At 43.7% G+C, this 119,678-nt stretch overlaps 3 protein-coding genes across 7 annotated transcripts; 1 reads left to right on the top strand and 2 right to left on the bottom strand.

Annotated features, from left to right (window-relative positions):
- Nucleotides 1-19,681: 19,681 nt before the first annotated feature.
- LOC111833418 (gamma-aminobutyric acid receptor subunit alpha-1) lies at nucleotides 19,682-41,106 on the bottom strand. 4 transcript variants are annotated; one of them, XM_023791651.2, is made up of 10 exons: nucleotides 40,836-41,106; nucleotides 39,411-39,510; nucleotides 38,324-38,436; nucleotides 36,146-36,213; nucleotides 34,695-34,915; nucleotides 33,398-33,480; nucleotides 32,892-33,035; nucleotides 28,103-28,255; nucleotides 22,298-22,500; nucleotides 19,682-21,800 (listed from the first exon to the last, which is right to left on the bottom strand). In XM_023791651.2, the coding sequence occupies exons 2-10, from the start codon at nucleotides 39,485-39,487 to the stop codon at nucleotides 21,486-21,488; spliced, it is 1,377 nt and encodes a 458-aa protein (XP_023647419.1). In that variant the 5' UTR covers nucleotides 39,488-39,510; nucleotides 40,836-41,106; the 3' UTR covers nucleotides 19,682-21,485. The 4 variants fall into 4 exon arrangements, with proteins under 4 accessions (XP_023647419.1, XP_023647420.1, XP_023647418.1 ...); XM_023791652.2 differs by having other exon boundaries at nucleotides 40,860-41,106; XM_023791650.2 differs by lacking the exon at nucleotides 40,836-41,106 and adding an exon at nucleotides 40,476-40,521.
- Nucleotides 41,107-50,728: 9,622 nt separating this feature from the next.
- On the bottom strand, nucleotides 50,729-70,297 carry gabra6a (gamma-aminobutyric acid type A receptor subunit alpha6a). Its single transcript, XM_072717051.1, has 12 exons — nucleotides 69,787-70,297; nucleotides 69,575-69,671; nucleotides 69,282-69,388; nucleotides 68,395-68,462; nucleotides 67,779-67,999; nucleotides 67,190-67,272; nucleotides 66,961-67,101; nucleotides 65,518-65,670; nucleotides 64,094-64,341; nucleotides 62,512-62,756; nucleotides 50,896-51,111; nucleotides 50,729-50,789 (listed from the first exon to the last, which is right to left on the bottom strand). Exons 2-12 carry the CDS (start codon nucleotides 69,625-69,627, stop codon nucleotides 50,729-50,731), a joined length of 1,596 nt encoding a protein of 531 aa, XP_072573152.1. The 5' UTR covers nucleotides 69,628-69,671; nucleotides 69,787-70,297.
- Nucleotides 70,298-71,515: 1,218 nt separating this feature from the next.
- On the top strand, nucleotides 71,516-111,784 carry gabrb2a (gamma-aminobutyric acid type A receptor subunit beta2a). Of its 2 annotated transcripts, XM_072717716.1 has the most exons (11): nucleotides 71,516-71,912; nucleotides 72,664-72,886; nucleotides 72,990-73,081; nucleotides 73,722-73,789; nucleotides 87,886-88,106; nucleotides 94,405-94,487; nucleotides 103,152-103,289; nucleotides 104,843-104,995; nucleotides 105,611-105,855; nucleotides 106,975-107,115; nucleotides 108,144-111,784. In XM_072717716.1, the coding sequence occupies exons 2-11, from the start codon at nucleotides 72,804-72,806 to the stop codon at nucleotides 108,492-108,494; spliced, it is 1,575 nt and encodes a 524-aa protein (XP_072573817.1). In that variant the 5' UTR covers nucleotides 71,516-71,912; nucleotides 72,664-72,803; the 3' UTR covers nucleotides 108,495-111,784. The 2 variants fall into 2 exon arrangements, with proteins under 2 accessions (XP_072573817.1, XP_072573818.1); XM_072717717.1 differs by lacking the exon at nucleotides 106,975-107,115 and having other exon boundaries at nucleotides 71,522-71,912.
- Nucleotides 111,785-119,678: the final 7,894 nt, after the last annotated feature.

Genomic DNA, 119,678 nt, shown 5'->3' with positions numbered 1-119,678 from the left:
AAAATCCTTCCATAGCAATTTAAACGATTGTTTTTTTTAGATGCAACAGTAAACTCTTAAAGTTCCCAAGGAGATCCACCGTCATCTTCATTATTTATGAAGTACATTTACCCCAAAAATATTAAATTCAATTTATTTTATATAGCGCTTTTCACAACAACAACAATTTATTATTATTATTATTATTATTATTATTAGTAGTAGTAGTAGTAGTAGTAGTAGTACCACTACGCTTTATTTAACGGCAGTACATTTCCGCCAATAGCCTACAGTACGAAATATTTCGGGTTGGGGATGGAGGGGGGGGGCGCTGCCAAGCATGATTGACGATAATAAATAACATGACGCCATGCTGGACCTCACTAAGACCAGCTGGATTTGATACACACGCTTCAGCTACTTGTCAGATTTATATGTCATTCGCTACACAAATGTCACATTTGAAGATTATCCAGCTTCTGCGCAATGTCGCTATCAACTGGCTTCAGCGTTACTCATGGACACTAATAATGCCACGTGCTTTGAAGAAGCAAACCTGTTACCACAGTAATACCCTTACCGTACCTCTCTCACCTTTACACGCCACTGAAGACTGCGTGGAGCCGGTCAGTAACTATTTCATTCTCTGAGATGGTTTAGGGAAGGTTTTAACAAGGGACGTTTTGCTGATATGGAAGTAGATCACGGGCGTTAAAATATTTTGGAATATATAAAATACTAATAAATAAACATAGTCATCAGCCTTTTTGAAAAAACAACCTGGTCGTAATATATATAACTCGTGAGTAATTTACATTGTAATGTAAATTAGACCAGCCTAAGGGACATTACAATGGCTTTATTAAGTATTTGAAATGAAATCTATACGGTGATTTTCTTTCTGCACTGAAATTGGGGGTTATGTGCTGCAGTTTGTGCGATGCGTGCATCTACCGTAAATGTAAAAAAGTAAAAAGGACAAAAAAGACTGTCCAATTAAAAACACGGTCACGTAGCTGAACATGCAGGCAGATCTCTTATCAGGCTTCTCTTACTTATTGCGCCATGAGAGCAGCAGATGCTGGGCCAGCCGTCCTTCACATTTTCAGTGCTTTGACCTTTCAGTTAAAGGGACTGTGGGAGCAAGGAATGCTGTAAGACTTCTGCTGAAAGAGAAACGCGTTTCATTTAAACGCAGGACCTACTCATCAAGAGTAACTAACCTTGTAAAATCAGTTCAAAGGAAAACGCATTTCACCACGGCTTCTTGCCAACACGCATCTGAACATTTAGTCCACTCACTCACCCACACAACTTGCTTGAGCACATTATGCAAGTTACTTAATAACAGGTATTAGCAAACTGTGTTGATATTTGTTCCATTGTTGTTGTTTGTTCCACCTAGAAACACACCAATGATGCATATGCTCATCTTTCATTTATGCTATGGGACCTCCGCTGATTCTGTAGGTTCTGTGCAATTCTTCCTTTATATTTATGTCAAATCTGCCATTAACCATCATTATTCTGAATGTATCTGGGTCTTTTCGCTTTATGCTGATATGTATTTTAATAAGTGTATTCCACCAAGGGTGTAGGTTTGGTTTCAACATTGGTTTTGGACCAATTCAGTCCCCAACCCACCCACATTCCCCTCTAAACACACACACACACGCACATGTAGGGTAAACATATCCTTATGGGGACCACTCATTCATTTCAATGGGAAAAATGCTAATGCTAACTATGACAACCTTAACCTCTACCCATCCCTAACCTTAACCATAAGTAACCAACCCAAATACAACACTTTTGGAATTTTTACTTTTTGATTGCATTGACAGATTTTTATAAAACTGAGGTTATCCAAATGGGGACCTCAAAAGATGTCCCCAAAAGTAGGGAAATTTCAGGTTTTACCACACTTTGGGGACAATTTGGTCCTCAAATGTGATCTATGCAAACACACACACAGACACACACACACTTCAAAATGGCTATTCATTGAATACCCAGAGATATTAATTGAACATTATACCAGAACTGGGACCCTATCAAAGTCCACAATATAGACAAAAGTATTGGGACACCAGACCACTACAAATACAGTAACTTTTAAGACAACTTATTCTAAATCCAGAGGCATTAATATGAAATTGCTCCCTCCTTTGCAGCTGTAATAGTTGCCACTCTTCTGGGAAGGCTGTCCACAAGATTTTGGAGTGTGTTTGTGGAAATTCTTGTCCATTCATCCAGAAGAGTTTTTGTGAGGTCAGGCACTGATGTTGGACATGAAGACCTGTGTGGGCCAGTCAAGTTCTTCCACACCAAACTCACCCAACCATGTCTCCATGAACCTTGCTGCACTGAGGCACAGTCATGCTGGAACAGAAAAGGGCCGCCTTCCCCAAACTGTTCCTACAAAGTTGAAAGCATACAATTGTCAAAAATGTCTTGGTATGCTGAAGCATTAAATGAAAGTGATTAGTTAGTTGTCATTGTTGACACACCACAGCACACAGTACACGACAAGGAAAGGTGTCCTCTGCATTTAACCCATATGTGACATCGTGACATCGCAGCGCGCAGCTAATTCAGCACCCGGGGAGCAGTGCTTGGGGCAGCAGCAGCTGGTAAGGGATTCAAACCAGCAACCTTCCAGTCACAAGTGCGCTTCCCTATTCATCAGGCCACCATGGATCTAAATTAAGAGTTCCCTTCACTGGAACTAAGGGCCCCAGCCCAACCCCTGAAAAACACCCCCATACCATTATCTCCCCTCCACCAAACTTTACAGTTGCACAATGCAGTCAGATAGGTAACGTTCTCCTGGCATCTGCCAAACCCAGACTCGTCCATCAGACTGCCAGACAGAGAAGCGTGATTCTTCACTCCTCAGAACATGTTTCCACCGCTCCAGAGTCCAGTGGCAGTCTGCTTCATACCACTGCATCCAGCACTGGGCACTGCGCTTGGTGATGTGAGGCTTGCATGCAGCTGCTCGGCCCTGGAAGCCTATTCCATGAAGCTCCTGGCACACGGGTTTCTTGCTGGGGTTAATGCCAGAGGAAGTCTGGAACTCTGCAGTTACTAAGTCAACAGAGCGCTGGCGGCTTTTACACACTGAGTGCCTCCGCACTCGGTGACCCGCTCTGTTACTTTACCTGATCTGCCACTTTGTGCCTGAGTTTCTGTTTCCTAAACGCTTCCACTTTGCAATAATACCACATACAGCTGACCGCGGATGAAATTTGCAAAGGTGGCCTCCTACAGTATGACAGCACCTTGCTTGATTTCACTGAGCTCTTCAGAATGACACATTCTTTCACAAATATTTGTAAACCTGATTGCATGGCGAGGTGCTTGATTTTATACACCTGTGGCAATGGGTCAAATTCAAAGTAGAAGAATTAAAGAAAACAGGCTAATGATGCAATAATAAATTATCTAGGAAAGGAAAATGATACACTTAGGGGCTTTTATGCATCAAAATCACCACACATTATAAGCTATATCCTCCTGAGACCCAAGGAAAAAAGAGTCCTTCAATTGTAGGTTATTTGTTTTTGGAGGAAATGAGACATCTTACAATGTAGATTTTTTGAAATTTATTTTTATTTTTAATTTCACAGCATGTCCTCTTTAGTGTACAACAAAGATGCAAAAACAACACGTCCACTACAATGGACATAAATGAATGGGTGGGGTCTCAGGTGGTTACAACCTGTTGCCAGTGACTGTTGAAAGTAAAAGTCAATTAAGCTTGCTTGTCACCATGTGATAGCACACTGCGCAGTCACAAAAAGATAACCAGTGAACGTGTGAAAGTGTGCCACGTGCAAAAATTGTTCCAAACATTTGAAGTTTCCACGGTATGTACTTATGATAAACAAGTTAAATGATATTTATGATCACTCACAACTCTCTTGTCTTCAGTGGCTGTCACAAAGCTCAGGTGAACCTGCACGTTCGAGAACAACAGTGACTTGGTGAGACAGGCGAGGAAGGAAAGACTTTTGGGAAACACCCCTGATTTCACACAACAAATGTCAGCAGAATGGAATGTTTTGACTTTAATCCTATGCTGTGGATCTTACTGGCAGGGACAGTTCTGAGGATCTTATTGGGTGACAGTTCTGTGGATCTTACTGGCAGGGACAGTTCTGAGGATCTTATTGGCAGGGACAATTCTGAGGATCTTATTGGCAGGGACAATTCTGTGGATCTTACTGGCAGGGACAATTCTGAGGATCTTATTGGCAGGGACAATTCTGTGGATCTTACTGGCAGAGACAATTCAGTACTCCCACAGTATTGATAGTGACAATTTGGTTCTTCCAAAAAGTTGGTGGGGACCTAACAGGTCCCTACTCTCCACATCCAAATCCACACCCTTGCATTTGACTAATTTATTTGGAGAGATAAATTGTTACTACATGTAATTGTGCTACTGTACCTGTAATTCTCAAGGTCTGCATAGACATTGCATAAGCATTCTGCATATGTCTGTCCAGGTCGTCCTTCTCCATTGCAGCTTATCCAGGGCAGGGGAACCAGAAGACTATCCAGGAAGCACAGGCCATGAAATCGCAGCACGCAGCCTGAAGCGCACACACTGCAAACGCCATTCTTTCTTCACTGCATATCTTAGGACTGTGGGAGGAAGCTGCTGGAAGCTCATGCAATACCATGAACTGGAGGGTGGGGATGGATCCCACAGAGATAGATGGTCTATCAGTGAGATAGATGGTGTATCAGTCTCCACCCTGCACACTGAACATGTTCTATGTCAAATTAAACTGATTTCTGACAGAATCCGACACAGCTGCCGTCTCCTTGCTCCTGAGGTCCCACTTTACTCCTTGTGAAGGTGTGGAAGTTTGGAAGCTCTAGTTGTATTTCAGCTCCAACTGCAATTATTCAAGAAAAACTGCAAAGTCCAGTTACAGTACAAAAAAAAATACGAGTTCACAAAATGGTAATGACAACCCGGAGTGACATACTTCGTGGTTTCTAAGAAGCTTAATTAGCTAGAAATGTTTTTGCCACATATTCAGACACAAACAACCTTTTCACAAATCATCCTTGACGTAAGGACACCGTAGCGTTCTATAGAAGCATTGCCAATGGCAGTGGCCTGTCACGATACTCGGCAATGAAGTACAGGCGATGCAGATTTATTCAAAATGCCACAAGCGTTAACTTTTCATTTACATGTTAAAGGTGTGCTGTCTCAAGGAGGCCATCCATCCCTTTGAGCTTTGGATATTATCTACCTCAGTTCTTTGCTACTTTATTTTACCACTGTGTGAAGATTTACGTGATTTTTGCCATATATTTTGATGGTGACTCATATAGTCTGTTGAGCCATGCAACAAAGTATGGCCCCAAATCGTCTCGTCTTCACTACAAATTGCATGTTGTTTGATGACTGTTTATTTCTACATCCATTTGTTTATCTGAAAATCACTCTTTCTTTTGAGGACATCATACAATAAATCTTTGAAGTGGAGCAATCCATTCTAAGAAGGCTGCATTATAAGACTTGGAAAGCATCACTTAGACAGTAGCCAGTGCCACACAACAGCATTATGCAATCATCAAATCGCAGCATTAGAAAGCCATTCAAAAACAAGCAATAACAGCATGTTTACAATGTGCAATTATCACTATCATTAGGCCTGTCACGATAACTACTGTACATGCAATTGCGATACATGATATTGCTGCCATTTTAAAATCATTATTACACTGATATAATGACAATATAATAGCATAATAATGCAAGTGCACTCTCACTAAGAGCAATGAACTTTTAACTCTTAAGATTATTCAGACACTGGAATTAGAATGTCAAAAAATTTAAATATAAATAAATAAAACATAAATAAAACCACACAAGGTAAAAATAGATAAAATGGACTCTCAGGCTCTGTTAATAAAAATTGCATTATATATTAAACATTTGCACAGGGGTATAGAGAGTCATTTGTTCCTTTACAGGCAATATACTGCCAACCCAGTTTTGCGGAGACTCCTCTCAGTGACGCAAGTGAACCTCGATCGTTCATTGGCCAGTGGAAAAGTAACAGGAAGTCAGATTTGACGAAAGGTTACCAGAGATACTGGCGTTTACACGATTCCTCACTACAGGATTATACAGACTCCCAGATGGCTACAAACTAAAACAAAATATGTTTGCACGGCAACGCCATATACCTGTGTATGTTTTTGCATCACTGTTATTATCGTTTTTATTTGTTAATTACATTTTTATATTACTTTTTATTTTCATTTGAAATCTAGCTTAGTTTTAGGTTTTTAGTTTTCATTTTAAAGATGTAAATCTATTATTTATATATATATACACTCACCTAAAGGATTATTAGGAACACCATACTAATATGGTGTTTGACCCCCTTTCGCCTTCAGAACTGCCTTAATTCTATGTGGCATTGATTCAACAAGGTGCTGAAAGCATTCTTTAGAAATATTGGCCCATATTGATAGGATAGCATCTTGCAGTTGATGGAGATTTGTGGGATGCACATCCAGGGCACGAAGCTCCCGTTCCACCACATCCCGAAGATGCTCTATTGGGTTGAGATCTGGTGACTGTTGGGGCCATTGTAGTACAGTGAACTCATTGTCATGTTCAAGAAACCAATTTGAAATGATTCGAGCTTTGTGACATGGTGCATTATCCTGCTGGAAGTAGCCATCAGAGGATGGGTACATGGTGGTCATAAAGGGATGGACATGGTCAGAAACAATGCTCAGGTAGGCCGTGGCATTTAAACGATGCCCAATTGGCACTAAGGGGCCTAAAGTGTGCCAAGAAAACATCCCCCACACCATTACACCACCAGCAGCAGCCTGCACAGTGGTAACAAGGCATGATGGATCCATGTTCTCATTCTGTTTACGCCAAATTCTGACATCCATTTGAATGTTTCAACAGAAATCGAGACTCATCAGACCAGGCAACATTTTTGCAGTCTTCAACTGTCCAATTTTGGTGAGCTCGTGCAAATTGTAGCCTCTTTTTCCTATTTGTAGTGGAGATGAGTGGTACCCAGTGGGGTCTTCTGCTGTTGTAGCCCATCCGCCTCAAGGTTGTGCGTGTTGTGGCTTCACAAATGCTTTGCTGCATACTTCGGTTGTAACGAGTGGTTATTTCAGCCAGAGTTGCTCTTCAATCAGCTTGAATCAGTCGGCCCATTCTCCTCTGACCTCTAGCATCAACAAGGCATTTTCGCCCACAGGACTGCCGCATACTGGATGTTTTTCCCTTTGTACACCATTCTTTGTAAACCCTAGAAATGGTTGTGCGTGAAAATCCCAGTAACTGAGCAGATTGTGAAATACTCAGACCGGCCCGTCTGGCACCAACAACCATGCCACGCTCAAAATTGCTTAAATCACCTTTCTTTCCCATTCTGACATTCAGTTTGGAGTTCAGGAGATTGTCTTGACCAGGACCACACCCCTAAATGCATTGAAGCAACTGCCATGTGATTGGTTGATTAGATAATTGCATTAACGAGAAATTGAACAGGTGTTCCTAATAATCCTTTAGGTGAGTGTGTATATATATATATATATATAATTTACTTAAGCTTTTAGTAATTTTATTTCTTGGGATAGATGCAAAGTTGTAGGTCTTTTCTGGCTACTACAAAATGTCACAATGTAGTGACGTATTTCTATGGTTCAAATGCACAAGAGGCCCAAAGACAAACAAATAACCAAGAGTGCTGCAGTCAGCATGAAAACACAAACCAGCACGTGAAACACAAACCAGCCCTGAGCCACGTTTACGTCAAAGGGAGCGGAGAAGAGGGCGGAACCAGCGTGACTGGCTGAAATGTTAAGGGCATTCTTTGTCATGCAAACACAATTTCCCAATATTGAGGTCAGAAAATTATGAAGGTTATGTCCATATATCGTGCGATAAGCTGATAGCGTAATTATGATGACAGGCCTAAATATCATGTGCTGACACTATCAGATTTGGAGCCAAAATACTTAGTAATAGTTATATTCTCTGGTCTCTGTTCCCCGCACTATATAAGTTTACTTTAAAGTGAATTTTAATTGAATGTAACACAGTTTATGCCATCAGAATAGGCCACACTGTTTCTTAAAGCTGATGGACTCTGAGCACCATTCACCTGGCCAACAAACACAATGGCCTGTGAATTAATACAGGCAAATAATACCGTGCAATGTCTTCCATCTCTTACATGATGTAAGCTAATGATGTAATGTAATGATGTAATGATGTAATGTAATGATGTAATGATGTAATGCTAATATATTAGCGTTTAAGGCACATGGCATAGGACACCCTGGACAAGACACTAACAAATGACCAATCACTAGCCAACCTAGATTTGTGAATGCAAAGGCACCCAAAATGGGAATTTTTGCATTCCACTCTCTAGATTTATCGCAGCCTGTAATGGCATTCTGGACTAGAGATTATGAATCATGAAAATGATACACATGGTTAAAATACTCTATGCCTAAAAAATCCTTTTATAAGATTATTATATGTATTTGGCATATAGTCCACCTATAGTTCACCTGAGCAATAGCTGATCGTACCCTGAGCCTTTGCGACAAGAAAGAGTAATTTAAGATTTCAGGGCAAAGAGAGCAGGCAATCACAGCGGCCGGCAGGTCGATGCGATAGCAGACAGAATGGCTCAGTGACTAAATAGCTGATTATCAACCACAATTTGAAATTTGAAGTGATGAGCTTTCACACGCTACTGAAATCCAAGGCACTGTTCAGCACGGACTTTCGCATAACTGAAGTGGACGTCCTTCATCGCTGCCGTCCGCTGCTTCCCAGTATTTCCTATTGGATGATGTTCCTCATGCCATTATTAGATGACACTGGTGCTATATTAGCAGTTGTTAGACTATATCTGCAACCCACACATTTTGAAGGATCCATGAGGTGTTCCGGCAACCCTTTCTCCTGCTGTTTGGAGAACTCCCTCACCTTCAGATTGGGCATTAACTCTCTTATTTCTCCAGATTTGTGACTCCTGATGTGAGATGACACTTACATTTCTGCTCCCAAGAAATTTCTCTTTCATGTTCAATAATGTCTCATCCCATTTCTTGCATTTTGCTGTCATCTGTCGTCTCTGTTTCCAGCAGCTTCTGGAGAGTGACCACATGGTCTTAGAAAGTCCTTTTTGAACTCTATCGAGTCTGACATATTCCTTGTATTATGCAAGCAAAAAGCAATATAAGAACAACAGTCACATGCAATGAAATCCGAAAATGTGTAATATACTGTACTCTGGTTAATCACATAATACCGAAAGTACAACATTTCTTCAATTACACATGAATCGTGCTTGTTTCTCAAAATATTTCAGAGAAAAAAACAATAGGTATACTACAAGAATAAACACATCTGACTACTAATAATTGGCTCGGTAGATAACTGTAAAGATAGTGAGTTGTTTTGAAAATAATGTGCTGCTTTAATTAAGCCTGTCACTTTGTTAATGTTGACATATTCAGCATTCCAGCGAAGGCTCCTGCATTAACTCCCATGAAGCTTTTTATGTGTGGTAATCCCTCTGTATTCCTTAATGGCAAACAAAATCAACAAGTGTCTCTGTTCCCTTCAAAGACACCAAAAGCAGCCGCCTCCATCGCTTTCAGATGTAAAGCCACAAAGCAGTTCTCTATATTTCTATCGCTGTCACATCTCTGAAGACTGTAACAAAGAGTTTGCTTTCATTTTATTTCAGTACAGAGTGGTTTATGTTTTTATAAACAAATGTATAAGTGCACGTACCAAAATCTTTCTTACAAGGTGAACCCAATAAGGCAGAAATCACTATGTTGATACAGAAAACATAAAATTAATGTTGGGAACAGACTGGAGCTGCAATGACACTTGGTCACTTTCCCAAAAGGCGTCCCCAGACTCGCTGAAGCATCTCCACTCTGTTATTCATCTGACACAAGCCATGACCCACTGGTTAGTAGATCACTTCTTTCAAAACACGGTAGATCAGGTATTTCTACACCAAACGTATTAACTTTGCAGGTTAGCTTTAGCTACCATTCAAAACAGCACGTGAAAACGGCAGTAAGACTGACACTAGGGTGACATTCCTGTCACGGTGGCTATGAAGTCAGGAAGATGCCAGGCTCTGACAGCAGTGCCATCGCTGGCGACTCCCACACACAATTTCCCGTTAAGGTTTCCTGAAATATACCCAGCTGAAACCCGGCACATTTCTGCTCCCCGTGTGTTTGTAGCCAGAGAGGCCTCCTCAATAAATCTTCATATATATTATCTTAAAGACATTTACTCACAAGAGCTGACAGTTCTCCCCTTTACTCAGACCTCTTACTCCCCTCTGAAGCCACCCCACGTTAGTCACCCCACGTTAGTCACCCCACGTTAGCCACCCCATGTTAGCCACCCCATGTTAGTCAGGCACTGAAATGTATTCAAATATCCCGAGGCAACAAGGGAAACTGAGCCCTCACCCCATTTTATTTTAGCTTTCAGATTCCCAATGAACAGGCACAGCAAGGCAGCCAAGGGAATTTTCACTTTGCATTACCTGCATTTACCTCAACAACTTGTAATGGCACTTTAAACCTAACAGTTAATTAAAAAAAGTAGTCCCATAGCTCTGTATGCAATAAACAAATAAATAAACAAACAAATAAAATAGGTCCCATTGTTTTTTTGAATTTTATGAATTCAGAGTGCTCTCTCTTTGGACCATCGAGCAAAGCCTTTAACCCCTTATTTGGCCTTTAAGCCCTTATTTGACCTTTAACCCCTTATTTGGCCTTTAAGCCCTTATTTGACCTTTAACCCCTTATTTGGCCTTTAAGCATTTATTTGCTCAGCAAAATCCCATACTTATGTTTTACCTTAGAGAGCGTTAGCAGAAGAGGAGAGGGAAGAAGGAAGGTCAATGTTTGGGAAGGATATTAAGTTAGTGGGACAGGAAGCCACAGAGTCTATGTTTAAACATAGGAGCCATAATCTCATTCAGCCATTGACTTACTGTAATGCATTTGAGAAAATGTGACCTTACTGGATAAACTAATAAATGATTTTTATGAACATCTATCTGGTGTAAATGTGAAGCCTTGTGCATCTTTGAGCTCTAAAGCAGGTTCCCGGATCTGCGTTTTGCGACTGAGTGCTATTAGTAGGAAGTGAACCAACTATGGTAAGTGCACTGGATAGAATGAAGTTTTAGTGGTTCAGTAAATGTGGGGAAGAAACTTCCGGAATACCATTACACTACGCCATGATTCCAGAGAAGCTGTAAAGGTGATCGATATTGGAATTAAATTGCATAACATTATGATTGCTTTGTGGAATTGCCTCTTTTTTAGTTATTTACATTAAATATCCAAGATAAAACCTGCATTCTTTTGAAACTGTACAAATATGCATTTTTCAGCTCATAGCCCAGCCCGGGATAAGCTGTTAGAAGACGGATACATTGGTGTCATTATTTAAGAAGCTGTAGGTGTTACTGCAGTAGGCTGGATGGTGCAGTACATAACACACCAGTTCACATGCAATCTTCTATTTTAAGCAATTCATTAAAATCATTTTACTGATTTTTATAGTACAAAGAAATGTGCTGTTCATCTATAATGCAGTTTGTAAAATATGAAAGTACTTCTCTTAGACCACAAGCATTTTATTGCATTTCAATTAGAATTTTTTTTTCCCCAGTAGTTTAATTTTTTCCCCTATAATTCTTGTCGCATAAACAAAAATAGATGAAAAACAAGATAAACAAATAAATGAACAGCTCTGCCTGTCGTTCTGCTCCTTTACGGCAGGTGCAGGCAAAATGAATGAAGAATATGCAAACTACAACTGCGGGCATGTTTAAAGATTTATGGCAGACCTTTTTAAACTGTTTTAACTGGCAGGCATAAACTGAAATGTATTTGTTAACACACACACACTTATGTGTTTGCATGAATTGTATACTGCATGTGTGTAAAACATAGCACATGGGAATCGTTTACATTCACATAAATGTGCTGGTGAATATTTACAGTATTATTAAAGATAAAATGGGACAATCGGCCCTTTATTGCTGCTAAACTTATGCATGTAGAATCCTTCTGTCATTGCAGCTCTAAATGGATTTGTTATTTACCGACTAAGGCTTCCAGGCAATTGAAAAGAGACATAACGGGCTTAAGGATTATCATCCATTATCATCATATAACCAGAAAATATTACTACCTCAACTGGCAGGTTGGGAAAAAAAGTGGAGAACATTGCAACAGCTCCCCCTACTGTAAATTAACTGCAGAAATAAGGAAGGAGATGGATGGCGTTTGTAAAGACGGCCATGCGTGCTTAGAGCCCCTGGTGGCTTCACGGCGTGTTTGGATGTGACTCGCACCAATCACTCTGGCACTGTGGCAGGCGCTTTCATATTCTGTGTTTATGTTTCCTTTTTGTCAGAAATAATGGTGATGTTTGATTGTACTTATTTTTCAGACCATCAGCAGCGCATAAGATGACATCTACATGCCTTTTGCTGCCCGTAATAATAGTTTATCTGACAGTAATGTATAAATCAATGTTGACATGACCTCTCTCAAAGTCGCCCATCTACATTCACATTGCATTCACAGCCCTAAGGTCAAAGGACAAATGGCGCAAATTCCATTTGTGTCTCATGATAGCAGCTTCCAAATGACTCCTATTTCATGTCTCCTTCAGCTGCCGCGTGCGAATGCTAGGCTGTATCCACGAGACACCGGAAAGAAATTGTATGACTCTACAAACCCATCAGAATTTTAAATGTATGGAATCTGAAATGAAAGTGACTCAATGGATGAAAGAAAGAAAAGGTGTACATTTGCTATCTAGGAATGACCGGTGCACTCTGTTTTTTTTTTTTCTTAAACAATACCTCATATAGAACCAACAAGGTCTTAAAGGGATCCTTTGTGTACATATTTGCTGTTTAATAATATACTGCTGCCCTGTTCCCAGCCGTATGCAGAGAGAATGAGGCTCCAACTCAGGGGACTTATTCTGCTCTGTCACATGAAGGGAGCTTTGAAGTTCTGCTTTTCTTGCCGACTTGTGAATAAGACTCAGATGATTCTCATCTGAATAAGAAGATGGATGTGGATCAGTGAGCCAGCTGTGTGCCTGCTGGGAAGGGGGCCAGGGAGGGGGGTGCCAGGATGGGGGTTGGGGCCTGGGATGGGGGCCTAAGAACCGGGCGCTTTTCCACTCAGTGGGGGTTTCAGAAATCTCTGACATATTGATGCCAACTTTGTAGTGCTGCATGTTTTCTCGCCCGCTTGTTAATTGGTGAAGGACCTGCGCCAAGAGCCCAGCCACACAGTATATGTATATAAGGTCTCGCTCTTCATTCTCTAAATGTAATCTGGCAGGATTCTGCGGCAGCCGCACTGGTTCGGCGTGTGGTGTGCGGCGTGCTTTGGAGATATAAGCCCTCCGTGGGATTCCTGCATGGGGTCCACGCCAAAGGCTGCTCCACTGTGACGGCGCTGCATGTCCGCCTGTGCACGTGGGTCCACAGACACGCGAGACTGCCGACCATCGTTTCCATTAGCTAGTGCTCTGATAGTGGTGAGGCCAGGAATTCATCCACGGGCACAGACATCCACATTTCCGGAGAGTTCTGAGAGATCTCATCCCAACACCACCATCTCATGGGCTTCAAACAAAGTGCACCCTTCAGCATTTGTTAGATTTGTTCAAATGATCTGTCACAACACCTTGATTAATCAGTAAGCATTTTCTGGTCTCTCTTTGTGCTTAAATAAGAAGAGAGTCTTTCCATTTTCCATGTGTTTTTTGCTAAAAATCTTTTCAAAACAATGAAGTGACTCAATGTTTTAATGTTCCTGATTGTTCTTCAGTGTATTATGTAAGACTATAACACATTTTGTTATATCACTTAAATTATTATGATTATTATGAATTGGGAGAGGCTTAAGACTTCTAAATTTAGATTTAGCATGTGAAAAAGAGACAAAACTCGAAGAACACCAAAAAATAAAATGGAAAACTATATTATGTAAGATCAATTACATAAATCTCGCCTGCTGAAAGTGTAGGTGTTGTTTATAAAAAAATAAAACACAACTTTCTGAGACAGAATAATGGTTAAAAATTAAGAGAAAGAGAAGAACAGGTGACAAGAAAGGATCCGGGGTTCGAAGGTGATCCGTGCTTTAAAACACACGGCATTTCTCATGCGTGACAGTAGGTAGGCTGACTATTTCACAAGCTGCACACTAGCTTAGATGATACATTATATGTTTGACAATCAACCTTCACACATCATTTAAACATTCAAAATAAAGGCTTCCACAGTCTTCCACAGCTCTTTTACTACAATAAATACCTTGCTTATGTTTATGCTATTATTTTGAAATGGTCATTTTCTCATATCGGAATCAGAATCAGATTTTTTGGCCGAGTTAACTCACAGAGTCTGGTTCCGGCCAATGGTGTCTCTCAAGTTAGAGAGACAATATATAGACAATGAACACATCATTAATATACAAGACAGGTAACACATGTACAGGTGCCAACAACAATAATGAGCATCATGCAATGACTGTTTCTCACTAGTTTTTTTTATTCTTGACTGTATCACTGCAGGATCAAAAATAATTTGCAAGGAGAACAACCCAGTTTATTTGGAAGTGAGAAAAGAGGTAAAGAAAAAGACACTTTGACCGATGCACAAGAGATGACTCTCACCATCAGCTCATTATGTTTCTTGTGTTGTGTCACATCTGTGAAAAAAACAACAGCTTGTCCTGCGTTTGGTCTCAAGTGGGAGGTATGTAACAACAGGAATGTTTATTTGCCTTTTCCCAATAACCAGCATTTACAGAGCACAGTGACACCTACATGTGAGAATTAAGCTACACGCTCACATGGTTAAACACAAAGATCACGTCCATTTAGTGCTTCACTAATGTCGGCCTGCCACGGGTCGTGAGTGTCTTGTGTTATTTTATTTTATTATATTTTATGACGTTATATCATTTTATCCCACCGTCACACATGAACAGTGCACATATGTGCATATTTGAATAAAGACTACATATTAACATTTTACTTCAAACTACGAAATCAGGAAAAATACTTCTCCATTGGCTACTCAAAGATGTCTTTTAAAGGGAGCTATGCTACACAATGTTGCAACATAAATTAAATGAAATGACAGGGAGTCCCAGCATATAATTTCAGAATTACCAGCTAATAGGCATTACAAATACTGTACATGCAGTATATTTATATAAAGATGGTTGGGATGCTGCAAGAGCTCTAATGAGAAGGAATGGGAGGTGAGGTGAGGGAGAATGGGGGAGCGGTCTGACTGGGGCATCTGCAGGCACCCCTGTTCCTGACTGGGGGAGGAACTGGATCCCAGGAAACCCCAGGCTTCTTGTTTTCCCCAGTTAATACACTAAAGCACCTGCTGAAAAACAACTGGCTAAACGTTAACTACCTGACGAAAGGGAGTTAGCCGCACATTAACCACCCAACAAAAGGTAGTTAGACAAATATTAACAGTCACAGCCGAACACAGTCCAGGCAGGAAAACAGTGACGATCCATTTATGGTTCCAAAGACAAACAAACAAGAGTTTATTGAATTAAACAGAACACACTAAGTAAAGGCACAAATTAAAAGGGACCACAAGGGGTCAAAGACTAACAGGAAAAAATGAGAACCAACTAAAGAAACCATAAATTAATAACACCAGGGAGCAGCAAAAAAAAAACAAACAGAACTCCTAACACACATGAAGGGTGAGAGACGAGAGAACAGAGTGGACATAGGAAGTAAAATACACACAGGCAAGCAGGGCAAACAAGGGACAACTCAGTCAATTAAGCAATCAGAGGTATGGCGGCAACAAACGAGCTACAGGTGAAACAAATTCACACTAACATGCACAGAAATGAAGGAATTAAACAGACACAAATGAGGCAATAAAACCATCAACTGGGATAATAAACATGGAACAGGAATACAACACTAAGATACTGTAATAAACATGGAACAGGAATACAACACTAAGATAAACATGGAACAGGAATACAACACTAAGATAATAAACATGGAACAGGAATACAACACTAAGATACTGTAATAAACATGGAACAGGAATACAACACTAAGATAATAAACATGGAACAAAGGAATACAACACTAAGATAATAAACATGGAACAGGAATACAACACTAAGATAATAAACATGGAACAGGAATACAACACTAAGATAATAAACATGGAACAGGAATACAACACTAAGATAATAAACATGGAACAGGAATACAACACTAAGATAATAAACATGGAACAGGAATACAACACTAAGATAATAAACATGGAACAGGAATACAACACTAAGATAATAAACATGAAACAAAGGAATACAACACTAAGATAATAAACAAGGAACAGGAATACAACACTAAGATAATAAACATGGAACAAAGGAATACAACACTAAGATAATAAACATGGAACAGGAATACAACACTAAGATAATAAACATGGAACAGGAATACAACACTAAGATAATAAACAAGGAACAGGAATACAACACTAAGATAATAAACATGGAACAGGAATACAACACTAAGATAATAAACATGGAACAGGAATACAAAACAAACCACCCAGTGATAGGTAGCTCTAGTTAAGCATATACTACCGAAAGATAAACAAACATACAAACTTAAACCATCCAAGAAAAGTAGTTAACCATGCATAAGCCACCTGATGAATCCAAAAATTAACAAACAAATCACCAAATTACCTGGCCAAGTTTCTGTAGGACTGGGTGTGATACCTCACTGCAGAGAGGAGGGTGATGATACTGTACCACTCCGTGCCTCTTTATTCCTCTTTTCATTTCCGGTAAGGGGAAAGGTCATTAATAAACTTGGGCCCTCCTTCCTAATTTCAGCATTTCACTTTGATCTGCCCTCGAGCCAAGGGTTCACTGTGGCTCTGTGTGTGTGAAGTTTGCATGCTCTCCCTGTGCTCTGTGTGGAGTTTGCATGCTCTCCCTGTGCTCTGTGTGTGAAGTTTGCATGCTCTCCCTGTGCTCTGTGTGGAGTTTGCATGCTCTCCCTGTGCTCTGTGTGGAGTTTGCATGCTCTCCCTGTGCTCTGTGTGGAGTTTGCATGCTCTCCCTGTGCTCTGTGTGGAGTTTGCATGCTCTCCCTGTGCTCTGTGTGAAGTTTGCATGCTGTCCCGGTGCTCTGTGTGGAGTTTGCATGCTCTCCCTGTGCTCTGTGTGGAGTTTGCATGCTCTCCCTGTGCTCTGTGTGGAGTTTGCATGCTCTCCCTGTGCTCTGTGTGGAGTTTGCATGCTGTCCCTGTGCTCTGTGTGTGAAGTTTGCATAGTCTCCCTGTGCTACAAACAGCTGCAAGCTTCTATTTGGGATCAGAGCTTCAGCAATTCAGTAACAACATAATGTTCCAGAAGGAAAGTGTGTGCGTTTGTTGATGTTTCACTCTCAGCCCCAGGAAGGGGTAAGGCGTCACTGCAGCTCCACTCACTGCCGGATATGCAGGCCCTCATGCGGGCCACATGTGCAGTCACTACGGGAAGAACCGTCATTTGCAGTCGTATTTGATATTCTTATGTTTAGGCAGAGCTCTGCCACAGAGCTGGATTCAGCTGACTTTTCTCATTGCCATGGTAACCGATAGTGAGCGCTATGCCTATGGATTTCTCACTTAATGAGTTGGATGATTACCTTCTAAGTATAAATAGGGCCAGCTGGGGAGATTGAGGATGGCTACGGAGTTGGGGCCATGGTCCCCTAACCTACTGTGTATCTTTCATTGAGAGCCATTTTTAGTGTTTTTACCTTTTTATATACCTTTTGGATTTTCTTGGTACAGTTCTTTCTTTGTTTAGGTGCCACTGTCCTTCTGCCCCGTCCACCTCAGAAGATGCCAGACCAACACTCATACATGCATATAGGTCTGGTGGCGAGTTGTATGTACTTCTGTCTTTACACCGATTTCTCACTCATGTCGCATTCGCATGCATTTACGTTACAGCTCAGGGCAGACAGTTCACTGTACCCATGGCCGGCGTCATTATCTCGGTGCACAATGGCTAACAAAAGGCTCACAATGTGATTTTGTAACTGGCACAGGTGATAAGCTCTCTGCTAATCGCTTCAAAGAGCTAATGAAGGGAATAAACAGTGACAAAGAAGCGCTGATATAAAAGTCTGGGAACAATGTCTAAAATGCTCCACTGCAAGGACACAAACGCTTATTCGTTTGCTTGGCAGATATTCATCGTCAGTGATTTCATCTACACTTAACAAATAGAAGCACATTGAATAGTTGCAGCGATTGTTAGAAAATGTGTGTTATTTAGCATAATGGGCCGAGAGAAATCTGAACGGCAATATCTGAGGTGTCTCAATGTCTGTCGTCTGAAGGCTGCATATTGTATGTATGATGCCTTTGTCACCCACAATTCCATGTCTCCTGTACCTATGGGCCACACTTCCGCTTCATCACTCCTTCTGCACTATCCCCTAAATTCCAGGCATTACGATCACCAACTCAGAAGTGACATTTCAGCTCTCGAGAGCAGTAAACGCTCCCATCTCCAGCCACCAGAGTCACACCTACAATCTGTTGAACTGTATATGAGCCAAAAATAATACTAAGCTAAGATTGTGTTGCTCTTTAAGGAGGACTTGTGGCAAAGACAAGTAGAACACAGTATATGGAGGAACTTGGAAACGTTTGATACAGCAGAAGGCTGCAAAAAAACAAAGTAAAATAGCATAAGCTGGTCCCCACCCTAGGAGCAGAAGCGCAAAGCCCCTCCCAGTCAGGCTGGTCATAACCTGTCAAGAGCCAGCAGGGCATCATTAGCAGCTGGAAAGGGCGGCAATTTAAAAAGTCGACTTTATGAACGTCCAGAAGTCTGGCTCTGTACCTTCCACTGCTCACTGGTCCTTAAGTCAGACTGGAAATGCCAAAACATGCCAAAAAATCTGTTTGTTTATTTGGATTGTGAACTGTTTTTTGTTTTTTTTTTAAACCACAGACAGCTTTGTGTATATAATGTTCTGTGTCCATGTTCCATTATAGATGTCTTTGCACTTTATTAATGGAAACTGTTTATGCATTTATAATTATGAAATCTTCAAATCTTAATTAAGATCGTCACTCATCTACTGCAGAAGAAATTGGCTATTGTTAATTACACAGGCTTCAGCCGTCCTAGAATAAAAACGAATGAATGGATTAAAAACATGTCATTACATGATTTTCACTCTAATAAATAATGTCATACTTACCTCAACTGGTGTACCTTTATAATCAAATATTTTACTCTAATTTGAACCAGTGTGCCATGCAACATATTTTTCTAGTTATATTTATTAGGCATGAGTAAAATGTTTTGAAGTTTTCTTTTATAACACTGATGGGAATTAAATAACGTAACAAAAACAAACGTAAAAAGATGTACTGTATCCAAGCTAAGCTCAGTACAGAATATTAGTCGTATGAAGTGTAATGGTGAGGAACAGAGGATGGTCACAGCTGTTTTTGCATAGCACAAAACAAGGTTTATACAAAAGTTAAACATCTACTGTCCAGAATGCATACATATTCATAAACAATCTTTATTATTTCATGTGAACATGTATCTTTAAAGCATGATAGTAATTGTCCATACAATAGAATCAAAACTATAGTTTTCTATACATTTCTATTGATACACCCTGTGTTTAATTGGAGCCCAGCTGCACCATAGGCAGAAGCAAACCTGTACCCTTCCAGGACCTTGGGCCAGACCACTAGCTCTAGCTGCGGGGGTGCACAGACTGAAGGCCAATGTTATGCTGCTGGATTTCAGCTAGAACTTATGTTGAACAATCATATCTCAGAACGTCATTAAAATTTAGATTATTAACATTTTGAGCATGGAGCCAAAGTGCCACAGATACTAGCACAAATAAGTGTGCATTTGTGTTCAAAAATCCACAAAAAACTCCAAGAGCTGATGACTATAAGTCAGTGTTTGGCATCATGTAACTACATGGTCTAATAACCTCATTTGGAAAGCAAATTCAGTAAAGTTTGAGTGCACTTAAAAAAAGGCGTTTTCGATGTGGAAAAGCACCCATACAATGTGTTCTCATCTGCAGTGTTGATTCAATTTGGGCTGAAGATGTTGTTGAAGATGGAGTTGTTGTGTGCAGAACATCGGTCTAACACATTAGGCCAGAATATCTTGTTTTCCATTAACATGCAGCAATGAGATTCTTAGTAGAATCTTAGTAGATTCTTTGAAGATCTTTGTTTGTCGAACGTTGTGTGCATCCTGAGGCAGTTTGGCAGCTATGTGTGGAGAGCTATCAGTGCAGATGAGCAGAGCTGGCAGACCTCCGTCAGGATAAAGTGGAAGTCTCGTTATTCAGGGGAAAGTCGTTCCAAAGGTAACGGGGTAGAAGGCACTGCTTCTCGGGGGTGGGACTCCGTATGCTCAGCCTACAGTACATCACAGCCAGGACTAGCAGCCTTCTGTCTCACCTGGACCCTGCTTCCCAAACTTCAGAACTGCATACAGGTTCCATACAGTACGAGCCAGTATGAAGCGTGTGTGTGTTATAATACTAGCTATGGATCGCATTCCGACATTTAAATATTACAGTTACATTCTTACTTGCCACAACTCTATTTTAAAACATTGCTAGTGTGTACAGAGTCTGTACTACAGACACACAAATATATTGTTTTTAATAGTCTAAATATAATCTTTTCAACCAGTAAAGCTAATAAACGTAAATACATATTTAAATCCCTTGTGCCCTGAAAACCTCTCTGTACAGCAGCTCGATAAAAACGCCACACGCTGACCTTAAGCAGAACCTGTTTCTTAGCTTCATAGTTTTGATGCTTTAAACACTGCACGATTTATTCTTAACATCTTTTTTTCACAGGAACATTTCTTAAATGCAACAAATAAAATCATTCGCTGTTGGAATTCCATTAAAATTTTAAATTCATTTGACAAGACCTTTTCATTGCGGTCACTAACCTACAATTGTAAAAAGTAAAATAAAATTTAAAAAACCTTATTTTCTGACTGAAAAATACTCAGATCAGCTGCTGTGACCCCAGACCCGGTGACTGGAAAGTGACATCTGCTAGCTATTTATTTATTTTTATTTATTCATTCATTATGAATAGATGCAGAAAATGGCCGTTAAGTTGTACTTTCGCTCCGATAACCCGGGGCAGCAGAGTGGGAGTGGGACTTTGCAGTAGGTGACACTCTGTGCCTTTGATACGCTTCCTTCATGGTTCCCTTCTCAGGCCTCACCCCACAGCTCACACCCTGGATTCAATGCCCCCACGGCCCCCGGTACCCCGTCCTCTGACTGGCATGGCAGAGGAAGGGTGACATTAGTGAGGCTGGAACAGTCCTTGTATGTTGGGCTCCCTGTTCAGGTAGGTGGCCCAGTAGACCAGGTTGAAGGTGCCGAAGAGGAGGGGGAAGGCGATCCGCGACATCCTGTCGATCTTGCTCACGCTGTTAAAGGTCTTCTTGGTTTCGGGGGGTTTGGACTTGGGCTCCTCCTTGGACTCGGTGGGGGGAGGGGGGGCGCTCTTGGCGATGGTGGCCAGCGCCGGATCCCTGGCGATGTTGGGGGCGTAGGCCGTGGCCGTTGCTGTGTACGTGTTGTTTTTCTTGATGAGCGATTCCCTCTTTTTCTTTTGCTGAAACGGGGAAGGTGGATACTTCAGAACACGCCATTGTTACACGAATATCAAGCACAGCCAACACTGAAAAAGTAGGAGTGACATACCTGTAGAGGAATTAGTTAAATACGCTTTATTGTAGACTGCTTAAACTCAGATCTCATTACCTATGGTTAGTTTCTGAATGCTGTAAAACAGGGGGGCCCAACTCCAGTCCTGGGGGGGCGGAGCCCTGTGTAGCTTAGTTCTTTCAATGTTCCACCATAAATGATTCAGCTCAAGAGCTGTGTGGTAATTAGCACAAGGAGTTGAATCAGGTGTGTTAAATGAGGGGAATGTGCAGGGCTCCGGCCCCCCAGGACTGGAGTTGGGCACCCCTGCTGTAAAATGTCCTCAGATTGGACTTGGGGTTGCATGCACCCATTTCTCTTGGTGAAGTGTAATGAATGGAGGTGCATGTTTTCCAGCATGTATGATTTTTTGCGTGCATTTTGTTCAGGGGGGTGGGGGGGAACCTTTTCAGGGACCACGCTTTTGCCGTCCCAGGCGTAGCTCCTCTTGGTGAAGTAGTTGACAGTGGCAAATTCGATGAGGGCGGAGAAGACGAAGGCGTAGCAGACGGCGATGAACCAGTCCATGGCTGTGGCGTAGGCCACCTTGGGGAGGGAATTCCGGGCGCTGATGCTGAGGGTCGTCATCGTCAGCACGGTGGTCACTCCTGTCGGGAGCATGAGAAGGTGAGCTGCCCAAATGGAACACATAGCTATCAGAAATCACCCCCCCCCCCCCCCCCCGATCAGGATGCCAGCCCATCATGGGGCAAAAGGCAGGGGCCACCCCCACCCACAGAATAATCCTAATAATGCAGTAGAAGTGCTCATATCCGGCATTACTTGAGTAACCGACACGATTCCAAAATATCAGTATAAAAATGGAAAATTCCTAAAAATAAGCAATAATACTATTCTATTAAAATGAACCAAAAATAACAAAGAAAATCATTGTGCAATACGACAGCATCACGTTAGCTATCTTTTTGCTTGATGCGCCGTTGTTAACTTCATGATTCCTGATGTTCTGTTCATGATAAATGTTTTAGCAAAACTAAACCCCTCCAAGTGCTCATTGAATTCACCAATTTCTAAATACCAGGATTGTATTGAAAAAGAACATTATGAATATTCCTTATCAATTATGAATACCTTATGAACATTATGAATACACCTTACACCACTGTATGATGCCTGTACACTGTGAAGGTATGTGTGAAGGTATGCAAAAGCCTGATCTCTGCCCAGCTTACTACTGCGGTACTTGTGATGTGAGAATTGCATGTACATAACTTGCGATGTCGATATTAATATCGCACATCGCCAGTGGTGGGCATGGCTCCGCTAACTGCTAAACAGCGAAGCTAACCTTTCCATTAGTGGATTAGCATTTCCGCAAACTTTGAAAACCGTTAGCAGACTAATTAGTTTCTGCTAATTGTTTAGTTTAGTTTAATTATTTAGTTCCACTAACTGTAAATTCGCAAAAAAAATTTGCAGGTAAAGTGAATAAAGATTAACAGTCAAAAATGTTTGTAACCCCTAAAATCATACACATTTGTTCCTGTCTATTGTGAGCGTGTCTGAAACAGTCTATCTGGCATGTTGTTGGCTGAGTATATGTAAACACACGATGTGATTGGCCGATAACTTGTTGGATTTAAGGTAGTCTGGGGTAATTGTTAGTGAATGAAGATAAAATCCATTTAAACTGGGGTACCCTGAACTAAGCAGGGAACTGGGGCCTGTATCATGAAGCTGGGTTTCTTGCTTAGCTGGATAACTTCTTGGATTTAAGGTACCCTAGTTTAAATGTAGGCCTACTTTACTGTGATGTACTTTTCGTTTAGCTGTGCCCACTACTGCACATTACCCAACCATCTGTCAGTGACATTGCAGTGTGTTAAAATAACTGCAATAATCACCAGTGTGTGTATAAAAGGATTAAAGTAAGTTTAAGAATTGTATTACAGTGTTTATGAAGAGTAACATTCATTTGGAATACTCCGATGTTGCAGCTAGAAGGGCATTTATTGTAAAAGTTAGCACCCATGTTTACAATTTTCCTCCATTACAAACGCTACAATCATTTATTTTTTTATATAACTAGTGATGGGGAAAAGCCACAGTAGGAGGAGCGGTGAAAGTCGACAGTTATGCCTGAGTTTAACCCACTTCCTCGTGCACACTGGCTCCATTAAACTCAGCACTGGCTGACAGCCCCCTGCAATCCCACACACTGCAGCTTTCTTACTTGTTAAGTCATACTTCTCCCATCGCTAGTTACATCCACTGCTCCTCTATAAATGAACTACACTAATCAGACCCAGAGAGAAGGACACAGTGCAAATATAAATGACGCCGCTTACTCTGCCGTGTGCAGCCTGACTTTAGCTCCAGTGACGCTCGCTGTATCTGCACGTCTCCGTCTGCGTGGTTTTGCACGCTGCCCTTGGCCACAGTTACCTCTGCCTCCTTGCTGTCACAGAGGAATTCCTAATGCCAGTAATAGTGGCGGCAGTGATTAGGGGGATATTGTGTGAGAGTCGAGCACTCGGCCGGCGAATGCCCACGCCCCTGAAATACCCTAATACGCTCTTAGCTGCCCCCACGCGTAATGAGACACTGCTGGCCGTCCTTTCGCTCGTGGTGACGTTCCTCCAGGGGCCTCTTGGGTGCCACGTCACCTGGATGTGTCCGCTGAACATCCTCATATCACAACCACATCGCTTCTCTGATCAGATGCAGTGGGGGGGGGGGGGGGGGGCAGGTGATGTATCACACAAACTCATCCATAATGTGGTTCTTCCTGACCATGGTATTTCCCCAGGTAAACAGCAAATACAGTTAATTATACTGTATACAAATAAAACTGGCTCCTTTCAATGAAAATTCACTGGATTAACAATGCAGTCCATGACCCATCCTGAGCCACCTCATCACATTTTACTTGTATGTGTTATATATATATATACAGTATATAATCATTTAGAAAAGAAAATTATGCAGTATTAATTCATGGTTTCATATTTTATTGGGATCTAAATGTAACAATATATGAAACCAAAAGTAGCTAATTGAGGTCAGAGATGTAATTAGCTTGGGCAGTTTCAGACCAGGGCCGTCTTTTAAAAACCATTAAGAAGCAGTAATTGGAATCCGCCGCCACCATCTAATTAAAACACCTGTGTCCCAGTTGCCGCCTCTGGATTCCGCGCCGCCTTCCGGCCAAAGACACGGCTGCGCATAGCTCTCCTCTTTTCACGGCCCCCGACACAGTATTGTCTGTTAATGCTGTCATGCCTTGATGTTTCATTCGTTTTTTTTGCACTCTTCAACACTCTGACACTTGCTTCATTTAGTAAAAATATTGCGAAGATATTGGTTTTATAACAAAAATCATTACTTAATTCCTTTGTTTACAAAAAATATCACATTAGAAACAACCGGAAGTTTTAAAGTGAAACATTAATTTGAAGTACTAATAAACTGAAACCCAAATTATATTTCTAAAACAGCTGTTCCGGGTTAAAAAGTTCATGGACGAGCATCACTGCTTTGTAATCTGTAACATCTTTGCAATAACATCAGTGTTTAGTATCCCTGTGGAAGCATAAGACTACGATTGCAATTAATAGTAAAATGCCAAGAACAGAACTGAAAAATGACAATAATAAAAAAAATGTTTGTGTGGAAGATACGTAAAGACACGTTACACACTCATGTCAGTGGACTTTTTTATGAAATCAATAAATCTGCAACATTATTACAGAATTAAGCAATTAAGACTTTCTGTTGGTACCATATGCAGCACCGCTGTGTGCCGAGTTACAGCAGATGTGAGACTAAAACCCCACTTGACAAAAGCTCATATGGATCCAACCGGCGCATTTTGCACAACGCGCGCGCATTACGATGGAGGACGTTGTGCAGTTGTCAGCGTGGTATGTTGTCCCTCATGAACGTCGTTCTGTGCAGACAGTGGTCCTACAGCACGGCACGCCAATCTCCTGCTGTACACACTGCATGAAGGATTTCGCACTGAGAACGCGAACTGGCAGCATCTTTTATCAAACTCTTAAATGAAATCCAATTTGCTTTAAGTTAATTAAATGTAATTTGTTTTATTGGCCAGCTTTGCCACTATCAGTAATGACCTGTCAGAAGTTCTGCAGTGTGTTTCATTAAGACACAGCAGAGACGCCGGTACATCCCAGTACCCACCATACCCCAGCTAGTCTCAGGCCGTCATCATCAGGGGATGAATTAGAGGAATGATGAATTAGTGCTGTACAAACAATGTAATTGGTCATATTTATAGAAGACTGCGTGAGGTTAAGTCTCATCTGATGACACTTTTTGAAAATTTTATTTGTTGTAAAGGAGGTTCACAAAGGCAATGTGTTTAAACTTCTACCTGATATGAACGCAATTTATATACATGGATATTGTATATTAAAGATCACACATAGGTCTCTCTCTCTCTCTCTCTCTCTCTCACACACACAGACACACACACACGCACACATACATTTACCTAGCTGCCTAAATACATATCTAAATGGGGACCTTCCATTAATTTCTATTTGAAAAGTCCTAATCCCAAGACACCTGAAACCCCCACCCAGCCAAAAACTTTTGTCATTTTTCCTTTTTTGATTACATTCACAGATCTTTATAAAATTGAGGTTACACACACACACGGACACACACACGGACATACACATTAAATTGATGTGCTGGATTCAATCTATAACACTTTGACAGTTTGATAGAGAACAAGGTTTGTTGCTCCCCCAGTGTACTGGATCAGTATCTCTCGATGTCCCGTAGGGATCTGTTAACCTAAACACCACACACATAAATCCTTCAGATCTGCCCTGAGACCAGGTGGTTTGTACAAAGTTTACCTCCGTAAACAATGTGAAGCACAGGAGAACAGATGAACACCATGCTGAGATAACTGTGCAGATTTAACTGCTGGGCTGAAAATCCTGAACAACGTTTACCGATCACCAACTCGGAAACCAACACTGGAATTAATCACTGGCACCTTCTTTCACCCCACAGTTTCCGAATTCAGGACTGGGCCTCGCTTTTCATGCTAGCTCCACACTACCCAAGTTTATCCCCGAAATTTATGGCCACAGAATATTCCCCCGACGTTCTGCCGGGCAAAGCCAGGAGTCTGTGCCAGGCGGCTGTGCACCTCAATGCCTGCTGATTCAATCAACAGATACATCAAAGAACAGCTACATAGACCTACAACCACACTGTGAACTGAATCAGAGGAGGAACAATGAGCAGCAGCAATGACCTGAGGCTGATATAGAGACTGAGTGATGCTGCACACAGAGCACAACGCAAAGCAGCACAATACGGAACACAATGCAGGTTAATACAGTATAACCTCCTCGTCTCATTTCACAATGACCAGTAAGCATCACTGTACAGTGGCGGAGACTTTTAAATCATGAAAACAACAAGCCCCACTAACACATGTCCATTGTGTAACACTGCTCTGATTTGTTTTCATTTGAAGATTAAATTTAAATTCCATGCGGAATCTGTAACTTCCTTTTTATACTCTACTTATTATGAATTTTTGTACTCTGAACAGTGCATGTTAGGTATCGACTTAATTAGGCAGTGAGGCAACTTCCAGTGAGCCCTGAAAAGCCACTCAGGGGCGAATCTGTCAAGTTTCATCCACATCCAGCTGAACAGCTAGAATCCTCTGCTACCCCCCACCTTTGAAATCTCTTACAGGAGACAAACTTCGTGTTTTTTTTTTTTTTTACTATTTCCATAAAACTGCATTACCAGCTATACAGTGCGATTTACTCCATGTCATTTTGCTTTGTGTTACCTCAGCGCATCCTGTTTCAACGTTTCGCTTAGATACTTATTGCCCAGCATATTTGCCGCCGTATTAAAATGTTTCATTCTGTCAGGTATATTGAGTCTTACTGAATTCTGGGCTGTTAAACATTATGATCAGTACTTGGGATTACAAAAATTGGATTGGAAGAATTGACAAAAAAATGGCAACGTCATGGATGGTAATTGTCTGTAAATTAGCATTCTACATTCTAGCTGTATTTGCTGAAGATCGGTTAGATAAATTACCTATGAGCAGCTCAATATGAGAAGATGAATGTTAAAGCCACTACAGGGATGAGTGTTATTGAGCCTCATTTTGGAAAAAAAAAGGTCTCTTTTTTCCTTAGGGAATTGATATTTAATTCATATACAAAGAGGTGCACTCACCGAACACAGTCCTGGCGGGGACAGATTCTCTGTTAAGCCAGAACGACACCTGGGACAGGATCACTGTCATTATGCAGGGCAGGTAGGTCTGGATGACAAAATAACCAATCTTCCTCTTCAAGTGAAAGTGTGTCGTCATGACAACGTATTCTCCTATGAGGGGCCAGGAGATGAGAAGGCGTTTTGGTGAACAAAACAGACAAGGCAACAGGAGATAACACATATGTATTTTATCCAACTTTAGATTAACGTGTACTCTATCCTGTGTGCGTATCACTGTTGTCATGACAACGATTGCCTTAGCTGCGCAGACCGATCTAATCCCAGAGGCACGCCCTTTCATAAGGGTTCATACATCTTTCACATGTTAAATCATTTTGAATATTACCGAACACAACAAAATTTTATACGGAGTATGGTTCCTATACTACTCTTTAGTAACGTATGTGCATTTTAACACTTAAACTTAAGTAACCTAAGCAAGTCACATAATTTAAATAGACAAGTAATCGTAATTGTGTTATCGGCAGTTAAAACAGCGTGACTCACATTTATGAGAATACAGAAACTGACCACCGCAAAGGTCAAATGCACACCAGTAAAGCAGAATTCTGACATATTTAGGAACAGACTGTAAAGTATCAGGTCAGAACTGCTAGGAGACATGCTGTTTGTGTTCTGGTGGAGCTCATAGGTTAGGTTCCATCCAGTCAGCCCTGCAGCCAGTCACCTACAGTATTTCCAAAATCCAGAGGGGGACTCACTCAGCGAGGGACACTCACCCGAGGGGGGACACTCACTCAGCGAGGGACACTCACACAGGGGGGACACTCACTCAGGGGGGACACTCACTCAGGGGCGACACTCACACAGGGGGGACACTCACTCAGGGGGGACACTCACACAGGGGGGACACTCACTCAGGGGGGACACTCACACAGGGGGGACACTCACTCAGGGGGGACACTCACTCAGGGGGGACACTCACACAGGGGGGACACTCACCCGAGGGGGGACACTCACTCAGGGGGGACACTCACTCAGGGGGGACACTCACACAGGGGGGACACTCACTCAGGGGGGACACTCACACAGGGGGGACACTCACTCAGGGGGGACACTCACTCAGGGGGGACACTCACACAGGGGGGACACTCACCCGAGGGGGGACACTCACTCAGGGGGGACACTCACACAGGGGGGACACTCACACAGGGGGGACACTCACTCAGGGGGGACACTCACACAGGGGGGACACTCACTCAGGGGGGACACTCACTCAGGGGGGACACTCACTCAGGGGGGACACTCACACAGGGGGGACACTCACACAGGGGGGACACTCACTCAGGGGGGACACTCACTCAGGGGGGACACTCACTCAGGGGGGACACTCACACAGGGGGGACACTCACTCAGGGGGGACACTCACTCAGGGGGGACACTCACTCAGGGGGGACACTCACTCAGGGGGGACACTCACACAGGGGGGACACTCACTCAGGGGGGACACTCACTCAGGGGGGACACTCACACAGGGGGGACACTCACACAGGGGGGACACTCACTCAGGGGGGACACTCACACAGGGGGGACACTCACACAGGGGGGACACTCACACAGGGGGGACACTCACTCAGGGGGGACACTCACTCAGGGGGGACACTCACACAGGGGGGACACTCACTCAGGGGGGACACTCACTCAGGGGGGACACTCACACAGGGGGGACACTCACTCAGGGGGGACACTCACACAGGGGGGACACTCACTCAGGGGGGACACTCACACAGGGGGGACACTCACTCAGGGGGGACACTCACACAGGGGGGACACTCACACAGGGGGGACACTCACTCAGGGGGGACACTCACACAGGGGGGACACTCACTCAGGGGGGACACTCACTCAGGGGGGACACTCACACAGGGGGGACACTCACACAGGGGGGACACTCACACAGGGGGGACACTCACTCAGGGGGGACACTCACACAGGGGGGACACTCACTCAGGGGGGACACTCACTCAGGGGGGACACTCACTCAGGGGGGACACTCACACAGGGGGGACACTCACACAGGGGGGACACTCACTCAGGGGGGACACTCACTCAGGGGGGACACTCACACAGGGGGGACACTCACACAGGGGGGACACTCACCCGAGGGGGGACACTCACTCAGGGGGGACACTCACTCAGGGGGGACACTCACTCAGGGGGGACACTCACACAGGGGGGACACTCACACAGGGGGGACACTCACCCGAGGGGGGACACTCACTCAGGGGGGACACTCACCCGAGGGGGGACACTCACTCAGGGGGGACACTCACACAGGGGGGACACTCACCCGAGGGGGGACACTCACTCAGGGGGGACACTCACCCGAGGGGGGACACTCACTCAGGGGGGACACTCACCCGAGGGGGGACACTCACTCAGGGGGGACACTCACTCAGGGGGGACACTCACTCAGGGGGGACACTCACACAGGGGGGACACTCACTCAGGGGGGACACTCACTCAGGGGGGACACTCACACAGGGGGGACACTCACTCAGGGGGGACACTCACACAGGGGGGACACTCACTCAGGGGGGACACTCACACAGGGGGGACACTCACTCAGGGGGGACACTCACACAGGGGGGACACTCACACAGGGGGGACACTCACTCAGGGGGGACACTCACACAGGGGGGACACTCACTCAGGGGGGACACTCACACAGGGGGGACACTCACACAGGGGGGACACTCACTCAGGGGGGACACTCACTCAGGGGGGACACTCACACAGGGGGGACACTCACTCAGGGGGGACACTCACTCAGGGGGGACACTCACACAGGGGGGACACTCACACAGGGGGGACACTCACTCAGGGGGGACACTCACTCAGGGGGGACACTCACTCAGGGGGGACACTCACACAGGGGGGACACTCACACAGGGGGGACACTCACTCAGGGGGGACACTCACTCAGGGGGGACACTCACACAGGAGGGACACTCACTCAGGGGGGACACTCACTCAGGAGGGACACTCACTCAGGGGGGACACTCACACAGGGGGGACACTCACACAGGGGGGACACTCACTCAGGGGGGACACTCACTCAGGGGGGACACTCACTCAGGGGGGACACTCACACAGGGGGGACACTCACTCAGGGGGGACACTCACTCAGGGGGGACACTCACACAGGAGGGACACTCACTCAGGGGGGACACTCACTCAGGAGGGACACTCACTCAGGGGGGACACTCACACAGGGGGGACACTCACACAGGGGGGACACTCACTCAGGGGGGACACTCACACAGGGGGGACACTCACACAGGGGGGACACTCACCCGAGGGGGGACACTCACTCAGGGGGGACACTCACACAGGGGGGACACTCACTCAGGGGGGACACTCACTCAGGGGGGACACTCACTCAGGGGGGACACTCACACAGGGGGGACACTCACACAGGGGGGACACTCACTCAGGGGGGACACTCACACAGGGGGGACACTCACTCAGGGGGGACACTCACTCAGGGGGGACACTCACTCAGGGGGGACACTCACTCAGGGGGGACACTCACTCAGGGGGGACACTCACACAGGGGGGACACTCACTCAGGGGGGACACTCACTCAGGGGGGACACTCACTCAGGGGGGACACTCACACAGGGGGGACACTCACTCAGGGGGGACACTCACTCAGGGGGGACACTCACACAGGGGGGACACTCACTCAGGGGGGACACTCACACAGGGGGGACACTCACCCGAGGGGGGACACTCACCCGAGGGGGGACACTCACTCAGGGGGGACACTCACTCAGGGGGGACACTCACACAGGGGGGACACTCACTCAGGGGGGACACTCACACAGGGGGGACACTCACCCGAGGGGGGACACTCACTCAGGGGGGACACTCACACAGGGGGGACACTCACCCGAGGGGGGACACTCACACAGGGGGGACACTCACTCAGGGGGGACACTCACACAGGGGGGACACTCACTCAGGGGGGACACTCACTCAGGGGGGACACTCACTCAGGGGGGACACTCACTCAGGGGGGACACTCACTCAGGGGGGACACTCACACAGGGGGGACACTCACTCAGGGGGGACACTCACTCAGGGGGGACACTCACACAGGGGGGACACTCACTCAGGGGGGACACTCACACAGGGGGGACACTCACACAGGGGGGACACTCACTCAGGGGGGACACTCACTCAGGGGGGACACTCACACAGGGGGGACACTCACCCGAGGGGGGACACTCACTCAGGGGGGACACTCACACAGGGGGGACACTCACCCGAGGGGGGACACTCACTCAGGGGGGACACTCACACAGGGGGGACACTCACACAGGGGGGACACTCACCCGAGGGGGGACACTCACTCAGGGGCGACACTCACACAGGGGGGACACTCACTCAGGGGGGACACTCACACAGGGGGGACACTCACTCAGGGGGGACACTCACTCAGGGGGGACACTCACTCAGGGGGGACACTCACACAGGGGGGACACTCACCCGAGGGGGGACACTCACTCAGGGGGGACACTCACTCAGGGGGGACACTCACACAGGGGGGACACTCACTCAGGGGGGACACTCACTCAGGGGGGACACTCACACAGGGGGGACACTCACTCAGGGGGGACACTCACACAGGGGGGACACTCACTCAGGGGGGACACTCACTCAGGGGGGACACTCACACAGGGGGGACACTCACACAAACACTCACCCAGAGAACACTCACCTGTGCTGGACTGCACTATTCCTGAGTCCACTGTCTGTCCAAGTAAGTCGTACTGGTTAAGGCGGGAACCATCTTCAGCAACTACCACAGACTGCTGTGCCCCCCTGGTCCACACATACACAACTTCTGCACGTGTGTAGGCATCTGACAGGGAAATGATTAGGGATCCAAGGTTTACATTTAGACAAACTCATTTCATTTACTGTCCTCATTTTCCATCCCTGGCTCCTTGTTTTTTTTTCCCACATCCCTTTTGGGGAAACACAGGCTGGAATCTTCCCCTTGTCGGGAGTAACCAGGGCTCAGAGATTCATCCACAGTCTGCTGCTCGCACCCTGCCACCAGCTTCAGGTTCCCCCCTGAGATGATGCATGAATGACTGATCAAAGTAGCTTTTACATGCAACCTGGAAAGTAGTATCTGAGCGCCAAAAGCTGATTCTTTCTTCAAACCTCATTCTCAGTGCGGTAGATGTGTGTGCAGTAGACGTAGGAAGGAGCACTCACAGCTGCCAAACTTTAGTGGACAGGCGTGGGCGTCCATGGGGAAGTCCTCCAAGTGCATTGGACATTCCGCCCGCACAGTCAGCCTGGAGGCAGGGAGAATGAAAGGTCACAAGGCCATGCTTTATGTACTGTTAAGTACAATTACATAAAGTTATGTACCATTATGTTCTTGTGTGTACCATTATATACCATTATATATACAATTATCTACCGTCACATACCGTTATGTACCATTACGTACCATTTTGTATTGTTGTGTACCATTGTATACCATCATGTACCGCTATGTACCATTATATACCATTATGTATGGATACCATTGTGTTATGTACCATGCACACAAGGTCTTCATGGGCACCTCAGGAGCTCACATGACCCTGACAAAAACAGGATGGCGCTGCACTCTAGACTTAATGCAACATCCTTTGTTTTTTCTAGACCAGTGTTTCCCAACCTGGTCTTTAGGGACCCCAAGACGGTCCACATTTTTACTCCATCCCAGCTGTCTGCCATACAGTCCACATTTTTGCCACCTGGAGCTGAAAGGGAGCAAAAACATGGACTGTTTGCAGGTGCCTGAGGACAGGGTTGGCAAACATTGCCCTGGACCCAAAACTCCTTTGGATCTTCCATCTATTTGTCATAACCGCTAATCCTAGGCATGGTCAGGCTATTCATCAAGACTGTTCATCTTGGTAGTAATTGCATATTTGCTCAGAAAAAAAAAACCACAATTTAACATTATACCATATGCAAATTAACAGTAACACAATGAAAATAAGAATTTCTTCATTTCTCCAAAAAGTTGCTGAAATCTTCTTGGACGGCTAGGTAAACTCCGCTTTGGTTCCCAAACCTCTCCTCAGGGCCACCTCAGCCACTCCATGTATTCACTAAATTTCTCCACCAGCTCAATTAATTAATCAACTTGATTTGCTAATTAACTCAATGAGGTACTAATTAGCCAGACAAGGTGCTAGTGGTCAGGTCAGGAAATACATGGGTGTGTTGGACTGATGCTGCAAATACGGTGGCTATCTTAGGAGATGTTTTCAAATGGCAAAGCTGACACATTTGACAGACACGATATGAACTGCGTATTGTTTTACACCAAAATGAGGATCATTTTTATAAATTTCCGTGATTGCCTAAGACTTTTTCACAGTATGTAAACTGAATGGTTCCCCTATACATGCTGACTGATATCCAGCCATGAACTCAAATCTATAACTGTCAGATATTCTATAATGAGCAGTTAGGGGGGAAATGGAGGGATTTCAAGCCCTGAACTTGGTACCTCATGGTGTAGAGCAGTGTCCCGTCCTCTGTGATACGCAGCAGCTTATTGGGCATGGTCATGTTGTGAGCCACGGACTTCTTTCCGTTGTGGAAAAAGGTGTCTGGGGTCCAGATCTTGCTGGCCATCAGATTGTTGAGACGCAGCACAGTCATCGGCCCCTTGAACTTCAGTCTCTCGTCTTTCCAGCTTTGCCGGAAAAAAACATCAATAGTATATTCCTGTGCGGGCAACAAAAGAGTCAGGTTCAGCCTTTTCGTTAGAACCTTGGGAGGGCTTTAATACATCGAGAAGAGCATATCAGCATGCCACTCTGACTCGCCGGGTAAGTGTGTACCACCTATTTATTCCCAGGGCAGGAACTCTGAGAAGAAGCTAAGAAGGCTTTCACCAAGATTACAGTGCTTAATTGGAGCATCCCTTTAATATTGCAGTGAAGGCCGTCATGTGATGGATTCGCCTGGAGCCCCACTAGTAATGACATGTCAGTGCTACGTTGCATAAAATAACACAGTATGTCAGAGTTAGCAGGAGAGACCAATCTTAGAGGAAAGGGAATTATTAGCTGGACTTCATTAGCTATTAATTTGTGACCCATGTGTAAATGTAGTACTAAATGTGTATGAAAAAATTAGGACTTGAACATATTATATTGTACTGTATGTACTGTACAGAACTGAATTCAATTTCCAGGCAGCTGCCGGCTGTTGTTTCCCTGAATTGAGTAATTAGAGTTCTGTAAAGGAAGCGATACTGTATACTGTACGAGGGGGTAAGGAAGAACAGTAGCCTATATGGTAAGGCTACAGCATGAACCAATTTACTTTAAAAACTTGCTCAAATTGCTAAAAGTGGAGAGCAAATTTCCAAAATATGTTTTAGAGAAAATTTCTGTAGACTTGATGAGTTTTGCAAATGTAACGATCTTCTTTGTTGGGTTATATGAAGACTACCAAAGATAACTTTGGTTCCCAGCACTGTAACATGTGACGAGGGAGCCTGACTTTAGGTCATCAGTGGTCTCATCTCAAAAACAACACAAATGGACTGAGGGAGTTTAGGAAATTTGCACTTCAACTCAGAAATGGCAACGAATGGCAAAATATGAAGGTCATGACTACGAAAAATACTACTATTATGCAGTACTGCCGCGCTCCAACATGTGTAGTCATGTGGCAAATAAACAACTGATTTCAGGTAACTCTTCAAGCAATGCTGAAACCATAACAGTCATTAACCAAGAATGGAGGAGTTGGATAAGTGCCCATATGTGTGGAGCTGTATGGTTATCAGGTCCAGAAAAAGCAACATGCAAGCAGGCCAGACAATTCAATCGCTTTCTTCCTAACAGTGAAACAAAACAGAAGGTTAACAATCTGCAGAACCCATGCAGAAGACAATGAACAGTGGCGTAAAAAGACATGAATGCGGAATAAAGGAGCAGGACGTACCATGTCATGGTCTGATACGGGTCCAAAGCTCGTCACAAAAATGTCAGTCTTGACTTCTGTTAAACGCTCTGTTGAAGCAGGAAATTAAAAGGTGAAGTAAATCCTTATTAAAACTCCTCATGATCCCAAACTCATTGATACCTAGAATGTTTTTATGCACCGATTCAGGTATCCCAATGTCCAAACATAATTAACCAAGTTCCATCGTGGCAAGAATGTGCATAAATCAGCTGTGATCCTCGGCACTTTGTTAAGAGAAAATCACAAATTACACAGACTGTTAGAAAGACAAAATATTTAATGTAACCATAGTGTATCAAGAAAGGGAGAAGCTCATTTCATTATTTCCCTCCCAAATGAAGCTGAAAATATCGTGATAAGATGATTAACTAAGTACTTCAAAAGATAATTACTAAGCTCTATTTATGGAAGTTCTCATATTAGGAGAACAAACAAACAACAAAACAAACTAGATATCTCCATCCAAATCTATCAAAAATGCCAGTCTGCAGTTATATGGCTGTTTTCCATATACAATGTAAAACTTTATCAACATGCAGATACAGTGGTACCTCGGTTCTCGAACTTAATCCGTTCCGGACTCCGGATCGAATCCTAAACAGTTCGAGTTCTGATCGAATTTTTCCCATAAGAAATAATGGAAAACCAATTAATTAGTTCTCCCGGCCCCCCAAAATTGCACCTAAATATGTTTTTTATTTTTTTATTTTTTTTAGCATTTAAACACAAAATGAACAGGATAAAACAAGAAGAGCATTTTTTTTTTAATGGCTTCCAAAACGATAAAGATCTTATCCCAACATTACCCCTGATCTGCCCCGATCGTCCGCTCCTTCCGTGTGCCACGCCCCCTCGTTAACCTCTTGCGGGATCCCCATGTAATCAGCTGTTTCTGGTTGTTGTCATTAGTCCTCTGTATTAAGTCCGCGTTTCAGTTTGTTTCCCCAGTCCGGTCATTGGGTGCGTTCGACTTGCTTACAGCGCGGGCTTAAAGCAACGCATTCTGATCCTGATGCAATGCATTACGGTTAGATGCATTGCGACCTTTCACCCAGCTGCACAAACTGGAACCGCCTCCGTGACCACACCTTTGCCCTTATTGGCTGAAGAGTTTATTACATGCATGACGTTTGTATCCCAGGCAGTTCCGATGCATAATCTGCTATTTCTCCCGAATATCACATAAAGCAGTGAGAACTGGTTTTCAGGTAATTTACCTGGTAAAATAAAGTTTAAATAAATTACATAAATGCTCTAATAGTACACGTAAGTTAGTGGTTTATTTATTGTTAGTTACTGTAATGTTGCGCTGCTTTATTTGGTTAATCGTCCAGTCTGTGAAGAAGGCATTCAAGTAAGAATTGCATTGTAGTAGGACTCATTTCCTGGCGCGTACAATTTATATTAGGTCAGCGTTCACGGTTCGACTTATGATATTCAGATCGAGTTGTAGGTCAAACTGGTTTGCTCGACTTTCAAGAAATTCGAGTTCTAGTGAGTTCGAGAACCGAGGTACCACTGTACTTTGAGTAATTTTTATTTTCTCTGTAAATATGAGTGAGTACTTGTATGAGTACTTGGTTAAGGTTTGTGTGAGCAGCAAATGAAATACGAACATACTTCATAAGCTAAGCAGAAACACATATCTTGTTAACATGCCTACTGGTGCCTACAGGCAAAAGGTTCCATTCCTGTCTAGAGATAATCATTTGCAAGTTGCCCTTATAGAAAAAGCATACACACCAGAGCTATCATGTAAGAAGGCTACAACGTGGGAGGCCACACCCACTTATTGTGCTCCTGAAGGAATACCGTGTAAGCCCCGCCCCTTGTGACATCATGAGTCGCTAAGCACCGCCTACGAACCTTTTGTGACCGGGCAAAAAGCATCCTTATAGTGCTGAAGACAGCTGTAGCGTGATGGTGATGCAGTTTCCTGCCAATCAGTTTTCATCTGTGTAGGTCGAAAAATTCTCATTCTTAAAGTTTGTATTTAACAATCATTTGACTGATAGATTCTTACTAACAAACGAAACAGTCCCTAACTATGAACCTGATAAGCATCAGCCAGTTTAAGGCAGCTGGACGATGAGATGAGAGACACGCAGCTGTGTCTCCTGCTGTTTGTGTCACGCGGAGACACGATGGGAAGATTACCTCCTAGGCCAGGCCTGAGTCGGTTGTCATAGCCGTCAAGCAGGCTGTCTAAGATCCTGGTGAACACGGTGGTGTTGTCCTTCTGCTCGTCGGAGATGCTGCTCTGCCCAGAGCTGAACAAGCCGTATCGGAGTAGTATTATTACCCTGGTAAGCCTAACATCATGTGCACATACACAAGCATATATACACACAAAAAGCAAGTATGTGTGTCTTTGGGGAGGCATGTTCTGCTGTCATCCTCATGAGACAAACACCATCTTCTCATAAATCGCAAACGCGGCATTTTTTTATTATTTGTGGTTAAGCTACATACATAAAAATGTATGTAGCTACATGATGTGTGTGTGTGTCTGTGTGTGTAACTGATTGATTAATATCTTATTAATAATTGCATTTACAATTCCAAGTTTCCAAAAATGTACAATAATAAATGAAACACTGGAGATGCTTCAGCAAAGAAGCTGTACACAGTCGCCACTCAGAAACATTTGTATTCTGCCAGTTTAGTCAACACGGTGTGCCTGTGATTTCCGATACATCAAACAATGTTGAACCCTGGAGATTTATCTCGAAAATGCACGTGTAAATAAAATTTTAAAATAAAATTTAACTGTAGAATAATTAATAAAACTTGTTCATGAAGCCTTTTTGTTGTTTTCTTTTTGGGAAAGGGAAAAGCGTTCGGTAAATGTGATTTGCATTCGGAGCAAGCCATGCGATGGGCTCTCAATGAAACGCTATCGCCATCTGCAGGTCATCTGAAGAGCAACAGGAACATCCAGTACACACACCGCAGACACAGGAAGGAAGCTGCCCTCGATAGTTTTCCAATTGCACCATCCTATCATCTGTGCTAATTAAGCCAAGCTTTTAATTAACATATGCAATTGAATCCTAGTGTAACGATATTAATCAAACCTTGCATTACGTACTTTGTAGGAAACCCTATAAATGGCCTCTTATCTTAGTGATGTAGTATGGACATTAACAGACAGTACATCACTACAGCTTAGGCTGAATCAAGCTATGCCTCTATACTAGATGGCAGCCGAAGGCGGACGGCGATTTCCCTTTAGAATCATTACCTTTTCCCGCAGAGCGCGCTCAGGAACTGAACACAGGCCCATACACACATCACGGTATTTCCAGTTTGTCCCCACATTGTTCTGATTGATGTCAAATGCACTGCAAGAAAAAAAAATCGCAGATCAGTTCAGGCTGAAAAATACAAAGTGGAAGTCATCACCTCCAGTTACAGTAATTACATTAAAACATGTCCCCACTTAAGTACGTCCAGTACGTCTCTAACTTTGCTTATGGAAACTGAAAGAAATCCATAGTTCTCTATGAAATTAGTCTTTAATCATCTAGCGGCAAGGTGTATAATCCGACTCTTCGGTTCACTTGTTCGGCATGCAGCACGACTTTGCCCTTTACTCACTGATTTTAGTCACATATGCTGCACGTAAAATAACTGGCTGAAATCACTTAGGACTTGTTCTATAGTAGCCGTCATGTTGGTTGTAAAACGTAAAACCTACGGAAAGGGCAGCCTTTTCACTGTCAATGACAGATGTGTAATACGCAGAGAATGCCGAATGAAAACATGCAAAGTGTCTATAGATCCGTCTGAACTTCAAAACAGACAACGCGCAGAAACCGAGACGCACCGGCTGCTTCCTCCATCCATTACAGCTTCCATAATTTCGCCGTCGGGGAGCTATAACGCCTTAATCACAGGGAGCGGACTGGATTTTCAAATATTAGTTTCTAATAATATTTAATAAACGTACATTCTGCCTCGCCGCTCAAGAGATTGATTTTTATTGAGGGTATCATATATGAAACAGAAGGGAAACGCAGGCGAAGGCGATTGCTGTTAAAATACATACAACTAACAGCCAGAAGACTTGGGACGTTGCGTATACTCATCTTAAATCCAACAAGAAAAGCACGGTAATGCTAATAAGCATGCAATTCATATAAAGCGCGTTAAAAGGTTTTACCAGGGAAGGCTGCGATAAATCGGAGAGCATATCGCTTAAGCACTGGAAGTCACCACACTAGAGTTGTAAACAATACGAATTAAGGTAAAATATATATATATACAGATAAAGTTATAGAAGAGATGTGATATGCCGTATCCGTACCGTAATTCAGCACATGCTGTATCATATTAATCCCTATATGCCGATCAATTGAGCAACAGTGTGTGCTGTCGTAGTATACAAGCAGCACAGTGCAAGTAATCCTTCAAAATACCCAGACAGTCACGGAACAAGGATTTTATGATTTAAAAAACTATTCTGTATACTAAACGATCAATTCACAACCAAATCCGACAAAACAATGTCGGATTAATTTGTATCAGTTATTTCTCTGGAAGAAATCGATTAAGTGACGTTCAAAAGACAAAATCGCTTACGGCTTTACGTTTGTGTCTTGTTAAGTCAAAGCAATTTAATACACATAAAATCACTTACAGTACAATGGTAAAATAAGTCGGTTACCTTGAAACTTTTTCTTAAATATACCTTTTCAGTGTTGCTTCTGTTCTGTGTCAGATCCTCAAGATCACAAATCTGTTGAATTTCTGCCCGGCTGACGCCGCTGAGTCCGCACGCCTCACACTGTGCCTCGGTGCGGGAATTAAATTCTACTCCGCTCCCGCAAATTGGTGCTCAGTGCAAAATCTGCCTGGACGGTGAGATTGTATGTAAGCAACGTTTCTCACCAAGACAATAGCAATGTGTCTCTGTGTAAAGCGGATGAGAAATGCACTGTGACTTCATGCCAGAGCGATTTTATTTTAGAATTGAAGGTGGTACCAATCTTTCATCCTAAAACCATTGCGCCAATTTTTTATATGTTGCACAATTAAACTTCCAGTGCTGTACACTTTTCTATGCATGGTTAAATGCATATATATATTTTTCTCTGGTGTTATTTAAGTTTAATTTTCCTTATGGACTGCACTTATATTTCATGTTCTTCAAGGCAAAAACATTTTGTACAGGGGATACACACAGTGGGCACATTAGTATTCAGTGCAACTACCATTGTTATTTGATCACAAAAATACAGTTATCTATGTGTAGAAACGAATTGGTATGTTTCCGATAGCTGTTCCATGGCTTTTATAGATCAGCAATATCCTGGATGAATCTTTATTTAATTGTACATATATCACAACACCAAAAGCACATTTACTGCATCTTAAATAGGCCTTCACATATGTGTGCACTCTACTCTGCAACTTAATGATGAGTCCATTTAATGTAACACACATTGTACATTTAGCAGCAATTCTGACCAAGAATGAAAAAAGCAAGGAAGTGAAGAGTCTTACAACTTTTTTTCCTTTATGCAAACACATCAATAACTGGCTTAAAAGTGTTGCCCTATTGCTCTCAGATTAAACTACACATTGTCTACGTATGTCCTATGTCTCAAGATGAGATTTGTTACTTATATCCGTCACAAGAGAAAAGTGAGGGGATTCAACTGACATACAATGCAAAAAGATCTTATATTCGGGGTGTAGTAAAGGTCACATATACGGGGTGTAGTAAAGGCAACGTATATGGGGTGTAAAGGTCACATATACGGGGTGTAGTAAAGGCAACGTATATGGGGTGTAAAGGTCACATATACGGGGTGTAGTAAAGGCAACGTATATGGGGTGTAAAGGTCACATATACGGGGTGTAGTAAAGTCAACGTATATGGGGTATCTTGAAGATCATGCATATGATGTGTATCATATATGGGGAGTAGTTAAGATCACATATGTGATGTGTAATAAAGATCACATACATACATCGGGTGAAGTGCAGATGACAAGATGACATGCGTAGCGTGTAATAATGATCTCATATTTGGAGTATAGCAATAATCCCATATATTTTGTGTAGTTAAGATTGTGTATACAGGGTGTAGTAAAGATCACATATACGGGGTGTAGTAAAGTCAACGTATATGGGGTATCTTGAAGATCATGCATATGATGTGTATCATATATGGGGAGTAGTTAAGATCACATATGTGATGTGTAATAAAGATCACATACATACATCGGGTGAAGTGCAGATGACAAGATGACATGCGTAGCGTGTAATAATGATCTCATATTTGGAGTATAGCAATAATCCCATATATTTTGTGTAGTTAAGATTGTGTATACAGGGTGTAGTAAAGATCACATATACGGGGTGTAGTAAAGGCAACGTATATGAGGTATCTTGAAGATCATGCATATGATGTGTATCATATATGGGGAGTAGTTAAGATCACATATGTGATGTGTAATAAAGATCACATACATACATCGGGTGAAGTGCAGATGACAAGATGACATGCGTAGCGTGTAATAATGATCTCATATTTGGAGTATAGCAATAATCACATATATTTTGTGTAGTTAAGATTGTGTATACAGGGTGTAGTAAAGATCACATATATGGGGTGTAGTAATGGTCTTTTATATGGGCTTTGAAGGTCACAGGGGATGTGGAAAAGATTACTCAGAAGCTTAAATGCTGACTAATCGGCCTCCTTTATATATTTACCTTGAGAGTGACGAAGGTGACACCATTAACACTGAAATGACAAATCTGTTTCATGTTCAAAAAGTGAATTAACATTACTAATAATAAGTCATAATAAAAAAAGGAACAAAATAAGAACGTTACCTATGAAATCTTACGGTGTGACGTTTGTGAGGACCCCTCAGTGCCTGTCCATAAGTCGGCTCTGCAGATGCAGTGAACACGTGGGACAGCTGATTAAAAAATAACCTAAGTGAATCCCGGTACTGTTACCTTGAGTCCAGAACGTATCAAAGGTGTGATGGTAGGTTCAGTGGAATCAACGGCACAGAAGGACAGAAGGTCTTTATAACCAAAGATCTCGTTTCATGCAATAAAGATAAGCCAAAGCTGAGCATCAAAACATTTTTGATCTGTCATTTAGAAGACGGATGTTCTCCGAATTTACACTTGGAAAATGAAGCAAACAGCATTTGAAATGTTTGTCATTATTTGAGAAGCACTTAAAATAACAGAGAGGCAGGGCCCCAAGGAGTTCAAACACGTTTCTGAGCATTTATTTGAAAATCTGGGTGTCATCAGTCAGCAAGCCTGTTTTTGGCGTTTGTAGTGTGCAGTGTGACTTTCAAAGACCCTTGCATATCCCTCCCCGGCCTCTGTACAATTTCAGTAGAAAAACAGTGAGTGCAGGTATTCTCTAGGAAACATCCTAACAAGGGCTTTGGTGTGGTTTCTCGTTTGTCTGATCAAAGAGAAAGAAAATGTACTTTGGTCACAGAAATGCTACTTCACTGGTAGTGGGAGCAGCAAAGCAAGCTGTCTGACTGAGCTAAACTCGTACTGCAGAAAGACTGCAGAGGGACATTATGTTGATCTACCTTCGGTGTTCACCTTCGGCACTCCACAGAGGCCCTGGCAGATGTCAGCAAGTCCAAGTCTAGGATCAACAGATTAAAACCATGGCGTACAGTGGTGGCAACTATGTTATAAGCTGTGGGGTATAGTGGTAGGAACCATTTCATACGCTGTGGGGTAGAGTGGTAGGAACCATTTCATACGCCGTGGGGTATAATGGAAGGAACCATTTCATTTCATACGCCGTGGGGTATAATGGAAGGCATTTTACACACCGTGGCCTATAGTGAGGGGAACCAAGTTATAAGCGTGAACACAGTACAGACACACAGGATTACGGTATGCGGAGGGGCGCTGTGCGGCCGGACGTGAGCACAGTACAGACACACAGGATTACGGTATGCGGAGGGGCAACATGCCAATGGGCGTGAGCACAGTACAGACACACAGGATTACGGTATGCGGAGGGGCGCCGCGCGGCCGGGCGTGAGCACAGTACAGACACACAGGATTACGGTATGCGGAGGGGCGCCGCACGGCCGGGCGTGAGCACAGCACAGACACACAGGATTACGGTATGCGGAGGGGCAACATGCCAACGGGCGTGAGCACAGTACAGACACACAGGATTACGGTATGCAGAGGGGCACCGTGCGGCAGGGCGTGAGCACAGCACAGACACACAGGATTACGGTATGCGGAGGGGCACCGTGCGGCCGGGCGTAAGCACAGTACAGACACACAGGATTACGGTATGCAGAGGGGCACCGTGCGGCCAGGCGTGAGCACAGCACAGACACACCGGATTACGGTATGCGGAGGGGCACCGTGCGGCCGGGCGTGAGCACAGTACAGACACACAGGATTACGGTATGCGGAGGGGCAACATGCCAATGGGCGTGAGCACAGTACAGACACACCGGATTACGGTATGCGGAGGGGCACCGTGCGGCCGGGCGTGAGCACAGTGCAGACACACAGGATTACGGTATGCGGAGGGGCAACATGCCAATGGGCGTGAGCACAGTACAGACACACAGGATTACGGTATGCGGAGGGGCAACATGCCAATGGGCGTGAGCACAGTACAGACACACAGGATTACGGTATGCGGAGGGGCACCGTGCGGCCGGGCGTGAGCACAGTACAGACACACAGGATTACGGTATGCGGAGGGGCAACATGCCAATGGGCGTGAGCACAGTACAGACACACCGGATTACGGTATGCGGAGGGGCACCGTGCGGCCGGGCGTGAGCACAGTACAGACACACAGGATTACGGTATGCGGAGGGGCAACATGCCAATGGGCGTGAGCACAGTACAGACACACAGGATTACGGTATGCGGAGGGGCAACATGCCAATGGGCGTGAGCACAGTACAGACACACAGGATTACGGTATGCGGAGGGGCACCGTGCAGCTGGGCGTGAGCACAGTACAGACACACAGGATTGCAATCCAAAATTTTGATCCATGCAATGCGTACATGAACCACAAGTTTGATTGTTTTAGATCTGAAAACTAGTTCATGTGAATATAACTGGTTTATAAGAACGATTCATCGACAAATCAGACGTTCACTTGGATAGCTGGCTGTTTTTGCGTGCAAGTGGTGTTTCTCACTAAGACCATATTGCGTTGTAGTTCACATAGTGCTTTTCTCTCTGACTGAATATTCTGCAAATATGATTCTGTGTTGTATTGGACTTGGGTACTGATATAAATCAGTCGCATTGCAACAGATTTGCAGTGTGATACCACGTGTTGTAACAGGACTGACTGTACTTTGCATTATGACATATTTACTAACAGAAATACAGCTAAAGAGTGGAAATGAATGTGAAACGTTTTTCTGTTATCATGATTTTTCATTTCATGATTCTTTCAGTCTGATGTGAAGATCGGTAGTGATATTTACTGGAAAAATCACCCTGTCCAGCAGCGCATGGATTTTGATCAGCACAATTAGGACATCAGAGACTGGGACTAGTTTGGATATTGAATGGACTCTAATGTGACTCCAAAGGTGGTTGTGGGATATTTTAGCTTTTAGGGTGGAACAGATTTGATGAGATTGCTTAGTCCACAAAATGGCCTCAGAAATTGTGTGCAGTACCTGACTAAGGGTCTTCAGTAAGTCAAAGCCTTTTTATGTGAAATTAACAGAGTCATCAGCTTTACTTCACACCTATCCTGGGAAAGAATCGCCTTCTGCAGGGAGCGTAATCCATCCATACATCTTCCAGCTGCTTATCCTGGACAGGACCAGGGATGCAGGGAGAATAAGTGACAAACAGTAAGTGAATTACGATGCACTGTGCATCACCCTCATTAGCCTGGACCACAGAGAGCTGAAGGATAGCTGATGCACATTTTCACACATTCATGCATCACAGGGGAAGGATGGACACGTTAGAGCACAGAGAGCCAGAGTCTCAGGCTGCTTTTTCCTTAAAGGATCATTACGCATCTGTTTTAGCACAAAGGGACGGCTCATTTGCTGGCTTAAGGCTGTGCTCTCATAACCCAACACACTTTATCAAAGCCCTATAGCAGCGTTTCTCCTTGGGACTCCCAGCAGTCCAGGATTTTGCTCCCTTCCAGCTCGGTAGGGATAGTCTGCTGGCCCCAGGGCGCAGGTTGAGACACCCTGCTTTATAGGCACGTGACAGCATAACAGCCGCAGTACATGTATGGTTCATACAACCTCCTCAGGGCTCATGCCCTCTGACCACGTGACCCACAGATGCTCTGAAGCACCTTTCGAACACCTGTTTGGCAATTAAACCTTAAATCGAAGGTCACAAATTAATGAGCCCAGCTGTTCTTAATCAGAAACTACATTTCGAACCTGGTGCGGCGGCTTTGCCCCCTAACTACTCGGCACCAAATGGAAAAACACAGGCACCTGTGGAGATGCGGGGGGGGGGGGGGCAGTGCTGGACCTGCCGTAGATAACGGCACCTTCAGATAATTAACCCAGCTAACCTGAAAAACACAAATCAATGTTGTGCAGATACATGGTTACGTTGCCTTACCCACAAATCACATTAGAGATGTTTCATAGGATTGTTTCGGGGGGTTGCAGAAGATTTATTTGCACAAAAAAAAGGAAGAATGTTGTTACATTTCTACTTAAGATGCTTTCTGGAGAAGCTGTGATTGCAGCCTGGGGTGCATTTCATTTAGTCTCAGCTCCTATCAGTTGGGCTTTTTTCATCTTAATGTAAACTTATACATTTTCCACCTTGTGGATTTTTCACTATGAACCACAGTATTGCCACAGGGTCTAAAATGAGAATGTAAAAGGAATAATGCAGCACTTCATTTCTTACAGTAAAGTCTTGCCCAGCTCTCTTTCTTTTAAATCAAATTTTTAAAAATATCGGCTTTCATTCAGGACGGCCATTAACGTCGGGCCGCTGCTCTACTGCACCCGAGAGCTTCCTGAATGAGATACATGCTGTTAGCTAAACCCTCCACACTTCCACTTCTGCTCTTCACCCTTCAGTCCAGTCAAGCACCTGATTGTACAGTCAACTGCACACCAGTACAGACCACCAGTACAGACCACCAGTACAGACCACCAGTACAGACCACCAGTACAGACACCATCGTAATTCAGACTTTATCATACGGTAAAACAAAAAGAACCAATGATAATTAACAAGATCCTGGCTATGACACAGTTAGATTAGCTCAGTCACAGCCAGCTTGCATAGTCTTAGCTATGCAAAAATGATTAGAATCCACCTGTGTGCCTTTCAGTGTGTGTGTGTGTGTGTGTGTGTGTCTGTGCATGTGTGTGTGTGTGTGTGTGCATGTGCCCTGTGCTGGGCTGGTTCCCCATCTCAGGTGTCCCCCTGCCTCATCCCCTGTGATATCAGCTTAAATACAGTTATTTGAGTTTACCTCTTTATGTTAAATGATGAATTACAATGTATAGCCCTGGTTCAGTTTCGTTGCAACACTGATGTACCCCACAATGGTATACAAAATGTTTGTCAGAGTCCGTTTCTATACCCTAAAAAGTACATTTAGCTACAACTAGGATACAATTAGCAGATCTTTGAGGATACAGCCTTCGTGACAGATCAGTACTTTCTTTCTGACAGTGAATTGTCTGTTTTAAGTGTTTAATGAAATAAATAATATGGATCATAACATGTTTTGAATATTATGGATCAGAACTTTTTGTTTAATTACAGCAATACATAAACACTGGTATATAAGCAATGGATTATTTCACTGGAAAAATGAGCTGCCATGTTTTTTTCCCCACATACTGACAGAGTTTTTATTTTTTATTCGTTTATTTATTTTATTTTTGATTATTGACACACCACAGCACACAGTGCACAACAACGAAATGTGTCCTCTGCATTTGACCCATATGTGACTTTCGTGACATAGCAGGGGGCAGCTAATTCAGCGCCCGGGGAGCAGTGCTTGGGGACGGTACCTTGCTCAGGGTACTTCAGTAGTGTATTGCTGGTCGGGGATTCGAACCTGCAATCTTCCGATTATGAGTGCGCTTCCCTGACCATTAAGCCACCACTGCCCTTGCAAGTTACTTACAAGATAAAAAAAAACCAAGAAGTGGCCGTTCCCAGCAAACAGGCAGAAACAAGCGATCCATTAACAAAACTGTGTCACGTGGGTGCCAAAACACAAGCGGACTGGGCCTCTGTAATCCCCTGCTGTTCTTATGATTATTACTTACGATTGGGGAATGAACACAGCATAAAATGGTACCTGTAGATGTGCTGATACCCTTTCACTGACTTTCCTAAGGAACGGAGTACAAATGACAAGCGTCATCGCCATGCCCACGTCAAACTCTGCTTTGACCCAGCCCACCTTCAGAAAATGTTGAATTAATGTTCATACAACAAACCTGTGTGGTATTTATTATGGAACCACCCGGATACCAGCTACCTGTTAAACATAGCTATATGCTTAAGTTCCCCGTCTCTTTCCCAAAAAAAGACAAAAAATGATTTTTAATTAGCCTGAATGCCGAATTAATTTCTACTCATGAAGAAGACACTGAGTTACAAATGTTTATTCTCTTCAGTTAATAATATGTACGTTCACAAAGCCCAGCGTGCGTATGTAAATCCTGACAGATCGCCAGATGCTTATGCTGCGAGGTGAGTAATGTGATCTTAACAAATAAGAGGCATCTATGGGCCCGGTTCTGGATTAAACATCATAATCACACATGCAAGTCACGTTGTGTGTTATATTACACTGTTCAGAAACCAGTCTGCATCTCAAATTAATGACTGCGAAAACTCTACAACCTGTGGGCCGTTTAAGCTCTATTTTATGTCGTCTCCCCAAGGCGTTATTTAGTACCACTGAAGGATGCCCCCTTCTGAGTGATTACTGCGTGCTGTAGGAGTGTTTGTTACGGGATGTTGCGGTGAGATCTTTGGTGCTGCACTGCTCTGTGGCCAGCTGGTGAGCTCTGGAAATGTCCAGTGAAACTGGCGGGATTGGGGCCAAGTAAAGTCCTCCAGTGCACTGGAGTTAGCTTCCCCCTGGCGTTAGCTGTCATGCTGGGAGTTTGGCCTATCAGAAGTCTACAAAATGCACAAGAAATAATGCTTTTAGAAATAGCTGCCTGGACAACTGATTCCCGTTAATGTGAAAAACATCTTTTAAGAAGTTTCAGGGCCTGTATTAAGATGTGTGAATCGGATAGTAGGAGGTAGTAAGATTTCAGTATTTTGAACTTTAAAAATACGAGTGACGGAATGCAAACAGCTGGAGGAAGATAAGCTAGAACATAAATTAATGTTACCATAAAAAACTGTAGCAGATGTCCTGCTATGTTCTGCTGTGTTTCCATGGTTATGTGGACTAGACCCTGTTTAATTCTGTCTTCCTGCAGAAACCAGTCCTGCTGAATCTCCTTCTTGAAAGTATGGCGCTCAATCATGTGATCTTTGACCATATTTGTCAGTATAGCAGCCTATTTTTATACTGTCTACACTGGCAAAGTATCACTTGAAACATGTGCAGAAGTCACATGTTTTATGCCAAGAAATTTCCAGTTACCTTTAATGTGTAAGATCTAGGCTTATTTCTTCCTTGAAAAAATTGTTAGTGAATTAATTTTGGATTTGAAAAGCACCAGCACTGAAAGCACAAGAATTATACATATTGTTGCTGGATCCACCTGAATAGAACCCATGCAAATCCATAGAAAAGACAGGAAACACTGTTCTTTATTAAAAACGTCTCTCACCTGTCAAAAGCTACATTAGAAGTGTGGGTGAGCAAAACATGATATAGAAATGAATACAAAGAGACATGAATCAGGCTGCTCTTGAGAGCAGGATGCTGAGGGCCAGATCAATACTGTATCATCTATGGCTGTTCAGATAAACTCGGTGTAATTTTTACAGACTCACTGACAGGTTGTAACACCTGAGAGATGTGGTCCATCCTTGTAATAATTCCTCTTGTAGTAGTAGGGGACAGTGTGTGGTTCCGTAGGTCACGGCACCGTGTCTGTAACCAGATGGTTGCTGGTTCAGTTCCACTGTTGGGCTCTTTGACAGTAATGAGCTTGACTCAAATTGCCCCTGGGACCGAGTGCTTTTCTAAACTGTACTTTGCTTTGGATAAATGCATCTGACAAATAAAAAGTGAAGAGGGACCGGCGAGGATTGTGTTAGTGTTCCAGTTTGGGAGCTCAACACCCCCACATTATCGATAAATAGACATGATGAGATAGAGCGTGTCGCCCGGCCATACAGGCACTGCTTTGTGTCTCAGTCCTCAGCTTTATTATGAATATTATGGGAGAAAGAAAACAGCTGGTAACTCAAATGTGGCACCATCAGAACACTGCTTACGCCCAAAATACAAGTTCTGTGATGTTTGTAATTAAATAATGTTTTTGGCTGAATTAATTTTTCATACATCTTACAATTACGCCTGGGACAGGGGGCACCTGGGACGGGGTACCAGCCCAGCACAGGGTATCAGGCAGGGGGCACCTGGGACGGGGTACCAGCCCAGCACAGGGTATCAGGCAGGGGGCACCTGGGACGGGGTACCAGCCCAGCACAGGGTATAAGGCAGGGGGCACCTGGGACGGGGTACCAGCCCAGCACAGGGTATAAGGCAGGGGGCACCTGGGACGCGGTACCAGCCCTGCACAGGGTATAAGGCAGGGGGCACCTGGGACGCGGTACCAGCCCTGCACAGGGTATAAGGCAGGGGGCACCTGGCACGGGGTACCAGCCCAGCACAGGGTATCAGGCAGGGGGCACCTGGGACAGGGTACCAGCCCAGCACAGGGTATAAGGCTGGGGGCACCTGGGACGCGGTACCAGCCCAGCACAGGGTATCAGGCAGGGGGCACCTGGGACGGGGTACCAGCCCTGCACAGGGTATCAGGCAGGGGGCACCTGAGACGGGGTACCAGCCCTGCACAGGGCACACCCACAGACACACACGCAGTTCACATATTCACTCTCCATTCATAAAAATGGGAAAAACCCTAATTCCTAAATTCCTAAAACCTTAGCTCCTACCCAGTCTTACCTTAACCATAAGTAACCAAACAAAATACACACCTTTTGGCATTTCTAGTTTTTTGATTGCAGTTACAGACTTTTATAACGATGAAAAAAACACAGAAAAAATGGTCCCTAAAACAGCAAAATAACAGGTTTCTATTACATTGTGCAGACATTTGGTCCCCACAATGTAATACATGCCTGACACACACACACACACATACAAGGGGTGTAGAGGATCCGAATCCACACCTCAGAAGGTGTGAGGTAAGAGTGCTACCCACTGCCCTCCCCCTTCCCACAATACCTTTAAACAGTGACACACCAAAAACTGATCTGGAGTTTGCAGTGTGTATGATTAGGAATTAATAACATTCTCTGCATTAAATGCTTTTAGTAGAAGCAGGAAGTGTTGTTAAGGAGGGAATATAATGAGATCATGTAGGCATGAAGCATTGGTTTCTTAATTAATGAGCATTAGCATTTTATTTGTCCTAAATCAGTTTTACCTAGAAACGTTCACCTTTTAGTAACTGCCTAGTATTTTCCTACCCAGCTTTCGAAGTTATAGCTCAGTGTTGGTTACTCGCTCTGCCTCTGCTAGGCGAATATTGCAATGGCAGGTGGGTAGAATCCCTTCCGGGAAGGTTCTGCAAACCCTGCTGCATGCATCCTAAGTGGATCTGCCCTCCAGTGATGGAAAGGCGTGGGGGTGCAGGACAGCTCATGCATTATGTAAAGTGTTTGTGATGTGCGGCTGCACGGCTGCTTGCGCTGGCCACAGAAGCCGAACCTGGTCTGTATGCCTCCCCTGATGCGGGCTGCTTCCCAGGGGTGCGTGTTCCCCAGCATTGGTGAAAAGATCAAAGCGGGAAGAATTTACAGACAACTGAATGGCACAAAGTCACACCATAGTACGATGTCTTGTAGGAGTCGTCTACGAGCATGAGACAGCCTGGTCACTCGCTCTCAGTACGGGGGATAATCTCTCTGAATGGCAACCTACAGAGAGGCATCTGAAGAAGTAGAAAACAATCCCAAGATGCATTTGGATAATGTGGCAGTGCCCTGCTTAGACTTAGAACCCCATCTCCTGCACCTAGAACAGGAGTCCCAGTCTGGACCGAAACAGCGGGTTGGCAGGTGTGTAGCTTCTAAATGAAACTGCTTTGACTGTTGTTCAGATGCACAATCTGTTACTGTTGCCTTCATCTGGTGGACTGAGTCTGATTTATTGATGCATTTATTTATGTGACAGGAACAATACAGAGCTACACCATGGTCTGCTAACATACTAATTTGCTTCTGCTGTGTCTGGGCAGGAAACATTAAACAAAACCGTCATGCAAACAAGCCACACGCATTTCAGCCCAAACCGTTAAAGGATGCGCTCATTAAACACCAGGCGCTGAACTTTACAGCATCCTTACTGGCTTGTAATGTGGGTCACTAGTGAGCCTGAGTTGCCTTTGATGATGGATGCCGGTTGCAGTGGCCCTCCTGCATCTGTCTGTGTGATCTGAGCAGGGTTGATATGTTCTGAAAATCACAACATATAAGCCAGTCATTAGGCCGGCTACAGGAAGCCCACTAGGGTCTGTGCATCCCACAACCACCATCTGCTGAGAGGCTGCATGCGGGCCTTGTGCTGACTGACAGCGGTGGGAGAGGGTAAAACATGGTACAATACATTGCTTTCCTCTTCCATCATGGCAAGATTGAACAGTGTTTCCATGAGTTTTGCAGAATCAGACATTTACATCAGCAAGTTTCTGCTCGACGGCCGAAAAATCAAGCCAAACACGTTCTCCACCCTGCTGAGCTGTTTAGGCTGAGTGCAGGGAATCTGCTCTGAGATTCTGACATAATCCTCATCTCGCCAGTGGGCCTGCAGTCTACGTGTCTCCACACATTCTTCTCTAGGATACAGCTGAACAATAAAGGCATGTGAGATATGGGCTTAAAGGTGAGACACGTCCTGTTAAATAGTCTTTTTTCATTTTTCTTCCTCAGACAGGGATATGCTTGGAATCTAAAGGCATATTATTTTTATTCAAGACACTTCAGAGATTTTAATTAGACCAGTCTATTCCCTATCAAATTAAACACAAATGATTCTTATTAGATTATTATATGGAAACTGAACACACACAACAGTTAAAAGGATTCTCTTTTATTTTTCAGTGTAGAGTTGTTTTTTTCACCTCAGCTCAGAAAGATATGCATAATGCATGTGCCTTGCTTGTTACACATTTGTGGATGAAAATTCCGCTCATTTAGATACTCATTAAATACACATATTAAAATGTGAAACTGTGACACTGTAAATAAATGTAAAACTGATTGGATTTGTATGCTAATTTACATTTTGTTTTCATGCTATGAAAATGTGCTCGAATGACGATTGCAGATCTGTTATTTGCTGTTAGTTTCATTGATCTTTTAAGGAATATGTGCTGGTTTTGTAAAAGGAATTGGTTTATGTTGCCCATATAAGCATGAAAGTAAAATGATGAGTCAGAAAGTGTTGCAGCCATATCAGGGGGTGCCACCCCATAATGCTTTGAGGGAGGTTCTTCAAAACTCATAAATAAGTGTGTTGTTTGCTGGTTAATAATAAGTGTCTATTGCCTTTCACTGCGGCTACACTTGAGAATAGGGCATCATTTAACTTATTTTTGTGTATATAAGGTGTGTAGATCCCATTATATTGTATGACAGTGACCTCCTTGTCCTCATCTGTCCTCATCGTTTAACTTATTTTTATGTATATAAGGTGTATAGATCCCATTATGTTATATGACAGTGACCTCCCTGTCCTCATCTGTCCTCATCGTTTAACTTATTTTTGTGTATATAAGGTGTGTAGATCCCATTATGTTGTATGACAGTGACCTCCCTGTCCTCATCTGTCCTCATCGTTTAACTTATTTTTGTGTATATAAGGTGTGTAGATCCCATTATGTTGTATGACAGTGACCTCCCTGTCCTCATCTATCCTCATCGTTTAACTTATTTTTGTGTATATAAGGTGTGTAGATCCCATTATGTTGTATGACAGTGACCTCCCTGTCCTCATCTGTCCTCATCGTTTAACTTATTTTTGTGTATATAAGGTGTGTAGATCCCATTATGTTGTATGACAGTGACCTCCCTGTCCTCATCTGTCCTCATCGTTTAACTTATTTTTGTGTATATAAGGTGTGTAGATCCCATTATGTTGTATGACAGTGACCTCCCTGTCCTCATCTGTCCTCATCGTTTAACTTATTTTTGTGTATATAAGGTGTGTAGATCCCATTATGTTGTATGACAGTGACCTCCCTGTCCTCATCTGTCCTCATCGTTTAACTTATTTTTGTGTATATAAGGTGTGTAGATCCCATTATGTTGTATGACAGTGACCTCCCTGTCCTCATCTGTCCTCATCGTTTAACTTATTTTTGTGTATATAAGGTGTGTAGATCCCATTATGTTGTATGACAGTGACCTCCCTGTCCTCATCTGTCCTCATCTGTCCTCATCTGTCCTACTGTCCTGCTGTAGCATCATCAGCAGAGTCCTTCTGGGAAGAAGTGCCTAAGTGTCTGTTATCCATAAAGAAGGAGGCTTGGCTGGGGATCAGCAGGACATTTAGCTGTATCCCTGTGGATTCTCTTGGACGCCTGCCTTCAATGACGTTGCGATCTCGCTCATCCAAATGCTTCGGTGACTGGCTCTGGGGCACCTAGGTGAGCAGCTAGCAGCCCGGCAGAGAGCTGAAGGGCTGAGGTCATGCTCCTATTAGTGCTTCAAGCTCTTCCCGAGAGCCCTGCAGAAATCCGCAATGACTCTGCTCTCGACGCCTTCAGCCGGAGATCCCCCCAAAGCCAGCTGCAACGCCCACGTCCACTTTAATTCTCCATAGACGCCTGATGAGGCCCTTGATGATCAGCCAAGGCGAAACCAGCCCTGCTGAGATGAGGGCGGTGCCACCCCGTCAACCACGCCTTGTACCCATCTGCCTGCTCCAGTCAAGCATCATGGCAGTCCAGGGTTGATTGGACTCTGTGGCGCTCCTTCCGCTCTCCAGTGCCTCAGTGCAGGTGCGGGAAGCCCCCTGGGGTCGTCACATTGAGTGTTTCTCAATCCCAAGAAGGCAAAGATCCTGGCAAGAGCGGTCTTGCTTACTTGCCTCTCAAGGAACGAACTTGGAACGCAGTGAATCATGGGATTGGTCTCCTTTGGCAATGATGCAACCAATGTATCCTTCATGTTTGGAATGGGGCATCTGGGGATTTTGACTGTCCTTTGTACTTCTGCCCTTCAGTATTGGAACTGGGCTTTGGCAATGGAAGATGACGTGAAACGGATAGCAAGAACACAAGTATGGGTCAAGCACACATATTCAGAAGCCATTAGCTCCCTAGTCATCGAGCTTTTGGGTTCTTTTTGTGTTAGATGCAGGGTTCATGTTCAGTTTAGAGCGGGAAATTCATGCTGGTGAATAGGGCTGGATGTAAAGGACCTTGACTGACTGGAGGCTGGATAGACTGGAGCGCATCCTGAGAATGTTTTGGGGTCCCACACAGAGAGCAGGTGGAGATTTTAAGAGCCAGGTGACCCGAGAGGCCAGCTGTCACCTCTGGGTGTGTGCAGTCTGGATCTCTATACCCCCACATTGCTATGTCAAGACCAGTAGGGATACCAGACTTTGCTGTGGGAGTTCCGTGGACATGAATGTCGACGGGAGCAACAGACTCCATTTTCCTGGGTGTCTGGTGTCCCCCCCCAGACCCTGAGAAACTTTTCCAACACCAAGGAAGAGAGAGAGCATGTTTTGATACATATGTAAATTAATAGCTGGCCTCCAAATTGAACGTATTTTTAGAAAAAGACCAAACAAGCAAGCGGTAAATTGATATGCGGTGGATTTCTCAGTGTCATACAGATGCCTGTGCTCAGTGAGCCGTGTCAACACAATGAAGCACCTTTGCCGTGTGCGGAGACGTGTGGGACGTGACTGAGCTCCATCCCGCAGAACTGCTGCTTGCTGGGCACATCTTAGCAAATCAAACACAATAGACAGGACCCACATCTGTGATTCTGATATTTATTCTTTTTTATTTTCTTCTTTACGGTCCATTTCTTTCTGTCTCGGGACTCGTCAATCTCTTGAAAATGGATGGACCGTGTTTGACAGCCTGCTATTGGAGAAGAACAGACATGTCTATTGTGTTAAGGTGCTACAAACCGATGAGAACCTGAACATGAGGTCGCAGTTACTTGCCTAACCTCATCTTTTTCTTCCTCTTATGCACTGTCTCTTCCATGTCTTCCTATCTCCCAGGAACACACCAAGTACCACATACGCAACAGCGGAAAGCTAATATGCTGCATGCTCTGCTTATTGACATACCAATCACAATGGTAAAGTTGAAATAGGTGTAAGATACAGGCTGTACACCATTAGGTGGCGCTCTCCATGTTACACCTGCTAGAAGAGCCAAGTTCCGGGGGCTTTATGCCTTTCCTGGTCTGGATGCGACCGGTATGGGCCAGATCAGCACATTACCTAACAGACTGTGCTTGTGAATATGGAATGCAAAACCAATGCATTATCTGTCTCTCAGTAATATAAATACTCAATTCAACCAAAGGTTAAAAGGATTTCTCAGATATTGTTTGCATCTACGTTCAAACGGAGTGACAGACTTGTATGTAAGCTGGCCATCTCACTGTCTGTGCCGCCCCCCACCCCCAATGACAGGCCTCACAAGCAAATGCTCTCCGATAATCTTAACGTACTTTCCTACCTGAAACACCTGCCTGCTGTCTCTTTACCATTCACCTTGAAGGTCTGTTTCTTTAAGATAAAGATTTGAGATTTAAAATTCTGTTCTATTCTGTGCTGAAATTATACTCAGGGGTAACAGAGATTTCAAGACATTTTTAAATTGTTTTGTTTATAAGACTTTCACATGTTTTTTTCCAGCCCAACTCACACCTGGACCACACTTCGTTTAAACGGTGTGGAGTCATGTGACATGGTGCACAGCGGGAGAAGCAAGGCTGGGCCCATAATGCATGTAGAAAGTGACATCCTGAAATCCTGCTGGAAACTCCAATCACTTCATGACTATTTACAGGTGTGTGTGTGTGTGTGTGTGTGTGTGTGTGTGCATGGAAGGGCGGGGGGTGATGTCAATCTGGTCAAAGGCTTACGAGCTTATCGCTGCTGATTTTGTGTTAGCATTAACTTTATGTGTATACATGTACTGTATATGACCTGTTGGGTAATGATGTATGTAATATGTATTATATCCAATCCAACTCCCCTAAAGAGCAAACAAGATACTTAAACAAGACTTAAAATTTCATGCAAAGTTAGAATCAAGTAGTGCATATGTAATTTTTAAGTTTCGGTTTCATAATTGCAGAACTGTGAAGTATTCCCATTTGAACAGGAAAGACAAATGTTTGGAGAGAAACCTCAATTCTGCATAGGATTTTCCTGCAGCGCTGGGAGAACAGAGATATGGATAAGCATGGAACAGTAGACAGCGTTCTGCTGTGATGAACTGGCATGTGGTCAGAGCGTCTCCACCCTTGCATATGTGGCGTCCTGCGTCTGCAATAAAAGAGTGATTGTGGAAGATCTCAAGATGGAGATGAAACAAAAATGCCCTGAAATGGTCATAGTATGGAGCAATAACTAAGAATAATATGAGATGTGTAAATGGGCTACATTCAGTAGGCTACCACCTACTAGGAGAATGAGGCTGGACTTAACCAGACTCCAAGATCAAGCTGTTTCTGATGAGTTTGCATGCAGTTTGTGTGAGGAACTTGCAGACTTGGGTGCGACTGCTGACTCTAATGTGATGTGGGAGACCTTCTGTGATAAGACCCTGAAGGTTGCTGAGGGCTGTGTTGGTGTTGACAGTGTTCGCAGAAGGAGGTGTTTCATCTCGCAGGGCTCCCTCGATATTATTGGGAGGAGTCACAGTGCACGACTTGGTGGCAACTCCAGTCTGTACCGGGAACTGAGAAGGAGGGCTCTGAGGGCAGATAAGGAGGCATTTGTTAAACAAATTTGTGAGCAGGTGACACACCATCTGTGGTCTAGTGATCCACATCCTACTTACAGAGGAATCAAAGCATTACGCACATCTGAGTCTGTTCCTCTGAGACTTGTAGTCAGGATGGGTGATGGGACGGTCCTTATGGATGACACTGCAATTGTGTCCCTCTGGGCCGGCTACTTTGAGCAGTTGTTTAAAGCTGACCCTCCAGCTAGGATGTTGGACATCTCTGGGACCACGGTTCTCATGGCTGATCCTCCGATCAGCTGTGAACCACCCGATCTCACTGAGATTGCACGGCTGCAAGGATCTGTGATATCTGGGGTAAATTTCTCCAGGCTGGTGGTAAGCCTGTCCTCCTGGCATTGCAGGCAATCTTTGATTCCATTTGGGAGTCAGGCATCATCCTACCTGACTGGAAAACGGGACTTGTAGTGCCTATCTGGAAAGGGAAGGGTGATCATCTGGATTGCGGCAACTACAAGGGGATAACACTGCTTTCAGTGCCAGGTAAGGTCCTTGCTAGGGTCATCCTTAACAGGATCCGTGATCACTTGCTCGTCTGTCAGCCACCGGAGCAGTCTGGTTTTACGCCTAGGAGGTCTACCATCGATCGTATCCTTACACTGAGGGTTCTCATCGAGCACAAGTGCGAATATTGGCAGAGGTTCTTTGCAGCCTTTGTCGATTTTCGTAAAGCGTTTGACTCAGGTGATCGAGTTGCCGTGGGACACTCTGAGACTTTGCGGGATCCCCCCGAAGTCACTGGATGTCATGGCCGACCTGTACACTGGTACTGTGAGTGCTGTGTGTGCTTCCCAGGTGATTCTGGGGGTCGCCAGGGGTGTGTTCTTGCTCCTACTCTGTTCAATGCTTGTATGGACTGGGTGTTGGGCAGGGTTGTGGGTCCAGCGGCTGTGGGGCGTCCATTGGTGAAGAAAGATTTACTGATCTTGACTTTGCCGAAGATGCCATGATGCAATGAAGGCTCTGATTGGGGCTCTCGAGAGACTGAGTGAGGAGTCTGAGTGTCTGGGATTGCGGGTGACCTGGTTAAAGACCAAGATCCAGGCATTTAATGACTTCTTAGGCACAGCCATCAGTAGTGAGTCTGAATGCGGGGAGAATGGCGACCTTGTCAAGAGATTTACCTCGGCAGCGACATTCATGTCTCTGGTGACTATTCAGTTACGACACTACAGCCATGTGGCGCGTTTCCCTGATGGTGATCCAGCTCGTAGGATCCTCATTGCTGAGGAACCAAGTGGCTGGACCAGGCCAAAGGGACTCCCATGTAACACCTGGCTGCCGCAGATGGATGGCCATTTCCTAGACCTTGACCTTGTATCTGCCTGGGGGGTCGCCAGCCGGGATCCTGAGGAGTTTTGCTGTGTGGTGGGTGCAGCAATGCGCTGCATTAGGGCATGTTCACCAACCTGACCTGACTCGTGAATGGGCAGAACTAGATCATTTAATTGCTGTCCGATTTTAATAGGTAAGACGTCCAATGGTGAAGGATCAGTCTTGGTGGTTCCTGGCCGACTGAAGCAGCTTCTTCTTAGAATGAAGGGCTGACTCTGTTGATTGGCTGGCAGAGACACTATACAATTTTACGTGACCTCACAGGTCCTGTTCATCCCGCGTTTTTATGCTCTAGCTCCCTTTCCTACAGTCTTTCATCATTTCCGCACTGAACTCATAGGTGCGTGTAATGAAGATTCTGTTCACTGTGATCCCGCTCTTTTAATATCTAGGAATTTTATTATCATTTGGGTCTCTGCATAAGGTTTGATGGACACAGCATGCCATGTCCTTCCAGAACATTCCGTTTTCCGAACACATTGGGAGAATTGAAATGCTTATGACTCTGACACTGTTCGCAGGTCCCATAAATCATCACAAACATACTTCTAGAGCTTATGCCTAATCATAAAGTAATTCTGCCTACTTTCACTGTGTTATCATGGCTCAGAAACATATATATATATATATAATATTTTTGGTGAGTGACACAGTAATAAATTTCACTGCATAATCAAAGCACTGGTGCAGAATTGCTTACTTTAATTCTGGTCAAACACAATCCCAATAGGAAGGTCAAAGTACAAAAACAGCATATGATCATTGCCGCTGATACACCGATGGTTTGCATGCCCACTGAATGTGAAGCAGTTGCCATCAAGATCTGCAACTGTGACATAATACCTCCAGAATCTGTTTGTATTTTTAACAAGCGGGTCACGCCTGACACAGCCTAGTTGTGTGTATTATGCAGTCACCCGCAAATCACCACTCTCCTGGAGAACAGCTGAAAAACACAGATGTATTACAAACAGCATTTGGCTGATAGAAACTTAAGCTGCAGGGACATTAATTTTTGCCCATATAAACAGAAGATTACACTGCATTGCTGACAAGTGACTGCTGGAGTAATTTACGTACATTAACTTAGAATTTATAATCACCTCCTTAGTGATTATGCTGGTCGTTTGTTCCAGCTGGCTAACAGTATATTTATGGTAGAATGTTCTATTCCAACAGCTGGAAACTGGACTGGTGACCGGAAAGGTGACTGGGGGCAGTGTTGCGTTGTTAATACCCCCTTTGGAGTCTGAACCGTCCTATCAGCCGGATCCTCCCAAATTTTGCCTGTCCTGTGGATGGTGCAGGCCTTCCTTAAATTCTGCGAGTTGATTGTTTTCTCCCTGTTGTTATGTAAAATAAAGTCACGGGCAAACAGCTGGGTGATTGATAAAGTATATCTCTGTATTTGTTTGCCTGAACATAAAACAACAAGCCCTGCAGCCTTCTACAGAGGGAATAGCGACAGGAAGCAAGCTGGCCCAGAAGCGTCGGTCTAATGGAAGAGAGATTCCTGGTGAATGAATAATACAGCATCTACTTAGATAAACAGATTTCTGAACAGGTCACTGAGTCGGTTTGGTCTGATAGGGAGGATTTAACAGCTGAGTTTGTAAATCATGTATATCTATGTAAAAATTAAACAAATATACTTCTGAATGGCTTGTTTCTTGAAATCTGAGGCATGTTAATCCCAACAAGCAACAGCAATGAAAGCTATAGATTTTACGGAGTGAAACAGCGTGCAGAATTATTAAAAATGCTACTGTCATCGTTTTCACTTTGTATATGTGTCAGCTTTAAGCTGGTGAGGCGGTACTAATCTGTCACTCCCTCCAGGACAGACAAAAGCGGAAAGACCAAAGTAAATAGGAGAGGAATCTTTCAATTGCAAATAAAAATGCTGAATGTTTAACTGGGTTCCTTCTACAAAATGCACCTCCTAACAGTCGTTCATGGTAAAGCAGACAGCAGAGGGACAAGGGGACGACTTCCTGGACTGATCGAGCCTGCGGCCGCATCCTCGGGGGGGTGGTGCTCAGCGGGACTCTCTGTGTGGAGACAGACGGGAGAGGACACTAGCGGCATGTTTACATGGGCAGGGGGGCAGTGAGGGGATCGGCCTCCTCACATGGACAGGGGGGCAGTGAGGGGATCGGCCTCCTCACATGGACAGGGGGGCAGTGAGGGGATCGGCCTCCGCATATAGACAGGGGGGCAGTGAGGGGATCAGCCTCCTCACATGGACAGGGGGGCAGTGAGAGGATCGGCCTCCTCACATGGACAGGGGGGCAGTGAGGGGATCGGCCTCCGCACATGGACAGGGGGGCAGTGAGAGGATCGGCCTCCTCACATGGACAGGGGGGCAGTGGGAGGATCGGCCTCCTCACATGGACAGGGGGGCAGTGAGGGGATCAGCCTCCTCACATGGGCAGCCGTTCCCCGTAAGGCCTGTTAACTCGTTAAAGAAGTTTAATTCAGAGGGAGTTCACGGTGAGTTAAAATCTCCCGCCATTCAAGGTTTTCATTAGCCTGTTTTGCAGGATGGAACATTGTTCTGTACTTGGTGAATCTTGTCTACAATAATCAGTGGCCTATTTCATTTAAATTTAAAATTTCCATGGCGGAATAATGTATTTGACATCAGGCACTGTGGGCTGTGAGTGGAATTTAAATCCGAAATCTTTAATCTGAAAAGTTCATAGCAACGACAGGTTGTTTGATATACAATGTGAGATATCTATATGAATTTAATTAAACGCATAAAAGTCTCACGCAAATATAATTGAGGATTTTGTGATGCGCAGAAAACGGCACCTTGGGGTCTCCATGGTGTCCTTGGTGAGGTAAACAAGCCAGTAGATGAGGTTGAACGCCCCGAATGACAGCGGGAAGAGCAGACGGGCGTACTTGTCGATGGTGCTGGTGCCCGTCATGTAGGTGCGTGTAGATGGGATGGCGGAGTCCTGCAGGAGGAAGGCTGGCAACCGCGTAGCCCCTAGCTGCTCCCCGCAAAACAGCAAGCTTTTCCTCCGCCTCGGGCTTTTGCTGTGGGGCGGTGCCTGTGGCGTGAGCAGAGGGGGGAGGGCCAGGGAGGGGCAGGAGGAGGGGCCGGGGGAGGAGCCAGGGGAGGGGCCAGGTCATTAGCATGTCTCTCTTAAGTGGCTCAGGGTAGCTCTGCCAGAAAACAGGGCGCTTGATGCAAGGTGCCAGTGTGACTTAAAGCTGGTCTGCCTTTGTTCTGAGGCAGCCTCTCAGGTGGTCGCGGCAGGAGCGACCCCTACAGGCTGGCCGGGGAACTGCGGGCTGACCGGCAGTCAGTGGCGAGAGACGCTGAGCGGCATTCCCTGTGGATCGCAGTGTGAATGGAGCAGTCCACTTGGCAGAGCCTGTCTGAGAGGGCCCCCAGCCTATCTCTGAGGCAGGGCACTACCATGTGATACTGAGTGAAAGGGGGAGGAGAATCAAGAGGAGAGGAGTTGAGGCATTTGTGGACGGAGACCACGAGGGCGGGTTTAGATGACCAGAGCTAGTCAACAACAGGTTCAACAGACGTACAGCCATATACGATTCTGACAAATTAAGTAAGAGAATAAAAACAGCAACAGAAAGGTAAGGCAGGGTGAAGCAGTTAGCCTACCCGCCGGCCTGACATGTGAAAAGGGCTCCTTTGGCTTTAAGAGAGGCTTGGGAGCGCGCCCAGAGCGCCGTGGCAACAGCCAGCAGGGGGCGTTGCTTTTTGAATGCCTTCCATCACGGACCAGGTTGTGGCTTCAAATGTCAGCTGCTGATGGCGGCACGCGCCCGGTGGACGTGGGGGATTCTGCGGGGAGGCGCTGAGGCCCTTTCTGAAACGGTAGCGATGAGTGTACCGCGTGGGCCAGCTCCCAGAAGGCATGGCACGGTCTTCTGGGAGCAATAACGTACGCTCTACTGGTATCCAAACAAAACAGTGCACATGGACCTTACATGGTCCCAGAAGTAAATAAAAAACAATCCGCTTTGCTTGTAAGAGATGCAGCACTGGGCTAAACCATGACCACACCCCTGGTCCCACAAAGTCCATGTGCTAAGTGTGTGATTATGCTCAGGACAGCCTGCATGCCCTCGGGATCCATGTGTCTTTAGCCTTTATGATGTATCACAGCCTTTGTATCTAAGACAGAACTGGAAAGATTTAAGAACAACTGCTAGACCTTTCAGAGGATGGAAGTGAGATGAAACCGCCGATGTATTCCTGATGCCAACCTTTATTTGCGCTGCTCAAATGAAATGGAATCTGAGCAGTGCAGAAGAAGAACTTCTGCTCAAAGACCAGACTTGGGCCTTCGTGAGTTAAGTATGTGGCTGCATGGATGCGGCACCCCCGCTGTGTCGTCACGCCGGGTGGGTTAATTACCGGCCCATTCTCGCTGCCGCTCGCCACAGCTGTGGCTTCCAAAGCAGCCGCACGTGAAGCCCTCCGCAGCGCCTGGTTGGCTCTCATGGTGGAGAAGTAGTTGACGGCAGCAAATTCAATGAGGGCTAAAAAAACAAAGGCGAAGCAGACGGCAATGAACCAGTCCATGGCGGTGGCGTAGGACACCTTCGGCAGGGAGTGTCGGGCCCCAATGCTCAGCGTGGTCATGGTCAGCATAGCGGTGATGCCTGGGATACGCGGCACAGGAGGGACATTCAGAGAGAGACAGTGGACATTCAGAGAGAGACAGCGGACATTCAGAGACAGACAATGGACATTCAGAGAGAGACAGTGGACATTCAGAGAGAGACAGCGGACATTCAGAGAGAGACAGTGGACATTCAGAGAGAGACAGTGGACATTCAGAGAGTGACAGTGGACATTCAGAGACAGACAATGGACATTCAGTGAGAGACAATGGACATTCAGAGAGAGACAATGGACATTCAGCTCAGTCATTTCTACTGAACAGACATAAAGTAGCGAGAAAGAGCAATGTCTTGCACAGAGTATGGATTACACACAGCACTGTATTGTTACAGGGTATAAATTCAGTCCTTCCAGAAGGATTTCCATATCTACAATGCAAGACAACAGCATAAACAAAATCTTATCTCTACACATGAAATTCTGGTAATTGAGTGAGTTTTCTAAGTACCCAATTAAGCATTGTGCATAAGTGGCCTTTGAATATTTATTAGTGACAAATGTCAGACCCATTTAGAGGAAAATGAGCTGCTTAATATAAAATGTTAAAAGGGAGGAAAATTTATACTTGCTTTTGTCATAGTGGGTGGGGCATTTCTTTAGAAATTTGTAAATCAAGTTTTTATATACTGGACTGCTGGGAGCTTAACCACATAATGAAGATGCCTGACATGCACAAAGTAGCATCAAATAATAATGGAAAATGATAAAAATCCATCCATCCATCCATTATCGTAACCGCATAATCCCCACTGGGGTCACAGGGGGCCTGGAGCCTATCCTGGGAACAATGGGTGCGGGCGGGAACCAACCCTGGGCAGGCGCCAAAACACACCACAGATGATAAAAATATATTTTTTTTTTTGCAGGAACCTCACAGAACATCTTGCAGTTACATGCGATTTGTTTTAAATTTTTTATTGTTATTCATAGAAGCTCGTCAGAGGCGTAAACACAACAGCCTAAGAGTCGGTGTCCCTCTTTTACTGGAGAGGAACTTTCCTGAGAAATACTGTAAGACAACAAACTAACCAGCTAAACACATGCGACTTCTGGAGCTCCTGCGCATGCAGTCTTTTGGTATCTGCGCCTACGTTCTGTGGCACCAACCCTTCAGTTCAAAATGGGGACAGACGGAGAAGCAGGAGGTGGCCTACCAGCCGTGGTTCGCGCCGGGACGGACTCTTTGTTGATCCAGAACACAACTTGTGACATCACAACAGTCATGATCAGCGGTATGTATGTCTGAATGAGGTAGTATCCCAGTTTCCTCTCCAGCATGAAATAGATTACTTGCACAGAGTATTCGCCTAGAAGAAGAAGAAATTGGTAAATGGAAAAAGCAACTGCAAGTGTGTGTCGGCTTCTAAAAATGCCAGGGCTACTCAGAAAGTAATCTTCACTTGGACAGTTCAGAAAAAATACATATTGTGTAAGGAATCTGTATCAGAGGAACATGGTAGATTTAGAATAACAACAAAGGCCCAGATATGTGTAAAAAGATTTCACACTATTTCAAGGGAATTAGATAGAAATTTCTTAGGTGAGTCATACAATTAGCTCAATGTAAGGGGGCCAACACTGTTATTTAATAAAGGAGACAAGATGAGAGTGCTGGTGAATTCAGAGTACTAAGTAAATATCAACCTCTTTGGGAAGAAAAGTTTGTTCTATAGCTGTGTTGACTTATTTTGATGTGTTATATTTATAATGAAAATCATCCATCCATCCATCCATCCATCCATCCATCCATCTATCCATCCATCCATCCATCCATCTTCTGTCCACTGAACACTGTGCTTGTACATGTTCTCTTTTTGTTTCTTGTGTCTAAAATTATAATGTCCAACAACATGAAAAAGCTCAGCATCAGAGCTGCCCAGTCCAGGGTCCTGCCATCGCCGACGGATCCATTTTTGTTATCACTGGAGTGACATGCGAGTCGTGCTGAGGTAGCTTGCTCTCTGAATCATAAGTACTTCAGCAAATATAATTAAGAGCGGCGACTCGGTGAGCGCGGCACGCACTCCGTCTGCTGGGAGCCACAGCACTTCTAAATCGAGCACAGTGTGCTTAAATGTGCTGCTTTCAAAATGAATCACATTTACTCAGACACATTTATAAGGGGGCTGCATATGCAGAGGGAGGTGGGTGAATCACTTTTGTTCTGTAGTGAGGTCAGAGTCAGTTTCTGTGACATCACTGAGGTTATAGTAAATAGCTGTGAAGTCGAGGTTAGACATGTCCCCAGTTAATATGCTTTGTATTTAACATCTGAGTAGGGGGAGCGTGCGGCTCAGTGGGATAAGCCTCTGTGCCTGTGAGCAGAAGGTTGCTGGTTCAAGTCCTAACTTCAAAAGAATAGTTGCATCTCTGGACCCTTGAGTAAGGCCCTTAACCCCCAGCTCTATGGATGCTGCTGCAGGTGGCTGCCCTTCACTGCTAAACTCTCACCTGTAAATGTTTCTGTGTGTCATGGAGAGCAAGATAAGGCAGGAAAAAGACATTTTTAAATACCACGACTGTGACATATTATACCACATCAATGGTGCAAAAGAACAGAACACTTCTGGTATTTGCGCCATGACCTTTGCGCTGACCTGTGTTCAGCCTCAGAGTTTCATTGGATAATGTTTGTCCCACCAAGTCATACTGCAGCAAGCTTGATGACTCTTTGGGTACATCCAATGAGAGCGGCCCCTTCATCCAGGTGTAAACGACCTCAGTGTTTGCATAGCCATCTGCGTTTTGAGACAGACATTGTCACGTCAGGGATTAGTCATTAGGTACCTGGCTAAAGTAGCCTGAATGTAAGAAAGGCCTGCTTACAGCTGCCAAATTTGAGAGGGCAGACATGGCCATCCATTGGGAAGTCCCTCAGTCTCATTGGACACTCCGCATTGATGGTCAGTCTGCGTGCACAACCAACAGCTTCATCCATGTGCCTGAAACTGGAGAGTGCTATTTCCGGCACATTACAGGAATACTAAGCTAGTGTGAGGATATCTGAGTAATTCGCCAAATACTCGGCTATTAATGTGAGTATGTGCTAATGTGAGGTTTTCGGGCACAGCAGCGTCTGCAAGGCACTGAGCACAGCTTAACGTTTCTGGCCTCGCAGGCGAGCCCAGTGGCATTAATCTCTGGCCACTCAGCGCAGGGGGCATCTGACTTAGTCACTGCACCAGTCCACTGTACCACTGTACACTGTCACTTCCCTTTTCAAAATAGAAATCTTCCAAAAACATTTAAGATTTGGAAGGTCTTGTTTTCCCACAAAAACATTATATACGCCGGCAGAGGTCTGATTGTAAGTTTCGTTACATAGACATGCATCAACTGATGGAAAAAGGAAGTCAAACCACCAAAGGAAGAGCAATTTCTTCTAATGGTTTAGGAAAAGGCCACCCAAGCTGACCTCATTGTGTAGAGGACAGTTCCATTCTTCATTATGCGAAACATCTTGTTTGGAGAAGTCATGCTGTGGGTTCTACACTTCTTTCCATTTCTGAAGAAGGTGTCTGGTGTCCAGATCCTGTTGACCATGAGGTTGTTGAGGTGCAGGACGTCAACGGGCCCATTAAATCTCAGTCTCTCATCCAACCATGTTTGACGGAAGAAAACATCAATAGTGTACTCCTACAATGGTCCACAGTTTGTGTGAGCATGTGCTGCATCCGAACGTTTCATTTGTAGATTTAAAAAGAAAAAATTCAACATACAGATAGATTGATAGATTTCAGCAATACATTAATTTTTAACTGATTAAGGAGAATGCCAGGAATGTTAACTTTTGAGTGCACGATACGCATAAAACACCATAGTTTGCCCTAGGTGTCAAGCTGATAAAAATTCCTAATCCACCTTAAATGACAGAAGCCACAGCAAAGACACCAGGGCAAACGAGCATATCTGAGACAGGTGACTGTGAAGCAAGTTATTGTTTGTGTCTCGCAGTTGAACTAGCTTATTTGTGAACATTTGATTTTATTCTACTTAAGGATAAAGATAAAGAGTTATGAGCAGCCACCTACCATTTCAACGTCCGACACTGGGCCAAAGCTAATCACAAAGATATCCGTTTTGATTTCATCAACATGACCTGAAAGTGTTTCAAAAACATGGTGGGATTTAACAGAATAACATTCATTATCAAGTTAAACTACATTTTTTTTAATTTATTCAAAAAGTATGGAACTGCAAATGAACAAATGGTTTGGCAATGACAATGGCAACTTTATTTATAACGCACTTTCACACAACGGAGTTGACCAAAGTGCTACAAGTGTATCAGAATATGAATAAATGCCAAAAATAAACTTAATATCACATCTAAAGTACATTAAAATTAAAATAGACTAAAAATAATAAAATAAAAATAGAATAAAAGTAAAAAATATAACAAGAAACAAATTAAAAATGTCAACATGTCATGCTGTACCAAAGGCCAAAGTAAACAAATGTGTTTTGAGAAGTGATTTAAAAACAGATGTAGAGGATGCTTGTCTGACATATAAAGGCAGCTCATTCCACAATTTAGGTGCTACCACCGCAAAGGCCCGATCCCCTCAGCTTCCGACTAGTCCTGGGCACACTGAGAAGGAGCTGGTCAGCCAACCTGAGAGACCGAGGAGGAGTATATGGTTTAATATTTCCTGTTGTGAGAATCGGTCAGGCTGGCAAGTACTCCAGTGTGCTCTACCGATGCGCCTCCAAACTGGTTTTTAGTTTTTAAAACTGGAGACGACAAATATTTTAAAGGCGTGGGGGCAAAGATGTCTTCTGCCCCCACACCACAATCAGACTGTCTCCTTAAGTCCTCCGTTAAAGACAAGGTTTTAATGCTACAAGGTATTTACTATGTCTTTAAGCTGATCTGGGTAGAAGTGATCGAAATAGACTCATCAGTGTCATATATTACCTCCAAATCCAGGTCTCAGCCTGTTGTCATAGTTGTGAAGTAGCGCATCCAAAATCTGCGTAATGTTATCCCAGTATATTTGCTGGCCTCCCCAAACTTTGCTAAAACTGTAAATACAGGCGGCACAACTTACATTGTATACAACTGAAATGTAATAGCATAGCATGTACCTTTATTTTTAACTTAAATATTAAAAATTAAATAATCTAGGAAGCATTTGTTGTATTTGAGGAAATATCAAAATTAACTTGAAGATGTGTCTTCAGTAGATCTTAGTAATATAAAACACTCACCAAAACACAAATGTCCAAGCGACCAAGGACACTGTGCCTCTGTTATACTCCATGCTCAGTTAGGTCCCTTTCACTTCACATGCTCCATGGATAAATCCTGAAAAAATTGCCAATCATGAGCAAAATCATCCAAACTTTTGTTGGAAGGCTGCAAGATGTCTATTTGTTTGCTTAACAATTCACCTAAATGCTTCGGAAGAATTAGAACTTACAATTAGAGTAGTGATGTCCAAGAAATGGAACAGGCAGCGAGGACTTTGACAATAATCCCTTGTGGCGTGGTGGAAGATTAAAGGAAGAAATCCGTCAGCAGGGAATTAGTGGGCTCTAGTTAGGGGATGTTGTTTTCCTTGTAGGGCAAAATTACGACAAAAGTGCTTTCGATGTGCAGGATGTCAGGTATACCATTGCACTTATGTTAAATTAATTTTTATGCAATTAAATGTGGAATTACATTACAAAGCATGTAAACTTTGAGTGCTTATGATCTCTGATTCAGATAGAACCCATTAAAAAAGTAAGTAAAAATGTAAGTAAGTAAGTAAGTAAATACCAGTGTTTATCAAGTGCTCCAGAATATGAATTACGCATTTCAGAAAAATTTTAGGAGACAAAATTCCTCAGGACGTTTTAGTGTGACCCCCTTGACATATATGTCTGAATGACTCAGGGAATCTGCAGAATTACAGGATTCAGACCATTGGTTCCTGAGACTGATGTCACGTGTCTATGGAACCATATTTTTCACACAAGTTGATAGTGAGATAGTGAGTAGATGTGAGCATTGCAACAATTAATTCCATCACTACCGGCAAGATCTTTATCCTTGAAATGTGTGAGTATATATTTATATTCCCAAATGGGATTGATGAAGATTATACAAAAAAAACAGAGATAGTTTATATAACTGAACTTCATACCATTAGTCATGTTGCTACACCAAAAACATATCTGCAAAACTCACTGCATAAGACACTATATGACAAAAAGAAAACTGATGGTATTTGACATTTACATGGAAGATTTCTTGATTTACAGCTAATCTTGCATCATGAATTCCTCACAGAAGTCAAACGAGGATGCAAACATAACAGCCATTCCGTAGAGACCTCACATACAAACAGCACCAGTTCAGGGTGCCATGGCAACACACTTGGAAAAAAAGAGTAAAAACAAAAAAAGCAAACTGTCCATCTAACCAATACTTAACTCAGTGAATTTCCCACATTTTGCAACGTCAGCATTGAATATTTATGACAGATCCTTGTGACCAACAATGAATCTCAAAAGAAAAAGCAAACTGACTTTTTCTAATAAAGGCCACCAGTACATCCCAGTGACAGCTGGTCTTTCAGTATCAGTAGGCAGTGTGAAATCTCTGACTTTTATTCTGTTCTGGTGGATAACCACTGCAGTAAAACCCCACAACCTATATTTCATTGGCTTGTCAATTATTTCCCCACATCAAATTACACGAAAGCACATAAAACATTAACTGGGATTCTTGATTCTTTGATCAACTTTTTTTTTCAGCGTCCTATCTGTGGGTGCTGAAAAGGAAATTCAGATGGAAAAAAATTGATATTACATTGAATTTTGCAACAGAGGTCACCATCAAAGGCTGAATGCAGGTAAATAAATGGTGGACTATGTGGGGTCTATAAAAATCATACTACAAAGTGCACTTTGTTAGATACTAACCTGAATACAAAATGAATGATGGCAAATTCAGTCGTTAATATGATATGTTTGGCATTTTTCAAGCTTATTAAAACGGAATGCTAAATCTATGTTTTATATTAGCACATAATGAGGTAAACATTTTAATCTTTTTATGTCCTTATTATTATTCATAATTAATGCACTGACGAATTTAAGATTCTGTCTTTCCAGAATCTCAGTGGGAATGGATGGACCTGTAAGGTGTGACCCTTTGATGCTCTTGCTGTTATTTGTTCACTATTACTTGATTGTTGAGTGTTGCTATTAAAATATGTGCATAAATGCTGCAGGCGATGTAGATAAATATCAAGGTAAGTATATAGAATTTTTAGGTCACAGTCAAGCAGATCTTACGCCTCATTTCATTTCTTCTTCGTTCAGTGAATAATTTGGTGTTTAAGGCTTGAAGGTTTATGTCACCCAGCAAATGACACTGTATTTGCTCTGCGATCTCTGGGTGCTCATGGTATCTTACTCTGATCAAAGCAAATAGCATCCTTTGCAGCTATGCAGTATTTGAATATTTCTCAAAGAGCTCTTCAGGACCGTCGAGTGAATCTCACCACAAAACGACAACAAAAGACCATTGGACTGGAATAAGTAGGTCCTGAAGAAGGTGATCCATTGTTGCACATCTCAATGCATGATTGCCCTTATGCTAATCAAAAAAACATCCAAATGTGAAGGGGCTCTTCACTAACCCTTTCATTTTAGACTATCCTCAAATTTTAGGGAAGCCCAACAATGACTACTCCATATTTTATTTAAAAAAGAGCCACCGCTCATCTTTTACACATGTTATTGCTGTCATTCATCTGGTACCTATGCAGGATTCGTTACTTTAGTTTCAAGGTACGGTATGCTGCAGATTCCTTTAACAAGCCACTTCAAAAGCTTATTGTCTTTGATAAGGGCAACTCAGCAACCATCTATATTATTTGTCATAATAAAGGCGGATGCGCTTATTTTCGATTTACACATATATGAATACTACCAACACACCCTTCACGTCAGTACCGATGGATTTAATGCAAGATATGTGTAATTAGCATAAATAAATATTCAAATATATTAGCGTACGTCTGCTTAAGCGCAACAGAATTACACTTAGGTTTATGACGATGCATATCTACTATATTAGACTACTCGAGAATTTTACACGTATTTATAGTGAAATATTTATTGCCGAAAAGTATGGTGCCTAAGAAAAATGCAGGCAGCAAAATAACTACTGAAAACAATTACTGACATTTTAGCTTTTTAAAAAACAATATAAAGAACTCTTTGCTGTAAATGGTAGCAATTGTAAATTTTTAAACTATTTTCAGTCCTACTTTCCCCTTTAATTGTCTTTTAACCTGCTCCAGCATCAGCACCCAGAGCCGCTACTCCCCGATGTTGTGGCGCCGTGTGCGCATGCGCGTCACATTGGAATTACAGCACTGAGCAGAAGAAGTTGGGTCTGCTCTGTCTTCACACCATAAAATCATAAAATCATATCTGAACTATGGCCATCATTAGAATCCGCCGGAGAAGCTACTTTGGGATCTGGACTTTTCCTTTGATAGTGGCTGTTGTCTGTGCACAAAGGTAAGCGGTCACGTTGTACATTTTAATAATGAAAGGTTTAACTATATATGAATTAATTTAGTGAAACATTTTCACCCAAGAATGTTCCTTTTTCTTTCTCTAGTGTCAATGACCCTAGCAATATGTCACTGGTAAAAGAAACTGTGGATAGACTGTTGAAAGGATACGACATTCGCTTGAGGCCAGATTTTGGAGGTAATTAAAATTATTTAATACGGCTTTTAAATGAATGTTTTTCCCGTATTATAAATGTGCTTGTTGAAATTTGTGCTTTATTATCCGTGAGGACACGTGGAAGTTCAGTGTACATACCTTCCAGTCACGCTGGCAGAGGTGAAAAACCATCGGGCCGGATATATGATCAATGGACAGTATCGAACCGCAGCGTTACTGGGGTCGAGAATCATGTCAAAAACAGTTATAACAGCTGAGCGCAACTCCGGCTTATAAACATTATAGCTAAAATACAAATATCGTGTTATGTAACGTGTATCTCTACGGGGCCAGCGATGAATTGCATGCATTGAAGAGTCACAAATGCCTTAAATATTTAAGAATCACGTTTTCAGTATGGATCTGAAATCAAGCATTAATACACAAAGAGCAGGGTGTTTTACCGTTATTCGATGCCTATCAGTTGTCTACAATACAGCGGGGATATGGTATAACCATTTTAAAAGTACGATAGCTCTTATACAACATGACAGTATGACAGTAATTTCATATTTACGATAGAAATTGCGGGGCTGCTTTGCAATGTATTAGCATGCTACATACCTGTCAACGGTAATATTAAAATAACATGAATCATAATGTGTGCAATCTTGGATTACAGGTGCACCAGTAGCTGTGGGGATGAATATAGATATCGCAAGCATAGATATGGTCTCTGAAGTCAATATGGTAAGTGTTCATTTGCAATCTTCTTTCATCTATGATAAGCAGCGTATTGGTTTCTGCAAAAGCAGCGCTTTTGCGCATTCGATAGGCGTTTTGTAAGAATGTGAGATCGATTTCTTTTTAATTTGCTAATTTTAACGGCTGGTTTGGGGAATAAGACATCGTTTAGGGTATCCGGTAATACGAATTAAAAATGTAACTTTGATCACACAGGCAATCACCCTTTTATTAAAGGTACACTGTGCTCCAAAGGGTATTAGTTACCGTATCCCGTTGCCAGTGATATTAAATCTTTGTTTCATTAAAATCAGATGACAATGCAACAGTAGCGCCGAATGTGAGGAACCCAGATAAACGAAGAACGAGGCTGTCGAATGGTGCATTTTTGGAAATACGGTTTATTAGGGGTTTATTGAATAAGGAGGAGGAACCTCGTCATAAAATGGCCGACAGTGGTGTATAATGACAGATTACATTTGAGTTTCATTGCACGCCGTCCCTAATATGCTTCAGAGAGTGACAGTTATATGAACAAACAAGTTCAAAGAAAAATTTATTTACATCTGGGTCATACAGTACACGAGGACAGAAACAAAGTTTGCTTCAACCAAGAGCACCCCCTAGTGATGCCGAAGCATAAATTCATTTAATATTTGTAGTTATGAAAATAATCATTATGAAACCTCCTAATTGTTTTAATGTCCATTGAAAGTGTCGAAGCTGTAACTTTGGGGTATCCACGTGATCCTTCGTTTTAAGTATTGCAATTATATATTAATGAATATTTGAACAAGCCAGTGAAAATATATAAATGTAATAATTGGTGGTTTTAAATGTTATCTGAAAATGTTAGTAGTTTATAAGTGGGCAAATTAAATTATATAAAAGAGAAATGATAATAAGAATATTTTAAAGATAACTCGTATTACTGAAATGATTATCAATAATAATAATATAAATAATAGCAATAGTAATAGCAATGCATGCGATCAAATAAATGATCACAATCAGAAGTAACTCATGGTGTAAAGTGTGTATTATTTGCGAACCAGCTTTTTACCCAGGCGGTTCCCTTAAACGTTCACGTTAAAGCTGTGGGAGTGAGAGTGGCGCTGAAAGTGCGTCACAGAGATTGGGCGGTGATGTGGGCCTCCTCATCTCCTCCCTAACAAACTCCCACTCCCTCTGTTTGACTTATTTGGCCCTCTGTTCCATTTGCTTTGTACATGTTTTCCATGTAGATGTCTACTCCATCTGCATAGGCTTCCCTGTTATGAGCAGAACCCTTTGGGTCCCCCTGAGTGGGGACAGTCCTGCATTTATAACCTCTGTGGTACTGACCTCACATGCCGCATGCTCAGGTAAATGCAGCGTTCTGTGGTTTTGTTTGTTCCCGTTACCCTTGCGAGCCCTTGTGCCCTGGGCATGTATTCAAAGCCCTTTGCGCTGAACCAAGGTTGGATGTGATGTTGGGCAATGTAAACCCGTTAGTCAGGCTGCCACAGAGCCCCTAACGGGCTCACAGTGTCAGCGGTGGGCTATTTGGTGGGGCAGCCACAACAAAGTCGCAAGGAAGGTCACTTTCTCAAGCGGTGCTAGGTTCAGGTGACTCACAACAGAAAGCAAACGAGCTATTAGTAAGAACCTGGAATTATTTGTGTGCATCAGGAGGACGGCTGCTGTTTTTTAGTCTGTAGAAAAATGTTAACAGCTACTCAGTAAAGCTTGGTGCTTATGGCTGGACCTCGCTATAAAAACAGGAATACACTGAGAGGTTTCTTTTTCCTGGCCTCGTGTTTTCCTTGCATGCACAGAGCTGGAGACTGTAATGCGAAGTGTCCCCAAACTGTGTGAAGCTCTCAAAATCCCATTTGCAATCCTTTCGTTGATTGAGAAATTCATGTGGTGTGTGGGGAACCTCGGTGGGGTGAATGTCTGTCAGAGTCTCTCAAGAGATGAATAACAGGGGGCAGAACATTGGAACAAACCACTTAGGTAGACCCCGCAACAAAGAATAACTCATAATGCAATATGATAATGCCATATAATACATCTTCCAACCACATATCATGTTCAGAGTCATTATGCTGTATTATGTTGTTACAGTACATGTTTTTTCTGGTAGTATCAGTAATTGGGTGAATTGAGATCATTAAAATATTTGATTCTATTAACTTTGGTAAAACACATTACTGCTTGATCTTTAATATCAACGTTCAGAGGGTTATAAAATATTTTATTTATCGTATCAGCTGATTAACAATTTGCCTTGTTTTCTTTCTCTACTATTCTTGTGCTCTGGAATATTATGGTTGCCATGGCTGGGTTCTGTCGAGTTACAAACAGATAGAACGTAGCTATTGCCTGTAACGGTGCCGTCCCGTTTTCCATAGGGTGAAAATTTCAGAAGTGGCGAGTTTTATTTCCAGGTGGAGTGACGATGCTCGGCCACACAGCGACGTTTCTTTGGGTTCTTCTTGGGTGGGGAGTCGTGTTGTATGTTGGCCCCCTCTTAGAGAGTGGGGGCGGCGCTGGGATGGCATGTGCAGCTGACGTCGCATTGAACAGCGTGTGAAATATTTATAGGAAGCTTTCATTCGGCTCGTGGGGCAGATCCAAAAACGCAACTCTCCATTCTGTGTTGAAATCTTGCTCAAGGGCAAAGTGGCACAGATCCATTCACACTGATAGCTCTGTTTCCCCGGTCGCTAAATGCTAACAGAAATACCTTCGGTTACAAGCTTCATTATCACGGATCAAAAAAAAGCACATTTAAGTGCAATTTCCAAATTTCTCTGAAGAGTTAGTCTTTGAAATGATCAGAAGCCCCTCTGTATTTTAATGAAACATGAATACATCTGACTGACATCATTTCGGACACTCATTCAGTTTAAGTGCGTATTTACAATGTAATGTGTTTTCATTTCCTGTATTTCCCATACAAATACTATCATGTCAATTACATGTATTGCCTTGTCAGACTTAGGCTGCAGCCTAACATTCTCTCCACTAGGGGGAGTTGCAAGGTGAACAAGCTATACACCTCTATGTGGCTGTTGCAACATGTTAATTTTATACTGTGTTGATGCATTGTAGTCGAAGGGTGTTTTGCTGATTGAAATGTCAAATTAAAATCATCTAATCATCTAATCATCCAGTACATTGAAAACTGACATAAACCATAGAAAAGTAATAGTAGTATTTTTTTGCAGACTGTTGTACAGTCTGTTACACAAAGTTTTCTGTAAAACACAAGAAAAACAATAATGAAAATAACAGAAAACAATGGGCCCTACTATAGAAGTGTTGTGTGCACCATTCGTGAATTATTGTGTTCTTCATAACGTTGTGAGTTAAAACAAGCTAATTAAAACAAGCCTTTTTGTTATGGTTCTTTTCATTTGAGAATTTCTGTATAGTGATTTAATAGACTTTAGCTTAAGAAGCACCATTAATTGCCGTTTATATGTTGCACATGCTGTCATTAAAAGATGCTATGAAATAGCGACTGCTGCAAATGTAAACACACTCTTAAAAATCTGTGCTTAACAACTTGTTTCCATGGCAACATGATGTGTGTATTACATATATCAGCTTTTTCTGTTTTTAGACTGGCCTGATATCTGTGTGAAGTTCAGATTAAAATGAGATCCAAAAGTACACAAATGATTTTGACTAAACTTGTATGGGGAAAACTTGCATATAAAAGATACATGATGATGCAATAAGGTCTTTATGATGTCATAATGGCTATCAGTGCTTGGCCGGTATGATTTTACCATTGTACCTGTGGCTTTTGCATACAATAATTGAAAGACAACAGAGATGTAAATTTATGTTTTTTCCTATACTGGATGGTGTTTAAAATAATCAGGAGCACGCCGCCTTTTCTGATACAGAATACAACTCCAGACGAAGAATTTGTCACCCACAATGACAAATCATTTTGCCTTACAGTTCATGAGATGTAATGCAATATGTGTAATTTATTAATGATGATTTTACGGGCCCAGAGCATCCACTGAGGCACAGCAGAGCGGCATCTCGGTGACAATGAAATGATTGCTGTAATAAGCCCTGAAGGTCACACAGGGACGTCCGTCATGCTCCGCCGCCTAATTAGCCGTCGTAGGTGGCCTGTCCGCTGCAAAAGCCGTGTCTCTTCTTCATCTCCCTCTTATGTTCGATCGTGACGCTTAAAGTGCTTAGATTCTCGGACTGCTGAGTGACAGCACTTAGGTGTCAGTCACCGGGAGAGGGACTTAATTAAAAACCCGTCAAAATGACCCACCCCGCAGTTCCACGACAAATGACAGGGCACTTGAGACAATTTCATGCCGTGTAAATCCCTTTTAAATATAGCAGAGGGAGTTTGCTATTTCAAGGGGTGGAAGTCTCAGAGTGCTTTGCCGGTCAGAATGAGAAGTGGACTGCGAGGGTTTGGGCCGGAGGGGGGGCACAGGGTAGGCTTAGCTGCGCTTGTATGTTATGCACTTGTCCATGTTCTGACAGGCATATCTCATCTGATAATTACTGCCATGGACCTCAAAATTAGGGCCGTCAGCAACAAGTCTACTTATGTATGTATGATTATGAAGTCTCAACACGGACCATTAGCCTTAGAAAGGCAGTCCATGAAACCATAGTCAAACTTAAATGACCCAGCAGTTGGAAATACAAGTGTTTTTTGGTGTCTCTTAAACTGCAAATCATTGGAATAATAAAATAAAAGCAGTTATAAGATGAATGAAGCCTTGCAAAAGAGAGAAAGAATGAAAAATCCCACAGCCCTGTACAGTGAGGTTAAAATTCCTCGGAGTCTCACATGATCTGTGACATCATTCGGAGCGACAGTGTTTTCTGGCAGTTTGTCGGTTTTCTTTTTCACAATCGCTGTGCTGACTTTCTGTTAATTCTGTAGAAAAGTGGATTTTTTTTTTCTGCTATAGAATAGAAAAGGTCAAATAAAAGCGGCCCAGAGCATGTGGAGAGCAGAAGGTAGCAGCATTGTCATGTGGCTCCAGTGCATCAGCTCTTCAGATGCAAAGGAGTATCATTGTCTCCTTAAGGAGGACATTTGATGAGGCACTTCAAAGAGCTGCAGTGACAGTGACCTTTACAGTGTTCCTAGGGCTACTGCTAACAGTGCGTGTGCATTTATGTTTGTTTTGTTATTATACTGGAAGTAACTAACCTATTGCAGTGAATATGCCCTAGATAAATATGAAGTTTAGGTCCATTGTCAGAGTGCAAAGGTCAAAATGGTTAGTGCACTGAAATATTTAAATCAAATATGACAGAAAGCCAGCCACTTCATGAAACAAATATCCATCGATTGATTATTCGTTATATTTCCATAATCACTTATCCTTTGCCAGGTCATGGTAGTCTTGGAGTCTGTCTCTGCATGCAGTATACCAGGCAAGCTACATGATGAACTGGCAGAATACAGAACATTACATTACAGACCAATCACCCTTACAGACACCCAGATGTGTTAAGGGCAAAAATACGGATAAGGGTTTCCTTTGTAAATGTTTTAAATGTAGATTTCTTTCATAGTTTGCATGCAAATCCATGAAAAAGAGAAGCAAACAAGGACAGTTTTCTGATTATTTTTCTTGTTTCATTCAGCCACGTATTTTTAAATACAACAAACATTTGTTTTTCACAAACACGTTCATGCATGGCTGCTAACAGTAATTATTTCTACAGTCACACCTCTGTCTGCCTCCCAGCATCACCACCTCTTTTGGACTTTAATTAGCCGGAGGATTGACCTCAGCGACAGGTTAAAGCAGTCTTTGCATGACAGCGAACAGGGCAAAACGCTAGTGGTTTCTGTAGGATAGGATGACTGAACAGGAGCTACCTTTACGCCAAGCACCATAAATCCACTTATTTACTTCTCTGAAGCTGGAAGGCACAAATACTCTACCTCATTACAGCACTCCTGAGACGGAGCGTGTTAAAGACTAAGAGGCAGCCCTGCCTTCTTCACTCCCCCACCTTTCTTGGGCCACTTGGTCACATGACTGCATGACGGGGATCGCTCTTGAGAAAGCCAGCAATTGGCATTTGCAGGTTTTCAGACAGATAGGCCAGGAAATGAGATTTGATGCTGATATTTCTCACCGGGTATGACGTTTATACTTAATTTAGTCAAAAGGATCAGGTCGGATCGCATCCTTCCTTCAGAGTAAGACTGCAAGTTGGATGACTGAAGGTCGTTGCTTTCCAGTGCTGTTCCTCACTTGCTGATCTGATGCAGCTTATTCCAGAAGCTGGAATGTTTGAGCTGAAGAGGACCAGTCAGTGGGCAGAGTTCAATATGGTGTTAAAGCTTCATTTATCCCGTCACTAACGATATCAACACTGAAATGTATGGTCAGATTGTCTTGATTTGTATTTAATGGACTTAATCCTGCATGAGAGATTTATTTATGATATAGATATAGATTTATGATATACAGTAGACTTATTATATAGTGCATAGTACGGTAATCCAGATTATGGTGACTGTTTTTAGCAAAATGGAAGCATTCTGTGTGCTGTTATTCTTAATCTTTCAGGTCCCTGCTGCCTGCAATCAGAAAGTGCCATATTTACATTTGAGCTGCTCTATAACCTCTGATATGCCTCAATTCTGGTCAGACCCCGAGAGTCTATTTAAAACTCATGTCATTTCAGAAACTGCATGCTTGATGTAATGGGCAGGGACTGTCCAGGTCTATGTGTAGTGCTCTTATCGATAACAAAGTAACTGGCTGAATTAAAACCAAGGACACATGGACCATTTCACTATTGAGATGTTATTGTTTTTCCGACAAATAAGAAATCTGGTGGAACCACCCTAAGACTATGATAATGGGGTCATATAAACCCCAGGTGAATTTGGTCAGGTCACATGCAGGTAGGAAAACTAAAGTATCAACTCTGTTAAGTCATTCCCATGGCTGATGAATCAATGGTTTCTTATTTTATTATTCATTTTCCCCTAAATCTTGATATCTAGCCTTGATAGTTATTTGTTGGTGCTTTGGGGAAGTTTCATGATAATTTCTCCTGACAGTTTCACAAATTCAGATTAAACAAGAGATAAATAAATATTTTTTCCCATAATCCCTTCATTGACAACACACAGAAAAGGTAAATGTGTTTGTAAATATGTCGCGGAAAAATCCAGCTTTTTAACAAACAGTAGTAATGGGCTTGATGTAGTGACGTGTACAAGCCACTCGTCCTGGGTTTGCCTGCCTTTGGTTGCACTCTGCCTTTTAAGACCTATAAATATTTGATTTAGTGGGTCATCAGTCTGCTGAAGTATGCTAGATAAAACAGTCCCCGCCGTAGTCAGCGCTCAGCCACCTATCCTCCATAACCGTTTACCCAGGGCAGGGTCACACTGAGCCTGGCGTCTGTCCCAGGAAACTCAGGGCACGAGGCGGGGGACGGCCTGCACTGGATGCCAGTTCGTCTCGGGGCTCCATATTAACGTTTCTTCTTAAAAACACTTTGTTTCAGCGTCCGCTGTTACATGCTTTCCTCCATGTCAGCTTTAGGCGTCCTCGCCTTGGGGGCTGGTGATGGTGAGATTGCTCACGAAACTCTTCACAATACTTCCCTAACAACTGGATTTCATCAGGAAGACATAACTACCACATGAGCCTTATTAATAAACGGCAAAAAGCTTAGCTTTAGAATAAACACACACTTAATTATAAACCAGGACAACTAACAGCATTATTCACTTTGTAGCAAATTACACTAAATCCAAAGTATTTCCCTCCATACTGTAAGGTAATCAGAGTAACACATTGTGGACCCCACATGCCTACACACTTATTACTTGATTTCCCTCCAGGTCATGTCACTTTTTTGAAATGGTATTTAGCAAATGTGCTGTTTTCTCACTGGGTTTGCTGGTTTGTTTGACTTTGGACACATATTGACATACAGTACACACAAACTCTAAGTGACCACTTCACTAGGTACACCAGCATAGTACCCGCTTCACTAGGTACACCAATGTAGTACGTGCTTCACTAGGTACACCAGCATAGCATCTGCTTCACTAGGTACACCAACGGAGTACCTGCTTCACTAGGTACACCAGCGTAGTACCTGCTTCAGCAGGTAAACCAATGTAGTACCTGCTTTACTAGGTACACCAACGTAGTACCCGCTTCACTAGGTACACCAGTGTAGTACCCGCTTCACTAGGTACACCAGTGTAGTACCCGCTTCACTAGGTACACCAGCATCACATCCACTTCACTAGGTACACCAGTGTAGTACCCGCTTCATTAGGTACACCAATGTAGTACCCGCTTCACTAGGTGCACCAGTGTAGTACCTGCTTCACTAGGTACACCAGCATAGTATCCATTTCACTAGGTATACCAGTATAGCATCCGCTTCACTAGGTCCACCAGTATAGCATCCACGTCACCAGGTACACCAGCATAGCATCTACTTCACTAGGTACATAGCGTACTACCCGCTTCACTAGATACGCAGCGTTGTACCCGCTTCACTAGGTACACCAGTGTTACATTTGCTTCATTAGGTACACCAATGTAGTACCTGCTTCACTAGGTACACCAGCATAGTACCAGGAATGACCTGCTTTTGTCTTCAGCGCCACTTTAGTGTTTAAGGAGTAGCGTGTTCAAAGAAAGCTTTCCGGGCACCACTCACCACAGTGTCTGGAGCTTAGAGAAAAGCATAGTGAGCTGTTATGGCTACCTGCCTGTTAACTGCGTCTGTCCATTCTGGCCTGACCTTTTCATTAGCAGGGCACTTTTACCCACAGAACTGCAGACTGCATGTTTTTGTTTATCGTGGCATTTTCTGTAAATTCAAGACACTGTAGTGAGAATTTCGATCAACTAGTATAAAAATGTCTAAAGAAAGACTAAAGGGTCTTGCTGGTTCAGGTCCCAAGACGACACCACATTCCGAAAAGGCAGAAGAGAGCTAGAGAAATATCCAGCCGTATAAGTATGATTGATTAAAATCATTGGAAGGGTGACTCTATATAGATTGGAAACCTGTTGGTTGCTCTGTGATATCGTCAAATCCTCGGCTATTGTCGTTTTGGCAGTTTGCTTCTGAAAGACTTCCAGGCCAAAATCTACAGATGGTGCCTCCGGTCTGGTAAGATTTGCATGCCTACAGGAAGTGACAGAAGCAATCAATCAACGCTCTTCATTCCTGAGCTTTCTCCTCGCCACAGATATCCGTTAATCTTATTACAGTGGATAATTATCATTGCCGTATACGTCATAGATTTATTGTCTCCATTGTTTTTATCACAGAAGTCACAGAAATCATCAGCCAATCATCTTTCTATCTTGATACATGTGTTGTCAACCCAAGAATAGTGTTTTTTTTTTTTTCGTTTTTCGATGATTTCATTATGTATTATGCCAAAAGGCTATTGCTTATTGACTTGAATCCCTTAATTATGACAGTGTTTATTGGTCTCTGTGTATTACAAATGATAGAATCTCAATTTAGACAACACTTGACGGAAACCCAGTGGCTCGGCATTGAGTAGTAATCAAAGAACACATTAGCAAGTAGAGTGGTTTGTGGTCACTGGGAGGCTATGCGTCATCTGCTTAAAAATAAGCTGCACTCTATATAATGATTAATCGGCTGATATATTCTATACTACAGGCTGAGAAGGCAGCGTGTTTGGGGGGTGCTCTGTAGGTGGTTATTCATTCTATGGCAGTGACTTGTTATGTAATATTGAGCGACATAAATTGACATGCAGAGTATTGAAAATGTATAAACATAGATGGTTGCTTTAAAAACCCGGACAAAGTCACTCAGTGGTTAAATGTACACTACAAGTCAGCACAGAATAGGCAAGGGGACTCGAGTTATGAAATTAATTTGTGATAAATGAGTGTGGTGGTTCTGAAAAGCCGTCCAGAGATGCTAAGATGCCGCTTTTGTTTAATTCAGCGTCAGATCCCCTTTCACCATTTATTTTTACGTGCAAACAAAGCACCACAATTTGTACCTCAGCTTTGTGTTGTTGTGCGACAGGGTGCCGCAGCGAGGAGTGAGCATAGAGAGAGTAGGCGTACATGGGCCCAGAGAGCTGTGGGAGTGAGATCTGGCTCTCATCCTCATTACGCCGATTTTGCCCTGCCCTCCCCAGCCCCTGTTCTGTCCCGGTTGGTTAAAAGGAGTGAGCTTGGTGGTGCTGTCAGCTTAGGGAGGGGCATCATGTTGTGTTTACCTCCGTTACCTTCATAGCAGGAGCACTGTAAGAGGACGCCATGACTGGCTTGATGTTCTAAACCATATTCTACTCTAGCATCTCACACCAAGATTTCATAGGACCATTTTGATCTTAATATTTTGCCCTTGGATTAATAACCAATCAGGAAGCCTTGTAAGATACCCCAGGATAACAAATATTTATAATCGCGTGATCCTGACCAGGATAAGTAGCTGGAAGTTGGTTAATGAAATATTTCTCATTATTCTTGATAATATAAAAGGGTTACAGGAGCAGAATCTTAATTACTGCGCAAGTGACTTGAAATGAACAAATAAATCACAAAATAAAACTATATAATTTATAAACACCAAGGTTAATCACTTAGAGTGATGTAGTTCTGCTCCATCCCATAATATCTCTGAAATGTGTTAGGCAGTCTCTAAGCAAATTATGTTGAGTGGAGTATGCAGTGCTTTGGAATTATGCCTGAATTTTGCTGCATGTGTGAAAACTTGCTATTTACCTCCCTGGTAGGGGGCTGTAACCATGTTAGGGGGTCTTTTGTGGAGAGTAATAGCAGCCTATGCTTCTGCTCCTTTAGTCCTACAGACGGATCGTTTTCTCCCAGGATACTGATCCTTATCTGGGATGTAGAGCCTCCATCAAGGTTTCCTGGTCTGTCCGGGTCTCGCTTGTCCATTACCCAGACTGTCGATTCTCTCCTGCTCCGTTCGGAGGCCTTGAATGCTTCGCTCGACGAGACGCCAGCTGACAGCTGAACCATCCGACTCCCTGCTTGTAATCTTCCGTCAATGTCTATCCTTCCTTGCCCGTTTTAGGTCACTCCTGTGGAGAGGCAATATTGCTTTTTCAAGGACACCCTTCTTCAAACGTGCTGAAGTGTTGGTGACGAGCGCGCATGGTACGCGTGAAGAGGATCGTGACACAGAGCAAGCTTAGCGATGAAATTAAAACCCCCTACAAGGGTTTTGCCAGTTAAATGTTTACGGAATGGCCGGGAAGGCTATGGTGTTACACCAGTGTTGCCTGCGTAAATACTGTACACAACAGTAACCTGCTTATAATGTGTCATATACTTCAGTGCCCATCATTACCTGTTATATAGCATGGCTTATAGGATTTGATTTTGCACAATGGGATTTGTGTTTCCTCAGCAGATATGAGCATTTAAACGGCTTTTCCCCGGCCTTGCGTGTAAGAATCACGGGACCGTTATCAGTATTCTCACAGAGACGAAGGTGACCTCTCAGCACTCTGAAGAGATGGTCACCAGGGGGCGTCCTTATTTTCTTTGAAGATCAGAAAGGTCTAATTAAACTCCTTCAGCGATGTCAGCTAAGAAAGGAAATCCCATCAGCTCCCGACAGACGTGAAGAAGATGAGCATCGCTAATCTGGGCGCCCGGACGGCCGTGTGGCGTGTCACGTGCCTGATGAGGCACAGAGGACTTCAGCAGCCCCTGCGAGCCCCAGAGAATCTGCCAACTGCACAGTAAACATTGCCCCCATTGCCCCCACGGTTCTGATGATGCGTTTCAGGATGTCGTTCTCAGGACATGGTTTTCCACTAGACGTGTCTTTGGAAACAGGATTGAAAATAAATAATGAAACCATTCCAAACGGCTAGCTGCTGCCTTTCTGGGATTCATGCATATTTTGTATTTTCTGTGTGTTGCCCAGTAGACATATTCTAAACATAAACTGGGATTCTCCTTGCTGTAAATTATGTAATTTCTTCCCGTACTTTTACTCTTCGCTGGCTTTTCACTTTTGGATTAGAATTATTCTGGGCTCTCTACAAATAACTTACTTTTTCCCAGAGTATTCTGGTCCAGATCCAGTGGGCACCATCAGCTTCAAAGTGCCCCCCCCCGTCCCCCAGCAGAGGCCAACATAATTAGTGCTTTTCCTAAAACACTCTTCAGATCCACCAGGATACTTGAAACACCTCATAAATATCATTCAGTTCCATTAAAAAGTTTTGGCAGATAAAAATCTATAAATGCACTTTTTATTGCTGTGACAAAGTTTAATGTGTCTGGCAAAAGGTGTGAAGTACATTGATCGCAAAGAACATTGAAGCGTTTTAGTTTTAACAGTAGGGGATCTATTTACTTTAGTGTCCCAGTTATGATGATGTAGGATATTTTACAAAAAATAAATCTTTGTTTTTATATCTCTTTTCTTTTGTATGCCACAGCTCTGCTCTTGTCCCAGCACATCATGACAGTTTACTAATACAGTTTATTTTTTAACGTTTGGTTCACTAGGTAAAATATTCTGTAGAATTGCTCAGGCAGTTGCTCTGGGAGTCCCGAATGAGGCACATTACCTGCAGTGTGAGGGAGCGTCAGTTACGGCACTATGGCCATGTGGCGCGATTCCCTGAGGGTGATGCGGCTCACAGGATCCTCATTGCTGAGGATCTGAGTGGCTGGACCAGGCCGAGGGGACGCCCACGTAACACACAGACAACCATTTCCAGAGGGTGGGACTGGGCCACGTATCCCCCAACCTGACCTCACCATGGATGAAAGTGAAAACTTTCATACAGCACGAGATGAGTGCGAGAAGAGGCAGGGAAGGGAAGCGGATGGCCGGACTAATCTGTGCCGTACGACTTCCCTGCTAGCTGCCCTCCTGCCACTGTTTCACCTCCAGGGGGCGCTGTGACGTCTTTCAGAAACACCTGCTAGCGATGACCCAGTGGACATGCTGCAGTCACTCTGCTTTTTAATTAAATATTGCAAATCACAGTTTCAGCTGTGCAGTTGTAGAGTTTGGGGTTCGGTGTGGAAAACAGGATGAGCAGTGCCTAAATGCAGAGCCGTCATAAACTGCTGTGTTTACCCGTCAACAATATCCAGTCAGAGGCTGCTTTTTCAGCTTTCTGGTTATACTTCAGGTTTGTGCTAATTAGGCATCAGGCTGGCTTGTACATTGGCTTCTTGAACATACTGAAGGACTGTTTGTGTATTTAATTTCAACACAGTGCATGATTTTGCTTGCTGTGAAGTGAGTATTGTCTTGCTTTTCCTTAGTCGAAGCTCACTCAGGAAAATAAGTTTAAAAAGCATAGTCACATAGTGGTATCAGAACTTGGTTTTGGGGACCTGGGTGACAAGTTCTGTGATGATCAATGCCCTGGAATTCAGCCAGCGTAGAAGCTCTTTGGTGTTTGTTATGTTGAATGTTAACCTATTTACCGCAGAAGGTCTTCATGTCCTGGAAGAACGTTTCAGTACAGCCTCTTAGAGTATACATCTAACGGGCTTCGTAATACAGTAATCAGACTCAATGCCTTAATAAATGTCCTGCAAACGTGCCTCATTTCACTACTCATTATGTGAATTAATGAACAAACATTCATCCAGTTTTTTAACTTACTTAAATAACCACTCTTGTGTCTGCTATAAACTCATATGCACCCTATTTCTTTTTACTTGCTATCTGTAATTTTGTTCACTAAACCATTTGTACTGTTTTCTGTCATATTTTTGTGGTCAGAGGTGACAACCATATATAGTGTTTTCAAGGGCTCTTAGATACTTGTCAGGTTTAGAGAGCGAATCGAGGGACACTAAAAACTGAAGTGGCAAATTTCTCCTGGCAGATATTTTGAGTTGCTTCTTTTGTTTTATCGAAGCACTTATGAAGATGGAGATGAATGTTATCAGGGAGTTGGGCTGCTTTGGTCACTAACTTAATGAACCTTTGATCCAAAGTCCATGTCATGGCCAAAGTGAACTTGCTTTGTAGCTGTGCTGTTTATCCAGATGTTTGTGCTCTTCAAAAAACATTTCTGCAAGTTAATTGTGATGTCTTTTTTCTTCTAGGATTATACCCTGACTATGTACTTTCAGCAAGCCTGGAGAGACAAGAGATTGTCCTATTCAGAGATTCCTCTCAATCTTACTCTGGATAACCGAGTTGCAGACCAGCTTTGGGTGCCAGACACATACTTCCTGAATGACAAGAAGTCATTTGTACACGGAGTAACAGTCAAAAACAGAATGATTCGCCTGCATCCAGATGGAACAGTGCTCTATGGTCTAAGGTAATGCACCGCTCTTTCAGATTTTGCCCATTTTACATTATCAGCAAATGATTATGTCGGAAATCAGTCATGCATTCTGAATTGCTAAATTGTGTGAACTGCAGTGTGCGCAAGAGTCGTTTGGGAACCCAGATCTGGGGCCATAAGATGTCCAATGCAGTCAGAGGCCTTGTAGTCGTGTCTTAGGATGAGATATATGTGACATACTTAGCATACAGCCTTAAGACGACCATGACATAAATATTTCATGTCATTAACTGTTACCTGCTAATTGTAGACACCTTTCATGGTTCGTCAAGGGACTGTGTGTTACAACATGTGGACCAGTCTCCACATCCACATTTTAATTGCGGTGTACTTTGTACTTTCATCAGCAGTGATTCATACAAAGGGGACCTGTCCTCTTAGGTAGGATTAGCCTACAGAAGCTCCATTTTAAGTGTGCACTTGTGTTGGCGCATGCTGACTCTGGGTAATGGTTTAACTCTTGAGAAATTGATTTGAGGTTAAGGTGGCGATGAGCGAGCATTACCTTCATCCTCTCATATGTAATTACCATAATTATAAATACTGCAGAGGCCTGATATTCCCCACAAAGTCGTAGAGCCCAAGCGAGGGGGCGGTCTCCTGGGGAGAGACATCGCCCTCTTCCATGCCTTTCTGCCTGCCGTCTTGCTGCTGTATGTATTGTGTGATTTTGCTGAGAACGTTTCATTCCAGTGATTTTCTGACACATAAAATGACCAGACATCAACGCTGCCCTAGCATCATTTTTTTAGTTTCAGAACAGAAAGTTGTTCTATGACACAGATGGAGGACATTCTAGCGCCAGAGCCGCTAACTTTGCATGGCAGTGACATCATCACTCTCCCGTCATGCACAGCGGCTACCGCTCATGGTTACTGCCTATAGTCACTCCAGTGGGGCCTTGTTCAAATTAACAGTGAAATGCATGTCCGGAGTCCGTGTCTATGTCTATACTCCATGGAGTTAGCCCCCGCCCCCTCCCGCAATGACACATTATTATCATACATGATTTTCCCATCCAGTGCAGAGATTCTTGGGTCAGCTACAAGTGACTGGGGAAGTCCTGCCCCACTTTAAACGATGACTCACCATCACTCTACCTCTAACAGATATACCTCTCAAATTTAATAACTGCATGGTTAAAATTAAAGTTCAAAATGTTGCTCCTCACACCTGGAGGTGAATATGTGATGTACATAACACACCAACAACGTCGACGTTCATGGGTGAGCTGGTATCTCTCCCAGCTGGCACGGGGTAGTGAATATTAATCCACAAAGCCCAGCATGATGACTCAGTTTAAAGGATCCCCCCGTGGGCTCATGCCATGGGGTTCTCGTGGGTCTTTGGGGGAAAATGCTTTGGGGTATATGGGACGTGTCCAGAGCATGAAGGCGAGATGTGCTGCAGTTCTGCAAGCCTGCGGCTCCATGGCTGGCCAGTAGGTCTGCGTTCCCCCAGCACAGTGAGCTTCCGTCGTGCGCGGAAGCCAGAGCCGCGTTGACGAGAAGATGCAGAACATCGCCGAGGCCCCATCTGTCAGTGAGAGCACGGTCCGACTGTCACGGCAAACACATTGATCCAATTACTCTGCTCCCAATATGGCACAGACTAAAATATTTCTCTTGTGTTGATGGAGGTGAGAGAGCCATGATTAATATCTTTTAAAAACCATGCGTTGGGCGTGGCAGCGGTTTTCGGTTGATATTCGAGTCACGACATACAAGAAACGGTTACACATGTAGTTACTCTGTATTTACATCATATATACATTCTGTGTAACTGAAGAAGGGCCTTCATTTTCTGTGTCAGTTGGATGATAGAGAAGCGGAGGTTGGTAATGGAAGGTGTTCTCCGCCGATCCTGCGGGTCGGTTCGATAGAGAGCTCCAGGTTTACTGTGGTAAGCCACACAGGTACGGAGATAACCCACTGTCCCCTCATATTCATTTGCCTTCTGTGGGGCTGTGATTATAGGCAATGCAGGAGAGAAATATGACACCTTTTTGCTTTGGAGAAGACTTGTGTGAACCGGTAACCTGCATTTTGCTGTTGCCATGGACACGTGCATACTGTCTTCTTTTAGAGAGCCAAGCCTTTTTTAGCTATGCTGTTAACACATTTTTATTAATTGTTAAAATCTGGTATGTCAGAAGAATTTGTCTTAATCAAGTATAACCTTCAATGACTTCTTCAGCAAAGCATTGGAGATACTCTTTGCAAATGCTGGGTGATTTTCCAGTACGAGTCGTGTCTTATTTCCGAAGCTGAGGGCCAGCTGACCAGATAGTGCCTTCAGCACTTCTCTCTGTTTCCTCTTGTGTTGTATTGTGTGTATTGTGGCCAGATGTAGCCTTTGATGAAGATGGGCTTGGGCGCTATTACAGTACTATGGGCTGCCTCGGTACTTGGGGTATACGATAGCAAAATCATCTCCTGCCCTAGTCTACTCAGACAGCTGTTTAGCTCGCATAGTTCACGTCGTGTTTACTCTTTATTCCTTGTGTGCGATATAAAAGTTTGCTGTGTTGTTTTCTATCACACTTATGCAGATTTTATGCAATTATTCTATCACACTTATGCAGACTAACTAGAGACAGCTGTAGGGTTCAGTTCTAAAGATATGTCATTACAAAGCAAATACAAGGAACTATTTACTGGTGTTTAAGTCAATCAGCCGCCAGCCTTTGCAATGACAGTAAAATCACGGGAACGTAACTGTCCCGTGTGTCTTTGTGCGCCGTGATGCTTGCTATTCCCTCATGCCTGCCTCAGTTTGACACTGTCTCCGCCATTTTATTGCTCGGTTAAATGGAGGTTCCTGCATCCAGTGCAAATGAATGAGGTGAAAGTGAGTGGAAACCAACAGGCTCATCTTCACAGAGGCATGAACTGTTACTGTACAAACTACCTTTCTCATTCTTTTCACTCTGATCTACTTGAGTACTCTGTCAGGTTAGCGGTGGTCAAATTTATTATCTTATTAAACACCATTTATTATCTCGGAATATCTCCTCGTGCACATGTGGTCCCAAATCTGGGATCCTATTACGTGCACATATGTTAGAATGAACGTGTGTTTTGTTTCTGATAAATTGTCCAGATTCATGCATTCATTGTGCTTAGATGCATCTTTAATGCTTACTTGGGCTGAGAAACATGATCTGGTTTTTTACAGTGAGTCTCCTCCTTTTTGGACATCTGGTTCTCCTGCAGTAACAGGTGAACACGAGTCTCTGTGAGAAAACGAGTCTCTGTGAGAAACCAAGGCGCGCAGAGAGGGATAAAAGGAGAGCTGGCAGTGGATGTTTTTCAGAGCTGATGGGTGGCCTGTCATGTTGACGCTGTCGTGCGGAGACGCTCTCTGCGTCTCCAGAAGCTTCCGCATACATGAGCATTTACATATGAGCTGGGTGCAGGGGTGGCAGTCCTCGTATGAAACAGCTGAGGTATAAACAGAGGGATAGAACTTTCATGTCAGATTGTGGGGGGTGTTGAGCTTGAAGGGGATCCTGTGATGTTGTTAAAAAGGCATTTGTGTTCAGAATTATTATTTTTTGCGTCTGTGCTAAAGAGCTGATCTGACGAAGGCTTCGTGCCTCTAGTTGATCGCGGCAGCAAAATGCTCCATCTTTACAGTAGCTGCACTGACAGGAGAGCAGTCCTGCTTCTCTGTGAAGTAAGATGATCCTTATTGCATGGGGGAGTGATGAGAGGGAGAAAGTGCAGACTCCCACCTCGCCTTCCGGTAAGAGGGCAATAATTGTCTGGGTAGCACTGAAGAAAATTTGAGCTACCTAGGAGGATACGGCATAAGTGATGCTTTTGGTGGGTCAGGATTACTAGTCAGAGTGTTGGGTGACCCTGGTGGACACCAGGACAGCAGAGATGGATCAGGGAGCAGATCCAATGGCCCCAGTGGAGGTCTGCCCGCATATTCATCCCGCAGCCTGACGCATTATGCTTTCAGCTGAGTAAGTGGGCTATTCCCTGGGCATAGATTTCTTACCAGAAGAATATGCCTATTGCTGGTGTTTAAAAAATTAAGAGCTAGAACATTATGGTAATTAAGGCTTGCCTCCCATTTATACATTAACGAAAAGCTGACAAAGACTCACGTCCCTCTGAGGAAACTCTTAATCATGTCGACTGCTCTTTCAGGGAGGCCGGTTCACTAAACTTGAAGAAATCAAGTTAACTCTAAGGGATGCATGTTCGTGTTTCACCAAGGCGATGGAGGCTCTTCCCTGCACCTCAGATTTGAAACGGAGGCACCAGGAATAGTCAGAACAATTCATCGATACACTGCAATGCCTGCTGAAAAATGGCAAACTAAATTTGAATAGAAAGACTTGAATGAGGCAATGACCAACCACAAAAGCAAGCATTGTGCATCTTGGGTTAGTCTGCAAGTGACGGGCCCTGTTACACGTTTAAAGTAACATTTAAAGTTTTGGGTTGTTAACTGGAAATGAGGCACGCAGTACATAGTGACTACTGGGGTCAATCTTAGCCATGTTTTATTTCCTAATCTTATTATGCCTCAGTTATTGACTTCAGGGTTAATTACTTGTCTTGCTTATCTGAACAATGACATCCAGTTTTGTTCTTACCCATTTGTGTTTTAAAAAGCCAATGTGTTGAACCAGGATGGTCTGTCAATGGACTCATCCACAGTGAGTGTTAATTGTTTTTAGTCAGTTTTAGGGTTTTTCCAAATGACTGTTTCTATACTGTGTTTGTTTCCGTGACTGACCCTTTTAAACAGGGATCTTTGGTTCCATGAACACACAGAAACATATTTTTTGCCCTGATTTCTCTTGCTTTGCTTTTTTTAGTGACGGGTGAGTTGTGATAACAGGGGACTGGAGGTTCTTGGTGCTGGGGGGGAGCATTGCTGCCAAAAAGAGTGAACTGGGACAGCGATTTGATGCTGCATTTTAATCCATGGTTTTTGTATGCCCACGGACGATTATGTAAGGCCACGCATAGCGCTGGAGAGGGACGCTTTTTCTGATAGCGTTCTGACGTTATTTAAGCTCATTTCAGTGGCACAGAGCTGTTTATGGTTTGTCGATTGAGTGTGCTGCCTTGTATGTGGAAAGAGTGTACAGTGTATTTCCAAAAAAGTATTATTAAGAACAGTATCTGTTTTATAGGTCTTTTCGCTAACCACGTCTCATTCATTTGTCCGATACACTTATATTATTATATTATCAATGCTCCACAGCTGGGGTCGCAGGCTCCTTACCCTGCCCAGGCTGCAGCATGATACCCCTCATTTCCTGTAGCTGGGGTCGCAGGCTCCTCACCCTGCCCAGGCTGCAGCATGATACCCCTCATTTCCTGTAGCTGGGGTCGCAGGCTCCTCACCCTGCCCAGGCTGCAGCATGATACCCCTCATTTCCTGTATCTAGGGTCGCAGGCTCCTTACCCTGCCCAGGCTGCAGCATGATACCCCTCATTTCCTGTAGCTGGGGTCGCAGGCTCCTCACCCTGCCCAGGCTGCAGCATGATACCCCTCATTTCCTGTATCTAGGGTCGCAGGCTCCTTACCCTGCCCAGGCTGCAGCATGATACCCCTCATTTCCTGTAGCTGGGGTCACAGGCTCCTTACCCTGCCCAGGCTGCAGCATGATACCCCTCATTTCCTGTAGCTGGGGTCGCAGGCTCCTCACCCTGCCCCAGCTGCAGCATGATACCCCTCATTTCCTGTAGCTGGGGTCGCAGGCTCCTCACCCTGCCCAGGCTGCAGCATGATACCCCTCATTTCCTGTAGCTGGGGTCGCAGGCTCCTCACCCTGCCCAGGCTGCAGCATGATACCCCTCATTTCCTGTAGCTGGGGTCGCAGGCTCCTTACCCTGCCCAGGCTGCAGCCTGACACCCCTCATTTCCTGTAGCTGGGGTCGCAGGCTCCTTACCCTGCCCTGGCTGCAGCATGATACCCCTAATTTCCTGTAGCTGGGGTCGCAGGCTCCTCACCCTGCCAAGGCTGCAGCATGATACCCCTCATTTCCTGTAGCTGGGGTCACAGGCTCCTCACCCTGCCCAGGCTGCAGCCTGACACCCCTCATTTCCTGTAGCTGGGGTCACAGGCTCCTCACCCTGCCCAGGCTGCAGCCTGACACCCCTCATTTCCTGTAGCTGGGGTCGCAGGCTCCTCACCCTGCCCCGGCTGCAGCCTGACACCCCTCGTTTCCTGTAGCTGGGGTCACAGGCTCCTCACCCTGCCCCGGCTGCAGCCTGACACCCCTGGTTTTTGTGCTTCCAGGATCACCACCACAGCAGCCTGTATGATGGACCTACGGCGCTATCCGCTGGATGAGCAGAACTGCACCTTGGAGATCGAGAGCTGTGAGTAGCTTTTCCTCTGGATCAGGGGTGTCAAACTCCAGTCCTGGAGGGCCGGAGCCCTGCCCCGTTTTTGGTTTACCTTAATTGAACACACCTGATTCAACTCCTTGCACTAATTACCACTCAGCTCATAAGCTAAATAATTTGTGGTGGAACAGGGAAAGAGCTAAGCTACAGGCTCCGGCCTCCCAGGACTGGAGTTTGACATCCCTGCTCTGGATGGTCTGCCTGGCGTCAGCTCTAAAGCTCTTTCCTGTTATCCTGTCTGCAGTGACTGTATTGTGGACAGAAGCCACGGTGGCCTAAGAATGAAGAAGATGAAGTCATTTATTAATCAGTTTTCCAGCCATAAATATATAATGTTTAGGTGTATACAGCTGTGCTCTGTCCATCGCCCTTCCAAGCAAATCATAGACTGTATTATTTCTTAGTGAAACAATTGCTAGCACTTTATAAATCAGACAATGAGGAAAAAATAATCACATTGATATAAGCCATTAAAATAGCTAAAGATTCCCTCCTCTGCACATGACCGCCAAGCCCTTCTGTGAACAGCTTTGTTTTGACAGTGAGAAAAACTCAGCAAGCTAATAAGACTTCTGGGAAAAGCCTCATCTTCCATTTAGGAGAGTGATAAGGATTAAAGGAGCAGATCAAAGTTCCCCTTTGTATTCCGCCCTGGTGCGGCACAAAATGGAGGCGTACGGTGAAGTCGCTGTTATTTCCATCTCCTCCAGTCTCCATTACAGTGTGGAGAATGGTTTCCCTCCCCTTCAGTGTGTAGGTGTACACAATACCAGAGCAGTGGGCGCAAAATGGTATTTATAGTATAGATTCACCACATGTCAAAGAACAGGCATGAAGGATGAAAATTGTGACACGTTATTGTCAGCTAAATGTCATCTAGTAATATGTTTCAGTAATTAGTGCTACAGTCACATCCCTCCCGTATTATTCATAGAAGGCTTAAAAGTGTCAAAACTATATATATGCGGCAAGACTAGGAGCCATGGCTGTTAATTAGTATTCCCTGGCATACTAACTTAGTAAAGTAGTTATAGTTAATATCCAGCAGTAAAGAGGATTCAAGTTTTACTCATTGAAGTATCTCAGAACCACCCAAATAATCAATGATGTAGGATGTCTGTGGACTGAGTAAGATGTTTGACAAGTAAGAAGGAGGACATATAGGGGAAGGATAGAAGCAGGTCCACTAAAGAGTCAGAAGGGGGACATATAACGGAAGCATAGAAGCAGGTCCACTAAAGAGTCAGAAGGGGGACATATAGGGGAAGCATAGAAGCAGGTCCACTAAAGAGTCAGAAGGGGGACATATAGGGGAAGCATAGAAGCAGGTCCACTAAAGAGTCAGAAGGGGGACATATAGGGGAAGCATAGAAGCAGATCCACGAAAGAGTCAGAAGGGGGACATATAGGGGAAGCATAGAAGCAGATCCAGTAAAGAGTCAGAAGGGGGACATATAGGGGAAGCATAGAAGCAGGTCCACTAAAGAGTCAGAAGGGGGACATATAGGGGAAGCATAGAAGCAGGTCCACTAAAGAGTCAGAAGGGGGACATATAGGGGAAGCATAGAAGCAGATCCACGAAAGAGTCAGAAGGGGGACATATAGGGGAAGCATAGAAGCAGATCCAGTAAAGAGTCAGAAGGGGGACATATAGGGGAAGCATAGAAGCAGGTCCACTAAAGAGTCAGAAGGGGGACATATAGGGGAAGCATAGAAGCAGATCCACTAAAGAGTCAGAAGGGGGACATATAGGGGAAGCATAGAAGCAGATCCACTAAAGAGTCAGAAGGGGGACATATAGGGGAAGCATAGAAGCAGATCCACTAAAGAGTCAGAAGGGGGACATATAAGGGAAGCATAGAAGCAGATCCACTAAAGAGTCAGAAGGGGGACATATAGGGGAAGCAGAGAAGCAGCTCCACTAAAGAGTCAGAAGGGGGACATATAGGGGAAGCATAGAAGCAAGTCCACTAAAGAGTCAGAAGGGGGACATATAAGGAAAGCATAGAAGCAGGTCCACTAAAGAGACAGAAGGGGGACATATAAGGGAAGCATAGAAGCAGGTCCACTAAAGAGTCAGAAGGGGGACATATAAGGGAAGCATAGAAGCAGGTCCACTAAAGAGTCAGAAGGGGGACATATAAGGGAAGTATAGAAGTAGGTCCACTAAAGAGTCAGAAGGGGGACATATAAGGGAAGTATAGAAGCAGGTCCACTAAAGAGTCAGAAGGGGGACATATAAGGGAAGTATAGAAGCAGATCCACTAAAGAGTCAGAAGGGGGACATATAGGGGAAGCAGAGAAGCAGCTCCACTAAAGAGTCAGAAGGGGGACATATAGGGGAAACATAGAAGCAGCTCCACTAAAGAGTCAGAAGGGGGACATACTGTATAAGGGAAGCATAGAAGCAGGTCCACTAAAGAGTCAGAAGGGGGACATATAGGGGAAGCAGAGAAGCAGCTCCACTAAAGAGTCAGAAGGGGGACATATAGGGGAAGCAGAGAAGCAGCTCCACTAAAGAGTCAGAAGGGGGACATATAGGGGAAGCAGAGAAGCAGCTCCACTAAAGAGTCAGAAGGGGGACATATAGGGGAAACATAGAAGCAGGTCCACTAAAGAGTCAGAAGGGGGACATATAGGGGAAGCATAGAAGCAGGTCCACTAAAGAGTCAGAAGGGGGACATATAGGGGAAGCATAGAAGCAGGTCCACTAAAGAGTCAGAAGGGGGACATATAGGGGAAGCATAGAAGCAGGTCCACTAAAGAGTCAGAAGGGGGACATATAGGGGAAGCATAGAAGCAGGTCCACTAAAGAGTCAGAAGGGGGACATATAGGGGAAGCAGAGAAGCAGCTCCACTAAAGAGTCAGAAGGGGGACATATAGGGGAAGCAGAGAAGCAGCTCCACTAAAGAGTCAGAAGGGGGACATATAGGGGAAGCAGAGAAGCAGCTCCACTAAAGAGTCAGAAGGGGGACATATAGGGGAAGCAGAGAAGCAGCTCCACTAAAGAGTCAGAAGGGGGACATATAGGGGAAGCATAGAAGCAGGTCCACTAAAGCGTCAGAAGGGGGACATATAAGGGAAGCATAGAAGCAGGTCCACTAAAGAGTCAGAAGGGGGACATATAGGGGAAGCAGAGAAGCAGCTCCACTAAAGAGTCAGAAGGGGGACATATAGGGGAAGCATAGAAGCAGGTCCACTAAAGAGTCAGAAGGGGGACATATAAGGGAAGCATAGAAGCAAGTCCACTAAAGAGTCAGAAGGGGGACATATAGGGGAAGCATAGAAGCAGGTCCACTAAAGAGTCAGAAGGGGGACATATAAGGGAAGCATAGAAGCAGGTCCACTAAAGAGTCAGAAGGGGGACATATAAAGGAAGCATAGAAGCAGGTCCACTAAAGAGTCAGAAGGGGGACATACTGTATAAGGGAAGCATAGAAGCAGGTCCACTAAAGAGTCAGAAGGGGGACATATAGGGGAAGCAGAGAAGCAGCTCCACTAAAGAGTCAGAAGGGGGACATATAGGGGAAGCAGAGAAGCAGCTCCACTAAAGAGTCAGAAGGGGGACATATAGGGGAAACATAGAAGCAGGTCCACTAAAGAGTCAGAAGGGGGACATATAGGGGAAGCATAGAAGCAGGTCCACTAAAGAGTCAGAAGGGGGACATATAGGGGAAGCATAGAAGCAGGTCCACTAAAGAGTCAGAAGGGGGACATATAGGGGAAGCATAGAAGCAGGTCCACTAAAGAGTCAGAAGGGGGACATATAGGGGAAGCATAGAAGCAGGTCCACTAAAGAGTCAGAAGGGGGACATATAGGGGAAGCATAGAAGCAGGTCCACTAAAGAGTCAGAAGGGGGACATATAGGGGAAGCATAGAAGCAGGTCCACTAAAGAGTCAGAAGGGGGACATATAGGGGAAGCATAGAAGCAGGTCCACTAAAGAGTCAGAAGGGGGACATATAAGGGAAGCATAGAAGCAGGTCCACTAAAGAGTCAGAAGGGGGACATATAAGGGAAGCATAGAAGCAGGTCCACTAAAGAGTCAGAAGGGGGACATATAGGGGTAGCAGAGAAGCAGGTCCACTAAAGAGTCAGAAGGGGGGCATATAGGGGAAGCAGAGAAGCAGGTCCACTAAAGAGTCAGAAGGGGGACATATAAGGGAAGCATAGAAGCAGGTCCACTAAAGAGTCAGAAGGGGGACATATAGGGGAAGCATAGAAGCAGGTCCACTAAAGAGTCAGAAGGGGGACATATAAGGGAAGCATAGAAGCAGGTCCACTAAAGAGTCAGAAGGGGGACATATAGGGGAAGCATAGAAGCAGATCCACTAAAGAGTCAGAAGGGGGACATATAGGGGAAGCATAGAAGCAGGTCCACTAAAGCGTCAGAAGGGGAACATATAAGGGAAGCATAGAAGCAGGTCTACTAAAGCGTCAGAAGGGGGACATATAGGGGAAGCAGAGAAGCAGCTCCACTAAAGAGTCAAAAGGGGGACATATAGGGGAAGCATAGAAGCAGGTCCACTAAAGAGTCAGAAGGGGGTCAGGTCTTCCTCTTCTCTCTGTCTGTCTGTCTCTCTCTCTCTATCTCTCTCTATCTATCTATCTATCTATCTATCTATCTATCTCTGTCCTTCTCTGTCTATCTCTGTCCCTGCCTGTCTTCATCCCTCTTTTAAAATTGTGTGACCCTAACTGTCCCTATGAAGCATACAAGGAAGTATAATTTTGACCTGCCTAAGAATAGGATACCATGGTGCTGCATCACATGAGCGCAGTGTGAATGGCGAGCTGCCTTCTGGGGAAGCAGAGGATGACAATAAGTCCCCAGTGTTTGTCAAGCTGGAGGTGCCTGACAGAAAACCTGCTTTCTTTTCTCGTGATATTTTATTTGATGGGTTGGATGAACACAGTGCAGCCGTCCTCTAAAGAAACCCTTTTTGCTGGGAAGATAAGTCCCCCCCCCCGACCCCAGGCCAGCTCACGTGGACTTCACTTCTGTATGGGGGGGCCGTGATCGCGGAGACCTGTGAACTGTCTCAGATTAAGCATCCTTTTACATACAATGGAGGCGCAACTGTGATATTCTATTTTTATCACTTTTGTTAATTTCTTATGAGACATTCCAGCTTTATTCATATACTGCCAGCAAGCCTGTAGCGTCAGTAGCAAACTCCAATTTAGTGTCTTGTTGGTTCACAGGCCTCCACAAGCCTTCACAGTTTCATGCACCTTTCTCATACATGCCATTCACATCATTAAAATTATACATGTCATTGTCATCATTACAATCATACAGTACATGGGACTGTCATACTGGAACATTCGCCTTTAAAAGGATAGAAATGTAACACAATGAGATGGACACCTTCTCTCAGAATTGCATACAAAGGCATATACAAGCCAGGAAAATGCACCATCTTCGCCACAGGGAAGAAGCACTCCAGCCTGTAATCATCTTTGGTGCCCTGCACTCATCTGCAGACTAAGAATAAGGTGAAGGATGGTTCACCTTCGGATCAGCGCTTCACTGCTGTTGCCTGTCTTATTTGGCCCACTTTGGTTGCAAAGGTGCACTTGAGGTGTATCAATGGGCATATGTACTGCAATCTAGCTGCATTATCTCTCACTATAGTTCCCTCTGGACCTCTTTCGACTGCCTGCCTCTTAGATTTCCACATGCTTTCATTGTTCCTTTTGGTCTGTTGTCTTCTTTCTCCGCACTCTGAATCTCTCACATACTCAGCTGGTACCTGTGAAACAATTCATTGGACCTAAATCACAGCCCAACTTGTGGCCATGATCGTCCTCCTTAAGATTTACAGACATCTGCCTGGCTTGAGTTATTACATATGCAAACTCCACTGGACTTGATTGATGCTGACATTCTACTGATAATTAGCAAAGGCCAGAGTGTGGAATGTCAGGCAAAATGAGGCATCCTGCTGACAGGCCAGTGAGATGGTGTATCTGGGATTTCCTGGCACTGCTTGGTATGTAGTGTTGGCGCCTGTTCACTGATGGATGGCAAACTTCAGGTCACAAGTTGAGTTTCTTTGGTAACACTTACATTAAGGGGGCACAAGTAACCCAGTAACTCAGTTACTACTCAAGTATTAATGCTGAACAAATATAGTACCTGCATGAAATACATGAACCGTCATGATTCATTAATGATGAACGAACATGGGTCAGTTTGTAACTAATACTTAGTTCCTGGTTTATTAATACATTTACTAAGTGTGTACTATTACAATATGCACCCTCACATAGTGTGTTTCCCTTTAACTCTGATCAGAAATGAATTTTGGAAGTCAAACATGTAGGACATCAAATGCTATGCAGGCGTAGACTGGGCATCTGGAAGTTCGTAAATTTTCTGCCTGAGCCGGTCTTGCGAGGGCCAGACTTTCCCCCCCAACCTTAGCATTATACCAGAGATTCCCAACCCGTCAGTCGATTTTGGCACTTTTCCAGGTTGATCACTGGAGATGATTTCTTTGGTGGTCAATAAGTTCCATAAAATATACCAAGGGGGATGCTACTGCAAGTCAGCGGCAAATTTTGGGGCTGCTTTTTGTCACCAGTTGCCCCCTGATGCTGTGTAATTATGCTACATTATATCACACACAAGCCGGCATTATACAGCACAATTTTAAAAGTCATTTAGTTTATAGACCTTAAGATAATAATCTTTGTTATGCAAATGTTTGTTTTTATGGATCCCGGAGCTGCAGTGATTCCTTTTGAAGGATTAGCAAGGGGCATTGCTTGTGTGTTAACAGATTTTAGGTGATTGTTGGCTTGGTAGGATTAACTCCTGGAACCGGTGCTCCAAACTCATCCAATACTGTAATCACTGGAGGATCACTTTTGCTGCAACTACGTAAAACGCTCAGATGTTTTTTTTTATTTTTAATTTTATTTAAAAAAATTAAAAAAAAATGCTCAGATGTTTGTGCCTGATTCCAACCTGTGATTTGTTCTCCATTGATGTCCCCTTTTATACAGAGGCTGTACATCATAGCAATTTTTTTCTTGATTGATAAGATAGTTTTAGTGTCCAAACCATAGTTAATAAGATGTATTTCTTGTTTAACTGACTACATATATTTGTGAGTGCCCTGAAAAAGTCTCACCAAGTAAGTGCCACACATCTGACTCATCAGACATCAGTCATCACTCAGAACTGTAGGATCTGACATCAGTCATCACTCAGAACTGTAGGACCAGACATCAGTCATCACTCAGAACTGTAGGACCAGACATCAGTCATCACTCAGAACTGTAGGATCAGACATCAGTCATCACTCAGAACTGTAGGATCTGACATCAGTCATCACTCAGAACTGTAGGATCTGACCAGATTGTTTTAAGTTGCCATTGATACCTATAATGAAAAACACAAGAGAACTAACATCTGCTATCTGTCGCGCTGATGTTTACCTGAGCTTGGAAAGACTTTTCCAGTTAAACCACATCTATCACATGCAACCACAGATACTCTGTGACTGACATTATGTTTAGTGAATTTGTTCCTTATTATAATAATATTTACCTAGTTATGTGATAAGAAAATTACAATTGAAAGTACAGTGGTACCTCGGTTCTCGAACTCACTAGAACTCGAATTTCTTGAAAGTCGAACAAACCAGTTTGACCTAGAACTCGATCTGAATATCAGAAGTCGAACCGTGAACGCTGACCTAATATAAATTGTACGGGCCAGGAAATGAGTGATACTACAATGCAATTCTTACTTGAATGCCTTCTTCACAGACTGGACGATTAACCAAATAAAGCAGCGCAACATTACAGTAACTAACAATAATTAAACCACTAACTTAAGTGTACTATTAGAGCATTTATGTCATTTATTTAAACTTTATTTTACCAGGTAAATTAACTGAAAACCAGTTTCACTGCTTTACGTGATAATCGGGAGAAATAGCAGATTACGCATCGGAAATGCCTGGGATACAAACGTACAAACATATTTAGGTGTAATTTTGGGGGACCGGGAGCCAATTAATTGGTTTTCCATTATTTCTTATGGGAAAAATTCGATCAGAACTCGAACTTTTTCGGATTCGATCCGGAGTCCGGAACGGATTAAGTTCGAGAACCGAGGTACCACTGTATTTGAATCTTTGACAGTCCTGTTGTTGGCACTATATCCATTGTTTGCAGCAATCAAAAGATAAAAAATTGAGTACTCTCCAAAGTAGATGTTTTGAACGAATGAATGAATGGATGCTATTTATACAGCACTTAGAAGACACCCAAAGCACTTTACAGAACCAATGGGGAGCCACTTCATCCACCCCCACTGTGCAGCCCCCACCTGGATGATGCGACAGCAGCCATTCTGCACCAGTACGCTCACCACACAGTAGCTAAGGTGGTGAAGGGGCAGGGGAGGATTCACCCCGTTTTTTTTTTTTTTTGTCTATTGTTGCTCAGCTGATTAGATCATTTTGTAACCTGAACAGGTACGGCCCAAAATGTGTGCTCCATGTGATTCTTTTTACTGCTGTCTCCTTATTCTACATCTTGGAAGAGTGTGTCCAAGGTGTCAGTTACTTTTACCTACATGCCCCATGTTAGCCTTCTTCCAAATTATCCCCCCACAGACGGCTACACGACGGACGACATTGAGTTCTACTGGAGAGGCGGAGATGGAGCCGTGACAGGAGTGGAGCGGATCGAGCTGCCTCAGTTCTCCATCGTGGACTACAAGCTCATCTCCAAGAACGTGGTCTTTTCAACAGGTAGAAGCTTGAGCGGCTGTAGGGTAGAGTCAGTCCCCATGACGGCCTCACTCACCGTATTATACAGCACTATAATCAGACTGCAGAACCTGGGTGTCTCTGCCTACCGCCGTGTGCTGTCCAAACAGCCCATTTCCTCAGGAATCTCATTAAACAGACATGTTTGGGCCTCTATTTTGGTACTGAGCTGTTCCTGGCGATGCACGCTGGAGAGGCTGACTAGCATCTGGCTGAGAAAGTAGCCGGCTTTTGACATGGGGAGCTTTTGGGTGGCAGGAGGTCTCCCGCTGGGTTGTCTGTATGGTCAGGGACTGCTTACTTGGAGCCGTCAATGTCTGAGGAGGCCAGTCGATCCGGGCTGATCCAGGCCAAGCACCGGGGGTGATGGTGCTGTACCGACCAGAAGCAGACTGATGAGTAACATGTTAAGAAAAGAACTTCCCTTTGAAGTATATTCTTCTAGTAACGGTGCCACATTTTTGGACACTAATTACTGATTATGTATTTCAGCACTATGGTAATACTTTACCAGTGACTCTTCCCTTAAAAAATGCCTGGACAATGGGACAGTGCCCTGTATTTAGTCTTTGCATAATTGGGTTGAACTACTGAGTGGATGATAAATTTACACAAGTTCATCTGTGTACCTTATAATACAGCAGGCATTCAAATCCCCAGCAAACCTGTAAAAAGTTCAGATTAAAGTGATCTTTTCAATCCCAAACTGTTTAGGAATGTGTGCAGTTTTTATTACATTTTCTCACATCATGCACTAAATTCACTTTTTTCCACTGAAATGCAAAGTGACACCGTAATAATTTTAATGCCTACCATGTGTTTATATTCGAACAAATACACAAGGTAGTGTGTTATTTGTCTCCACTATTATATTAAAAACTCATTATGTTTCTGGGCTGATGCAAAGCCTTGCTGAGCAGCACTGCGCTCTCACTGCGCCGTACACCCCGGCCGGTTGCAGTGTGCCTGCGCTCTCACTGCGCCGTACACCCCGGCCGGTAGCAGTGTGCCCGCGCTCTCACTGCGCCGTACACCCTGGCCGGTTGCAGTATGCCTGCGCTCTCACTGCGCCGTACACCCCGGCCGGTTGCAGTGTGCCCGCGCTCTCACTGCGCCGTACACCCCGGCCAGTTGCAGTATGCCTGCGCTCTCACTGCGCCGTACACCCCGGCCGGTTGCAGTGTGCCTGGCACGCCGGGAGTTTGCATGTTATTACTCTGTTTGTGTGGGTTTTCTCCAGGTGCTCCGGATAACTCCCACAATCCACAGACTGCTGTAATAGCGCCTCCAAATTGTCCTTTGCTTGTGTGCATAAAAATGGATGGAATGGGATTTTCAGTATAGAGGATCCACCTGTCCATTGATCCATTGACTAGTTTTCCAGTGTTTCTAGGTAACGGTTAGGGTGATGGGATACAGTGATATAGAATCCCATTGCTGTATTGGCTGCGTTGTCATGGTGATCCCCTCCATGAGATGAGAGGCCCCTGGGGTCTCCTTCTACTCTCACACCTGAAACACATTTCTCTCTACAGGATCCTACCCCCGGCTCTCCCTAAGCTTCAAGCTGAAGAGGAACATCGGCTACTTCATCCTGCAGACATACATGCCCTCCATCCTGATCACCATCCTCTCCTGGGTCTCCTTCTGGATCAACTATGATGCTTCTGCTGCCCGGGTGGCATTAGGTAATGATAAAATAATGGTACCATAGCATCGTAACCCATAACTAGGATGCCAGTGAAGCACCACTTCGTAGACCACAACGGTTTCTCTTTTTACTTAATCCATTGCTGAGATATTGACATCTTACCCATGTGGTCCTCAGACACAATTCACCACAAATTAGTGTAAAGGGCAAACAAAGATTCTCACAATGAGTGGAAGGTTTACACTCATCGGGTGAAGTTTGGCTCATGTTGGTACCAGATGGGGGAACACGGAATGAATTTACGGATACATTGAATTAACCTTTCTTTCCCAGTCAGATACCAACATCACAAATAAATCACACGGTGCACGTAGAACTTTCTGGAGACAGTTAGAAGAGTATATGATATAAATCACATTAAGGATGTTGAAGCCCACCAAAGAGCGATATCTCCCAGGGTGCAGTGCTTTGCGTTTCTAATTCGCCCAGAATGTCATGTATTAAACGTGCAGTGAACAGACTTTGGGGGTAGTGGTGGCTCGTCTATGGAGACGCCTTCCAGTGCCCGTTCTGCGTCGTGCTGTCTTTTTTTGATCGCGGTGAAGACGCCTCAGGAGGGGTGACTGACGCAGTACTAGTTGCCGTACTCCAGGAATCACCACGGTGCTGACCATGACGACCATCAACACCCACCTACGGGAGACGCTGCCCAAGATCCCGTACGTCAAGGCCATCGACATGTACCTGATGGGCTGCTTCGTCTTCGTCTTCCTCGCCCTGCTGGAGTACGCCTTCGTCAACTACATCTTCTTCGGCCGAGGGCCGCAGCGACAGAAGAAGGCAGCCGAGAAAGCAGCCACGGCTAATAACGAGAGAACGAGGATGGACGCCAACAAGGTCAGAAGTCCATTTTTAAATACGCGTCTTCTGTGTCCTCGCGCCCTTAAGCCACAACGACATGTAACAACATTAACTCCTGTTCATTGTCGGGAGGTTTAGCTTCACTTAACATTAACTAACATTTAGTCTAACCCTGACAAACCTCTTCAGGAGGCATTTGCTATTTATTCCCAACATTTTTCAGCATTGGAATTTTTTTCTTGGTAACCGGTAAAAATTCTGAGAAAAAGACAATTGTAATCAGTGATAAACTATTTTGTCTGCTAAATGCTTAACATTTAGGATTTGATAACTGCCTGAATTAAGTCTTGATAATTCTAATGAACTATTTCAGTTGTGAAAAGTTTTAATTGTTTCGAAATTTCATTTACATGAAAGAATACTACAAAGTGAGTCTCGGCAGTTATAAAGGAATTAAGATCTCTTTGCTTGATGAGTGACTAAATTCTTTGCCTTCTGCTCATTTTTGAGAATGATGAAAGGCTCATGTGACAGTTAAGCGGATAGCTTGCGTTTTCCTGGCATGATTATAAATGTGTTCTATGATGAATGTCCTCAGACCTCCATAATACTGTCTCTGTTACTTGTTCAGTGGTTTCATTGTGTATATTGGCCACATTCTAACAAATATGTATGTGTGTTACTATGTATATGTACATTACAAAATTCAAAATTTACACAGAAATGCATTTTATAGATAATCTATGGCTATGAAATCAGCATAAACATGGATGCTAGATGTTCTTATGCAATTGATGTTTACATTCATATTTATCAGAAGTATTGGCCAAAGTACATTTACAGTGATACTTTTAAGGAAATGGGAGCATAGTCTGGTGTGATTTGGTACTGCTTCACTTTTGCTTGTTTGGTCAAAAAGACATTTATTACATGTCTTTAATCCACTACCAACAAGAATAAGTTTATTCACTAAAGGGGGAGAGTTAGCATTTGTCAGAAGCACAGTAACTGAGGAATGACAATGTTTCATTTTAATGTCAAGGAACAAAATAAAATCTTAGTGCGACCATTTTTATTTTGCCCTCTGTTCATGAGTAAATCAAGTATCTCCCAATAACTAACACAATTGTCACTGATTATCTTGTATGCTTGCAGTGGTTGGTGGGAAATGTAGTTCAGAGAGATGATACTCTCTATGCCAGAATGAAACAGAGGGATATTGACGCACATGACTCAATGTGGCAACCCATCTTTGTGGAGGATGCAGCGTTAGGACTAGGCGAGCAAAAGAATAAGGTACTGCTCAAAAATGAGACTAAGTGATATAAGAGTCCACTACAGCTCTGTTAATTTCCAGGCTCAAATACATGTTAAATGATTCATTCATTCATTCATTCATTCATTCCATTGCCTTAGTTTCACATTCATTCCCATTATCAGTGCTGTCCTGCCTTTTCTTTGAATTGTACTGAATGACTTTAACCCAAAACAGCCACACAGCACCTGCCTTACTTCTCTGACAGATCTACATTGGCAGCTTATTGGCTGCCCCTCACTACATCCTAATACCGAATTCAGGAACAAAAACCAAAGCCTCCTATCTGTCACTGCATAACATGCAGTCATAGCAGAAGATCAGCGTCGCAGCGTAAGAGCAGCGCTGATGCTGAGAGCTGAGTGCTAGTCATGTGTTTTAGTGTATCAGTGTCGGAGGCAGAGATACAGTGTAGCCCCGTGAATAGCATTAGTGCTGATTGGAGGCAGGACTGTTCATTTGAGGAACGCTCTGGGCCATCAGTGTGTGGCCCTCTGTGTGGCCCTCTCTGCACTTGATCATGGATTGGCGTTACAAAGGCTTTTGCTATTGAAATGCACATCTTGATTATAGGCAGCTGTTCACTTATCTGTCCAGATACGCATTCTTGTGCTTTTCCTCCATTAGAATAGTCACAATTTTACTGTTAATCTCTATTTTTTATTTTTTTTACATTCTTGTTCAGTTTATTGATTTACTTATTCACAAACAGAATTTCAGACTTAATGGCTGAAATTCGTGGGTTATGATTCTGAAATTATTTTATATTTCAGGTCCCACAGCTGATTTAACATGGATTTGTCAAATGTTACTTCTAAATTGTCAATGATGTGCATATCCACTCTATAATTAATACATTTTTCTCACACAAAACGTGACTTCATTACTTGTTTAACACGTGAATGTGAATTTCTGTCCTATTTGACTGAGGTAACCACAGTAAATTAAATACCAGTCTATCTGATGGCTAAGGAGGCGGCTGACAGACCTGCCTGCGTTGTCCCTCCAGATGGACCCTCACGAAAACATCTTGCTGAGCACACTGGAGATCAAAAACGAGGTGGGGTCGTCGGAGATGACTCTGGGCCTGGGTGACCCCCGGAATGCCATGCTGGCCTACGATGCCGGCTCCACGCTACAGTACCGCAAGGCAGGCTTGCCCCGGCAAAACTTTGGCCGTAATGCGCTTGAGCGCCACGCGCCCCAGAAGAAGGGCCGGCTACGGAGACGTGCCTCCCAGCTGAAGGTCACCATCCCGGACCTGTCTGATGTAAACTCTATTGACAAGTGGTCAAGAATGATCTTCCCCACGGTCTTCTCTTTCTTCAACATAGTCTATTGGCTCTACTATGTGAATTAAGAAGAACGTTGGTGGGTTTACGACACGAGCAAGACTTTGAATCACTTCATCCAGACGTAAATCAGGATTGACTCTATCTGACCTTGGGAAACCTTAATTGCTGGCTTATCCATAAATGTCATAGACGCGGAGATCAAAGACACAACGGATCCCTGGTGCCAAAAGGTGCACATCATGTCTGTAGTAAATCGAATACTTAGAATTGTGTTTGCTTACACTTGAACATTATGGTTGGATCTATCTTTATCTTGTCCGAGTAACATTAAATTGTTACAGTGTATTTTTAGACATCAGACGTCTTCTTCAGAATCAGCAGGGTGTCTAAGAGCTCAGTCTAATCTGTGTTAATTTGAGGTTATATAAAGCAGTGGAAGTCATTTGAGTTTTGTAGAATTATTTATGCATAACACCTACAGTTATATAACCTACCGTAAATATATTTTTTTGTTGTGGATACCAGTATTTGGTTGAGATATCAGATGTTTCGCATTATTTTGATGTATTGGATTTGTGTTTTGTTTTTCATGTGTAATTTCTTTTTTCAAAACCCCTGTCAGAGAAAGTCAGAAGATAAATGAAAAGCCTTTCTCGAAGTCCTCTTTGAAGTCTTACCTCTAAAGTGAAACCGTAAAGTTTACAAAACTGTATTGGACGAACAATATGGAAGTGATTGCAAGTACTCTAATTGCAAAAACGTCTGCAAAGGAGAAAAGTCAGCTACCATCCACGAGATTAACATTTTGGAGATGACTACTGTGTTAAATATGACTTTCATGAGAAGGAAGCTGCCATTCGTCTTATTTTCCTATGATGAGGTTGGAAGCCAGCAGTTAAGGCGTGTTAAAGGCCGTTAAGTCTCCCACGTTTGCAACATTAACTTTCACAATGACCTGTAAATACATTTTGTTTTTGAACAACAGTTAAAATCAGAATGAGGATTCATTCAGCGTATTCTGTGTTTGCGCAGGGAATTTTGTGCTGGTATTCAACAGTCCCGAGAACAGGTGTGGAGTCATTAACAAGTCACTTCTTGGAAAGTAATCAGAGCTTGGATGGATGTCGTGTTACTTGTGTGAATAATAGCCCTGTACATTCATTGCTGACAGTTCTGGAATATTTTCAAATGGTTTTGAGCCTTTAATAGGCAACTTATTTTGCATGGATTAAATGATGTACATATTACAAGCAAGTGCTCCTAATTCCGTTGAGCCACAAAGGTGTGTTTGCATTTCGGTGCATTTAAATCAAGGCCCATCGTGCAATTACCAAGATAACAGGACGATTTAATGAAGTTACTGAAAGGACGGACATGTGGTAAAATGAATCTCAATCTGGTAAGACAGAGTACAGTTCCTATAAAAAGCACAACAGTCAATTCTCACTGGAAAGGCTAATGAGGTCACATCTTCAAGTTTGTTGCTATGCTGCACTTTTTGTGATATTTAATTAAAGATCAACTTTATACATATGTATATTTATAGTATAACTAGTTATATCTGTATAACTCCATATAGTAATAGTAATCTAAATATGGTAAAACAACCTTTACCTACATTGCAGTGCCCTTAGCCATTACGTGGAAAAAAGCTGAACTCCCGAGAACCAAAAGCACTTTAATGCAGCAGTTCCTGGGCACCGTTTTAATGGTGGGTGAAACGTCCTGAGCCATAATGCCTACCAGATTATAAGGGGTGCCTGGAATTTATGGTTTCCTCTGTATTACAACAGAAACAGCTAGAGAAAATTGAGGATTTTAAAGGCACGAAACCAGCCTGGCAACAACGTTCAGAAGCAATTTCAGTCTTTTAAAAAGAAACGGCCCCTTTGTCCACTTTCCTCTCACAGAATATTCTCTTGCCTGCTGCATGTACGTAAAGATTGGTTGGTAAAAGCCAAGAAACACATTGACTTTATGTTGCAGCCTAAGACATACTTCATTAAACTTTGCTCCAAAATGCTGACGTCGGCTGTTAGACGAAACCCCCAATTCAGTGCCTCCATGTACGATGAAAACTTCAAATACCTGTATATTCGTAGTTTTGCAGGGAGCTCTGATGGGGTCGAGGTCCGCTGTCCTCTGCCAAGCTGGTGGCCGGCGGGTGCAAACATAACCAAGACAGGTTATCCGAAATAGTAAAATGACAAAAACCCTGAAGCGAGAGGACAAACGGAGAAAGACAGAGCGCAGGCACACCAAGCATGTGTCTGATTCGGGGCCATTTCTCATGGTGCCTTTACTGACATAGGTGCCCCAAAGGCACTTAGTGGTCTAACAGGAACAACATCACAGACTGACATAATAGCTACACAGCAGCAAAATTTTATGGAGAAAAATCCTGGAGATAAGTGAAAGAGGACATAAACGGCTGCTGCAGTTACTCCTACCCTTCACTGTACGCAAGGTCCGCAAGCAAAAGCCAAAAACAGGCTAATAATGTTCATCAGGTCAGGGGTAAACATCACTGCATCCGCGGCATACGCTCAATCTGTTGTCCTGGGGACCGCAATGAGAGCGGAGATCGATGCTGATATGACTGGCTGCTTCTTTTCAGGTAGTTAGATTGGAGTGTGAGGTCTGTAGTGACCTCTCCCCTCTCTCGTCTCTCTCCAGTTCACCCAGCTGACGCCGTTTAAACTCTAACAAGGTGATACTTCCAATCAGGGTCAGCAGGTCTTGCCTGGAGCACGTGCAGGAATAGGGCTAGCGCCGGTTGCCACGGACACATAAAAGCATCCAAACCCCACCTCCGGCCGTTGCTCCGCCTCCTGATCCACGTCCTGCAGGTGCACAGTAGCACTGAAAATGTGTCCCCAAAAAAATTAAGCATTGACATTTTTGGAAATTATTTAATGGAAAAGCACTGGGAAATATAGCCACTCGTCTCACGTCACAGATCATTTGTTATACATTTGAGTTTATTTTAGCAGAAAAGAAGCAATGATGCATGGTGCAGACCGATTTTAAGGTGTTACCAGTCCATAGAGGTACATTGGTGCTTAAGATTATTCGAATAAAACCTGCTTTGGTGGAAATATAAGACACTAACATATATTCAATGGGGTGGGAACCTTGCATTAAACGTGTGTGTTTGGATCATATTGCTAGGTGTGTTTTACTATAACCATGGAGTAATCTGTGGGTAACTAACTATCGGGAACATATATTTCTGTAAATATTAGAAGATTTCTTATGGCAATTTTTAAACTTGCCCAGTTTGTATTTTACTGTAAGGCGAATGCAAAGCAATTCAATGTTTTATGCTGAGGTAATAATAAAAATTGTAAATATTTTGAAGTGTCTCATAGTACATCAGGTAACAGTTGATTTTTCGGTATTTTAATTTTCGTATTTGTTTTGTCGAACATGCTGAGAACTGAAAGATATACTGTATACAGGAAGTACATCTGCCCTGCTATATTGGGTAGTTTATTACTCTACAGAAACTCTGCCTTTGCTGTAATGCACAGCAGTTCAGTCTATTTAAAGCATGTTGAATACATTATACATTAACACTCAGCGCCCAGAGTCCATAAAAATTGTTTATATGCCGTATTCTATAATCATTCTGTTAAAACATTGATCAGTCATTCCTAATTCCTAATTACGCCTCTTAATGGCCTGGATTGTGTTCAGATTAGGGGTGCAGTTCTTGGCAGAATGGCTCTTATTATCTTTTTTTGTGGCCAATTAAAAGGCAATTATAACTTAATCTACAGCTTACAGAGTCTTGCTGTGAGAAGGAAGAAAGTTTGCAGCCATCAAAGATGCAAACGGGCGTTTGCATCCATTTTTAAATATAAAGTCTGGGTGTGTATATAAACACCACAGAACAAGAGACATGCATGTTACACAAATACATGATGCAGAATACGTTTGATTTGCAGAGCTTATGCCATACTTTTATCTTCCGGGTAACTTGTGGGCACAAATGTAGTAGTACACTCTTACTGAATGCATTAATTAACCAGTAACTAAGTGTGAGTTACATACTGATTGCATTCTTGTTCATCCTTAATCATAACAGTATTACATATCACATATTTCATGCAGTTCCTGTATTTGTCCATGATTTGTCCTTGAGTAGTAACCGAGTTACTAAGTTACTCGTGCCCTGTGTTACCGTCCTTCGGGCTAATTGAAAGGTTGGGGACCTGACCCTTGAGAGCAGGAAGTGATGTCACGTAAGAGGCCCCTTCTCCTGAAATTGTGTTTGCAGAGGGTTACAGTTTTGATCCAGCACACAGGGTACAACTCTTTGTGTATTCACTATAGAGAGCTCGTATAAATACATACACACCCGGAGTATTTATTTATTGTCACTGCTGTACAGGATGCTGTCTCACCGTATCCACCTCTAGCCATAACCCTACTCTGTGCTTTCAGTTTATTTGCTTGTCTCAGCCTTCGGTGAATGTCCATATATGACCCTGCCGCCCATCACACCATTCGGTTTTACAGTCCTGGATTTATAACTGGGTATGTTGGTGCTGCAGTTCATTTGAGAGGAAATAAACAGTCATTCTTCAGCATAAACGGTGTCCCTGCTGCTGTTTGATAGGGGTGGGTAGAGCCAAACGTGTAGCTGTGCGGTGGAGATCTTCCCTTTCAAATGGACCCGGAAGAGTTACATGTAGCAATACCAACACAGGGATGATTAAAGTGGTGTCTTATGCAAAGGATGAGAAAAACTAAGTCTGGTAAAGACTCTGATTGATATACATATTGATATATTCTGCTGTCAAGTTTTAAAAACGCCTTCTTCTTGCGTTTTCCACAATTTTTCTATCATGCTAACATTACCTTTTTTGATTCCACCATTCAACCATTCAACCAAGCCTTTTGGTTGTACGTGTCCATACAGAACACGCCCAATTATCATAAAACCGAAAACTGCTCAGCAGTTCACCGAAAACACCAATGTGAAAGGAAATGCTTGGAGTAGATCCCACTGTGCAGCGTGAGTGTTTGTGGATCTGGGCCTGAAGCTGGGGGAGATGTGATGGCACAGGAGTGTCACATAGCCGGGCAGCGATTCCGAACACGGCGGCAAGGCGTGTCTCCAGCGGTCAGGGCTCACGCATGGCGAGGCTGGTCCATTCATCTCATCAATCCATCCATGCATCCCACTGCTTTTCCAGCACAGGGTCACGGTGAACCTGCAGCCTATCCCAGGAAGCAGGGACCACAGTGGATGGGATGGTGACCATTAAAGAAAAGCTAAACATGTGACCAAAACCCAAGGTGTCACTTAGCTTTGTTTGATTTTTCTGCGGCCCCTTAATAAACACCAATTATCTCTTGTATTGTTTATATTTTCTATAATAATAGAAGAGATTTGCCCATTTTCTGCTCCTTCGCATTTCATTTCTTTCCCTTTAAGTCTTGATTTATCCTCTCTTCCATTGTACACTAACAGGCACAGCCTATTACCCCTGCCTGAGGGACACAGGCTTTAACGGCTTTGTGTCACTGCTGTTCTCATCCTCACCGCTCCCTTACATTTTTATGGGATATTTTACCCTTTTTTCGAAAGCACATCAATTTGCTTGTTTTTTATAGATCATACATGTTTGCATTTGGATGTGTGTGAAGTTTTCATAGAGAATTTAGGGTGAATTCCAAATGTATTTGATTGCAATTAGAGTCACTTAAAGGGGTCAGTTAATGCAGGACAAGACTGGTCTGATCACTATGTGCCAGGTTCTTGTGAAGGAGTGCACATTCACACACACACACACACACACACACACACGCACATGTAGGGTAGATATATCCTTATGGGGTCCGCTCATTCATTTCAATGGGAAAAATGCTAACGCTAACTATGACAACCTTAACCCCTACCCTGCCCTAACCATAACCATAAGTAACCTAACAAAATACAAGAGTTTTTGCATTTTTAGTTTTTTCATTGCAGTCACCGATTTTTATAAAATAGTGTTTTCCCTTATGGGGACCGGTTTCCTGACGGAAAAAAAAACAGATATTTATCACGTTATGGGGACATTATGTCCCCATGAGGATAGGTAAACCCGCTCGCATGCACACACACACACGCATATGCACAGTCCAAGTATTCATATCTTTGTGGGGACTCTCCATCCATTTCTATGGGCATAACACTTATCCCGACTTTGATAACCCTAAGCCTAACCCAGCCCTAACCTTAATCATAAGTACGCAAAAAAAAATACAAGACTTTTGGCTATTTTAGTTCTTTGATTGCATTCACACAATGCAATAATTACAAACACACACTTTTTCTTTGCATAAAAGATACTGCCATATTTTCAGTCATATTAGATCTTCACTTGTATCTGATCTTCACTCGTGTCTGATCTTCGCTCATATAAGATTAGCTGTCCTTTTTAGCAGCTGCTCTGATTGGAGATGTCAGCCAAATACATGACCTGACATATCTCTGGTGAGATTTTAATAACGAAATTTCAAAAGAAGAAATTATTCAAATGAAGCTGTTTCAGAAGACGCACATGTGCCATTGCTGGAGCTGCTCACTGCGACTCGTGACATTTTCATTTAGGGCAGGTGGCAATTTGACACGCAGTGTGGGATGTCACACCATCTCCGCACTTACCGGACGCGGTGCCTGCCCACGCGTCCCACGTCGCCCCCTCCTGGCCCCTCCTGAGTGCCATTTACACAACAGTGTGTATTACAGGCAGCTCCGTGTTGAAAACCCTTTTTAAAACTGTCAATCGGCTGCTTGGGCTGAGAAATGAGTATGAGTCAAGTGCTCTTATGTGGGTAGCTTTGGCAGTGACACGAGGTGCGTTTCTTATTTTGGTAGCCGCCAGCCAAAGCTCCTGATAACGCCATTTTTACCATCAAATATTTAACAAAAACAGGGTAAAGCGACCTAGATACCTCAGGCATCTAATGAGAATAATCCTCATTCCAATCCGTCATCCACTGGCTCCTGTCATCCTTATGCAAACATCCATCATTTTATCAGGACAGCCCAAAAACAGAGATAGGGCATCGTGAACATCACAGATCCGGACAGCTTGGTATGTGTGTTTTGCTGTGGCCTGTACCCAGGTGTATGAGGTGATGAAGATTAGGCAAACATTCCCACCAAACAGAATGATGTACTCGCGCTATCTTGTATGCAGAGAACAGTCACTATAACCTACACAATAGGGCAGATAATGATGAGAACTTAGCAGGACGGCGCGAGTTTCCCTGAGTATTGCAAGGTGTTAGGATCAGTTCCTGTCCTGCCCTGGTCCATGTGTCATTTCCCTGTTTGGCAAGTGGGTGTCTAGTTTTTATTTTAGTTTTTCCTTGAGGTTAGTTCCAGTTAGTTCATGTTTTTACCTGTTTTTATCTTCTGGTTCCCGATTTGTGTCGTGCTCGTTAATAAACCCCTTTTGTTGAATCACTACCTGTATCGTCCCTCCTTTCTGATTCTCCGCCACAACAGAATGACCGACTGAAAGGGATAAATCCCCTGGCACTAGCGAACGTGCGGTTGGGTCGGGACCTGTATCCCTCAGCTGCTCTCCATTTCCCAGTCCAGCAGAGGGAACTGCTCCCAGTGTTCGATGGGTGACTTTTGCGCCCTTGAAGAGTCATGGAAAAACCAGCTACACCACCCAGCCATTCTCCTATCGGTGTCGTTGTTGAGATGTCCCTCGTGTCACCTATCGGGGAGGTACATAGGTTCAAGGGAGTCCTCCTGCACCGTAAGGACCTGACCGAGTCACCTAAGTTTTCTAAGCCTCATTTCCCAGTTTGGCCAGCAGGTATTGCTGGTCATCTCGGCTCCCGTACTTTCCCAGGTTACTGCTCCTAGTGGTTCCCTGGTCCCCTGGCCCCCGTGAGACTTAATGGGCTAAGCAGGTGGCTTTCACCCCGTTTTGACTTTTGTTAGGTGTTCAAGGCTAGCTGGAGTGTAGGGCTGGGCGATATCATATCGATATTATATTGTGTATGTGCAATAATCACCAGAGCTTCAGATGACAGGCGAAACATTTGCCTGGTAAACAGAATAGCAGTCCGGCTAAAATATTAATGAGATATATTTTGTGACACCCAAAATTAGTAATCTGTATAAAATTGGCATATTTTTACGTTTATTAAATTTGGTTAGTACAGCACACCAATAATACTGTATTGGTATCCTATGGTTTGGTATACGGTACTTCAGTGCGATATGCACTGTAACGGAGCACACCACAAAATCCAGTTTTGGTATACTAAGGTTTGGTATACTAAGGTTTGCTATACTAAGGTTTGGTATACTTAAGTGCAATATGCAATATGCACTGAAGTGGCGGTGAAGAAAGGAACAGCTCAGCAGCCACAACATGTTTTAAAAGAAAAGATATTGTGGATAAACAAGGTAAAAAGACATCAATGGTCTGAGGCGTTTATGAAACATAAGGATATGTCAAATTTATAATGTTAACTTTTGAATGTCATAAAATGCTTCCTTAATATTTTAGCCATAATACTGATCTGCTTAACAAATTATGTGCATAAATAAATGTCCGTACAGTACCAAAAAACTGGCGTCCGGCCAAATCACCGGTCTCACCTGTGATCTGAAGCCCAGGTGATTATTGCGCATATATGATATAATATTGATATTATATCGCCCAGCCCTACCGGAGACCAGCCTCAGCTATTTTTGTCTTTTTGACTATTTGTTTCATTATATTCTTGATCTATGTTTTGGTGTTATGGTTCAATGTTGTTCCTTGTTTTTAGTAATGCTTGTATACCCTTGTTTTCTAGTCTCCCTTGGTGTTGATCCTGTGTTAATTGACCTCATCTGCTCTTCCTCACGCCCAGTTTGTAACAGTCCACATCTGCCCCTTGTTAGCCCTTATCTGTGTGTATTTGAGTGCCTGCCCTCGACCTGCTCCTCAGTCGGTCACTGTGGCTGTTTGCCCTGTGTTAGCGGTGTTAGTTGTATTTGTTACTGTGTTAGTTCCTGTGTCATTAGTGTTTTACTCCTTGCTTAGTTCCAATATGTCTTTCACGTTTCAGTGCTTGTTTTCCTTGTGGTTAGTTTAAGTTCATGTTTTACCTGTTTTCTTTTGACCCCCTGGCGCCACCTCTTCTGCTGGTTCTTCATTTGTGTTCTGTTTATTAATAAACCTCTTTTGTTGCGAGTCACCGTGTGGATCGTCCCTCCTTCATGATGCCCGGACGGCACAACAGGAACCCGCTAATCTTCCTGATTTACCCAAAGATAAAACTGGGCGTAAGAGGGATCTGGGACAAAAATCAGTTTGTAGTAGGAGTGACATCCTCTGAAAAGACAAACTTCTAAAAAACATGTAAAGAGCACAAGGATAAAGGATTGGCAGGGAGAACAAAAGGAAGAACAGAAGCGTAAGATATAACGCAAGGCAGCAGTATAGCGCGAGAAAGCTTATCTGAGAAATCCTTTCCAAGCATATTAAATGCATGCAGAAATAATACTGCAGTAGCTGGTGTCTCTTTGTAGTAATAATAAATATCACACAGTTATTAACGGGCCTATCATTAATACTGCAACACACACACACACACGTGCACACGTACGTGCACACGTGCGCACACACACATACACATACACAGAGTCATGTTGCTATATTTGTGAACACTTTCCACTGACATCTATTTTACACCAAATAACAGGCTATCACCCCAAACCACCAAACTCAGGAACATGTATAACAAAACAAACCATTTGTCTCACTTTTTTAAACAGAGGCAGTTGGGAAAAAGGTGTGATTGTTCCAGGTTTTGTACTGACAAGATTGCTAAATCCATCTGTCGACAGACGCACGGGTACTCTCACACATTTAAGGCCAAGCCTCTCTTCTCATCGCCACTGGGGTGGGGGGTGGGGGGTGGGGGGACTCAGCTATCAGTAGTGTGAAGTGGAGAATGGGACCTCCAGTGTCTCTGCCACTGCCAGTGAAGGGGAAAGATGGACATGGGTTTGTAGCAAATGTGACAGGTTCAGCCCCAAAATCCCCAAGCTTTGTCACCAATGGCAGATTTACCTGATACTGACACAGGAACAGTGTGGAATGGGGCCAGAATTGAAGGCCAGCTCCTTCGGACCTTGATGTGTTCAAACTCTGGTATGGTGATTATATTAAAACCATAACCCTGTCCTACACAAGGAGCACTGAACCCTGGGGTGTCGACCTGTACCCACTGAATACGGCATAGAAGAGAAAGGCGAAGGAGACAAACAAAAAAACAGGAATAGGAACAGGAACAGGAAACCAGGGGTCTGAAACATCAGGGAGTCTGTATTGGGAGTCTGATAAATCAGGGAGTCTGTATCAGGAGTCTGAAACATTAGGGAGTCTGTACTGGGGATCTGAAACATCAGTGGAGTCTGTATCGGGAGTCTGAAACATCAGGGAGTCTGTACCGGGGTCTGACACATCAAGGAATCTCTGCCAGTGGCCTGACACACTGTGGAGTCTTTACCAGGAGTCTGAAACACCAGGAGTGTTTTTATTCCCTTAAAGTATATCAAACAGCATCTTTAATTCCTGCAGCCACCATCTAATTAAAAGAATGCATGTTAATTGGTGCCTCTAGCAGATTAATTAAAGCTATCGACTGTCCCATTCCCAGCACTGTTAAGGAGTTCTGTGAGGGAAAAGCCCATGAGAAAGACTTCTAATGTGCCATTTTCCCTCCATGCCATCCCCCACCTTGTGCAAGTTAGATAGGGACTGACAGACAGAGGGTAAGAAAGGCACTGCAGGAGGCAGTAAATTAAGATAAAACTGACTTGCAGTTTGTATTTACCTGTAAAATCAGCATGATAATGAATGCACAGCACTGCAGGAGAGATTTGTTAAACTAGCAGGATATTACATGAACGAGTGTGGCAGGGCTGTGACCAACCTCCCAGTGTCATCTCCTAATGAGGTACAGCCACCAAAGTCACACTGCCAGGGAGCACTGTCACGCTGAAAGCCACACGCCACAGTGTGCTGGTAGGACGCGCTTCCTCACCGCGGCAAATACTGAGGATTTCTCACTCATTTCATGGGAACTACCCACAGCTGTGGGTTGGAGGAAGCGCGGAGGAGGAGGTGTGGAGGAGGAGGTGCAGAGGAGAAGGGAAATAAGCTGCATTACCATAGCGACCCCACTCTCCTCCATCCTGAGCTCTCCATCTCTTTTTGCTCTTTCCATCC

Source organism: Paramormyrops kingsleyae, chromosome 10 (assembly GCF_048594095.1).
Source record: "Paramormyrops kingsleyae isolate MSU_618 chromosome 10, PKINGS_0.4, whole genome shotgun sequence".
NCBI classification, from domain to species: Eukaryota; Metazoa; Chordata; class Actinopteri; order Osteoglossiformes; family Mormyridae; genus Paramormyrops; species Paramormyrops kingsleyae.
This window is presented reverse-complemented; position numbering and strand designations above follow the sequence as displayed.

Excerpts from the sequence above, each read along its gene's own strand:
- gabra6a (XM_072717051.1), bottom strand. The coding sequence starts at position 69,627 with ATGGAGTATAACAGAGGCACAGTGTCCTTGGTCGCTTGGACATTTGTG. Across the intron at positions 67,273-67,778 it reads ACTGTCCTCTACACAATGAG|ACTGACCATCAATGCGGAGT; the intron begins GTCAGCTTGGGT and ends TTGTGCACGCAG. Across the intron at positions 62,757-64,093 it reads GCGGCAGCGAGAATGGGCCG|GCACCGCCCCACAGCAAAAG; the intron begins GTAATTAACCCA and ends CTCACGCCACAG.
- gabrb2a (XM_072717716.1), top strand. The coding sequence starts at position 72,804 with ATGGCCATCATTAGAATCCGCCGGAGAAGCTACTTTGGGATCTGGACT. Across the intron at positions 105,856-106,974 it reads CGAGGATGGACGCCAACAAG|TGGTTGGTGGGAAATGTAGT; the intron begins GTCAGAAGTCCA and ends GTATGCTTGCAG. Across the intron at positions 107,116-108,143 it reads TAGGCGAGCAAAAGAATAAG|ATGGACCCTCACGAAAACAT; the intron begins GTACTGCTCAAA and ends TTGTCCCTCCAG.
- LOC111833418 (XM_023791650.2), bottom strand. The coding sequence starts at position 40,500 with ATGATACAGCATGTGCTGAATTACG. Across the intron at positions 39,511-40,475 it reads ACAGCATGTGCTGAATTACG|TGCATTTGACATCAATCAGA; the intron begins GTACGGATACGG and ends TTTTTCTTGCAG. Across the intron at positions 36,214-38,323 it reads ACTCAGGCCTGGCCTAGGAG|AGCGTTTAACAGAAGTCAAG; the intron begins GTAATCTTCCCA and ends CTGCTTCAACAG.